A 115,306-nucleotide genomic window follows, 5' to 3' on the forward strand; every position below is an offset into this window, starting at 1 on the left:
TTCCTATGGCTATTTTGAATTTTAGCTTCCTTTGCCATGGCACCACGCTCTCCACTAAAGTCGCGTTTTTCGAAGAATCGGATAGATTCATGGCCATCTCTAATAACAGGGGCTTTTTCAAGTTTTCATAATACAGGTGGCAATGATGCCACCACTTGCTTCAATCAAATGGCTGCAGCCCCGGGGCCCCTTCGCGATCAAAAAATAAATAAAAACAATTTAAATTAAAAAAGGGTAAGACAAAAGAATTTTTACAATGTCGAATGAGTCGCCATAACTAACCCAAATTTGGGTAGGCCACAAAGAGTGTTAGTCCAGGGCCCCCAAAATTAACGGTCCGCCCCTGGCTGTTCTCTCATTTTGGTTAAAGGGGAACGGCCAAGCTTTTCCAAATATGGCCTTATTTCCGTATCAAAAGATTAACAAGACGTTCAATATACTAACACGTACCTTTTTTTGTCTTGCAAAAAATAGCTTTTGGCCCAAAAAGTTGAAACGAAAAATAACGCCAGGTGTTTGGGTTTGAATTTTCGCCGCCATCTTAGGGGCTGCCGCCAGCGCCCCTTACCCCGTATGAGCGATTTGCGAACTATCCTAACTTTTAAAATCGCGCAATTTAGGATTAGGTCTCTTATAACTGGAACGGGCGCGTGAAAAACAAATTTTTTGCGTCTTCAGCAGCGCGCGCTTTTACGTTGTTTTTCTGTCTCACCGACTTCTCACCAGGTGTCGCGGCGGACACGCGCTTTTCGATTTCCCGAAATTTCTTTATTTTATTAAAAATTAACCACTCAGTATTTTTTGATGCGGTTTTCACCATAAATTTTAGTTTTTAATGGGCTATAGGGCTATCTAACTGGTTAAAGCTTGACCGTTCCCCTTTAATTTCAGAGGGAACAGCTAATACAAGTGGGGTGGCAGAGTGGTTAGCACTTTCGCCTCGCAGCAAGAGGAGCCGGGTTCGATCCCAACTTGTGGCACTGGGTGAAAACTCGGAACAACTCCTTCTGCGTTGAGTTTGCAAGTTCTCTCCCCACTGGTTTAAGGGGTTTTCCGCCGAGTTCTTCGGTTTCCCCTTCCATAAAAACTTGTTGAGGTTAACGGTAATAGTTAGTGTAGGGAGCTTTTGGCTCGATCGCGTGGCATGCAGGGCTTGCCACCACCCTCCTACGCATTGTAACCCGGCCACCTGTATTAAAGGCTTCAAAAGTCGCTTGACGACTTAGGCATAAGGTGGTGCCTTAGGTATTAGCCTAGCTGATTATTACTTTTACCTCAAGGACAAAAATTCTTCAAAATAGGGAAATGTTCAAGCTAATTGATTTATAATTTGAAAGTAACAGTAACAGAATGATCAATAACTGGAAAGGCTAAAACCCAAATGGCAAGTGTTTCAAAGATGTGGTATAACTAGAAATTAGTACTATAAGACTTCAGCCTTATTTGAAATATATACAAGTTCAAAACAAGAACATATTTGAAAGATTGAATTTATTAACATCCCACAGAAACCAAAGGTAAAGTTAACTCAAAATGAAATACACAACAAAAATACTACGCATAACTACACAGGTTATATTTTACATCTCTTAATTTGTAAAGAGCCGCAATTAAATAAACAATTACTTAGCTATAGTCAAGTAACATTTGCTATCTTGACATTAATTAATATAATTATCTTCTTTCAAAACTGTACACTGTACAATATTATTCTTCAAAATGAAAGTAACATTTTAATGTGAAAAAATTAATTTAGTCATGAAGAGATTTATATGAGCTCCAATTTTGTATTTCTTTAAACGGTTTAAAAACTTTTTCCACACAAAAATAGTTTTAAAAGCTGTGCGTTGTGTATTATCGCTCATTTGTTACATACACCCACATTCCAACTATGGTAATACAAATCCTCGACTTTGGTTGAGAAAACAGCGTTGACTAACATTTAAACATTACAAAAATGTTTCTCTGTAACTAATCCAATGAAGATACATTGTTTCAAATAATAAACCAATTAATCTTATTTATATTTTAATACTGAAAATGTCATTAAATTTTTTATAAAGGTCAAGACTTAAAAATAGTCCATTAAAATTTAATGGCTTGTCACGGTCATTATCTGTAAATATCATACAAATTACACTTATCTAAGTATATTTCAAAATGTTGTCGAATTTTAAAATTGATATATGTTGTAAAACTAAATCCGTAGTAAAATAAACTAATTTGACATTGTGAAAGAATTCACAAATTGTTTTAATAATAATAATCACCTTAGGCTCAAGTCATCTAGCGACTTTTAATACCTTAAACAGGTTGCGGGGTTACAATGAGTAGGAGGGTGGTGGCAAGTCCTTCATGCGACGCAAGCCAACAGCTCCCTACACTCACTACTACAATTAACCTAAACAAGTTTTTATGGGAAGGGGAAACCGAAGAAAACTCCTTTAACCAGTAAAATAAGAGGGATAGAATTTTTTTTTGTATCAGCATAGTTAGGCCACTTCCTGCGACATTAAGATGTAAATTGAAATTTCATTCACCAGAAGTGTTTGACGCAAAAGCAATCCTGTCCCGTTTTAACACCTCATTGTAACTAGTTTCTACTCCTCTTTTCATACAAATTTTAAACCTCAAATAAAAATTTATCTTACAGCGTTGTCTACATAATTAACGTAGGCAACGCTTATGGCTTCATATTTTTAATTTAATTTTTGAAAGAAATACTTTATCTAATTTCAAATCGAATTTATTTAAAAATAAAATGATGGTTCTGTGATGGATTAATTAAACACAGGAATATCACATACAAGAAAAATGCACGAACAACTGCCATTATCCCTCTATTGGTGAAAGTCGACTAAACATATTGCCGGAAAAAAAAGATAGGAAGGATACTAACAGCTGCCGTTTATGCTAAAATGGGCTATTGAAAAGAATCGGTATATTCCTGTGTTTAAATAATCCAGGGTTTCGCACAATTAATCTATTAATAATCTGATTAAAAGTGGTAGTTCAGTTTTATACACTAGATACATTTTAGCGAACAAAATGATTAATTTATATATGAAAATTATTCTTCATATTTATGAGATATAACTTTCTCTTAAAACAAAAGGTAAAGTAGCAAACAATATAAACTTTGCTACCCCTTGCTTCGTGCGGGTTAACTTTGAATCTGAGAAAACTATTCAAAACTAAAAAAACAAGGCAAATTAGACATTTACTATTTGAAACACTATTTTCATAGATCATTTGCTTTGTACATATTTCTCCAAATCAAACTGCCGTGATGTGACGATTATTACGATGGTGTCCTCTGTTTCGGCTGTACTTCTGCTGTCCATCTACTTCTTTCTTCGAAACACCTTCGGCGGGTAGTGTTACACTCATGCCTGCTGCGATTGGGGTTGAGATTGGTCGCATTTTATTAGGCTTCGATCTCGCAGCTTGAATCACAGATTGATGGTTGGGTATCATGCGTACGACAGTCCCTACAGCTTTCGTCCTTCCTTCTCTGAACACCATTCTCATGCCAGGACGCAGGTATTCTGGATTTTTGATGAATCGGAAGTGAACAACAGCTTTATCTCCCGTTCGTAGGCAGTCTTTGGACATCATTAATATGGCCGCGGTCTGCCTGACACTCCCACAGTGAACTATTTCAATTTTATAGATTTAATAGTATATCGAAGGTTTGTCTTTGTTTTAGACATACCCATAGCTTGATAACGAGGACTTATTGTCGTTGGATGATGCAAAACTAAAATTTCCCCTTCAAACTCCCAATACGCAACAGGATTGGCCTCGGGTGAAACCATTACCATGCCCTTACGAATTTCTGATCGTTTAATCTGAAACAGAAGAATTAAGCAGATAACTTAGATAAGTATCTCAGCGGAAAAGATGAGTTCTATTTGGTTAGTTTCGATACAACACGAGCCAAGCAAAAACCGAAAGCATACTTGTCCGAATATGGTTACAAACCCCTTAAAACAAATTAAATACCTTCTTCAAAGAAAAGGATGCTGTTTGCCCACTATGCACTTCCTTCACAGGCATTCGTTTACGATGTATAGATTTTATGGCCACTGGTTGAAAATGACCGATGAGATCAGGTCCTAATAATAGCGTATCGTTTAACCTAATAACCCCTTTCAATGTTGTCCCAGATACAACTGTACCAACACCCTAAAAAAAAAGGCTTTAAAGATCACATCTCGCACAAACGTTTTAATAAAACATACAGGCACTGAGTAAGTATCATCAATTTGAAACTCGGCTAGCTCCGAATCCAAATTGGGCATTCGCGTTGTCAGAAGATTCATGAACATTTTCAACAGAGCCAAATTTAGACCAGTCACGTTTGAAACTTGAAATATTGGACATAACCTACAAAGTTTGCATGAAAGTTAAATTTAAACATTTGGAAGATTGAAAACCAAGTTTCACAGACCTTTCACTGACAAAATTGGTTGCTGATACTATTACATCATCCTCCGAATGAACAATGACAGGAATTTTGCGGCAACCAGGAGATTTGAGAATTCTAACTAACAACTTCATTGTGTCATCTAGGACATTTGGAGGACACATGTCCACTTTAGTCACTACGACAAATACAGGTACGCAAAGCGCTAATGCAAGACCCAAGTGCTCTTTAGTCATACCTATAACACCAGCATTAGCCCCCACCTGTGAAATTTAGCTTTTTAGCATCAGAACCAATCATTTTGAGCTGCTAGAATTACCATTAACATTGTAAAATCAGGTACATGTCCCGTCATGCCAAAGATGGTGGTTTTTAAGTACCTCTCATGACCCGCTAAATCAATGAACGTGATAACTTTTGAAGATGCCTCACAGATTTTCACCCAGTCAAGCTGTCCACCATGGCTATCAGGTTTATTAACAACATTCCCACAACTATCAAATCCTAGAATATCATTTCCAACACTGGACGTACGTCCTGATTCCATTTCATGCTTATGACGAAATAATTTCTGCCGAGCGTGTCCACGTCCATTATCGAGCTCTCCATGTGTCAATACCCCCAATAAGGTACTTTTCCCAGCATCTACATTCCCTACAACTGCGACTCTGTCATAACAATTGTTGGTCATTGCTAATGCTTAATTTCTATAACATTAAAAAAAAATTGTACCTGACTTCAGAGAAGTCATGCTCTTCAGCTTTACGTCTAATTAGATATTCAGCAACTAGACCCATCTCTCCTTTACGTTTTCGTAATAGAACGCAATGGGCCCCTAATGTTGTTGCTATACTTTGTAAAGTGGCCTCTGAAGCTTCCAATTCCTCTTCCGATAAGCCCTCAGATTCATTTTCTCCTGTTCCTAAGACGTAAATTACTTCACCATGCCCTAACTCTATCCTGCTTTGAAGATTGCGTAGTAGAAGATCGTACTGATCTTCGGATGGACTTACTAGGCAATTCTATTAGTATACATTAAATAAATTAGCATCAAAACTAACTTAAATCAATTGCATTGAAAAATACCTTATTGCTAATATCAGGAGTTGAGTCTAAATCTTCTGAATGCCCATTTTTATATGGAAGAAACAGATCTACAACCGACTTTGCTGTAGTCGGAGTTTGATCAATTACTGCTGCCATTTGAAACTTTTACTTTATAATTCACTGGCAAAAATCAATATCCATTCCCTAGAAAGAATTTGAAAAATTGCGGGTTTTTAATTATTTCCAATAGCAATAATATTGACATTCAATATTCAAGGTCAAAAGATTATCTGTCAAATTACGATGATACTTAAAAATTTCTTAACATTTAACAGCGCAAATATTACCATATGTTTTTCTCTTTGCAGACACGTACGCGTTAAGTTTTAAAAACTAACCCATTGATATTATTACTATGTTTTTCCTTTTATATTTCTATTTTTAGCTAACCCAAAAACCATAAACGTAAATTTAAGACTTGGATTCATTGACGTCTGCTCTTTAAAACTTCAAACGACTTACTGGTCAGCCCAACAATGTATAAAGAGATCACGCAAAAGCCTGATGAAATAGTTGATAAATCTTGCACAAAATGTGGAAATACCCTTTTGTTTGGTAATTTTATTATGCAATTATTGATAAAATATATTATACAAAGTCGTTAAGCCCTAACAACACGAACACAGATGTTTCCTGCGCCGACGACGGTAAACGTCACGACCAGCCTGTCAGTTCGTAATGAAAAAAATTTCCTGATTCAAGGGAAAGTTTTGAATCAAGAGAAAACCATAGAAATCTCATAGGTTACCTATGAGATTTCTATGGAGAAACCTTTCCGTAAAAGTCAGAAAGACCGATAGGGAGGTGCACCCATGGACTAATTAATGTGTATACATTAATTAGTCCATGGTGCACCATTGCAGGTGTAAAATTATAAAGGTAATCGAGCGAAGGTAATACCTTAGCTCAATTATTTTTATCGTTAAAATTCTGGAATACTAAGGTTCCTATATGTTAGAAGGATAGGTAGCCCTCCGGCCAGCCCGTCCCCTGTAGCACATGAAGTCGTTTTAGGGTCGGGGTACGGTCGAAAAGTCGCTTTATAGTCGACTACCAAATGCTGACCTAAAAACGTCCGAACGTTTTTCGACACTAAAACCGTAAATCCTTTTTGGGACTATTTATGGTCGGAATGCCGACCATTATCTGACTTAAAATAGACCTTACATTTAATTATTACCCCTGTGGCACAAAGGGTCGCGCTTTGCCAATTAGTCGCTCAAAACTGTGAAACTTTGGCAATTTAATAAAACAAATCAAAATATTTTTTAAAATAACTTCCTTTCTGTATTATATTTTTTTGAAAAAGATTATATATTCAATCTGAGAATATTTCCTTATTAAAAATCTCTCAGCTCAAGTAGGTTACATTCGTATAGCTAAATATGTTAGGCTAACATATTATTAATGAAGATTTATTCATTACTCTTACTAAGCCCCAAGAAACTCTAGAACTCTGCACTCTAGATTCAAAAGCTTTCCGATTGACGGAAATAAATTCATTGTTTCACTCCCGTTCATGGGACTCGACCAACTACATACATGTATATAGCTATATTTAGGGTTTTAATTGGTAATTTTCCGTCACTTAAATATCAAAAAGTTAGTCGTTTCGACGTAATTATACAGTACATTCTAAGTTGGGATGACGTCGTTTCGGAGTCGGTTTTTAGGTCTTTTAAAAGGCGGTAAAGAGTCGACGTTTTGTAGGCGGCCGACCCTTTTACCCCTAGGACATTTGGACCCTAAATCCAAAGGCCGGCCGACCGTTGGCTGACTTTAGTGTTTAGTACCTTTTGCCGACGTCGGCTGGACTCTAATTTGCTACAGGGGGTGTTTTCAAAACGCCGGCAGCGCCGTCAATACCAAGAGAGCCTCTAAACGTGGGACCTCTTTTTTCTATTCCCTCAAGGACAAATTTTGGCGGTGCTTCCTCCATGTTTTGTCCTTGACGGAATCTAAAGATGGATTCTCTATCGCGCATGACCCACCGACGGCGCAGTGCCCCCACCAGCAGTAGGCACAAGTAGGCACGTGCCTATGTTCAAAAATTTTAGGCCTATTTTAGGGGCCTCTAAAAGTTTAAAAAAATTGCCTCTGGGGCCTCCAAATGTGATTTTTAAACTTTATTTATTTTTAACAATTGGTCATCTAGCCCCCTAAAAAAAGAACTCCCATTCAATTCCAATTTCCAAGAGTCCTAAATGGCCCTAACAAAACGTTCCCTTTTGAACCACCTATACTCGAAATCAATATTACTTGAGTACACAAACAAAGGCAGCGAACTCTGTGGTTTCTGCTTTTGGTAGTGTACTCTGTTAACATTGATATAGAGTATATGACAAAAGACTGGCTCGGGACGGGGAAGTCCGTCGTGCAAGGAAAGCAGCAAAAAAAAAAACATCTGTTCGCCTCAGTGATAACTTAGCTCCAACCAACACAATAAACATAAGCTTAGTTTCTAGGAATTCTACAAAAGGGGGCATAAAGTGAGAAACTGGATTTCTTTAATACGACTTAAACCGTTGCAGCGCTTAAACGAAGGGAAATCCCAGCGGAGCTGAAGTCGAAGCGTAAAGCATCGTACCAGTCACTACTTTGAATAGAGAGCGTCCTGGGGATTAGGGCTTTTTCTTTTTTACTCCTTGCCCCTTTTCCGAAATCACGTGATATCAGTGACCACTGATCGTAGAGAAAGGACCTAGACCTTCGGTGGTCGGACTTGTCCCAGATAACGCGCGTTTCTTCATTTCGTTTTCTGCTCCTGAACAAACAGGTAGTTCTCAATTTCGATTCTCTCCCAGTCAAATTTTTTCTAAGTCTCTTCCGAGACTAACTTTGCCAATACAGCCTTTTTAAAGGCTATTTAGCTGTTTTAAGCTAATTTTTAAACAGCCTTTTTCAAGGTTAATTAGCTATTCTAGCTAAATTATTCATAAAGCCCTTTTCAAGGCTAATTAGCTATTCTAGCTAAATTATTCAAAAAGCCTTTTTCAAGGCTAATTAGCTATTCTAGCTAAATTATTCAAAAAGCCTTTTTCAAGGCTAATTAGCTATTCTAGAAAAAATATTCAAACCGCTTTTTTCAGGGCTTTGATATAGCTGGTATTATTAAAAAGTCTGTTTGAAGACTACATAGCTTTAACTAAGCTTTATTTTCTTAAACCTTTTTAAGGTTATTTCGCTATTAGTATTATAATAGTAGCATTTTCAAATATGAGTACCAGAAAATTTTTATCTGGCTCCCAAAAATGAGAAAAATGGAAAAGGGAAGATAGTTTCGTTAGTAATCAGAAAGGTGCAATGGCTCGTTTTTTGAAATCGTCGGCGCAAAGCCATAACTATAGTTCTGAGAAAAACCTAGTCAAAGAATTGGGAAAGGGTTTAGAATCCTTGGAGACTGATAATAGTCACTGTTTTAGTAATACTGCTGAAGTTCTTCCAAACGTCAGTACTGATATGGAAATGGAACTGACTCATGAAGGAGAAATTGCAGAAGTAATTGCAAACCCAACTCTAACCATGCACAAAATACATCAAACAACATGTCCAATTCAAAATAACGGCTTACACGCGTTGAATAACTTGGATATTAGTCTAGATAAAGATTGCCTTCCAGTTCAGCCTAAACTAAATCCTTTTCCTAAAAGATTAATTGGCGGTAAAAATCGAGGTTTCAATTCTTCTTGGTATGACAAATATCAAATGATTGAATATTCAGTTGCAAAGGATGCAGTGTATTGTTTTTGTTGCCGTCATTTTTAGGCAGTAGAAACACTGCATTTCTAAAGGGATTTTCGGATTGGAAAAACATGGGGACACAATTCGAAGAACACTTCACTTCCAACAAATCTTCTCACCAACTAGCCTACAAAATGTACTTAGACTACATGGAATCCAAATCCCGTGGATCAATAGTTTGCCAGGATAACGACCACCATAGACTAGACGTTATTAGAAACAGAGAGGTCCTATCTACACACGTGGAAGTGATTATTTTATGTGCCCAACAAGATTTAGCACTTCAGGGGAACACTTACACATCCGCCGACAATATTGGGAATAGGGGAAACTTTATTGCAATATTAGATATTTATAAAAAAAATGTCATGATTTAAAAGCAAGTTTAGTGAGAAAAATTATTGTTCAAGAGGTCAACTACTATGGGGTAGTTTGGGCGCTTGCCCAACGTGTTTAGCTCCGGGGGTCCGAATTAAAACGTAATAATTAGTTTACTTTGAAATTTAAAATTGTCAAAATTATTTTAAGCACTAAACAAGAGGCTGTTTTACACATCAATATTAATTTAATAAGTTAAAACACAACAATAAAACAGTTCAGCTTGAAATAGCGCGAAACTAGACAATGGCCACTGTAGTCTTCCCCCTTAACAATGGGGGAGACAAGCCTAAATAAGTAGTTGATGAATTATGGGTAAAGAGGTAATCGTAGGGTGGAATTCTTCGATTAAAAGTAAAGTTGGTAATATTTATTTGTAAATAATATACTTAATAATAAAAAATTTATTAATTCAATAATAATAACACTTTTATTAATTTAATAATAATAACATTTTTATTAATTTAATAATGATAAAACTTTTATTAATTTAATAATAATAACATTTTTATTAATTTAATAATGATAAAATTTTTATTTATTTAATAATAATAACATTTTTATTAATTTAATAATAATAAAATTTTTATTAATTTAATAATAATAAAACTTTTATTGATTTAATAATAATAAAATTTTTAAATAATTATTTTATACAATTTGGCTAGTTAAAGAACAACAAAAATTACAAAGGAGTTTTTTATGGGGGCCTCTTAATCACGCAGTGCCTACTCGCGAAAAAATCCTGGCGGGGCTACTGCGACGGCGCTGCCATTTTTCATCCCTCGCCTCATATCCTTCTAACATACAGGGTGTTTGAGAAGTCAGTGCAATAAATTTGAGGTGTTATAGGGGTTGAGTAAAGATGTTTGACTGTCTTTGTCGCGATCCTCTGCGACGAATAGGAAAAGCGCTAGAGAACGTTAAAGTTTGGTCTAAAAACGCCTAAATGTTAGCTTTCAACGAACATAAGAACCCAGATAGAAAACCGGTTTTAAAGGGGTAGTAGGAAATTTTACTACTACAAAAAACACCATATTGTCGAGTGCAAAACAGTTTTATTTTTTAAAGAAAATGTTCAAATTGTCGTCCTCCAGCTCCTAAACAAAGTCGGCAGCGACGAAGAAGCGATGTCCGTACGGACTGAAAAACTCCAGCTGTGGTACGAATCTTTTCCACCGCCACAGAAAGAAGTCAAGTGGGTTTAGATCCGGCGATCTTGCAGGCCAGTTGACCGGAACTCCTCTGCCAATCCATCTCTCTGGATATTGCAAGTCGAGGAACGCTCGAAAAGTGAGCCGGATCTAAACCCACTTGACTTTTTTCTGTGGGGGTGGATGAAGGAACTTGTCTACGAAACACCAGTGGAGACGGAAGTGGATTTGGTAGCACGAATTAACGCCGCTTCGGAAAAGATTCGTACCACAGCTGGAGTGTTTCAGTCCGTACGGACATCGCTTCTTCGTCGCTGCCGACTTTGTTTAGGAGCTGGAGGACGACAATTTGAACATTTACTTTAAAAAATAAAACTGTTTTGCACTCGACAATATGGTGTTTTTTGTAGTAGGAAAATTCCCTACTACCCCTTTAAAACCGGTTTTCTATCTGGGTTCTTATGTTCGTTGAAAGCTTACACTTAGGCGTTTTTAGACCAAACTTTAACGCTCTCTAGCACTTTTCCTATTCGTCGCAGAGGATCGCGACAAAGACAGTCAAACATCTTTACTCAACCCCTATAACACCTCAAATTTATTGCACTGACTTCTGAAACACCCTGTATAGGATACTTGGTACAACTAACCTGTTGTAAGCCACAAATATTTGGACTGCTGCTCTAGAAAAGGGTCAACCTGTCGACATTATCTATCTTGATATCAAAAAAGCTTTTGATCAAGTTCCTCATCATACATTATATCGACGTCTTCGGTCTGCAGGAATAACCGGAGAGGTACTAAAGTGGTTAATGGCGTTTCTCTCAGATCGCAGTCCACAGCCGTAACCAGGGGAGGGCCACTCGGGCCGTGCCCTACCTAGAATTTTGAGATGAAATTGAAATCTGAGGAAAGTGCCCTACCCAGATATTTTGGTGATCATTAAAGTTTTTCAGTTGAACGCATTTTTATTTTAATATTATAAAATTTAATTTTTTCGTTCAAAAATAAAACGTTACACCTGATCATGGCCGCCTCCATGCGCTCGTTCCGCCAAAGAGTATGGAGGTAATAGAGATAAAACAACCGGGAGAGGTCCGCAACGAAACGTTCACCACCGAGGGGTTGAAAATGGGGAAAAACCTCTGGAAACCGAGCTTCAAAATAGCTACCGCAGCGCCATTTCGGTATTCTTGTCCTGTTTTTCATTTTGAAACTTTTGGTAGATTTCACTTTGCCATATTTATGATCTAAATTAATTTTCAAATTAAAAAGGTACTCTAAGAAAAGGAGAAAAGACCAAGCGCTATCAAAGAATTCTCTTTGGCGCTATTGTTGCAATTAAATTTGTGCCTTTTCGATTACGAAGAATCCCGAAATGGCGCTGCGGTAGCTATTTTGATTTTTGAAGCTCGGTTTCCAGAGCTTTTTCCCCATTGTCAACCCACTCGGTGGTGAACGTTTCGTTGCGGACCTCTCCCGGTTGTTTTATCTCTATTACCTCCATACTCTGTGGTTCCGCGTGCAAACTTGCAGTAAATCTAACACAAACGGGGCACCCGTCACCCGTTACCGGCTCTGATCAACTGTCCATTGAGTATTGGACGACAGATTAAAACATTAAAATTTTCATCAATTTAAAAATATACATTGCGGAGCGCCTCGCTCGCTCATACTACACCACTAAAAATAGTGCCCTACTAGTGCCCTACTCAAATTTTAAGGCTGGTTACGGCCAAAGACTATATATACGCTTCACTAAATAGACTGGCGTGATCAATGGCTCAACTTGCATACGATAGCAGACGTGGGTCAAAATTTTCTCCGCGCTTCAGAGTGCTACTCGTGGCGCCTCTAACGGCTGGTCAAAGCCTTCTCCCATGTTTCAAAAGTGTTAACAGGTTTTTTGTATGGAGACGCCTGTCTAGTAAGCGAAGCGTATATATAGTCTTTGGTTACGGCGCTGGATCGCACACAATGCGTTGTCTTACGTGATTCCAGTTCTACTTCTTGAGCAGTTTCCAGCGGTGTGCCCCAAGGGTCCGTGTTGGTTCCCTTGTTGTTCACAATTTAAATTTACGCTCTACTTTCTACCGTCTTAAATTCATTTGCCAGCCTGTTTGCTGATATGATACCAAGCTCATTAAAGCTCTGGCACCTCTGACCTCTTCTACCGAACTGCAACAAGATCTCTTCCGTGTGGAGGTTTGGGCTGCTGAGTCTGGTCTCGGGTTCAACACATTGAAATCCAATGTTCTTCACCTCGGAAAAGACAACCCAAAGACAACTTACTACCTTCATGGACAAGCGATACCGTCAGTAAAATGTGTTCGAGATCTTAACGTGCAAGTGGACGAAAAGCTATCCTTCTCTCATCATTGCAGGATCATTGCAAAGACAATCAACATGTTCACTGGTCTTGTCCAACGCACTTTTCACTTTAAAACACCTAAAGTCATTAAGACCATTTTAATAACTTATATCTTATCTTTACTGGATTTTGCTTCACCAGTTTGGTCCCCCAATTAAAAAGAGACTTGGACCTCATAAACAAGTCAGTCAACAAACTCACTAAATTAGTGCCAACCCTTCGGAACGAAACAGCTGCGTACCGACGTAATTTTCTTCATATACCAACTCTTCAAGAGCATCATTCGGCTACAGACTTGGGAGAGGTTTTTTCAATTTTATCGGGCATAAGTATTTTAAGAGAAGGTGATTTTTTCACTCGTTTTTCTACAAAATTTACTTTTTGTACCGCGTGTGACTACAAAGGAACGCAAGCACCATTTTTACACTCGCACTGTCCCACTCTGGAATCAGCTCCCACAGTCAACGGTGTCTCTCAAATCTAAACCACTCTTCCTTAACAACCTTCGCACCCTCTGAGCGCCTATAAGCAGCCTCTATCGGCTTTGGTGCATATAATTAGAAGAAGAAGAATGTAATTAGCAGGATTTCTACCATGTCGAGATGAATATGGTCGTACAAAAAAACCCAATAGAGAATCTAAAGAATAATTCTCGATCTGTTCCACCACCCCAGTACGTACTTGGCGACACAAAACCAGAATATGGGGTATGCGGAGTAATAAAGACCCAGTTCGAAAATCAAAATTAATTAATAATTCTGTCCTAAACCCACGAGGTATCGTAAAAAATATGCATACTGTGGTTTCTGTCTAACACAATGTAATCTTTTTTATTTTAATTCTCTGACGCCTCGTGCCTCTGCCATAAATTTAGTCTTACTACAATCGTATGAAAAATCCAACTGTCGAAGGGTAAGTGGTCGGGCAATAACTGCAGTCTCGCAAAATTCTTTAGATTGCTTAGCCGTCTCTCCAGTTCCCCACTCTCCCGTCCTAGGCAGGACTATTCCCGCTGGCCATTAATGGTGGTGTTTGTTTATGGTCCAGTAAACATAGCCTCTCGGCCCATAATTTTACTACTACCTAGTGTTCAAGTGCTGCCAGTAAGAGCTTAGAGAGGCTTGAAACATCATTGGAAATAAAAAATAAAAATCTGGCTTTACTGCTGCAGCTGGGTACTAGTGACGTAAAACACAAAAGAAAGACCGGATCATTCTCATCAATGTATTCAACTGCAGCGGCATATTAATACAACACAAAGGTAAACAAAAGTATTTCGCATCGTGTAGAAGTAAGCTGTAAATGGGTCGCATGCATACTAGCTTAGTAAGCTGAGGCATTAGAGCGAGAAAAGGCGTTTGAAATTCTTTCGTAGCAAACCCGGAAATTTAGTTCGATTTCTACTCTGATCAAAATGAAGTAATATTGTCGAATTGTGTTTCAGATAACTTTTCCATTTGGAGAATTTTGGAAGCCTCCAAATTAACTGATTGTGAATTTTTAGGTGGTGATCCGATTTGTCAGCAGAATCATTCTACGAAGCCTTGGCCGCAAAGAAATATTGCATTTATTTAGTAGTGAAAAATTATAAATCTTAAAAAATGGAGGGTATTCAAACGTTAGTTCAAAATCTATCCAGTTCCTATTTTCTGGCTTTATCTACTTTGATAGCTGCTTCGTTGGTGGCTTTATTCTACGGAATTAAAAATGCTGAAGAGGATGAGTTCATAGAGAAAAATGGAAAGCGCTACCGCAAGAAAAAACCACCAGCATTTTATCTTCCATGTTCACTAAATCAGGAGTGTTTGTTCGAGGATGATGAAGAGGAACCTGTATGTGTTACATATTCAATTAAATTTTGCCATGATTATAAACTAAAATATACTATAGGCCGAAGAAGAAAAAGCACCTACATCGAAAGCTACAGTGGCGGAGGAGAAAATTAAATCTCAACTAACACCAGAAGAACTTAAAAAAGAGCAAATGTGAGTTTTTCACAGCTCGTATAAACTACTTTTATACTTTGGTAAGGATTTTACGTAATAAATAAGGTGGAGGATTCATTGGTTTTGGTGGAAGTTGGCAATATATTTTTAATTTAAATTTAAGCTTATTTGGTGTTGTCATTTTCCATATGTCCAGTTACTATTAATTTTTTGCTATTTTTAATAGCACGCAACAAATACAGTTATCTGAAATATATAAACTCATGCAAGAACAAAGTGAAAAATTTGGTACCACGTCTTTTGAAGACGTTGAAGACCAATTAAAAATGTATCGAATATAATGTTTTTATTATTAAACTTAATGTTAAAACTTAATAATGTTTATAAAATATTTTAATGCTTGCTTTAAAAAGCGGTTTAAATGTACAAGTATTAAATTGTTTTTTTAAAAATGTATAATAAAAAAACAGGTATTTTTCAAGGTTTATTTTGAATAATTTATACAACACAAGAGCTGCAAAGCTTTGCTCAGGGCATTTACAATTTCCATTTTATTTTGGAATTGTTTTCCTTCTAAAAACGTTTTACGCCACTTGTCGTCTAGGAACATCGTTTTGAGGGAGCCAGTCACGAAAATGTCATTAAGTAGTAGGATAAAAATTAAGAACGTTTATTGGACGACCCTGTTATGCGTTCGATTTCGTTTAACTATAAATTCATATTCTCGGGTATTACTTCCCTCTATTCGTGCTTGACGCTAATTGGTTACGGTTCATTTTCAGGATTGCCAGATTCTACGCTTATAGCCAAATTTGGCAATTTAATTTTTTTATCATTGAGACTATAGGCTACTGATTGCTGACGTTTCTCCTTAGATATTTGATGGAGTCACCAATTTGTTTTCGAGGTAGGTTAGACTATAAAAAATGGACCACCAACCCCATGCAATTCTCCAAAACCCCATACCAGTCAGGGAAAGATTATAAAACTTTGCTATTTCTTTATTTAAAATTTTAGCTCAAAATTGTCCCCTAATGATGATATCACGAGTAAAATGTACATGATCCTAGCAAGAAGAAATAGTATCACGATCTTAGTGGGAGTTGAGAGCAGTTTCGGAGCAGCCCAAAAAAAAACCCACAAAATAGATTCAAACAAAAAAATATTTTCGTAATTAAAACTTTCTGAAATGTTTATTGCAGTATATAAAAAGCAAGTGTCATATAACCATAATCTTTACACTCTCTGATATAACACCCGGTTTAAAATGGTTAAAGTGCCATCTGCATTAATATCCGTGAACTAAATATGTAAAGAAATAGCAGACGACTTTTGAATTTCAATGTATTTCGGTTGAAACTTTCAGCTGTTGTGCAGAGACTCTTTTGAGCGAGCAGACAGATTACATATTTTCAATTTAAAACTCGGTCAGTATGCGGCGATACATCTGAGCAAAATTTTAACTAAAAACGAAGCTTATTAGCCTTTTCAGTTTACACGTAGCGGCCAACACGATGAGTTCATAAACTGCTGGATTTTCGTAGATTATTGAATTTAGGAATATGAATGACCGGTATCCATCCTCCTAGATCCAATTTACAAATTTGTTGGCTACTTTTTGAGAAATTTTCGGCTACTGCGTTGAAAGGTTTATGCAGTTGCCTGGCAACCCCGGGAGACTTAATTACTGATCGGCAAACACTTACGCCAATGTACGGGTTACTTTCAATCGACCTTGCGAGCTTTAACGTATGTGCGGATATTTCAATAAATCGGTAATGTGGCGTTTAGATTTAAAAATGAAGTTTTAAAAGCTTTATAAACTATTTCCGGTGTTTTTTAATTGCAAGCCTTTTTCATTTATCCCCAACACCCCAGCAAAGGTAAAGACATTTTGTTAGTTTCAAGGCTTAGAGTAGCTTAGTAGAGCCTAGAGCGTAAAGGTACTAAAATGAAAATTTTATGAAATATATGAGGTGGTAAATGTCCCTGTACGGGCTTATACGTAGGTTTTAAATGCAAGGGCTCAAAATTTGACCCAAATAATTATTCGTATGAAAATTCAAACCTAAATGGCAGAAAGTTAGTGTAAAAATTATATGTAACACAACCATTTATTAAATTATTATTAAGGTCTAAAACCAAAACATTTAACATGTTTAACTCTATTGGTTTTTGTAGTATTTAATTGCCACGATGGTTCAAAAATACCAGTCCCCTGTACGTGTTTATAAGTATCCTTTTGAAATGGTCATGGCTGTAAGTAAATTCATTTACATTAAACACATTATAACATGGTAATCATGTTTAAAATTGTTTTAGGCTTATGAAAAACGGTTTCCAACATGCAAAATGATACCGGTTTTCTTGGGCAGTGAAACCATTTCCGAATATAAAGATGAAGCAGTAGGTTTACATATCATAGAAAGACGTTGTAAATTAAATGTTGAAGCACCTTATTTATTAAAAAAGGTAGGTCATTGCCTAAGCTTTGTATGTTAAAAATTCTTAATTTCGCAACCTAGCTACGCCAGAGTTCATTTTCAGTGCATTGATGTAATGGTCTTTAAGATAAGGCCATATCCAAGAAAATTATCACCCTAATTAACGTACCCTAGGGCAGTGGAAAAATGTAACTTAATCTGGCCGATTAATGATAACACTGTTTAGAATTTTTTTTATTTGTGCCTTATCTTGGAGCCATTGGATTATAAATGTGTATACATTTCTAACTATTGGTATTTTTTTTTTAAATTCATTTCGAAAGATAATTGGAGTGGATTTTGTATTTTTTGTTCAAAAAAATACCTTGAACCGCAAAGAGCGTACGCTTAAAATCGAAGCCCATAACGAAACATTTTCTTCCCGGGTTGTAGTTAATGAAAACTGTCTTTATACCGTACGTTTTTATTTATCAGAGGTTGTTGGCCCATATTTAGTGTTGTTTCATTAAATAACACCATTAAGAATAAGAGTTCAAGATGCTTTTAAATACTTAAATTTGTGACTATTTTTAAATTTGGTAAAAACCAGGTCAAGCAAGTCACTTAAATTGACCCAAATTACATCACAGTGCCCAAATTTAAACTTAGGTCCTACTTCATCCTATTGTAACCGGACAGTACCTCGACTAACCCTTGTCTTGTTCTATCCGATTACAAATTTCCCACTCACATAGGCCTATATAATTTAAATCGCGAGCTATTTACTTTTTAGCATATTTCCAGATATTTAAAATGTTTAAATAAATCAATAGTCTAATTGCGCAATGGGCTCTATAAATAAGCTCATGGCAATATGATTTAGACAAAGTGAACCCCTAAAAATTATAACTAAATTTCAATTTAATTCAAACTAAACATTTGACAAAGGTCTTTTGAATTTAACCTTTTTTTGGATAGCGTATTATTCGTAGAAAATAAAATCCTTAAATACTAAAACAACACTACTTTATGGGACAACATTTTTTCAAAGTTGGATAATGTGGTATTAATATACTTTGCACTACTTTAGGTTCACCCCGAAAATCCAGACTGGACCTGTTTCGAACAGTCTGCCAGTTTGGATGTTAAATCGTTTTTCGGGTTTGAAAATGCAGTTGAAAAACTAGCTATTAAACAGTATTCGACTAACATCAAGAAGGGAAAGGAAATAATCGAATATTACCTGAATGAAATAATCAGCGAGGGCGTTACCTATATTCCTCCTTTCCAAAGCCCAGCTGTCGTACCTGCAGTCGAAGCGGCCAAAAATGTTGAGGTTGCTGAAAAAGTCTCTACTTCCACAGAGGTTTCTGAACCTTGTTCTTCCGGAATTGCTTCAACCCTTTCGGCCGAGCCTTTGTCTAGTAACGGTAAAGGATAATTTTGTTTTGATCATTGGAATGACAATTACATACATTAGCATTCTTTGCATGCATTATTTATTTAATTTTTTTAAATTTGTCTAGTAATATTTTTTACAAATTTTAGCAAAATATTTTTTCATTATGGAATTAAAATGGAAAATCAACAATTACTATTAAATATTTTTCTTTATTTGATTGACTATTTTCAATTTTAACTAAATTTTAGTATTACTTAGAGGGATAAAAAACGTGAATATGTAGAATAGTCCATAATGAAAAAGGATAAAAAAGCTTAACCTTAAACAAATTTGAAGAAATTTAAAAAGTTACAAAAGGCTTGTACCGATAGGTCTTCGAGCAAATAAAAAGACTCGAATCTCGGATAAAATAGATCTTAAAATAAAATGAAATAGGAGGAAACTGGTCTACCATTGGAATTTCTGGCTATTTGGGACTCATCTGTGTCGTGCGGGAAATCTGGCTTGCGATTATTACACTGAAAAGAGAAACTAATAGCGTTTTCCATTGAAACCACTGCGAGAGCGACCCAATTTTGTCTCCTATGTCATCTCTCTAGATCGGATATGCTCAGAGGATCGATCTAAATGTTTCCCAATTAAATAAAAATTTTTAAGAGAGCGGCGTATCGTCTGCTATCTTCCAAAAGTCAAGCAAAAGTGTCTGAAGTTTGTATTCCATTGGAGATCTGATGGCTCTGAAAATTTCTCTCGGAGCTCTGATCAATCCGCAAGGGAGAAACAGGGTCAATATAAAACGTTTAGTTTTTCAGGGTAATCTGAGATCGCTCGAAGCAGCCCAATGGAAAACGTTATAAGCCTAAACATTGAAAATTTCAAAACGCGTTGTCTAACAACGGAAAGACAAAATGGGGGAAAGTGGTGGATACTAAAGTGGTATTACTAAAACAATTTTAATTACACAATTAGTAATTTTTAAACTAACCCATACCTCAAATTGTCTAAATAAATTAATAGCCCATTCTGTTGCAGTTGAAAAATAATACTTTTCTTCTTTTCCATTGACAGAGTCCAATTTTAAGCTCGAATCGGATTACATTGAACGTTGCCTTGGTGACCTAACTCCGTTCCAAGCGTCCTGTTTGGTCCAACTGAAAAAATGGATGGCGGAAGCTCACCAGGGCAAAGTTCCCAGCGACACCACAATGATGCGCTTCTTGCAAGCTCAAGATTACAATCTGGAAAAAGCTCGTGAGATGCTATGCCAGTCCCTCGTATGGCGAAAGAAATACCAACTGGATCGCATTCTCAAAACTTACAACCCTCCTCAAGTGGTTAAAGAGTTTTTTCCTGGTGGTTGGCATCATTTTGATAAATGTAAGGTCAAAAATAGCTCAAGATTGTAACTTTTAGACTATAATTTATTACTTTTTCTAGTTGGTAAACCATTGTACATCCTGCGTCTTGGACAGATGGATGTTAAAGGTTTTATTAAGTCGATAGGAGCCGAAGGACTTGTTAAACTGGTAATAAACAAAAACTAATAAGTAACAAGTATTTTTAACCTTAGATTCCTCTTTTTTAGACATTGCATATATGCGAAGAAGGTCTAAGACGAACAGAAGAAGCCACGAAAGCTAGTGGCAAGCCTATAAGGTATCTTATTTAAATTTTGGTCGTGTCAAATCTTTTTTTTAATTAACGTTTGATTTTTTTACCTTTGATTCAGCTCTTGGGGTGTTTTACTAGATTTAGAGGGCTTAAACATGCGTCATTTATGGCGTCCTGGTGTGAAAGCCTTGCTATACATAATAGAGATTGTAGAAGCAAATTATCCCGAAACCATGGGTCAAGTTATGATTGTCCGTGCTCCTAGGGTCTTCCCTATCCTATGGACAATCGTCAGTACATTTATTAATGACAATACAAGATCCAAATTTGTTTTCTACGGAGGAAATGACTATCTTGGGACTGGTGGGATACTAGAATATATCGACAAAGAAAAATTACCAGACTTTTTAGGTGGAAATTGTAGAGTGCGTGCCTTTTATAACGTCTCTCATATCAGATTGAAGTGGCCTAAGATTTATGCAATTTTCCCATATTTCAGTCTACAATACCCGATGGTGGTTTGGTACCTAAAAATTTTTACATGCCAATGGAGGAATACGAGCGAGAAAGAGCCGATAGTAATCATTTCTTTGACGATACCATGTATCATTCGATTAGCCTGTCTAAAGGACAAGTGCATGAGGTTCGTAAACCACCAAACCAAAACTACGACATAAATAGAAGTTTAGAACTAATAACAATAAAGGATATTAAATAAGGGGTTATAAGCAACTTTAACAGAATTCCTTTTACAAGTCTAATAACCAGTGCTCGAAATGTGTTTCCTTTGTAAGCTTCCGATTATTCTGAAAAACGGGAGCTGTGCATTAAAAAATAATCTTTACAAACCAGAACGATATGATGAAAAACTTAAACGGAACAGCGTTCTGGTCCATTTCGAGCACTACTCAGAACACTATGGTAATGTCATCTTTTATTCGAAATGGAAAGAGAAAAACAACCTAAAAGAATAAACGAAATTCGCCAGTAGTTAAATTAGTACGTTAAAACATTCAGAACTACAAAGGTTTGGATGAAATCTTTGTTGACTCTTGTTTAGAAACATTTGCATTAGGCAACCAAAGCTTGAAGTTCACTTTGCATCTCCGATGATGGCCTATTAAATGGGTTGAATTCTGGTTTGACCCTAGCTAAGCCAAGGTTTTACTAAATAAACGTTTCTTTCAACCCAATACTTTACAACTAACACTATATATTTAATTTGTTTTAAAACTGAGCTGTTAATTTTTAGGTTGTGATTAACATAGACGATAAGGGCAGTGTTATTTGTTGGGATTTTGACGTGATGAAGATTGATGTCACGTTCAGCGTTCTTCACACCAAGAAGCCCTTGCCTCCATCCGAGGAACAATCCAAAGAGGAGGAAGTTGCGGGTTGCGCTCCATCGCCCCTACCCTTAGCAATGCTCAATCTAGAAGAAAAGGGGCAGTACACCGCTATTCCTAAAACATGGGTGCTAGGCCAAGACTACACTTGCGTTGAAGCAGCTTTAACGTGCCATGACGGAGAAAGCGTTCAGGGTTCGCATGTAACCTGTTCACATGGAGCATATATCCTACAATGGAAGCAATACGAAAATCCTCACCACCATTCATTTGACTTCCCGTTAACAACTCACAAGGCCAAAGTCATGTACTATCACGAAGTTTTAAAGTCTCAAGATTACAAGTGAGTATATAGTAGACTGATTCTACACAGTGAAGTTTGGTTTTAATACATGTGTAAAATACCTTCCCTTTCTTTTTCCTAAGCCTTGGCTCAATTTATGGAAATTTATTAAATATCTGCTATTTTAATTAAATTCTGAAATATGAATATAGTTGGAAATTTTAGGTGGTTTTTGGTACCATTATGATTAATCTCTTTAATTTTTTTTGATTTGAGAACAAACTTATGGTGTCAGCCAAAGGCCTTAGACACCAAAATTATCTTTAATTATAGCCAAACTTTACTGTATGCTAGTCGTGTAATCACAGGTTTAATATTCTAATCCCTTACAAATTTTCTGATTATTTTACCCAAATTCATGATGAGCAGAGGTTCCATGTCAAGTTTGCAGTCATCGTACAGTGGCAATACTACCAACAGTGGCCAATCTGCGATGAGCTCCACACCTTCTAGATGACAACTTAGTGGGGACTCTCTTTGCCAAATCACGCAAGTGGTGACAATGGTCATGCATGAAATCTCTCTATATTTAGTTTAGCATACGCTTTTGGTGCTGCTTAATTTCTCCTTAAAACGGTGCTTATCTTAGCCTTATCTGTCATAAAATGAGATTTTATTTTTTAAATACGCCTGTTTTTTCATTTCTTTTGCCACAATCGCTTGGTATTACTATATTTTTAACTCTTTATTTATATATCGGGAAATTAAGTGTGTAAATTTAGGCTAAGTTAACCAATTTTGAATGTTCCAAGAAAAGTATTATGAATCAATGAAAGTCAAAAAACGGTGTGATATGTGAATATACGGAAACGTTGTTGCCTATAAGAGATTTAGTCAATAGTTTTTAGTCTGAGATTGAAAAAAAAAATAGCCTTTAAAGATAATTCTTGAAAAAAAATTGGGCCAGAGGTTAAGTTGTTTCCAAATTTAAGCCTTGGTTTATCTACATAATGACGGCCAAGTCTTAAACCTTTAAAAGAAAAATAAAAGTTAGCCTTCGTTTATTTTAAAATTAACTTAATTTTCATCTTATGACTAAAAATTATTGGCCAAGGCTTAACTAAGGCCTAGTCGAAATAAAAAAAAAATTTATATGCGAGCATATTTTCAAGTTTATGCACAATTTAGGCCCCCCCTCGCTATGAAAAAATTTGCTATTTTTGCATAAAAACGCGTCATAATTGTATCCTGGCCCATACGGCAAGAATTAGTGCACGTTATGAGATTCCTATTCAGTGAAAAGATTATTTTTTAGGTGGTAGGTTGTGTAAATAGTCTGTAGAATAATGCTAACTAATCCACATGATGCCTTACAACGATAGTTTCAAGGGAACGACTGACTAAGTTAAAGATAAAGTCAGAATTATTCTAATTTTTAAATTGGCACTAATTTATAACCTTTAAACTGATATCTTCAATACGAAATTAAATATTGTTGGTCTTGATTATGGGTTTTGCGTCATGGATCTAATTAAGAATTGCTTTTAAATGTTTTAAAGAATAGTTAAAGGGGAAAAGATAGTCATAACGTATTTTGCATTGTGGATTTTTATTACACATTTAAAAGTATAAGACTAATTTTTAATTTATTGACGCAGTAAGAACTATGTCATGACTTATTTTGCGTCCTTTGTAATAAACTGGACTGTGTCATACTTCCAACATATATATTTTACTTATGACTGTTCAATTTAAGTTTTAGTATTAGACTGAACCTAAATGACGCCAAATACGTAAACATTAAGTACTTAAAACTATTGCTCATTACGGACCAAGTTCCCAGTGTATAATAATTCATCCATTAACTCAGGAATGAACTTTATTACCAACCACGCAAAATAAGTCAAAAGTAAATATTTTTAATAAATTCTACACATTAAAATTTAAACGTTCACTTAAGTTCTCCATGACGCCAAAACTTGTTTTCAACGAACCAACATTTTAAAAACACTGGTAAAATTTTTAGAACTCTTTAATCTATTTAGAATTGAAGAAAAAAAATTAGCATAATCATTTTTTAGATAATTATAATGACACCACCTTTTAAAAAAAATTTACTATATTTAGAATAGCCTACTATAGAACCACCCCTCTATTTTATAGAACACCCCCAACACCCATTAAATGATTCTCACTCTTTTTAAAAACCAATCATTCCAAATAAAAGGTGAAATGTTAAAACAAAATTATGATTAGGAAAAGTGGCATTTAAGTTTTAATATATTTCAGGAGTACCTGATATTGTTTTGTTTCATAGACTTAGAGGAAAAAATTATTGTAGATAGAAATTTAAACAAAAGACTGATTTGAGAAAACTACTGAGCCATGAAATAACACATCTTCCATGTTAATTTTTAGTAAAAAGTTAAAAAATAAATAAAAACTTGGGTTATTTATGAAAATTTTGTCGTTTTATTTGTGTGGCAAGGCCTAAGAGAGATTTTTGGGGTATAGACTGATTACAAACTTAATACTTACAAGGAAGCCCTTAGAGGTTCGATTTTAATGCTTTTATTTATAATAGATGGCGCCAACTTCAACCTTGGGATTTTTTAATTATAGGTCCCTGAGCCCAATTTTTTTTTATTTTATTTTTAAAAAAAAGGTTAAGATGCTAGGGATTCAATGGTGCAAAAAACTTTTGTCAGAAACAATTATTCGTGGAGTTATGGAAATTCAAAGTTAAGCCTTTGTTCCCTATGTTTTTGAGCATTGCACTGAGTATTCAAGTGGGGATTTTTTAACAATAGGTACTTTTTTGTGTTTTTTTTTGGTTTGTTATTTGTCAAGGATTACAGTAATGCAAAAAGTTTTAACCGCAATTTATTATTTAAAAAGATATGATCAATGTAAAATTGTTACTTGCCAGCAATTTTTACAACGGAAAATACGACATATTTCGAGATTTGTGTACGTGTTGGATGAGGTAGGACTGATGACGAGGACGATTCTTTAAATTCCTTGAGTTTAATTCTTTTTTGATAACGTAGTGCTGATGACGAAAAAGAAAAAGGCTGAAATGCAAAACAGTACTAACTTTTAAGGGTTGGGAATTTTCCCCGCATTTCAACGCTTTTTAGGCTTTTTTTAACCATACTATGTCATATTGTATGTCTTCTGTGTGATGTTGACTTAAACAACGTCGAATTTATTCGAAGTATTGGCGCCTGACGGCGTCGCGCACTCACTTCGCTCGAGCGCTGGGGGCGCACGGCGCCTCCCCAACCCCATACTAAAAAAAGCTATGGGCCATCTAAAACGCAACTTAGAGGACATCACCCAGCCTGACGCATCAAGTATCGTCAACCCGATATAAATCCAACTAACTTAATAATATAAATAACCTAACCTAACCTATTTTCCCCGCCAAAACCCCTAAAATGCGTTGAAATACGGCGAAAATACCTAAAATAAAAAAATAAGTTAGTAATGTTTTGCATTACCACATTTTTCTTTTTCATCATCAGCCCCACGTTATCCAAAACGCATTAAAACCTAGGAATTTAAAGAATCGTCCTAGGGAAAATTCACTGCAAAAGGCCAATGTTTAAAAATTCATATCTTTGTAAATATTCATTTCCGCCAAAAAAATTACATTAAAATAATCCCCATCTTGCCCTCTATCCAAAAAAATATACATAAAACAAATAGGGTGGGGGCAGCTATTCTACACTTCACCCAAAATGGGCTATTTTGAAGAATAGGCCAATTATAAATAATTATGAATTAACTATATCTCCTTAAGTATTTATTTCCGACAAATAATTTTAACGGCAATAGATTCCTTGCGAAAAATACAATATTATAGCACAATCAAAACAAATATATAGGAAGGGGACCTATTCTTCAAAATAGCCGCAGAGGCTAGATCATAGGCGCTACCTCGTAGAAGCTAGCGTCGTTACGCCACCTAGACTCGTTTCATTTGCAAAAGTTATAATAGACATTAGACAGGTTAAGCCACCGCTCGAAAACGTGTAGACGTACCTTTTTGTGTACAGCGGTTTTAACTTTTTAGACTGTTGGCGCCATCTGGTACTTACTTTACTGACATAATCCATGTTAAGGCATATTTGTCAAATGTGTATTGGTCTATAGAAATATTTAAATCAGCTTAAAGGGCAACATCGGCCATTGGGTATAAATGGTTTGAGGTTTATCCAAACAGGAACATCAGGAAGTAAGTGCACTTTGTTCCTATGCGGTGCCGGTGACCCCGAAGTTTGCGTTGTCCACTTATAATTATAATAATCAGCTAATACCATTCATTTACTCATTAGGTAGTCTGGCCACAGTCACTAGGATGGGAGGGCCTAAGTTATTATGACGTTGGTCTCGCACCGCAGATCGAAAATTGTATTTAAGGGAAACGTTTTGAAAGTAGACCAGCTTTCAGTGCCAAGGCTTAACGCGAAATTTAGTTTCTAAAATTTTGATACACATCTTTTTGATTGAACGAAAATAGGTAATAATATTAGTAATAAATTTCTTTAATATTATCAATTCTGTTAAAGTACAGATATTTTTCTAAGAATCACAAGTCATTTTTTTCGCCGGGTTAAATCGCGTAATGCCCGGAACATTTTGCAGCTCGACTCCTGTCTCCTGATTGACTAAAGCGATTACGTAAAATGCCGAAAGGTACAGCCCATCTTAGCCCCAGACGGTAGAAAGGGTACTGGTATAGTTCGATATTCATGGTTGAAATGAATACTTTCATGCTAATACCCAAGGCACCACCCTAGGCTTAAGTCATCTAGCTACTTTTATTGCCTTTAAAGCAACTGTCGTCTCTATCATTGCAACCTGTAATATAAATTTCTGACAACATGTATTATGAAAAGGCCCCTGTTATTAGAGATGGCCACGAATCTATCCGATTCATCGAAAAACGCGACCTTAGTGGAGAGCGTGGTGCCATCTATTAATGCCAAAGGAAGCTAAAATTCAAAGTAACCAAATGATACCGTCGCCAGAGAGCCATTGTAGAGTATTATATTATGACCACTTATACTCTTATTTACTGGACTTTAACCTAAATTATATATCCCATCTAAAATATTGTTTAAAATTACTGTAATTTATGTTATTGACCAATTTACAAACGACCCAATCAACGCGAGGGGTACCTATAAGTACCCGCATTTTGGGTCAAATTGTAGCTTAATTATCTTGTTTTGATTATCTGTTGAAAAAAGAGCCAATTGTTTTATTTAAGCGCCTCTTAAAGCATCTTCAAGGAAATCGCCCAGAAGTAATATTTCCAAAAGCCAGAACCTGGTGCTTGTTGAAAACTTTTCACCTGTAAACAGAACGTAGTGTTTTGGCTAAGCCTTAATATGTCAGAAAATGTACCTACCCAGTAGCCAGCGTTGCCAGATCGAAAATCTGAAATTATCGTATCTAAGCCAAAAAAATATCGATTTTCCTGGGAAATTATCGTACATTTCTTTTTGGCGATAAATTTTAATTCATACATAAATACGTTGAATTTAGATGATTTTTTAAAGCACTACAGGAGTTTTATTTCAGGGAAATAAACAAAATGTCTATTATCATTATTAACTGAACTTAATATGTTTAAAAATGTTTAAAAAATGCGGTAATAGCTAGGAGTAATAAACTCACACTCTGGACTACGCGTACAGAAAATGTATATCATTCATTTTTAAGTAGGAAAGTTATATAAATTAATAATAAAATATAAATCGTTCGTAGATTTTTAAAAAAAATTAAAGATTATCGTACATTATAGTACGTTGAGGCAGAATTATCGAAATAATGATACGATATCGTACGCCATGAAAATTATAGTACGCCCTAAAAAATTTTATTAAATTATCGCACTGTGCGATAATTATCGTACGTCTGGCAACGCTGCCAGTAGCGGCGCTAAGGTTTTTTCACAGGTGGGCTAATTATTTTGTGGCCCCTAAGAATTTTGTGGCCCTTAGCGGGAACCTTGGATTGACCATATTTCGGAAAAGTGGTGAAATCGAAAAAACCCAAAATTTTCCAGGAAGCGAGAAGAGCAAGGTCGTTTTATTGTTGCGGCTCTCGTCGCGTTTTGTGGACCCCCTACTGACCTTGTATCTGACCTGGAGGGGACACGTGCATGCCTGGGATATTTCCCTAAATTCCCATAAGCCCCTTTCTTTTCAACTTTATCTCAATTTCCGCTACCTTCCTCCCGAATCCATATGTTTATGGTCTACTACCTTTTTGAGTAAACAAATTGATTTGGAAATATTTTTTCCAGAAAAAAGGTTTCTTGGCAATAAAACAAATTTCTAGAGATAATGAAAATTCATAAATTAAAATATGTGGCCTCTTAATTATGAATATGTGGCCCTTTTAATATAAATATGTGGCCCCTCTCAGAAATGCAGGGGGGGCTAAAGCCCACTTCAGCCAACCCTTAGCGCCGCTATTGTACCTACCTACCTCCTGGATTTCCAACAAATCGACAAAAGATTGGACAGATCCAAATTAGACTTTGGTCGAAACTTCGATCCAAATTGTGTCATATTCGAAAATCAACTTCATTACGGTTTGTTGAGAATTATTTGATACAATGGGATCCATATTTGGAAATTAGATTCAGTCATTTTCGTCATGTGTGCAAAGAGTATGGAGGTAATAGAGATAAAACAACCGGGAGAGGTCCGCAACGAAACGTTCAGCACCGAGGGGATTGACAATAGCTACAAAATAGCTACCGCAGCGCAGAGGTGGGCAAAAATGTTGAGCAGCTTTGCAAAGCGAGCGATCAGATATTTTTACCTTAATCATTCAAGTGCGCCAGAGCTTACCGCAGGCGATAAAATGTTATCTCTCTTCAACTGAGCAAGCTCAAGGCGAGCGCCGAATTTTCTTTTCAGCGGCTGAATGTTCACGACGCGGTGAGCGAGATCAGCGATAATTTCTAATAGTAGAAATTGCGGATTTCTCAAAAATAGGGAAGTAAAATGTGACAAAATAACGTGTAGTGTATACCTATATATACCCCAGACGGTTTGGAAATGTGGATTAGGGTTTAGGCCAAACGGGCCAAACCCTAATCCACATCCCCCGCAGGGAACAAATCGCTTGGTATCTACCACTCAGGTGTTGTCCAGACATGGAGTCGTCGCGTTAATTTCGACCAAAGAAAGAGGGAGGAAGGAAAGTATTAGATTTTTTTGTGTGTTTCGGCCGCGTATACCCTACATATGCCCCGCGAATGGGTCCACTCTTCGAGGTCGGGGGGCGCGGGTGCGTAGACAATCTGTCTTCTTCGGGGTTCCAACTCAACAAAACCTCTACCACACAGAAATCAAAACCGCGAAAACCCAGAAAATCATTTTCATTGAATTGTAAATGACATTTTGTTTTGCCTAAGCAAAAATAAGATAATCGTTCCATAGCGTAAACGTGTAAATTGCGCTTTTAATAGGTTTAATAAATAGGCCCATCATTAAACAATATTTTTTTTAGATACTACATTTTGTCATGGTTTTTATAAAGTGTAAATCTAATATTATACAACCATTCGTTTCGGGGGAGCACATGCCCCTGTGCCCCCTGGTTACGCCACTGAGGTGTATAATTAGAATTAATTTATACCTGAATTTACTACTAACTCGAAATGTTGCTGAATTGACGATTATTGTTTATTATTCCGGATTTGCGATCTAAAAGCGTTTTCGCAATTTTTTCGCCAACGGAAAGCGAAAAAAAGGAAGAGTTTCTCCTTTTTCACGAACAAGGAGACTACCGAGGTGTAACACACCGATTTGATTCAAATTCGGGGGTTAAGTAGGCCTTAATGAATCATGAAAATTCCCAAAAGGAAAAGTTTCAACGGGCATTAGTTTGGCCATGGTAACCGAAAATGTTTTTGACAACACAAAATGGAAAATTCCTCACCGAAAAAAACATGGGATTTTGAAAATTTCGAAAAAATTAAAACATTTTCAAATGCAGTAGGATGCGAGAATCCGTATTGGGAGTGAGGACTCAGTTTATCGACAAGTCTTGGAAGTTTAGAAACCTCCTTTTGTCATTCCTTCATTTTCCCGGTAGCCATACCGCGGATAATATTGCCACGAAACTAAAGGAGATTCTGAGTTCTGTTGGGCTTGCTCCTTCAATGGTGAGTATATCCAGGTTTCGAACTTGTTATAGTTTGCAGTTCGATATTGATTTAATAATGTTTTAACATTTGGTTAAAAAAAATATTTTTAGATATATAGCGTATGCGCCGACAATGCCCAGAATATTTCCAAGGCATTGAACATGATCGATGTCTTGGAAAAAAAATGGACCGTAACCGGGCTTACTGTACGTGAAAAACCATCCGGGGAGGTTGAACCAGAACCAGTGGGGAGTGACGACGATGACTGGACAGGAGATTCAAAATACACTCACATTTTAGATGAAGGTATAACAATAAGTCTATAATATTTTTTAATATGTATGTCTCTTTGGGGAATTTTTTCTGAGAGCTATTCACGGAGTGACGTCTTCACGGTAAGAAAATCGCCCTCTGTAAACGCTATCCGAGACAAGAGAGCGAGCGGACGCGAAACGGCACCCAAGCCCGTTGTATAGTCTCTCTTGTGACTAGCTCTCAGTCCTCTACACCCCTATCTATGACAGTGTTTCTAAGTTTTATACTAAATTTCATTTGATTAATATATTTAAAAAAAATTGTCTATAGGTTGGGATTCGTTAAACCAGATATTTCACCCGGAAAGGTTTTTAAATGAACCAAATGAATTCGAACCCGAGATCACGGCGGAACATATTTATGAAGATTTTGTAACAACGCCGGAAGAAGTTATACAGGAGGTACTGGATGACAGTCCATTATGGGTAAGGAAGCGATGCATTGCGCATTCACTACAGCTTGTAGTGAATAAGTCAATTAAGAACAGCGATGCAGTGAAAGGAATGATCGAGCGTGTAAGCGCTTGGATCGCTTTCCTGCATCGCTCTCCCAAATGGACTGAAGCGTTCAAGCATCGTTCTCCTTCTCATTTGGACGTCCGCAGTATTGGAGGTGTCAGGTGGAACGCCGTCTATTTCGAATTGGAGCGTTTAACTGAGGTAAGCCTTTTTTAAACGCTGATCTAATTTAATTTATTGATTTATTGAAGAAAAAACCATTTTAAAACACGTAAATTATTTATCTATAGGTCGGAATGTTGAAAGCGCTCCGTGATACCATTTTGGACGCGAGAGAAGCTAAGCAATGCCCCAACGACCTTGAAGTTCCGTGCGTTGGCGATTGCAAGATAATGATGGACATTCTTTCATTACTGAAGCCAATTAAGATTGCAACAGAAGCCTTCCAAATCAACGGGCCGACTTCTCATTTGGTCATTGGTCAGCTAATGACCATTTTCACCCAAATTAAAGCCCTCGAAATACCATCGTTAAGAAAATTTCAATCAAATTTACTTTCAAATATGTCCAGCCGATTTAAAGAAGAAATTAAAGACTCGGAGTATATAGCCGCTGCCATCCTGGACCCTTGGCAAAAAACAACTCTGTTTCAAGGTTCGTTAAACTGTTGTCTTAATGGTATAATCCGGAACTAACGTATTTTTATATAGAAATCTACAGCGACCCGGCCTTCAATTTTGATCCGCAAGACCTGCCGGAAATAGAAGGCGATTTAATTAATTTTCAAACTCCGAATATCAAGACGGCAACCGAAACTATTTTGGAGTTCTTAAAGATAATTAGTATAACCACGGCGGAAAATCCCAAGAAAAACGAAAAGTCAAAACCTTCCGTCCGTTTTCCCCACTTAATGGCCCCCATAAATCCTCCACAAAAGACAACCACTCAATATGAGAAAGAATTGAAAACCTACCTGGCAGAAAACATTTGCGAACAGGAGGACGTTAGTCTTTTAGATTACTGGGCAACCAATGAAAGACGTTTTCCCACTCTCGCTAATTTGGTCCGGCGCGTTATTTCCATCCCGGCATGCTCCGCCGATGTCGAAAGGATGTTTTCTGTCGCTGGTGCCATCATGAGATATCGGCGGAGTAATATCTCGTTGGAGCACATAGCTCAGCTGCTCACTTACCGGGAATATCGGTTTCTGTAGCGCGCCTAAAGTAAGTTGCCAATGTAAAATTTAATAGACGGCGAATAATTAAACCTAATCAGATTTATCTCTATTTTAGACTGAGAATCATTTTTGATGACGACCGCCTCCGAGCTGCAACCAAAAATTGTTTCGCGTTTTACACGACGCAAACTTACTAATTTCCCCAAATTCAATGTTTTTGTAGTTATAAATATATATAAAAAAGAGTATAAATGGAATATTTGTTAATAAAACTTCATTGTTTTTGTATACATAAATGTAAAAAAAAACTATAAACTTGAAAAACAAATGATTGTTTTATTTTTTAAAAACCAATAACCCTTTAAAATTATATTTTGTGTTTCTTAAGTTAAAAATTTACTATATTTGTGTTGACAGCTTGACACTGTCTGCATGCAACTTACTATAGAGTACAGAAAAGTACCTTGGCAAAGATAATAATATCCCCTATTTTTCCACAAAGGCCGCTCAGGCGCAGTTTGACGGTTAAACTAAAATCGAAAGTAAGTTCCCGTCGGAATGTTTATATCATTTATATTATAAACATTTAAACTTACAAAATTAAAATTTGCAATATAATAATGAATGATTTTTAACTATTTGTATACATCAGTATACAAATAGTTAAAAATCTAACTCGTATATAATACAGTTGATAAGATGAAGTAGAACATGTTAAATATTCAAAAAGTTAAATTTTCCTTAGTTTTTTTATTAAAAATGTATTAAAATCAAATTCTAATTAATTTGTGTGATTCATTATTATATTGCAAATTTTAATTTTGTAAAAGTTTTTATGGTTATAAGATAAATGATATAATCATACCAACAGGAACTTACTTTTGACCATAGAAATCGGAATAACTAACTAGAATTAATTTTGAAATTTTGCCGCACCCGCCGATTAAAAATTCCGATTTCTATGGTATGGACTACTTAGTGATCTGGCAACACTTGAACGTGGGCCTAATCAAAGATAATCTAGACTACGTCGCCTGAAACTAAGGAACCAAACATCGCTCTTGAGCGCACAAGGGCCTGAAATAATAAAACAAAATGACGAGAAGATCTTATATTTCTCGCGTGTTTGAGTATTACTCCCAACAAGCGTTTACAGGAACCTAATGTTTTATGAATTTGACATTTTGACTATGAAAATACAGGCCTTTGTCAAATATAACACCCAAGCAGTTGCTTCGGCCCCGCTGCCCCCATGGGATCGGCGCCACTGCACCCAAGTCTTTGGTGCTATCATGTCGAGATAATATTATATATTATTAATTATATATATTAATTATTAATTATTAATTATAATTTATTATTTATTATATATTATTAATTATTAATTTATTATATATTATTAATTATTAATTTATTATATATTATTAATTATTAATTTATTATATATTATTAATTATTAATTTATTATATATTATTAATTTATTATATATTATTAATTATTAATTTATTATATATTATTAATTATTAATTTATTATATATTATTAATTATTAATTTATTATATATTATTAATTATTAATTTATTATATATTATTAATTATTAATTTATTATATATTATTAATTATTAATTTATTATATATTATTAATTATTAATTTATTATATATTATTAATTATTAATTTATTATTTATTATTTATTAGGCCTATTTATTATTTATTATTAATTTATTTGTTCGTATATACCGCCTAGTACCACCCACTTCTGTTTGTTATTCAAATGTACTATTACTACACAAGGTTCTGTAAGGGAAATTCGTATTAACATTTTAGAAAGTGTCATACTTATTGGCTATGTTACTTATGATACCTCTGTAGCTAATCACTATACAGCGAGGAATATTAAAAATATAAATGTAACAGTAATGTATCTATATCCTACATTTATATAAAATGGTTTTTTTTAATGTTAGAGTATACAAATCGTTGTGAAAATAACTCTGAAAATAATTATTCGAGTCGAAATTGATTAAAAAAGAATGGACAAATCGATGAGAAAAATAAAATATTTTCAATATAGGTTCGCCGCCCGGTGAGCGGTTTTTGAAGAAAAAAACAGCCCATTGCTCAACGTGATCAAATCCGCGCTCTACTAGCTTTCAAAATTGAACGTCCAATTGAATCTATCGGGTAGATTTTTCTCGACCCGCCGTAAGCGCTTTCAACTGAACAAACCGCGACGCCGCTAGAGGGAGTATCGCTTAAAAGTGAGCAGGCTAGCCCGTCGATCGGCTGATCTCGCTCACCGCGTCGTGAACATTCAGCCGCTGAAAAGAAAATTCGGCGCTCGCCTTGAGCTTGCTCAGTTTGTCTCTCTTTCTGAATAGATCAGCTGAACTTAGAATTTGAAGTGCTCACTCATTCCGAGACTATTTTCAAATTCGAGCGCTCGCAATTTTTGCCCACCTCTGCCGCAGCGCCATTTCGGTATTCTTGTCCAGCTTTTCGTTTTGAAACTTTTGGTAGATTTCACTTTGCCATATTTATGATCTAAATTCATTTTCAAATTAAAAAGGTACTCTAAGAAAAGACCAAGCGCTATCAAAGAATTATCTTTGGCGCTATTGTTGCAATTAAATTTGTGCCTTTTCGATTACGAAGAATCCCAAAATGGCGCTGCGGTAGCTATTTTGAAGCTCGGTTTCCAGAGGTTTTTCGCCATTGTCAACCCCCTCGGTGGTGAACGTTTCGTTGCGGACCTCTCCCGGTTGTTTTATCTCTATTACTCTTTGATGTGTGGTCTCAGACCGGCAGCGTTGCCAGACATACAATAATTATCATAAACGTCGGTAATTTTGAGCTAATTTTTGAACCGTACGATAATTTCAACGGCGTATTAAATAGTACCAAGAATGTATTTATTTATACTCAGGGAGAATGAATTTGTCGAGATTAGTTTTAGCGTTTCTCCAATTCCACCCGTTGGGCCCCCCGGTATGCTCCTCCGCTTTAATAAAATCAAATAATACTGCAATATCATTGGTTCTTAAAAATTACGTTTTTCGACGCGATTAACGCTGCAGCAAGGACGCAAAAAATAAGACCTCCTCCTTTTTCCCTCCCCCCCCCCCTTAGCGTGACGGGGTTAGGGGCTCAACGTGTCCGTCGATAGTCTCGACATATTCATTCTCCCTGAGTATAAATAAATACATTGTTGATAGTACGCTAGTTTCGATAATTCAGCTTGAGCGTACGATAATGCACAATAATTTTAGAATTTGGCCGAAAACCGGTAATTTTATTTTAGTCAAGATTTTTTCAGTAGGCTGAATTTAATTTAAGCGTTACTAATTTTTTTCCAATTATCATGTAAATAACGTCGTTCAAGTTTAACGTGTAATATTGCAACAAAATTAAAATTAAAAGTTAATTTTCAGGCGTACGATAATTTGTTTCTGAAATCGATAACTTAATTTGCTTTTCACGACCTGGCAACGCTGTCGATGGCGCCTTCTTGAAGTCTTCTTATGAGCTGCAAACTTGCATAACTTTTATCGTCTACCCTTCTAGTGTAATTTTCTCTACGGACATTAATTGCCACGTGGCACTTTATAAACTGAAAACTCTAATTGGACTAGTTTCCAGCTCTGCTCTAGTTTCGGGAACTAGGGCTGGAAAATGTCAGAATGTAATTGGTCTGATCTGCCATTACAAGATCACATAGGGAAAAAATATGGATGCACCGATATATCGGCCTATTTTTCTAATATCGATATCGGCCAATATCGGTATTAGAAAAATATTTTCAGAAAAACATTTAAAAATAAGAAAATTCTCGATTAACTAATGAAATAATATTTTATTATTAGCCAGACTTCAGAAGCTAGAAAATACCTTTTTTTAGACAGGGGGTCACGAGTGTAAATAAATAAAAAACGATATTCGATTTGTGATCGAAAATATGTATCCAGTAAAATGAAAAGAAGCATATTCGGATATGCTCTTGCAAACTTCTTTTAATGAAAAATTAGAATAAAATGGTATGGCTGTGTACTGAACCGTCTATTACAATGATTTTCTCATATACACTACTGTTATGATAGATAACGTTAAAAGGAACCACCTATGGACTGCAATGCAAAGGATGAAAAAATTTGCGAATAAGTAGATTAGTCCATTGTGAAAAGGGATAAAAAAGCTAAACCCTAAACAAATTTGTAGAAATTTAAAAACTTACTAATAGCTCGTACCGATAGGTCTTCGAGCAAACAAAAAGACGTGAAACTCGAACCAAATAGATTTTCGAGTTAAAAACTAAATAAAATAAAGTTGGTAATTATGGCTATTTTATTTTATTTAATTTTTCACTCGAAGATCTATTTGGTCCGAGTTTCACGTCTTTTGGTTTGCTCGAAGACCCTCTCGGTACGAGCTATTTGTAAGTTTTTAATTTTCTTCAAATTTGTTTAGGGTTTAGCTTTATTATCCCTTTTCATAATGGACTAATCTACTTATTCGCTAATTTTTTCATCCTTTGTTATGATAGATAAATTTGTTAATATCGGCCGATATATCGGCCACGAATAGCCGATTTATCGGCTGTACCCATATCGGTGCATCCCTTGAAAAAACCAACTAATATTTTTCGAACGTTTAGCGATCAAACTTTAATTAAGAAATATCATAATTTCATAAAAAAATTATTTTAATGAAAAAAAGACGAATGATTTGATTTTGTAAAATTTACACAATGCAATACCGCTGTAAGTAATATCTCGCGAGATCGTTGGAACCGGAGGACTGGTAGATCAAAGACAAGTTGTAAGACAACTCACGGCTCAGGTCCAATATTCCCTGTTTAAGAAATCATTATATATTTGATTTCAATGTATTCCGAAACAACGCACTCTGCTATGCGAACTACAACACAAATTCTAATACATAGAGCGGCCTAGAACCACGTCTGCTAGGCAGCCGATAACTTAAAAAGCATCTGTTTAGAAGACCAAAATACAGCACTTTGGGCAAAATACCAACACACCAACAAACGTATAATTTTTATTTATAGCCATTGAGTTGGGAATATTAATCTAAAGGTCCAATCAGAACGTCGGATTTCAGTATTTCGCGAAACAAGTTTTTAAAAAATAAGAATACTGCCGTCTGCTCCCAAATGACGAGAAAACTTTATCATTCTACCCGTGGCGCCGTCTATCTCTCAATGGTTCGTTCAAATAAGGTGCGTTTTCCGGCAAAAAAATGGATGGCGCCACGAGTCATATGATAACGTTTTCTCGTAGTTTTAGAGGAGACGCCACGGCACATTCGTAATTTTCAAAAACTTGTTTCGCAGATTTGATTGGATCTCTAGATTAATATTCCCAACTCAATGAAATCACCTATTATCAAAAAAAATAAAATTGGACATGCGTTGGTGCGCGGATATCATAGCACGGGGTGACACCCGGGGCGGATATCATAGCATGGGGTGACCTCCGGGGCGGATATCATAGCATGGGGTGACCTCCGGGGCGGATATCATAGCACGGGGTGACACCCGGGGCGGATATCATAGCATGGGGTGACACCCGGGGCGGATATCATAGCACGGGGTGACACCCGGGGCGGATATCATAGCACGGGGTGACCTCCGGGGCGGATATCATAGCACGGGGTGACCTCCGGGGCGGATATCATAGCATGGGGTTACCTCCGGGGCGTATATCATAGCATGGGGTGACACCCAGAGCGGATATCATATCATGGTGTGCTACTTACTAGTCTCGTCTCTAGTTTGTGTGTTTTTTTTCAAGGTCGGATTCCACCGCCAAATCACGCCCAAACGGGTGGCACGACCCCCCCCCCTAATTAACGCCACTGAGCTGTATTTCTATTTCCGCCAAGCGGCGTGTTTTTGGAAGATCATGCGGCATACGCTATCTTACCGGGTTGCCATGCATTTTTAATTATTTATTTCACAATGAAAATAAATTATGGGCCAGTATAATCCAGTTGTTGGATTATCGGGGCGCAATAATTAAAAAAATATGGTGTCAAGAATGGCAAGCCTAAGCCAATTAAAAAAAAACTTACCATTTTACTTCCATCCGCTGGAGGTAACGACAATCCCTTCTTGTAATAGAATGTGGCAAAACTCAAGAGTCCAAGGCCGTGCATGGCTCGACCCAAGTTGTAGTACACTTCTTGACATTCACCGCGCAAATCCCTGTATCTTGACAGGAACGCCAAGGCCTAACATTTGTAAAGAATCAGCAATTGACAAAGATCGAGACTTCAAAATTGATTAATACATTAAAGAAGAGATTCAGGACGTGGAAAATATAGGATAGGATTGCCACATTTTTGTCATAATCAAATTCTCTGACTTTTCCAGGTTTTCCCTGACCACCTCCAGAAATTGTCCCCGACTTATTTTGTGCCAAGATTTTGTAATTTTTAACCTATATTTTAGTAAAAGTTTCCTATTTGCAACCGAAATTAAATTCCCTGACATTTCCCTGATTTTTAGACTAATTTTTAAAATTCCCCGACTTTTCCCTGATTTTTAGACCCATATTCAAATTCCCTGACTTTTCCCTGATTTTTAGACCCATATTCAGATTCCCTGACTTTTCCCTGATTTTTAGACCCATATTCAAATTCCCTGACTTTTAGACCCATATTCAAATTCCCTGACTTTTAGACCCATATTCAAATTCCCTGACTTTTAGACCCATATTCAAATTCCCTGACTTTTAGACCCATATTCAAATTCCCCGAAAATTCTCCGATTTTTAGACCCATATCATATTCAAATTCCCCGACTTTTAGACCCATATTCAAATTCCCCGAAAATTCTCCGATTTTTAGACCCATATCATATTCAAATTCCCCGACTTTTCCCTGATTTTTAGACCCATATTCAAATTCCCCGACTTTTCCCTAATTTTTAGACCCATATTCAAATTCCCCGACTTTTCCCTGATTTTTAGACCCATATTCAAATTCCCCGACTTTTCCCTGATTTTTAGACCCATATTCAAATTCCCCGACTTTTCCCTGATTTTTAGACCCATATTCAAATTCCCCGACTTTTCCCTGATTTTTAGACCCATATTCAAATTCCCCGACTTTTCACTGATTTTTAGACCCATATTCAAATTCCCCGACTTTTCCCTGATTTTTAGACCCATATTCAAATTCCCCGACTTTTCCCTGATTTTTAGACCCATATTCAAATTCCCCGACTTTTCCCTGATTTTTAGACCCATATTCAAATTCCCCGACTTTTCCCTGATTTTTAGACCCATATTCAAATTCCCCGACTTTTCCAGGTACCGTGGCAACCCTGTAGGAAAGGAAATAGCCACTCTAAATTTGACAAGACTTCAAAAGTATCTTTAGGTTCTAAAGATAGGCCTTGTGAGGGCTACTTGTGATTAATTTCAATAACATTTCCGAAAGTTAAAAAGCCTAAAGTACTATAAGAAAATAAATCGACTTAGTTGCTATTCCTCTTTTATATTTTCTATGGGCAGAAACTAAAGGCGCATGCATGGGAAGAAATTGGCGGAGCACAGTAAAGTGGACGGACTATTCCCCGTAGACACACAAAATTTTATTACGGCGCGTGAAGAAATAGTCCCTAACTAATCTATTTTTAACAAATAATTTAGAATAACTATGCAAAACGTATACATTTTTTAACAAATAAATTAGAATTACTGATTGTTGTTATAAATTAATAAAAAAATTAAATAAATAAATACATATTTACCTGTCCAAAGAGTACACTTTTCTTAGTAGTAAATTTTTGAATGGCCAAATGAACGAACGTTATTCCGATACAGAAAGTCAGTAATGGGTCATCCGAGTACTCGTTGAATAAATGCATATATTCTCCCAAAGCATGTTTGTAACTTCCAACAATCATTGCGGAATGTCCATTCAAAAGACTTAAAGCCTTATGATCTTGGTTCTAACAACAAAAACTATTTAAATTAATAAAAAAAACTTATTAAAGAAAAATTTCACTTACCTTTAAAATTAATCTTAGGCAAAATCGAGTATGACGAACATCTTGGTTTAATGTTACAATTTGAGAAAATATGTTCCAAATACGATTTTGTTTGATATCCTAAACAAATATCAATTTCCGATGAAGTAACTAATAAATTAAGGTACCGATGAAAAATCGGTACCGAAAGTCCGATTTCATTACCGATATGACAAATCGGTACCGAAAGTCCGATTTCATTACCGATATGACAAATCGGTACCGAAAGTCCGATTTTATTACCGATATGACAAATCGGTACCGAAAGTCCGATTTCATTACCGATATGACAAATCGGTACCGAAAGTCCGATTTTATTACCGATATGACAAATCGGTACCGAAAGTCCGATTTTATTACCGATATGACAAATCGGTACCGAAAGTCCGATTTTATTACCGATATGACAAATCGGTACCGAAAGTCCGATTTCATTACCGATATGACAAATCGGTACCGAAAGTCCGATTTTATTACCGATATGACAAATCGGTACCGAAAGTCCGATTTTATTACCGATATGACAAATCGGTACCGAAAGTCCGATTTTATTACCGATATGACAAATCGGTACCGAAAGTCCGATTTCATTACCGATATGACAAATCGGTACCGAAAGTCCGATTTCATTACCGATATGACAAATCGGTACCGGAAGTCCGATTTCATTACCGATACGACAAATCGTTACCGAAAGTCCGATTTCATTACCGATATGACAAATCGGTACCGAAAGTCCGATTTTATTACCGATATGACAAATCGGTACCGGAAGTCCGATTTCATTACCGATACGACAAATCGTTACCGAAAGTCCGATTTTTTTACCGATATGACAAATCGGTACCGAAAGTCCGATTTCATTACCGATATGACAAATCGGTACCGAAAGTCCGATTTTATTACCGATATGACAAATCGGTACCGAAAGTCCGATTTCATTACCGATATGACAAATCGGTACCGAAAGTCAGATTTTATTACCGATATGACAAATCGGTACCGAAAGTCCGATTTTATTACCGATATGACAAATCGGTACCGAAAGTCCGATTTTATTACCGATATGACATATCAGTACCGAAAGTCTTATTTTTTTTGGAGTACCGATTTGAAAAATCAGAATAGTTAACGATTTTTTTTAAATATGACAAATACCGATACCGATTTATCAAATTTCCCGATACTGATTTTGAGTTTCACCTGGTACCGTGAAAATCAGTTTTAAAAATCGGAAATCTGTATTAATTGCAAATCGATTAATCAGTAAAGTCGGTAATCTAGACGTGAGTAAATTAACCAGTAAAATCGAAATTTTATATTAACCACGAACCGATTACTCGGTAAATTAGCCACGAAACGATTAATCAGCTAAATTGATATTATAACCACGAACCGATTAATCTGTTAAATTGATATTTTAACCACGAACCAATTAATCGGTAAATTATCCACGAAACGATTAATCGGTTAAATTGATATTATAACCACGAACCAATTAATCGGTAAATTAGCCACGAAACGATTATTCGGTTAAATTGATATTATAACCACGAAACGATTAATCGGTTAAATTGATATTATAACCACGAAACGATTAATCGGTTAAATTGATATTATAACCACGAAACGATTAATCGGTTAAATTGATATTATAACCACGAAACGATTAATCGGCTAAATTGATATTCAAGTTTTTAACCACGAACCAATTAATCGGTAAATTATCCACGAAACGATTAGTCGGTTAAATTGATATTATAACCACGAAACGATTAATCGGTAATTTAGCCACGAACCGATTTATCAGTAAATATCTATATTTTAGATGCGAACCGATTAATCGGTAAAATCGCCATATTGTTAACCGCTACTGATGTCATATTGGTTTGGGCCAAACACTAGAATAAATTAATAACATTACATACAACATACCTTAACTGCAAAATTCTTAATTAGAGTATAAGCTCTATCAGCGTGTTTGGCGTAGTAACAAGCCAAAAATGCCATAAATTCAATATTCTAGGTAACGAATAAATGATTAGCTAATAAGTAATTAAAAATAATCACATTTAGATTACCTTCACTAAAGACTGGCATTGGTAGAAAAGTTTATTGGTCATCTGTCGTATTGAGATAACCACCAGATCTTCATAAGCTTGTAATTCGTAAAGTTTCTTCCAAGTCTTAATTATAATTGAATTTTCAATTATATTAAATTATTTTTTTAATTTATATTAAATTAATTAATTAATTACTATTAAATTAATTAATTAATTACTATTAAATTAATTAATTAATATTAAATTAATTAATTAATTACTATTAAATTAATTAATTAATATTAAATTAATTAATTAATATTAAATTAATTAATTAATATTAAATTAATTAATTAATTAATTTATATTAAGTTAATTTATATTAAATTAATTTATATTAAGTTAATTTATATTAAATTAATTTATATTTAATTTATTTATTTATATTATATTATATTAAATTAATTTAAATTTAATTTATTTAAATTATATTATATTATATTAAATTAACTTAAATTTAATTTATTTATATTATATTATATTATATTATATTAATTTAATTTACTTTTTGATAAAATTCCCATAATTCTTCGTAATCGATATCTTTGTTTGTAAATTCAGGATGTCCTTCTGATTAAATTAAATATTTTTGATATCAATGAAATGAAATGTGCATTTATTTAATCATAATTAACTACTTACTAGAGCGATCTATAGAATCAGCAATATCTTTGAATGCTTCATGGCGCCTTTTACAGGTAAAATTGTTCAAACAAACTAAAAAAAAAGTTAAAATTAACTGTCCGTAACGACGCCGATTCCGTTATTGATAACAAACTACCCGAACACAAAAGGTCTCTCTATTAATCGTTAAAATAACAATATCAGTAATTTAAACGCGATCCTATTAGGCCTAATAGGTAAACCAACAAGACCGGTAATTTAAACCGGTAATTTAGACGGGTTCGATTAATCGGTAAACACACAAATTGTCTTTTGACGCGATCCGATTAATCAATAAAATCATATCGGTAATTTACCCACGATACGATTAACCGATAAATTATATCGGTAATTTACACGCGGTACGATTAATTGATAAAAATCACAATATCGATAATTTACACGCAATACGATTAATCGATAAAATCATATTGGTAATTTACACACGATACGATTAACCGATAAAATTATATTGGTAATTTACACGCAATACGATTAACCGATAAAATTATATTGGTAATTTACACGCAATACGATTAACCGATAAAATCATATTGGTAATTTACACGCGATACGATTAACCGATAAAATTATATTGGTAATTTACACGCAATACGATTAACCGATAAAATCATATTGGTAATTTACACGCGATACGATTAACCGATAAAATCATATTGGTAATTTACACACGATACGATTAACCGATAAAATCATATTGGTAATTTACACGCGATACGATTAACCAATAAAATCATATTGGTAATTTACACGCGATACGATTAACCAATAAAATCATATTGGTAATTTACACGCAATACGATTAACCGATAAAATCATATTGGTAATTTACACGCAATACGATTAACCGATAAAATCATATTGGTAATTTACACGCGATACGATTAACCGATAAAATCAAAATATCGGTAATTTACACGCGATCCGATTGTATGTCCCCACCGAGGGGTAAGACACTCAAGAACTCAGGTGTACATTTGCTATTGGAACTCTTATGAACTCCCCTGAACTCTCACGAACTCCCTCAAACTCTCACGAACTCCCTCAAACTCTCGAGAACTCTTCCGAACTCACCAATGAACTCTCTGGAACTCAACCTTGAACTCCCAAGAACTCTCGAGAACTCCCTCAAACTCACCAATGAACTCTCTGGAACTCAACCTTGAACTCCCAAGAACTCTCGAGAACTCTTCCGAACTCTCGAGAACTCTGCAGAGTTCGAACTCCCGGTGTACACAAAAATCCTAAGTGTCTTACCCCTCGGTCCCCACTTCTAGTTAAAATTTACATCGAGAGGTTAAAAGTTTCATTAGTTACGGGTGGAGAGTGACTTTCTGACCGAAATTGATAATTTGGTTAATATTTGGCTAAACACTATATAAATTTAACTTTTAATTAAAATAGAACTAATGATTAAAAATGGTTAAAATAGTCACTTGTGAATTCCATAGGTACTGTAACAGGGTAACAATGGCATGTCAACATAAGTTTTGCTCGAGGAACAAATTCAGTCCACTTCTCATTTTCATACAACAAATTACACTGCTTCAAAAGTATTTTGGCATCCTTAAATAGCCAAAATAGTTAAACGCAAATCCACAATATACAACCACAATTTGCTTACGATAACCAGTCCCTCGGATTGACCCTCAACGTAATCTAACGAACAAAAAATGGCATAATATTACGTCAAAAATGAAGAAAGAAAATTAGGCATGTGCGAGTACTAGATTTCATTCGCTCGAAGCTCGAAAAACCTTAGTTGAAAAGCTGAAAATTGTTCGAGCCTCAGAACTTTCGAGTATTCTTACCAAGGCACTACTCGCGAGCTTTTAAAAATGGCGGGAAAAGCTACTAAACAAATTTCCTTTGGTCCCACCTTAAGATCTATTATTGGATGAGGTACAAGTCCTAGTTATTTCTGATTGGTCACTTATTTTAATGTATAAAACGAAACCAAAACCATAAGTTACATAACGTCGGGTGCCCTAGCTGTTTATTGTCAGTCGTTTGGCGGTTCATCAGTCCACTATTTTCTGGTTGTAATCCTTGTATGGCCAGTTATTAATTTAGACTTCACAAATATGGCTTCAAATAAACGTAAAAACGGTCTGGCAGTAAATATTATTCTAATAAAGAAATAGTAGAACCTAGTGATAGAGCTAAGCCTAATTATTCCAGTACTAGAAACACTATTTTTAAGCTAAGCCTAATTATTCGAGTACTAGAAACACTATTTTTAAGCGAAGCCTAATTATTCGAGTACTAGAAACACTATTTTTAAGCTAAGCCTAATTATTCGAGTACTAGAAACACTATTTTTAAGCTAAGCCTGATTATTCGAGTACTAGAAACACTCTTTTTAAGCTAAGCCTAATTATTCGAGTACTAGAAACACTATTTTTAAGCTAAGCCTAATTATTCGAGTACTAGAAACACTCTTTTTAAGCTAAGCCTAATTATTCGAGTACTAGAAACTCTTTTTAAGCTAAGCCTAATTATTCGAGTACTAGAAACACTCTTTTTAAGCTAAGCCTAATTATTCGAGTACTCTAAACCACTTTTTAAGCTAAGCCTAATTACTTGAGTGCTAGAAACACTCTTTTTAAGCTAAGCCTAATTATTGGAGTACTCGAAACCACTTTTTAAGCTCAAAAGCTTGATAAAATTTTAAAGCTCTGCTCGATACTCAAAAAAGTGAAATTTTTAATACTCGAAGCTCGGCTTGAAACCCAAAAACCAAGGCTCGCACTGGCCTAAAGAAAATATAAACCAACCCACCTTGATTTAAGACTTCAATCGCTTCTTGCGTCTTGTTGAGCTTCAATAAAATTCCCGCTAAAACAGCTCTTGCTTCGAAATGTAACGGTGCCATTTCTATGACTTTGTGATAACTCATAGTCGCCTCTTCAAGGCGACCCAGAGAGTTGAGGCATTCACTGTGTCGTAGCCAAACAGCGGCTAAGTTGTAATTATTGGAAATTACTAGAATTTCAAAAATTGTCAAGGCTTCCATAAAATTTTCAACAGCCATATAGGCTTCGGCAATGTCTAAGAACAAATCTCCCATCGTCTCAGGGTCCTCGAGGAAGATTGGATTTGATACATTCTACGAAGAATAATAATTATCAAAAATTCGTGGACTTTCATTTCAAAATTGAATAAACATACAACAACTAAATGGAATTGTTTGAGGTTGATGAGGCATACGGCCAGTTTAGCTTGAATGTCTATCGGAAGAGCTTCGGGTATCAAACAGCTATTAAAGAAAAATTAATTAATGATAATATCCCCATCGGTGTGAAAAAGTCAAGCAAGCTGAGATACGTGACTTTTGAATGAAATTTGAAATGAGAATACAAGAGCCTCGAGTGTTTCTACATATGGTTGACTTATTAATTTATTTTTAATGTTACTTTAACCTTCTTTTTACTATATTTCCATTATTATTATTATTTAAGACTGGCTTGCCTTTTTCTCTCAGGCATGTGCTTGGAAATATTTCAGAAATGGCGGGGAAATGTTGGCGTATAGATGGCGCAACTATGACATGAACAAAAAAAAGCTAAGCTCTAAGAAAGGCGGGAATTTCAAAAGTTCAATTTTATGCCCGCCTTGAACTAAGTTCGAGCTTAATAGACTGCGTTTGAAATAAACTTTTGACATATAGATGTAAATGGTTAAAACGAGACTTACTTTGTTGCATTGCTTAGGCTCTCTTCTGTAATTTCTCTAGTAAGCTTTTCAAATGTGACACCACAATGACGTACTATGCATTGTAGGCCTTGTAGGAACATTTTTTGGGTAATTTGCAGCTCAACCAGAATATTGACATCTGAAATTTTGTTTTGACTGTCAACTATGAATTAAAAATGCAGATGAACATGTGACTCCCACCTTCTGAAGTGAAGAACTCTGAGCATTTGATTCCAGTTTTCTCCATTACTTTAATAGCAGATGCCAAATCTCCGTTTTCATTATGAATTTTTGCAATTTCACGGCAAAATTGCATGCAAGTTTCACCCTGATCAGCTTCCAAATGATTCAGAATAGTTTCGTAACCTCTCAAAGCACTTTTCTTCTCCCCAAGTTGTTCATAAAGTGTGCAACGCTCCCATAACAAGTTTATATTTTTGTTGTCGTGTTTTATGGCTTAAGAAATGATTCAAAACATTAGTTTCATAATATTAGCAAATAATTTGAATGTTGTTTTACCATTTGTATAGCAAGTGGTTGCCATCTTAACACTTTCTCGTTCAACACACATTTGTGCTAATTTGACCCATTCTTCAACATCACTAGGATTTAGATAGGCTCCAATCAAAGAAAACTAAAAATTGTTAAAAAAAAAAGTTATTATTGCATTGTATATTGTTATAATAGCTAGAAGAGTGCGAATACTCCAGGACTCCAACGAGTACCTAAGTCCTCCAACAAGGCTTAGAAATTACTCGAATTAAGGAATACTCAAGTACCGCTATTTCTAGGACTTAAACGAGTACCCAAGTCCTTCACCAAGGCTTAGAAATTACTCGAACTAGACTAGAATTAACGAATACTCGAGTACCAATATTTCTAGGACTTAAAGAAGTACCCAAGTCCTTCACCAAGGCTTAGAAATTACTCGAATAGACTAGAATTAACGAATACTCGAGTACCAATATTTCTAGGACATAAAGGAGTACCCAAGTCCTTCACTAAGGCTTAGAAATTATTCGAATTATACTAGAACTAAGGATAATGGTTTCCTTGGTGGAGTTAAACTGATTATTTTAAAGTTGCAATTAAATTTAATATAATAATATTTTAAACTATTAATTATAATTTTTTTTAAATAATTATAATTTTTTTTTATATAAACAGCTTAGGGATAAATTTAGGACACAAGGACTGGAGTGAGTCCTATTTTCAAGGACTTGAGACAATAATGAGCCTATTTTTCCAGGACTCTGAAACAAACTCGAAACCCAAATAATAATAATAACACTTCGACTCATTATTCGGTAATAAAGTGTTGATAAAAAAAACAATATACCTGAAAAGCCTTCTCCATATCGCCCATTTCTTCATAAATCATGCCAAGTGTTTGAAATGGTTCAGCAGCTCTTGGAGCTAATCTAATGACTTCCATGCACATCTTAACAGCGTCTTCCCTTTCACCCCGAACAAAACACAAATTTGCTTCACCCATCAAGCCTTGGAGATCTTTCGGAAGCTGTCCTCTACGCTTCATCTTTTTCTGCATTCATTTTTACCATTTGTAGTGTCTTTTTGAAAACAAAAACAAATATTAAACTTACTTTTTTCTTGTATGTCTGAAACTCTTCCTCAAATTTATCACCAGCTGTAGTTTCTTTATCAGAAACGTCTTTTTCTGTACGAAAACCATGTTAAAATAAATTAGGAATTATTTTAAAATTTAAATATAAACTCACTGGATGCATCTGTTAAATCTCCTGCATCAGAAGACTGTCCAATATCGGCAATTTCTTTATCATCATCTACGTTATGCTTCTCCATTATATTTGCAAACTCATCAAATGTAATTTCACCTAAAATAAACTTCTTAATTATACCTTTATTGATAGAAATATTAAATAATAACTTACCATCTAAATATTTCACTGTTAGGTTTTCTTCCCACGTAGTTGTTGGTTTCTTTGCTTCGTCATCGGAAGAAGGGCTACTATCTTCCGCAATTTCCATCTTATTCACAGCCTGTACACAAATTTATAGAATTACCTATTTCAACCCAAATACAAAAAGTCATACTTTAGAAATTTCGGCTTCCTTCGACGTAGATGCTTGGTCAATAATGGATGCAGCGTCTTCATCTTCTGATTGAGATAAGTCACTGTCATCACTACAAATTAAACCTTCTCCCTATAATACAACAGTAACGTTAGTTTAAAATTATTTTAATTCAAATTTAACGCCGAAAAGTAAACAAAGGCTTACCACTCTTTTCAGTTCTTTGTACATTTCCCACTGATCTTGAGAAACATCACCTTGTAAGCTCTCAAAAAGAGCTCTAACATCATCTTCTGTACTTTCTTCCATGTTTAAATTTGTTTTCTTTCGTCAATTCTCGCTATTAATTGATTTTTTAATTATTAAAATCTATGGTTCAACATGAATACTTCCAGAACGTCAGAATTAAAGCAGACTACAGAAGTGCAAGAAACTCGCGATAGATGGCGACAGCTTCTCCATAAATGAACTTCACCAAACAAGTCAACCAAGTTTTTATTTTAAAAATATTAACAAAAATTACAAAACAATAATTTAATCCATTTCAACGTCTTGTTCATCAGGTTCTGGATCGGCTGGCAAACTACTTGCAACAATATCTAATACTTCTTGCACATTTTCTTCAGTCAACCGTTCCTCACACTCTTCAATGATAAGCTGAATTTCCACCAAAGTTGTTGGTCTTTGATTTAAAAGCTGAAGTTTTTCGGCTTTTGTCAGATTGAAAGGCTGTATTTGAACCATAAATTCCTCGATATTTTCCGGAGTTTGTTGAGCGCAAGGTCTCTTTTCCAAATACTTTATAGTCTCATAGGATAGAGTCGCAAGATTCTGCTGATGTTTTTGAACTTTGTGGCCTTTATTTTCAGCTTGAAGCTCTCGTAACACGCTTAAAACTTCATAATTACTCAGCATCGCGGAATTATCGTTCAAAACCTCCATTTTAGGTGAGCATCGACAAAAACACAACACAAGAAACGGGAAGCGAATGTTGACGAAACTTGTGCAGACGACAAATACGCTGAAATATAAATAATTAACAAAAGAACACCTAGATGGCGACTGGTTCGCTAAGAAACCATTTTCGAAATGTCGCAAATTGCATTACAAAATTAACGCTTTTCGACCAAATAATTAAGTAATAAATAACACTAGCGGCTAATAAAATACCGTTAGTCAACCTTTAAACACAATGCTTTCTAATTCACAAACAATAGAAATTAATCGTTCAAAATGAGCCATACATTAAAGAAGTCTATCATTAGCTCAATAAATAACGCATAGACAATCGAGACCCGCTTTTAAAAACACGATTTTCATTCCTTTCATTGTTCTAAAACAAGGTTAATAAGTCGTTCGATTAGCTCAGAGGGAAAAAAACTAGGTCTTTCTTATTGAATTTTATTGCCTTAACAAGAGAAGCAAATAAAGACAATGAAATATATTGATTCGAATTGTACAGATACGACAGTGTGTTGCTGCGCTAATTCTTTGTTCTATTCGCCCACCAGAGCGACAAAAAATTACCATAACTAGCTAAACATTTTCGCGAAAAATGTCTAATTTAAGATTGAATACTGGTAGCAGACTAGCAGCCCTGAACTATAAAAATGAAAGAACAGCTCTAGTTCAAGCTTGGAGTACCAAAGACTGCAGGAGTAGCGAAAAGGTGGTGGTTCGGTTTCATTAATGGTGGAAGAGCTGCTAAAGCCCCGCCCTCGGAGTCAGGGTTATTTTTGTCTCGCGCCATCTTTATGCGGCTTAGACAACTATGTTCCTATTTGGCCTTAGTTGACTTAATCGCATAAAGATGGCGCGAGGCGAAAATAACCCCGACTCCCAGGGTCACTAATGAAAACAGACCTACCCAGCCATTTGCTATTCCTGAGGGATCTATTCCTCCAAAGTTCAAGCAAAGAGTATATAGGAATACTCTTCGGTTCAAGTTTCCCCGCCAAAAAGGGGAGGACGCCAAAATTACGCTACTAGAGATCCAGTGAAGTGGGTGGAGAAAACCGAGAGAAAAATGTTATTAAGTAGAAGCACGTCTTCTTTTGCTAAATGGTTAAATCGTGTTCATATTTCCAAAGAAACCAGAAAAAAATGCTATCAATCTACTACCTTTTCAGTACGGGTATGAAGTTTAACTGGTTACAGTAACTTTACCCAATACTTTCACATTTTGATATACGCGTTACTGCCCCACTAATTTGTTAAGCCTTGGCTTGTCAAAAAGCACCCAAAAGAGATTTTACGCGTCGTTTTTCTGATTTATTAAAATAAAAGGAAATAGGTCACCCGCGTTCGCCCTTGGTAGTGAAATACGCATTTCTGCGAGGGCGTAATTTTTCAAAATAGGTGCAATGTAGTATTCGTCCTTGATAAATTGTATAATCTTTGGTAGTCTTGTAGAGATAAATTGAAGCAAACGATTTGTCATTTATATTGACAGCACTGCCATCTGTTCCGTCGTAATCAATTAACCAGGATTTATAATTGACGTAAAAAAAGCGGAACCATAGACCAATTAATTAGACAAAGTTAATTAGCCCGTGATCCATAGTCGGTGGAGGAGCTTTCGATAGTCTGTAACAGGGTTGCCATTCTGTCGAATTTTATTTCACTATTATTATTTTGGACGTCCCATTTTTATTTTTGGTCTCGTTACAAACAAAAAAAAATAAAAAGATGGCGCCATTCGATTCGAATTAAGCCCGGTGGTAAATAAATGAACGGCGGCATCCAAAATTACACCGTACCGCTTTCATAGATGGCGATACTAGATAAAAATTGAAGCCCGTTTCGTAAATTCTAAATTCAACCGTATAATTTCCATCAATGGAAGCTGTTAAAGAGATCAAAAGCTGATAAGACACGAAAATATTTCTTAAAAGAAATTCGCAAAACGCTAAGCCTAATATTCGCCGCCCAAACCAAAAATGAAAGTGAAAACGCATTTTTTTCTCCGGCGAAAATCATCCAAGCGATAACGCAATAATTCCGAGAAAAAAAATCAGACGACGTAAAAACCTTACTAAGGGCGGTTGGATATAAAAAAATATTATGAACGGGATACGAAAAAAAAGTGATTATTTACGTCTACGGATAAGGATCGCGCGAAAATAAATAAAAAATATTTTTATAACTTGAGGAAAAACCTGTAGCTACAGGTTTTATTTATGTAACCAATGATTCCAAGGCTGAAGTCTAATATAACCGAGTCTGTCCAGTGAAATATACTTTGTAATATTTCGAAAAATGTCAAAAGTGGAACGGATTTTCGAACAAAAATGGATTTTAGTTAATATTGGATTTTTTTTATCATCCGCACGGTGGTGCATCGATCGCCTTCGTCCGATAAAATATTTTAATATTGAAAAGCCTCGGGCTAGATTTCTGAAGGTAATAAATCATGATTTCGCGGAGATTTCTCATTTTAGTGATCTTGAAATATTGATATCGCGGCTGGCCCGCCGGTAGAGGGCCTCCTTCTCGCAAACCTGTCGCCAAAATAACGTAGGCCACGAACTGGTGGATCTTCTTTAACAAAACTCCGCCAGGGGGTGCCTAAATTCTCGAAACCGGCTTGGACGCTAGTTCTTCCGAAGTTCCCACTTCAATCAGGGGAGAATATTTTCGGAAGAAGGTCAAAATTTATTATTCTCCCAGGCTTTTTTTGTTTGTTACTCGATTCTCGAATACATTTTTACCACAAATCGTAAAAAATCGATTAAATGTTTTTTCCAGAAAATGGATGTTGTAAAAGCGGTTTTTTTTCAATGTCTAGTTTCCGTTCAAGCAGGTTTTTGGATCTCCTTTGGGTGTTATTACGAGTTATTTTTGGGATTTAAATAGATCTGGGTACAATATTGACGTTTTGCGAATTATGGTAAGAGGGGTTGTAGAAAAAGTGATGAACTGTGACGAACTTCCGGTCTGTCTCGTGTTCGTCTTTAAAGCGAGTATAAATTTTCATACTCAACGAATTTCGCATTTCTGCCACCCGGGTTGACCGAAGTTAGGGCGCTAGTTACGTTAAAAGACAATCGTAGCGCATGCTAGCAGACGATTTTTCTACTTAGTTCCCACTGCCTTTAAAGGGAGTATGAACATCCATATTGCTGGCGGAAAAATGAATTTCATAATCTTCCACCAGGTGTAAACGAAGATGGGGTGATTGGCGCTAGTTACGTTATAAAACAAGTCGTATTGCGTATTTGCAGATAATTTTTCGAATTAGTTAATACTCCCTTTACCAGCTATTGAATTTTACTAAAATTATAAAAATCCCAGGACAGGGTTGCCACAAAATTTTCAGACTCAAATTGGGCACTCTGAATGTTTATTAGTTTAACTGATATTCGGCAGATTTCCGAGTAAAGCCAGAGTTCCTACACAGTACTGATGAGCCCCAAAAGGGCGAAACCGGTCTACTGTTGGAATCTCTGGCCTAAATTTTGACTTTTGATATAGATTCAAATTCCCTGTTTTCCCTGACTTTTTAATTACCTTTAAGTTAATAAATTTAAATGGACTTATAGTAAAAAGGTTATTGCAATGTTGAAAAAATTAGCCAAACTTTCAAGGATATACATGATAATCATAGAATTTATCATAGATCTAGAGTAGAATTACCTTAAAAAAGTGTCAAGATAAAATTGAATTCCCTGACTTTTCCTTGACGTTTAACAAAATCTTAAATTCCCTGAACTTTTAGGCCCATTTTTAAATTCCCTGATGTGTGGCAACCCTGCAGGATATGATTGGCGGGATCTGCTATCAGAGGTATGGCTCTTAAGGCAACCCCTCTTTTAAATAGCAACATAATTATTTAAATTTTGAGTGTAGGGCCCCAGAATCACGTGTTTTGCGAAGACCGAGTCACATGACGGAAGGGGAGGAGCTACCTGAAATTCGACCTTAATTTTTTAAACGATTCTGTAGACCTTTAAAAGGATTCATCCGGGATTTCTATGAGCCAAAGGAAAAAAAACCATTTGTAAACTTTTTATTTACAGGGAAATAAATATACGTGTAAAACTGGCAACACTGTAAACTATTCTCTCACCGTTCTCTCCTACGTCATACCACTAATAAAATACCCTTCAAGTTTAATACTAATCAAACATGATATAGCCCAATTTAATTTAATTTAATTTAATTTAATTTAAAAAAAACATTCTTTATTACCAGTAATAAAATTGAAAACATTACCTAGGCCTAAAGATTACGCTATAAACAATACAGTTGGGAATAGATTGTAATGTAAAAACAGATTCGTAAAATCCCTCGGTCCTTCCATAATAAAACTTTCGAAACCAAATCCAAAACACAAACCCTCCAAATACGCCTTGTTCTTTAAATTATTCATGTCACGCATTTTTCCGCCCTGGTGGGAAAAAAAGGAACTAAATACCAGAAAACACCCTATCGCGACCTTTTTCCGAGTAGAATTCGTAGATACGGGAAATCTAATAGCGATCTACAAGATTTTAAAGAAAAATCCACGGGCCAGCTGAACCTAAAGGACCTTATAACCCAAAAGAGCGTGTCTACAGCTATCGCCATCTAGCGACTTGACCTACATTCAGTCTGGAAGGCGGGGAGAAAAAAGGGCTGGAAACTCGCACAAGGCCACCCAAAATCGATGAAACTAGGTAAAGGAGTATGGGCGGCGATTTTAATGGGGAAAAGTACAGTTTTAGACGCTCTTCTGTACAGTTAGACGGAACGGTCCAAATCAAAGCAAAAATTGTGTCTTTTTTCGAGTTAGTCGACGATGCCTCCGGGTGGAAATTTCCAACGTTAGGCCTAAATGGCTTTACTAAGTACACGAGGTGATTTTTTTAGACGCGTTTTTGATGGGCAAAGATGATAAACCTAATTAAACTAAGTAACGAGATAGGAGTTACGTCGATTAATATTAACGGCGTTTTGGCCCAAATTCGTCTCATCGCTTTGATTGACTTAGGCCTAACGATTAAATATATATAAACTGCTGAAAATTAGGAATCAGAGCGATAGTGAATTAGGGAACTAACTTAAGCCTTGGTCGGACTGATGCGTAGGCAGTGATCCAATTCTTTCATCAGAAGCCTAATGTATCGAAAGCTTTCGTCATGATTAAAATATAGCGTTGCTATGGGTTTCCTATTCCAGCTAGTAGGCTATATTCCTCCAAGACGGTATAATACAATTCGCGACAAAAATAGACTAAGCCTTTTTATCTTTCAACCAGGGAGCGCTGTTTACCGAGAGAGAAACGTAGGAGCCGGGAATAAAAAATGTCGCATTAGACGCGAAAAAATAAAGTAAACCGGAAGTGAAAGAAATGAATAATTTAGAACCGGAAGTACTAAAGTTGAAGGCGTTAGAGCGAAACGATTATAAAACCCATTCAAATAATAAAAAAGTGAAAGTTAAATCGTGATTTGAGTACGTAAAAAAATTAAAACTGATGTTATGCTTTTCTTTATTAAACGGTTTTACGGCAAGGCTTGGCGGTGTCATTATTTAGAAAGTTCAAAGTTTCCGAGACGAGGCAACCATTAATTTTAACGTTTGTGCGCTGTCGGCAGTATATAACCCTTTTCTTGTTCAGTGGAACCTCTATAAAAATGATATTTCCTTTATTTTATTTTCTAGACGATACTAAAAACGAGGTCAAAACATTTCTAGCTTCATGATCTACATGATATACATTTTTATTTTATTTAAAGAGTATTGGAATCGTAAATCTTACCAAGAATGTATTTATTTATATTTTATGGAGAATAGCTTTGTTGAGAGACGATCCGTGGGAAGGGTTGCCAACATACGAACTTCGTTTCCCGCGGACAAAAGGCCCTTCTATAAAGTAACATTGGCTTTCTTGTTTTGATGTTGCTGTGACGTCACGGGTGACGTTTTACTACGAAAAGCCCTGGACACAAGAGTAAATTAGACGAATCACCGGTTTTTAAACATAAACTGAACTGAACTTCTGCGTATTTCGTGAAGAATGAGCTACATAAAAACCAGTTCAGTAAGCGTAGTTTATTTTATAGAAAGGCCTATTAAATCGAGTCCCTAAGCCCAACGGTTCCCGAAATAGAATGACCTTGAGGACATAGTTCAAGGTCATTGAGTTTGGTATCATCTTAAGTGTATAATACTATTACATAAGTGTGACACTTCCTATTCTTCACATGGGAAAGTTTTACTGAGAGCTATTCACAAGACAGACTGCATTACGGGCTTCGTCGCAGTTTTGCGTCCGCTTGCTAACGCGTCACACGTAGCCTTTGACAGCGCCTCGCTACGGGGAGATTTTTTTATTGTGATGACGTCAGTCCGTTACTAGCTCTCAGTAAAATATTCCCCAAAGTGACAAACGTATGGAGCAATATTATAGACGTATAGTACATCCAATAATATCGGCTGATATTAACAAAGTTAAAAATCTATCATAACAGTAGTGTATATGATAAAATCATTGTAAAAGACAGTTTGACAGTGCACTGTCATACCATTTTATTATAATTATTCATTAAAACAAGTTTGCAAGAGCATATCCAAATATGTTTCTTTTAATTTTACTGGATACATATTTTCTATCACAAATCGAATATCGTTGTTTTTTATTTGTTTGACCTCGTAACCCCTGTCTAAAAAAAGGCATGATCTAGCTTCTGAAGTCTGGCCAAGGACAGTAGATACAGGTACGAGAAAGTGAATTGGCGGCCTCTGTTGGAATATATCACCTAAAACGACCTAAACGCAAGGAGAGTTAGTTGTAAACAAAAAAATGGCGGTCACCTAATTTTAGCGGTTCTTGACGAGGCTTAGGTGTTCAAAACAAATGGGCATTTTTTATTTACGCTCGTAGTTTTATTTTTAATTTAACATCAAAATGGTAAAACCTAACTACAATAATACTGTCCATGGTGAACCACGTCTTAACAATGGCCGTGGTTTGTTTACATCTAACTCCCCGTGAATATGAAGACGTTTAAAATCGAAATTTTTTCCCCTGCTTTGAAAGCAGATAAAGGGGCGAGAAAGCAGTGCTTTCTCGCCCCTTTATCTACTGTCCTTGGTCTAGCGTACGTGGCGCGGACAATCGAATGAAATATTATCATTAGTTAGTTAATTGAGAGTTTTCTTATTTTTAAAAGTTTTTCTAGAAAATATTTTTCTAATATCGGTATCGGCCAATATTGGCTTCGCTTAAGCCGATATTGGCCGATACCGATATTAGAATTTGGCGGAAAGATACTAGTGCTCACGAAGTTTCCGTAAATCGGTGGCTGGAATTATATTTCAAAGTGATAATTAGTTAAATAACATAGATAAGATTTAAAAACTGTTTTTTTTAGTACTACAAATATTAGTTCGGCGAGTCCAGGGTAAGTAGAGAACGGGTATTGCCGAGATTACCCCATTGACGTACATGTACATTAACATTTGATGATTGTTTAGGAGTATAATACTAAATGAAACTTAAAAATTATAATAATCTACATTAAATATATATTGATCACTTTGAAATTTACGCAATAGATATTTCTAAACTGGATTAATATAACACGCGCAGAAACCTTTAAGAATTCAACAGAAAATAGGCGGAATTCGAAATTCCAGCCGCCAGTTGCAGGTTAAGAAGGGCAAAATCTTTAATACATTTGCTGGAAAGATACTGGCAGACTAGGAGCAACAAACGCAAGGAGAACGCAGTGTTGCGTACAAACTTCATTGGACGAGCCTTTACGCTGAACATTTTACGAAAAGGGGGAGGACAATTTCCGAATTTTCCCCTTCCGACGGCAGCAGGTGCTAAAGCGTCTAACCAATGAAAAATATACTTAAGAAAATGCACGACTTTTGACGGGTTGCGTTCTCCTTGTGGGGGCAGTGCTGTGTTTGTTGCTCCTAGCTTTCCAGCAAATGTACTAGATATTTTACCCTTCTTAACTTGCAACTTAGTTTATGCAATTTTATATTTGGTTTTGGTGTTCGACGGAGTTGTGTGGGCAGCAGATTCATAGAAATTTAACGGAGATTAAAGTCTCAAGTACAATGGCGTGCACGTTAAAGAGTTCTATCGAATGAGACCAACTGTTTTTTTTCGGTCACTATCCCTTTAATAAGAAAGTGCCACACTTATTTATTACTTCTGACCATACACGGTTTCTTTCAATAAAAAAGAGCCACACTTATTTATTACTTCTGACCATACACGGTTTCGATAAGAAAGTGCCACACTTATTACTTCTGACCAAACAAGGTTTCGATAAGAAAGTGCCACACTTATTATTATTATTATATAATATTATATGCTCTCTGCTGCAATGTCTAACGGATCTATCTCTCCTGCCTTTACGGGCACTACTAGTTAACAATCTACTTGTACCGCTATAGAAAGTGCCACACTTATTTATTACTTCTGACCATACACGGTTTCGATAAGAAAGTGCCACACTTATTTATTACTTCTGACCATATACGGTTTCGATAAGAAAGTGCCACACTTATTACTTCGGACCAAACAAGGTTTCGATAAGAAAGTGAAACACTTATTATCCCCAGTCCGACCCGCAGATCGCACCGTCAGCGGGGCCTCACGATTCAGGGGCGAGGGAGAAAATTGTCGGGCGAAAAAGCCTATGTGATACGAAAAGAGAACGGAATATGGTTGTCCGCAAATCCCCAGTCCGACCCGCAGACCGCACCGTCAGCGGGGCCTCACGATTCAGGGGCGAGGGAGAAAATTGTCGGGCGAAAAAGCCTATGTGATACGAAAAGAGAACGGAATATGGTTGTCCGCAAATCCCCAGTCCGACCCGCAGACCGCACCGTCAGCGGGGCCTCACGATTCAGGGGCGAGGGAGGAAATTGTCGGGCGAAAAAGCCTATGTGATACGAAAAGAGAACGGAATATGGTTGTCCGCAAATCCCCAGTCCGACCCGCAGACCGCACCGTCAGCGGGGCCTCACGATTCAGGGGCGAGGGAGAAAATTGTCGGGCGAAAAAGCCTATGTGATACGAAAAGAGAACGGAATATGGTTGTCCGCAAATCCCCAGTCCGACCCGCAGACCGCACCGTCAGCGGGGCCTCACGATTCAGGGGCGAGGGAGAAAATTGTCGGGCGAAAAAGCCTATGTGATACGAAAAGAGAACGGAATATGGTTGTCCGCAAATCCCCAGTCCGACCCGCAGACCGCACCGTCAGCAGGGCCTCGCTTTTCAGGGGCGAGGGGCGAAAAGGCCTTAGAGTTTTATTATATAGAAAACATGCTCTCTGCTACATAAGCTCTCCTGAAATGTCGTTCCGCCCCCAATGGAAGAAATGCGCCCCCCTATAGGGCGGGCACGGAACAAAAACTGTTCAAGGGTAAAATTTTAAGCAAACGTTTACTGAAGACGGCGTGGCTCGGTTGGTAGGCCGTGGGGTTTATGTAGTTTAGGCGGTCCGCAGCTATGTGTGTTCGAGTCTCGGTGAGGCCACTAATATAATTATATTGATAACTTATTTTTCGCAGCTCCATCTACCGTATCGTCACTTTCCACAACAAACACACAAACAAACAACACTTAACGACATTCCGTCCATAGCAATAGTCCCACTTCGATGTATATCTCGATGTGGAACTAAAAAAGGTGTCTCAAAAGTGATGCGGCTTTTTTTACAGGAAACATAAAATAGCGCGTGAAAATTCATTATTTTACGAACTAACAATAAAAAAGTCGTGCGCGAGCCAGATTCTACAAAACATTTTTTTAATCGCGCGTTATACCTTTAAAACGGCCTCAACTTGCCGTGAGATGGCGCGGTCTTAAAAAAGCCGCGACGTAAATTTTTTTAAATGGCTACCAGCAATGTCATTCTTGGGGTAGGTAGTCTGTGCTCTGACTAAACTAAAGATGGCGCTAAACACAAAGTTAGAGGGCTGGTATTTAATAAGGGCGCGCGACGCACGCTCGGTTTCACGTGTTAAGTCGGACCGTTGCCTACGTTTTTATTGTATAATAACTTCGGACTAAATAATCTTCCACATTGAAACTTTGACAAAAGCCTTGGAAATGTATCTCCAGCTAATCAAATGTGGGGGTTTTCGTAAGATACTTTCGGTCAATATAGGATATATTTCGATAAACCGGAAGTTAATAAGCCTTATGTACCGCGAGACGATCCACTGATCGAGTTGCAATTCCTCCCCTGTATTTTCTATAGTTTCTACTCCCTTTAAAGTTGATTAGTAGACGGGTTAAGCCACCTCTCGAAAACGTGTACGGGAAACTTTTAGGAATGTAGATGTAGCTTTATTCTAGCTACACAAATTTTCCCTACACGTTTTTGTGGGATGGTTCAACCTCGCTACAGGGTTGGCTATTTTTTTATTTAAAAAAAAAATCAAATAAATCATTTTTTTTTATTAAAATCGGATTTTTATTGATTTTTTTGATTTTTATATAATTTAGTATCATAATTTTACCTAAAACAAATATGTTTTAATTTTTAAAGGCTAATCTATATATATGTATCATGAATTTATTAAATTTAAGCTAATAATCATATAGTAGTTTTTATTTTTGTTAAACCTATTTTGGTACTTTACAAAACAAATTCGGCGGAATCTCCACCCACAGTAGAATCCAATGCAATATATTTAAACCTTAATTATAGCAATTAGCGAGGTTTTTTCTTTTTCAAAAATACTATATAAAAATTGATTTCAATCAAGTTGATTATTGTAAAAGGCCTATGTATATATTTCGCATTATCCCTAATTCTTTCTTTATGCAAATTCCGTACTAAAAATCAGAAAACGTTCCCCAAAACCATAGGGCAGACAGTAGGCGTAATTACTTTCCACAAAGACTCTACCCATTAAAAACTACAAGTTCCTATTACAAAATCCAGATGTCATCACCTTAACCCACCCATAAATACCAGAAACGTATTATAAACTATTGTTCGAGTCTCTCGGAAAGCGAAAGTTAAAAACGCGTGTCTAGACTAAACGCGAGACGGCGCTTTTAAAGTGAAGCTTCGGCCGCAGCTGCGAGTGGCAGACGACGCGGGGGTAAAGGGCGGGGCGGGAGGTCGCTCGTCAACGACATCTAGCGGTGACCTCTTCAAGGCTACTCGGAAAAGACAACGTAAGCGTTGGAATAAGGGTAGCGGCCAGAAAGGGCGCCAAATAAGGGTAGATCAATAAAGTAGATTAATAACCTGGCACTGTAAGAGTGATAAAAAGAGTGCTGCCGCCATAAAGCCAGAGTGAGTACAGAGTCGAGTCTTAGTTTCCAGTATAAAAGACTTTTGCCCTCGAACAACACCAGGGGTCTTAAGAGTCAAGGCGTCCATTGAAAGAAGTGGACCATTATGAGCGTATTAACGGTCCGATTCTTTTCGGAAGAGGGCGCTTCTACGAGATGCTTCGTCTATTGTGTTCGCGGGGCCCTTCTCAATTTAGATCGTTTCATCAAGGAACGCGACCGCTAATGGCATTTATCCTCCCCGAAAGATGGCGCTGAAGATTTCCTCGCCTTTTTTCGCTATAAAAGACCACAAGTTGTCTCAATGTCTCCTTAAAATAAGAAACTTATTTTTTTTTGGCTAGATTAAGTGTTCTTTTTAAGGTGCCCATTGAGATCCCTACCACTTGAGTGTTTCACTGTTTGCTTGAAAATTGTAAATGGTTTATTACGTAGTTTTCTAGATACTTATTGTATTGTAAGAGATCTACAGGGTGTTTAATAATAATCAACTAGGCTAATACCCAAGGCACCACCTTAGGCCTATAAGTCATCGAGTTACTTTTAAAGCCTTTAATTCAGGTGGCCGGGTTACAATGCGTAGGAGGGTGGTAGCAAGCCCTGTATTCAACGCGTACGAGCCAACAGCTCCCTACACTAACTATTACCGTTAACCTTAGCAAGTTTTTATGGAAGGGGAAACCGAAGATCTCGGGGGAAAACCCCTTAAACCAGTGGGGAGAGAACTTGCAAACTCAACGCGGAAGGAGTTATTCCGAGTTTTCACCCAGTGCCACAAGCTGGGATCGAACCCGGCTCCTCTTGCTGCGAGGCGAAAGTGCTAACCACTCCGCCACCCCAGCAAAAGGTTATGCAAAAAATTTAAGGAGTTGAGAAGTATGCTTGTTTTTTTACATTTTCCTACAATGAGTTAAATTCAAAGTGTGGCCTACTAAGGCTACTATCCCCTGAAAGTAAGTTGCAAGTTGCAACAAGCGCAAAGCCAAGCAGCAGGGACTTTAAATACTGTTTAAGTTAAATTTTACGCTGGTTACCTCGATTTGTTTACAAAGTCATTTTTAAACAATCACACGAACCCAAACCTTAATGTTCGCGTTTCCCTGGTTACTTTCGCGCCGGTTGCAGCCTATTTCCAGGGGCTAGTAGGCCACACTTTGAAGCTCTGGCGTTCTTTTAACTCATCGTTAGGAAAATTGGGAATAAACAGGCATACTTCTCAACTCCCCCCCTACAACTCCTTCAAATTTTTGCATAACCTTTTGAAACACCCTGTATAATAAAAGCAATGATTGGCGGTTTGCAACCGCTACGATTTCTGACACATCTTTTTTACATTTGTACTAAGGAAAATTTGTAACTTAGGATGATTTTAAGCTTTGTTCCAACATAGACAGTATATATCCCTAAGGGATATATACTGTCTATGGTTCCAAATTTGAAAGAAAATTTCAAATGCGGACTATATGTCATCATTGATTATTTTTCTTTAAAAGCTGTTTGATACCCGAATCCCTTTTAATCGAGTTTTCCCAAAACTGCTCGCTTTTTAAAAATAATGACCTAAAACGGCACTTTTAAAACAGTTATTTCGTTGATGTTTATTTAGACGTAAATACCGGGTGTCAGATTTCGTTCTGATATTGCATTTTTCTCTAATCATTTAGGTAGAGTGTAAAAGCTGACACTATCTCTGGCTAGGCACCACCTTAAGCCCAAGTCATCGAGCGACTTTTAAAGTCATTAATTACAAGGCGTGTAGAAGGGTGGTTAAACATGCAAAGCTTAAAGGGGAACGGCCAAGCTTTTCCAAATATGGCCTTATTTCCGTATCAAAAGATTAACAAGACGTTCAATATACTAACACGAACCTTTTTTGTATTGAAAAAATTAGCTTTTGGCCCAAAAAGTTGAAACGAAAAATAACGCCAGGAGTTTGGGTTTGAATTTTCGCCGCCATCTTAGGGGCTGCCGCCAGCGCCCCTAACCCCGTATGAGCGATTTGCGAACTATCCTAACTTTGAAAATCACGCGATTTAGGCTTAAGTCTCTTTTAACTGGAATGCGCCGCGCGTGCAATACAAATTTTTTGCGTCTTCAGCAGCGGGCGCTTTTACGTTGTTTTTCTGTCTCACCGACTTCTCACCGGGTGTCGCGGCGGACGCGCTTTTCGATTTCCCGAAATTTCTTTATTTTATTAAAAATTAACCACTCAATATTTTTTGATGCGGTTTTTGCCATAAATTTTAGTTTTTAATGGGCTATAGGGCTATATAACTGGTTAAAGCTTGACCGTTCCCCTTTAAGCGTCAAAGGGGGGGGGGGCATATGTATCCGCCACTGGTGCCACCACCTTCGATCGAACCCGGCTTCTCTTTCTGCGAGGCGAAAGTGATAGCCACTTTGTTAACATCACCAGAAGTACCTCCGAAAACCAATGACCTATGACCCTCGAGATATATTTTGAAAGGTAAAGTTGCTATTCCTCGTATGTAATTTCCACGATGTCACATCCATACGTATCGCTTCTCAGTCTACATTTAGTCTGGTCTTCCCGAAATAGAATAAACAACTCTGATTAACAAAGCCTGTACAAAACAGCATTTAGTCTTTACACAAACAATGTCAGTTGAGAATAACCTTTAAACAGGGTTGCCGCAAAATTTTCAGATACAAATTCCCCGACCATATTAAAAGATTTGTCTCTGACTTTTTAAGGCCTCAATTTTTATGTTATATTTTACTTTTATCAGAAGTTAATAAATTTCAATAAAAAGGTAATTGCAATGTTGAAAAAATTACGCAAACTTTCAAGGAAATAAATGATAATCATAGAATTTGCCATAGATCTAGAGTAAAATTACCTTCAAAAAGTGTCAAGAGAAAATCAAATTCCCTGAATTTTTACAAATTTTTACAATTCCCGGATCTTTCCCTGAATTTTTAGGCCCATTTTGAAATTCCCTGATGTGTGGCAACCCTGTTTAAAAAATGCATCATTGGTTAAGCCTAACGTTCTTAATGTTAAGACATAAATAAAGAAATGGTTGGGAAGCGTATCTTTCCGTTCGTCCTTGGAGTTAAAATGTTATTATTCATTGCGTTTGATGAAGAACGTTAAAAATACACTATAATTTTTTTTGCCGCCAATTATGCGAAAAATAAGAAAAATGACAAGACCGCAAAAGTGGGATAAAATCGCTCCCCCAAAAAAGGGACGCGTTGGAAGCAAAATTACCTTCCTTTATATAGTTGTCGCGGTGTCATTAAGCCTTGGCTCTTCAAAAACCCTTAATGGACGCCTATTAAAAAAAACTCTTCCATTGCCGTAACAAGATCGTTTTACGGAGAGGTTGGCGTATAACGAATTGAAACCCGTTCGTCTCAAGCCTAGCCTCTTCCTGGCGGAAGAAAAGCGAGTATATACAGAGATTAAACGTAACTGCGCCATCTAACTATCACTTGTGGTACTCATATGATTTTTAGGCTGTACACTACGATCCTAATTTATGGAATCTTAAATTTTTTTGTTAAAAGTGTATAAGGGGGAAGACTACAGTGGCCATTGTCTACTTTCGCGCTATTTCAAGCTGAACTCTTTTAATTTTGTATTTTAACTTATAAAATTAATATTTATGTGTAGAACAGCCTCTTGTTTAGTGATTAAAATAATTTTGACAATTTTATATTTATAAGTTATTAAGTTATTACATTTTAATTCGGACCCCCGGAGCTAAACAAGTTGGGCAAGCGCTCAAACTACCCTTTAGTTAGGATCTTATATCTCGTTAAATATTAATATTAGAATTATCAAAATTATTTTAAGCACTAGAGGTAAGTTCAGCTTAATAAGAAAAATATAATTCAATTACGTAATTGTTAAAACAGAAACGTTCAGTTTGATCGAAAAATAGATTTTTACCGTATTCTTCCCCCTTAAATATTAATATATTATTAAAATAATCAAGACGACTAAATATTCATACTACTATTCGAAATTTATTTTTATTTTTAATAATACTATTATTTGTTTAACATAATTTCTTATATGTTGAATGGAATTACCAGTATAGACGGCGCACAGTCAGATTTTTCTCAACTTAAAATTGACAAAAGAGATTCGAAAGAAAAACCAGGAGTGCGCTGACCTTTCCATAAAAAGATCCTGTCTTAAGGGTAAAATAATTGGGAGTAAGAAAAATATATTCATCATTATGTAAATGACTTAGTTTTTTTCGGTAACTTTCACGCGGGATTTAAAAACATTAACCCTTTTTCGGAAACTCGATTAAAAATACAAAAAAGTTATATTAAGATTACGTTTACCAAATCGCGAACTGAATGCGCGGACCGGAGATGGAGCAAAGGCTTAACGGGATTTGGACTCGAGAAGGTAAACTTATCTCTTCTAACATTAAAAAAATAAAAATATTCGATTTGAAACGACGACAAAGGCAAAAGAGAATTCCCAAAAACCGATACGAGATCTTTTTAACAAGAAAGCAAAATAGAAAGGAAAGTTTATCTTTTCGAGCTTCGATTCTTTACGTCGTTTTTCTTTTCCGACTTTTTGCGTCCTGACAAGACTGCCAACTTTTTTGTTTTTTTTTCCCGTTATCTTTCGCGTCGTTATATTCGTAACGAAAATGTCAATAAATGTCGTTTTGTTTGACTGTGATGGGGGATAAATAGTTTGTCATACAGTTAACCGGGGTTATTGATAGTTGGCGTATATAAACTATAGTTTGGCACCAAAATAAAATACCTAACTTGATTACGGTACGCTCAATTGTTACGTCACGAATCACCATTTTATACTGAAACCCAGTGCCGGATTAAGAACTAGGCCTACTAGGAATCTAGGAGCAACAAACACAAGGAGAACACCGCTAACCTTTAAACACGCTAACGCAGTGTTGTGTACAAATTTCATTGGACGAACCTTTACGCTGAACGTTTTACGGGTGGGGGGAAGACAATTTCTGAATTTTCCCCTTCCGACGGCCGCAGGCGCTAAAGCGTCTAACCAATGAAAAATGTACGCAAGAAAATACACGACTTTAGACGGGTTGCGTTCTCCTTGTGTGGGGTGCTGTGTTTGTTGATGCTAGCTAGGCACAGGCCTAAGGGCCCCCACCAACAGAAGGCCCCCCACCACTGATGAAATCAATGCATTTTTCCACTGATACGGTTTAAGAGAAAAACATATCAGGCTTGTTTCTTTATTATTTGAAAAATCATTTTTCTCGTGACATAAGCTCAGCGAGTTTTGCGTTTTCATGCTTTCCTTACATAGGCCCCCACCAAAATCTGCCTTCAGTAAATCCTGTACTGTTCAAACCGAAATTATCAACTATTTTAAAGCAAGTGGCGCCTCTTGTCTAGTTGCTTTTGCTCGCACTAGATGTCGTTAGCGTTAAAACAAGTTGAGAAAGCATCAAAATCTAGCCTAAGAGGTGTGGCAAATTGGTAATTTCTCGCGTTGATTGGATTTTTGAAATCACGTGATTATTAACTTATTAAACACGTGGTTTCGGGAAGCCAATAGATGGCAGACAACTCGCCTTTCGCTTTAAGTGTCGGAAGGTGCTGCCACCTAGAAGCGCTTTTAGAAGCATTTTTGTAAACTTATTTTTACTTTTTTTTTGATAGAGCTGCTTTAACTTAGAATCGCGGATTCCGTAATTTTTGAAAATATTTCCACCAAGATTTCGGTATTTTCCAGTTGATTTCAAGATTTCGAAAATCATTTTCTCTAGAGAATACGGGATTTTTAGGAATAGTTTTCTAGAGGTAAAACAATAGCTAAATCGGTTTAATTTTGAAATAAATGTAATTATTTCAAGGTTTATGGTGCTATTTCAATTGAGTATTTGTGACGTAATTTAGGGTTTGGGGGAAGGTAGGATGTTGATAATGTTAATTTTTTGCGTTACGTAATTTTTTAACAGCTCGTAATGAAAAAAACTATAACCTTTAGTAAAAGCAGGATCTTTTAATGGAGGGGTCGACATACTACCCTTATTTTTTAGCATCTCGTTTGTCAGTTTCAAGTTGGGAAAATGTTCCTTTCTATTTGTCCCATCTATTCTGGGACCCCTGGCGCCATCTGGTTTTAGTGTTGGGAAATAGTAGACGACTTTTTGTTTTAAACTATTAAAGGAATAAACTTTTGAACGAGCAGAAAGCTTTTACACATTTGGTCGGTAGATGGCTATACTTGTAAGCCAAATTTAAACTACGCACGAAGCCTGTTTACAAATATAATTGTAAATTATATTCATAATTATTAATAGTTGTTAATTTTCCGGAAACATCGGTAAAAATAAAAATGGAAACATACATTACTTTTTAAGGGTTTTTACACACAATTCACCATAAGTTCCATGAGTTTGTCACTTTGGGGAATATTTTATTGAGAGTTAGTAACGGAGTGACGTCATCACAAGAAGAAAATCTTCAAAGGCTACGTCTGACGCGGGAGCCAGCGGACGCAAAACGGCTACGAAGCCGGTAAAGAAGTTTGTCTTGCGAATATCTCTCATTAAAACTTTTGTACGTGAAGAATAGGAAGCGTCACACTTATGAAAAAAATATTATTTACTTATGGTTTCGCAAATGGTGTCCGCACGATTTATCGCGGTACGTTAGAGGTACAAAGCCACATGATACGTCATCAATTGAAAATATCATGCCTCACCGGCATTGTTAACATTTGTGTGATCGGGTCTAAACACACTTGGATGGGGCGTCACTACAATACTTAATAGTCCAAGAGCCCGTGACAAAATAAGCATGTGATAAGGTACACGATGGGTCAAGGTATTTTTTAATTAAGTTACTGATTTGTAACAAAGAACTGTTTGTCTTGCGGGTCAAAGTGGGGGCTTTCCGGAAATACGAACCACGTGACGTCACTACCGGTGACCTTGAAAATTGATTTGACCTGATATATGTATCATTCGATTGGTCTCAACGTGCTCTTACCAAATATCGCTAATTTAACTTTTAAATTAAGAGCGGCCCTAGCTTCAAACGTTGGTGTTCCACACCAAATACCTGAGGTTATATTCCCTTTAAATCAAGTTGATTTAAATCAACCAACCCTGGTGTGACGGCGCTAGCTTCTCCTAGGTGGCGCCTTTGATCTAGCGTCTGCTACAGACCAATTAAAAAGTCATAAGAACGTTTTTTCTTAAATAAACTTATCAAAATATAAGAAAATCATATTAAAATGCAAGTATCATTATTTATAAAGTCAATTTTACGAATAAAGATATCTGCTATAGCCGCTATCATTCTAGGTTTCAATGGCGAACGAAAGAGGGCGTTGCGATAGTTTTTCGGTCACAAATTAGCTGACTTACGATGGAAAAACTGACATTTTTATGTGTTTCAGAATTAGGACTGCAAATAAAAGTATTTGTCCTAACCGTCGCGAACCTAGCGGTCAATACCGACACTTAACTAACCCAGCAAAAACAATGCCATCGGAAAGTGACAAATTAATTAAAATTGAACCTCTTTCGATTTTTTTTTTAAAGAAAAAAGTAATTTTTCTTTACATAGAAAAACATTGATTCATTAGGTAAACCTTAAGCCTTGGCGGTGGTAATTTAGGGGTGGGGAGTCCCAACTTGTTTACAATAACTAAATAAATAAATCGGGCAAGCCGGCCTAGAGGGCGCACGAAGACAAATATCTGGCTTGCTTTGGGAGAAAAAGTTGTCGAACGGAAAGTCGGAAACTATATAGTCCGGCGTTCAAATCTCCGTGAAACCGAACCGGCGAAAAAAACACAGTTATCATATTTAATTTAATTTAATTAAGTTAATTTACAATTTAATTTAATTAAGTTAATTTAAAATAAATTTAATTTAATTAAGTTAATTTAAAATAAATTTAATTTAATTAAGTTAATTTAAAATAAATTTAATTTAATTAAGTTAATTTAAAATAAATTTAATTTAATTAAGTTAATTTAAAATAAATTTAATTTAATTAAGTTAATTTAAAATAAATTTAATTTAATTAAGTTAATTTAAAATAAATTTAATTTAATTAAGTTAATTTAAAATAAATTTAATTTAATTAAGTTAATTTAAAATAAATTTAATTTAATTAAGTTAATTTAAAATAAATTTAATTTAATTAAGTTAATTTAAAATAAATTTAATTTAATTAAGTTAATTTAAAATAAATTTAATTTAATTAAGTTAATTTAAAATAAATTTAATTCATCATATTAATTAATTAAATATTAATGTAGTTCATCATATTAATTAAATATTAATGTAGTTCATCATATTAATTAAATATTAATGAAGTTCATCATATTAATTAAATATTAATGTAGTTCATCATATTAATTAAATATTAATGTAGTTCATCATATTAAGTAAATATTAATGTAGTTCATCATATTAATTAAATATTAATGTAGTTCATAATTTTAATTAAATATTAATGTAGTTCATAATTTTAATTAAATATTAATGTAGTTCATAATTTTAATTAAATATTAATGTAGTTCATAATTTTAATTAAATATTAATGTAGTTCATAATTTTAATTAAATATTAAATTGAACTCTGAATTTAATTTAAAAGAAATTGAACTCTGAATTTAATTTAAAAGAAATTGAACTCTGAATTTAATTTAAAAGAAATTGAACTCTGAATTTAATTTAAAAGAAATTGAACTCTGAATTTAATTTAAAAGAAATTGAACCCGGAATTTAATTTAAAAGAAATTGAACTCGGAATTTAATTAAATAAATAATATAAATTCCAATCTTAATATAATTTAATAGAAATTTCAATCTTAATTTAATTTAATAGAAATTTCAATCTTAATTTCATTTAATAGAAATTTCAATCTTAATTTAATTTAATAGAAATTTAACTCCTAATTTTAATTTAAAAGAAATTGAACTCGGAATTTAATTAAATAAATAATATAAATTCCAATCTTAATTTAATTTAATAGAAATTTCATCTTAATTTAATTTAATAGAAATTTAACTCCTAATTTTAATTTAAAAGAAATTGAACTCGGAATTTAATTAAATAAATAATATAAATTCCAATCTTAATTTAATTTAATAGAAATTTCAATCTTAATTTAATTTAATAGAAATTTCAATCTTAATTTAATTTAATCGAAATTTCAATCTTAATTTAATTTAATCGAAATTTCAATCTTAATTTAATTTAATAGAAATTTCAATCTTAATTTAATTTAATAGAAATTTCAATCTTAATTTAATTTAATAGAAATTTAACTGCTAATTTTAATTTAAAAGAAATTGAACTCGTAATTTTAATTTAAAAGAAACTTAACTCGCAATTTTAATTTTAAAGAAATTTAACTCGTAATTTTAATTTAATAGAAATTTAACTCTTAGTTTTAATTTAATAGAAATTTAACTCTTAGTTTTAATTTAATATTAAATAAATCTTTAATTTTAATTTAATATTAATTAAATCCATAATTTTTACTTAATTCTAAATTGCTCTATTAAGTTTAATCTCCAGGCACACTAGATCGAGGAATCCTTATTCCTAGAACAGACAGCGACGAAGCCTTCTCTGCCCTGGGATCCAGTTGGCGGATATCCAAGTGCCGCTCTGCCCCTTGCAATGATGTCCTGAACAGGGCGTATTTAAAGGAAATTTAGTGGCTTTTAAGTCGAAAAGGGGAGCAACATTTAAACCCCACCCAAAATAAAAGCCTGGATGTGCACAAGGATATTCCGTCACAGTTAAACCGGAAAACTAAAACATTTTCTAATGGCGCTCTAGCGGCAAGAAAATGCAAAACTATATCAACGCAAGCGCGAAAAACTAAGCACATAATTCAATTAGAATTTTAGGTACGTTCCGTTTTTCGCACCTGCGCAGATATAGTTTTAAAATTAACGAAATGTATCTCTTCATCACAGTATAATTCCGGCGCCATCAACGAAGCGCCGGACTAAAAATGGGAATCCGACTTCTGACTCGGCCGGGGTGGGTAAAAAGTATTGATAAAAAAGCTAAGCTATTACGGCGATTGTATATACAAGATTGACTTCCGATAGGCCTTTGCGCAGTCGTTGATAGATTTTTGGCTAAAAGCTTTTTATCTGAGACTGAAAGAAAAGGGACCGAGGCTTAGTGAGCAGTTTCTTTCTTTCTCTCCCGCGGCTATTCCCTTTCGCCCCGCGAGATAACTTGTCGCGCCAGCGCCATCTATCAGACGGAGAATGCTTGTTTCATTATCAAATGTGAGTTGCGACGGTTTATTTTCCGATCTATTTCACTATTGCTGGAACAAATGGTTTAAATTAGAGAACTGCGTGGGATTAATTTTTTTTATTAAGCGACGGGAAATAGATAAAATTTTCTTCTAGAACCAAATTAAATTTTCCAATAGAAACAACTGAAATTTTCCAGTAGAACCAAATTCAATTTTCCAGTAGAAACAAATTACATTGCACCGTAGAACCAAATTAAATTGTCCAGAAGAACCAAATTAAATTGCCCGGTCGAACGGTTCAGAGGTTTTCGATAATATACACTAAAATCGGTAGGATACCGATTTCTTTCAAATTAATACGCTTTAAAGCAATATTACTCTCAATATATGTACAATTTTTCTTCAAAAATTCGATTAATTTGTACTTAAAAAAATATTTCGAATAATAAAAATTGGAATTTCTATAAACTTTCCCATGATACTTGAAATTATAACATCACGCAAACACCAATATTTTGAAAAGCGCGCCTTTTAAAAAATTAACTCTCGCCAAATTGGGCTAGAATTTGGGCTTGTTTACAAAATAAGGCCTATTTATAATTGGGCTGGAAATTGGGCTCCTTTGAAGAGTTTTTGGGCGGTAAAGTAAAATTATATCTGGCAGCTCTGTGGGCAAGGGTTAGCGAGATTTCTATAACTTCATTGTTCAATCGAAAGGATTTTTCGTTTTTTGTTTGAGAGAAGTTTGCAAAGTCGTTAAATTAAGGTAATTGATTTATTAAATGAAATATTTTTTAATTCTATCCACTACAACATTAGGTTAATATTTACTATGGCTAAGCATCCTATTATACAAGATGTTCATAATTAGAAACAGAAATAATGGCAACATGTATGAAAATATAACCTTGTGTCTTCTATTAAAATTGGGCTTGTTTCTTTATAAATACTTGGTCTAGAACTATACGAAATAAAAAAATATATAATAAATTTGTTAACTTTATGTATTTTTAATAATTTTAGAAAAATACTAACTTTTCAAACAATCAATCCATGGTTGGTGCTTTTTACTAAACGCGGACGACCGCGGGCCTTGGTAGGTGCAGACGAATTTAAGCAGCGACGATTTGTCAACAAATAACCAACTCCCGTGAGCCTCTGCGTGCAATTCTTTTTCATAATCACCTATTAAATTGTCCAGAAGAACCAAATTAAATTGCCGGGTCGAACCATATTAAATTTCCCCGTCGAACCCAATTAAATTGTCCAGAAGAACCAAATTAAATTTCCCCGTCGAACCAAATTACATTGCACCTTAGAACCAAATTAAATTGTCCAGAAGAACCAAATTAAATTGCAAGGTCGAACCATATTAAATTTCCCCGTCGAACCCAATTAATTGTCCAGAAGAACCAAATTAAATTTCCCCATCGAACCAAATTACATTGCACCGTAGAACCAAATTAAATTGTCCAGAAGAACCAAATTAAATTGCAAGGTCGAACCATATTAAATTTCCCCGTCGAACCCAATTAAATTGTCCAGAAGAACCAAATTAAATTTCCCCGTCGAACCAAATTAAATTGTCCAGAAGAACCAAATTAAATTGCAAGGTCGAACCATATTAAATTTCCCCGTCGAACCAAATTAAATTGTCCAGAAGAACCAAATTAAATTTCCCCGTCGAACCCAATTAAATTGTCCAGAAGAACCAAATTAAATTGCAAGGTCGAACCATATTAAATTTCCCCGTCGAACCAAATTAAATTGTCCAGAAGAACCAAATTAAAATTCCCCGTCGAACCCAATTAAATTGTCCAGAAGAACCAAATTAAATTGCAAGGTCGAACCATATTAAATTTCCCCGTCGAACCCAATTAAATTGTCCAGAAGAACCAAATTAAATTTCCCCGTCGAACCAAATTAAATTGTCCAGAAGAACCAAATTAAATTGCAAGGTCGAACCATATTAAATTTCCCCGTCGAACCAAATTAAATTGTCCAGAAGAACCAAATTAAATTTCACCGTCGAACCAAATTACATTGCACCGTCGAACCAAATTAAATTGTCCAGAAGAACCAAATTAAATTGCCCGGTCGAACCATATTAAATTTCCCCGTCGAACCCAATTAAATTGTCCAGAAGAACCAAATTAAATTTCCCCGTCGAACCAAATTACATTGCACCGTCGAACCAAATTAAATTGTCCAGAAGAACCAAATTAAATTGCCCGGTCGAACCATATTAAATTTCCCCATCGAACCCAATTAATTGTCCAGAAGAACCAAATTAAATTTCCCCATCGAACCAAATTACATTGCACCGTAGAACCAAATTAAATTGTCCAGAAGAACCAAATTAAATTGCAAGGTCGAACCATATTAAATTTCCCCGTCGAACCCAATTAAATTGTCCAGAAGAACCAAATTAAATTTCCCCGTCGAACCAAATTAAATTGTCCAGAAGAACCAAATTAAATTGCAAGGTCGAACCATATTAAATTTCCCCGTCGAACCAAATTAAATTGTCCAGAAGAACCAAATTAAATTTCCCCGTCGAACCCAATTAAATTGTCCAGAAGAACCAAATTAAATTGCAAGGTCGAACCATATTAAATTTCCCCCTCGAACCAAATTAAATTGTCCAGAAGAACCAAATTAAATTTCCCCGTCGAACCCAATTAAATTGTCCAGAAGAACCAAATTAAATTGCAAGGTCGAACCATATTAAATTTCCCCGTCGAACCAAATTAAATTGTCCAGAAGAACCAAATTAAATTGCAAGGTCGAACCATATTAAATTTCCCCGTCGAACCAAATTAAATTGTCCAGAAGAACCAAATTAAATTTCCCCGTCGAACCCAATTAAATTGTCCAGAAGAACCAAATTAAATTGCAAGGTCGAACCATATTAAATTTCCCCGTCGAACCCAATTAAATTGTCCAGAAGAACCAAATTAAATTTCCCCGTCGAACCAAATTACATTGGACCGTCGAACCAAATTAAATTGTCCAGAAGAACCAAATTAAATTGCCCGGTCGAACCATATTAAATTTCCCCGTCGAACCCAATTAATTGTCCAGAAGAACCAAATTAAATTTCCCCATCGAACCAAATTACATTGCACCGTAGAACCAAATTAAATTGTCCAGAAGAACCAAATTAAATTGCAAGGTCGAACCATATTAAATTTCCCCGTCGAACCCAATTAAATTGTCCAGAAGAACCAAATTAAATTTCCCCGTCGAACCAAATTAAATTGTCCAGAAGAACCAAATTAAATTGCAAGGTCGAACCATATTAAATTTCCCCGTCGAACCAAATTAAATTGTCCATAAGAACCAAATTAAATTTCCCCGTCGAACCCAATTAAATTGTCCAGAAGAACCAAATTAAATTGCAAGGTCGAACCATATTAAATTTCCCCGTCGAACCAAATTAAATTGTCCAGAAGAACCAAATTAAATTTCCCCGTCGAACCCAATTAAATTGTCCAGAAGAACCAAATTAAATTGCAAGGTCGAACCATATTAAATTTCCCCGTCGAACCCAATTAAATTGTCCAGAAGAACCAAATTAAATTTCCCCGTCGAACCAAATTAAATTGTCCAGAAGAACCAAATTAAATTGCAAGGTCGAACCATATTAAATTTCCCCGTCGAACCAAATTAAATTGTCCAGAAGAACCAAATTAAATTGCCCGGTCGAACCATATTAAATTTCCCCGTCGAACCCAATTAAATTGTCCAGAAGAACCAAATTAAATTGCAAGGTCGAACCATATTAAATTTCCCCGTCGAACCCAATTAAATTGTCCAGAAGAACCAAATTAAATTTCCCCGTCGAACCAAATTACATTGCACCTTAGAACCAAATTAAATTGTCCAGAAGAACCAAATTAAATTGCAAGGTCGAACCATATTAAATTTCCCCGTCGAACCAAATTAAATTGTCCAGAAGAACCAAATTAAATTGCCCGGTCGAACCATATTAAATTTCCCCGTCGAACCCAATTAAATTGTCCAGAAGAACCAAATTAAATTGCAAGGTCGAACCATATTAAATTTCCCCGTCGAACCAAATTAAATTGTCCAGAAGAACCAAATTAAATTTCCCCGTCGAACCCAATTAAATTGTCCAGAAGAACCAAATTAAATTGCTAGGTCGAACCATATTAAATTTCCCCGTCGAACCCAATTAAATTGTCCAGAAGAACCAAATTAAATTTCCCCGTCGAACCAAATTAAATTGTCCAGAAGAACCAAATTAAATTGCAAGGTCGAACCAAATTAAATTTCCCCGTCGAACCAAATTACATTGCACCTTAGAACCAAATTAAATTGTCCAGAAGAACCAAATTAAATTGCAAGGTCGAACCATATTAAATTTCCCCGTCGAACCAAATTAAATTGTCCAGAAGAACCAAATTAAATTTCCCCGTCGAACCCAATTAAATTGTCCAGAAGAACCAAATTAAATTGCTAGGTCGAACCATATTAAATTTCCCCGTCGAACCCAATTAAATTGTCCAGAAGAACCAAATTAAATTTCCCCGTCGAACCAAATTAAATTGTCCAGAAGAACCAAATTAAATTGCAAGGTCGAACCATATTAAATTTCCCCGTCGAACCAAATTAAATTGTCCAGAAGAACCAAATTAAATTGCAAGGTCGAACCATATTAAATTTCCCCGTCGAACCAAATTAAATTGTCCAGAAGAACCAAATTAAATTTCCCCGTCGAACCAAATTACATTGCACCGTCGAACCAAATTAAATTGTCCAGAAGAACCAAATTAAATTGCCCGGTCGAACCATATTAAATTTCCCCGTCGAACCCAATTAATTGTCCAGAAGAACCAAATTAAATTTCCCCATCGAACCAAATTACATTGCACCGTAGAACCAAATTAAATTGTCCAGAAGAACCAAATTAAATTGCAAGGTCGAACCATATTAAATTTCCCCGTCGAACCCAATTAAATTGTCCAGAAGAACCAAATTAAATTTCCCCGTCGAACCAAATTAAATTGTCCAGAAGAACCAAATTAAATTGCAAGGTCGAACCATATTAAATTTCCCCGTCGAACCAAATTAAATTGTCCAGAAGAACCAAATTAAATTTCCCCGTCGAACCCAATTAAATTGTCCAGAAGAACCAAATTAAATTGCAAGGTCGAACCATATTAAATTTCCCCGTCGAACCCAATTAAATTGTCCAGAAGAACCAAATTAAATTTCCCCGTCGAACCAAATTACATTGCACCGTCGAACCAAATTAAATTGTCCAGAAGAACCAAATTAAATTGCCCGGTCGAACCATATTAAATTTCCCCGTCGAACCCAATTAATTGTCCAGAAGAACCAAATTAAATTTCCCCATCGAACCAAATTACATTGCACCGTAGAACCAAATTAAATTGTCCAGAAGAACCAAATTAAATTGCAAGGTCGAACCATATTAAATTTCCCCGTCGAACCCAATTAAATTGTCCAGAAGAACCAAATTAAATTTCCCCGTCGAACCAAATTAAATTGTCCAGAAGAACCAAATTAAATTGCAAGGTCGAACCATATTAAATTTCCCCATCGAACCAAATTAAATTGTCCATAAGAACCAAATTAAATTTCCCCGTCGAACCCAATTAAATTGTCCAGAAGAACCAAATTAAATTGCAAGGTCGAACCATATTAAATTTCCCCGTCGAACCAAATTAAATTGTCCAGAAGAACCAAATTAAATTTCCCCGTCGAACCCAATTAAATTGTCCAGAAGAACCAAATTAAATTGCAAGGTCGAACCATATTAAATTTCCCCATCGAACCAAATTAAATTGTCCATAAGAACCAAATTAAATTTCCCCGTCGAACCCAATTAAATTGTCCAGAAGAACCAAATTAAATTGCAAGGTCGAACCATATTAAATTTCCCCGTCGAACCAAATTAAATTGTCCAGAAGAACCAAATTAAATTTCCCCGTCGAACCCAATTAAATTGTCCAGAAGAACCAAATTAAATTGCAAGGTCGAACCATATTAAATTTCCCCGTCGAACCCAATTAAATTGTCCAGAAGAACCAAATTAAATTTCCCCGTCGAACCAAATTAAATTGTCCAGAAGAACCAAATTAAATTGCAAGGTCGAACCATATTAAATTTCCCCGTCGAACCAAATTAAATTGTCCAGAAGAACCAAATTAAATTTCCCCGTCGAACCAAATTACATTGCACCGTCGAACCAAATTAAATTGTCCAGAAGAACCAAATTAAATTGCCCGGTCGAACCATATTAAATTTCCCCGTCGAACCCAATTAAATTGTCCAGAAGAACCAAATTAAATTTCCCCGTCGAACCAAATTAAATTGTCCAGAAGAACCCAATTAAACTGTCCAGAAGAACCAGATTAAACTGTCCATAAGAACCAAATTAAATAATCCAGTAGAACCTAATAAAATATCAAAAAAATAAGCTAATTATGCTCTAAATATACAACTAAATTAACTATCCCAAACCATTGAAACTGAAATATTCTAAGAAATAAGTTGGTAATGGACGAGCCATATGTCGCGCAAAAGAGAGTTTATCTCTAAATAACACAAACCTTTAAAAAAAGGGGAAATTGAGGAAGCTTTGAACCCAGCACGACAAACATCAATTATCGGCGCAGAGGAAGCTCAGGGCACGCCCTTCAAAACCAATAGAGTACGCGGAGTACGGTTCAACACACCCACCAAAACATTCCCTGATAAAAATGCCTGACAAAAACACAAGCGTCCCCCGCAAACAATACGCCTTCCTTTCAGTCCGAAATTACAATTTGAATAGGACCCAAAAAAAGCTCGCAGCATCGAGGCAAAGGCCTAAAAAAGAAGCACGACAAAAACCGCTCCGTACTCAGGGTTGGACATAAGGCCCTAGTCACGGCATTTGACTACTAAAATTAATCGAAATCTGGGGCTCACTAGTTAATTTGACTAGTGGAAAATTTGCCAAAAATATTCATAAATAATGGCGAATATGGCGTATCATCATCATAAATTCATCATTCATCAACCCCATTTTATTTTAAAAAATCACATTATTTAACTTTAGTGATAATTAGCCCTTATTTTAATTCTGACGGGTTTTTATACCCACTAGTCAGTGACTACTAAAATAAATTAAGATAGGCACCACCTTAGGCCTAAGTCATCAAGCGACTTTTAAAGCCATTAATTCAGGTGGCCGGGTTACAATGCGTAGGAGAGTGGTGGAAAGCCAACGCAGTAGGAGTTTCCACCCAGTGCCTCAAGCTAGGATCGAACCCGGCTCCTCTTGCTAGGAGGCGAAAGTGCTAACCACTCCGCCGCCCCCTAAATAAACTGATTAATTAATCACTAGTCAGGCTGACTACAAAAACAAATATCCTTATGTCCAACCCTTTTCGTACTACGCTTGTTTTTACCTAGCGACAAATTAAATGTTAAACCTGTTTTAAAGTAAGCTCCTTCCCCCTCCTAAATAACAATCAAATCATTCTGCTTAAAGGGAATATAATCTGCAAAGCAATTTTTATGGAAGACCCCCTCAATCCTGCAAATTCCCCTGTACAGTGGCGCCAAAGGCAAGAGCGGCCGGAGCTGCAAACGTTCCCTTTAAACTGACGTATTACGCATAGATTAATCAAACGTTTGATTAATCCGTGTATTACCACTCTACTCTACTACTACCCCCCCCCCCCCCTCCCCGTATCGTGCTCGTGGGAAACTTATCCCCAAATATAAATAAATGCATTCCTAGCCTGATTCGGAACGGAGGTCGAAACAATCAAATGGCAGAAAAACCCTTTGACCAAGGCTTAAGTTCATCGGCCACCGAAAGAATTATAACGCGTAATTCGCGTGGAAACCTGCGGGTTTGTGTCTACGAATTTCGTAAAGGGACAAAAAACCACACAATGCGAGCACTCAGGTGTACCGAGCAACAAAAAAGGGATTTTAACTCGAATTGAAAGTTATCGAACTATAAAGCCACGTACCAAAAAAAACAAGTTAATTAAACCCAAAACCGTTTCCGGAGGATGAACGATTGTGGTATACTCTTTCCAAAAAAAAAATTTTTAATTCCTTTTGATTTCTATCGCTGTGATGATTGAGATAGACCCATTTACGGAGCGTTTACAGCGAAATACACATTTAGAGGTTTCATTTTATTTATGCTAGATGGCAGCAATTTCACTTTTTTTTTGTGGCGGGAAAGGGAATACATACTTCTAACACTCACAAGGAGACGACCCGAGGTGTAACGCACCGATTTAGTTCAAACTCGGGGGATTGGTAGACCTTCGTGTATCATGAAAAATCCTAAAGGGAATTTATTCAATGGGCAACCGTTTTGCCATGGCAGCGAAAAATGTTTTTGACAACACAAAAAAATTAAATTTTCCCATTGAAAATAACATGGGATTTTGACTTCAAATTGATCAAAAGTTGATCAGTTTTTATGTTTTTTTTTGTCAATTTTTATCTATTTTTTCAATTTTTGGCATTTTCGAAATTTTGTTAAATCGGTCAGAATCCCATGTTATTTTCAATGAGAAAATTTAATTTTTTTGTGTTGTCAAAAACATTTTTCGTTGCCATGGCAAAACGGTTGCCCATTGAATAAATTCCCCTTAGGATTTTTCAAGTTACACGAAGGTCTACCAATCCCCCGAATTTGGAACTAAATCGGTGCGTTACACCTCGGGTCGTGAAGAATAACTGGTACTAATTTTTCTAATATCTCTAACTGGGAGAGCTAATTTTTCCTAAACAAATTTTTCAGTCGGTTTGTTCTTCCAAAACAAACTAAAATGAAGATAACGGTTTTTACTAATTTCCAAAAATATTTTATTGTTAATAAATTTCGTCGGACTCTCTCTTCGGAGTCCTAGGTCCAAGTGCCCTTATTCTGCCTTCCACGTTACCAGTACGATTCGGTTTTTGCAGGTGGGCATTACAACAAATTGGGAAATACCCTTTTAACGGATTGGGGTTTTTCCAAGATTCTACAGAGGAAACGAGCCAACCTGTCAATCTAACTTTATTGTAGTAGCCAGCCCGGCTCCTCTATTTCCGTTCGCTAAATTTGTCTTTTTTATTTCGTTCCCAGAAGTAAATGAATTCCCATAAGTAATTTTACATATATACACTTTGTTTTCTTGAAATATTTTTCAACAGGTCGTTCCTTGTCAGTGCAAAGAATATAAAGCCCCAGGAATAGAAGGATTGGTATTATTGGCCGCGTGTTTTGGCCGAGCAAAGCAAAGAGGCGCAAAACTTCCACTAGACGGAGCTACACCTTCCATTCCTGGGGCTTTATATTCTTTGGTCAGTGCCGCATTAATCCATGGCAGGGCCCCTACTGTAACCGGGTCCATCCGGACAAAATTTAATTTAATTTTTTTCAAGTTTAGGTCGGACAAAATGTAATTTAATTTTTCCGGGTCGGGCCAAATATTTTTTCAGCCCGACTCGTCTCAAGCTTCTTTGGGCCCCTCGACATCCACTTGCCTCTAGTGGTACATAAATAAAAATAATAGTCAGCTAAGCTAATACCCAAGACATTTAGCAATTTTAAAAAATTAAAGCCATTAATAAAATATTAATCAGCTAGGCCTAAATCATCAAGCGACTTTTAAAGCCATTAATTCAGGTGGCAGGGTTACAACGCGTGGGAGGGTGGTGGTTCATGCCACGCGAGCCAACAGCTCCCTACACTCACTTTAAGTGTTAACCTCAAGTTTTTACGGGCAGGGGAAACCGAAGAGCTCGGGTAAAACCCTTTTAACCAGTGGGGAGAAAACTTGCAAACTCAGCGCGGAATGAGTGGTTCCGAGTTTTCAGCCAGGGCGAAGCTAGGAATCGGTCAAAATCCCATGTTATTTTCAATGCGAAAATTTCCATTTAATGTAGTCAAAAACATTTTTCGTGAAGGTCTACCAATCCCCCGAGTTTTAAAAAAAATCGGTGGGGTACACTTCGGGATGTCTCCTTGTTAGTACGTTTAAAAATAAGTACTTACTTTAAAAACAACAATATATATAAAAACTGTGAATAAATATTCCAGGATATTTATTACGCCGACCACGTGTATTATTTTTGAAAACTGCCCCCAAAAAATTTGCCCCCAAAATGACGTGGGTCCGCGATCACCCGTTCTTCCCAATAGGGGGCAATAGTGGTCGGGTGTTAGCGCTGTTGGACGGGTTTTTCGCATAGAGTCATGTCCTGGATTTATCATTATTGGGCCCATGCTCCAACAACGCCATAGATGGCGCCACACGACGCTAGGGAGCTTTCCCGCTTCTATTTTATAACGGCGCGCAATGCACGCTCGGTTGCACGATCCAATTAACACGTGACACAGAGCGTGTCTAGCGCGGTTATTAAATAGAAGCGGATAAGCTCCCTAGCATCGTGTGGCGCCATCTACAGCGTAGTCGGAATACAACTTTATATTTAGACATTTTACCCGGAAACCTTCTGAAGATTTTCGTTAATCCCGAGCGTGACTTTAGTTAAACGAACCAGGCTCGAGGATGGTATCATCTAGGAGCAACAAACACAGCACCCCACACAAGGAGAACGCAACCCGTCAAAAGTCGTGTATTTTCTTGTGTACATCTTTCATTGGTTAGACGGTTTAGCGCCTGCTGGCGTCGGAAGGGGAAAATTCGGAAATTGTTCAGCGTAGCGTAAAGGTTCATCCAATGAAATTTGTATACAACCCTTCGTTAGCGTGTGAAAAGGCTAGCTGCGTTCTCCTTGTGTTTGTTGCTCCTAGGTATCATGGTCTAATAAAAAAAATTATTGCACTTTTACTAACTTCTATCATTACGAAAAGGGAAAACTTAGTTATTCCATCATCACCTTAGCGACCAACTTTAAAATACTTAATATGTCAAGCTGCATTAATGGCTCGACCCAAATTAGTCGAAGCAGTCTTACGTTTTCATAAACGCGTCGCCTCAATGCCTAATGAATGTGACAAGGCCTAGCCACTAAACCACCTTTTTAATTTCCTATTTAATCCATTAAGAGCGCGGCTAATTATACTTCCGCGTAGAATTCCCACATCTCTCTGGTCTGCCGGCTTGGCCCGGCGCGAAGTATTATAACTACACTTTTGACAAATCGCTTTCGAATGTCGCCTACGCTCCCCGGCAAGTGGCGCCACGCGCCTAGTACACCACCCACCGGGTCGGCTAAAAATATTAATTCCCGCATTCCATATTCTAGGGAATCCAGTGTACGATGACGACCTACCATTTGTCAGGGCTGTCCTGGAAAGACTTACGCTCCATTTTCTGGTTGTCTTGATAGCGTCTCTTCAGGTTTTCGCATACTTTTCGCAAATTCGGAAAATTGCGTTTGGAATATTTTATCGTTTTAAAACTAAAATGTTTTTATGCTCATTTACGATAATTGGGTCTAGTAGCTTTTAAAATAAACAGATTTTAATTTTAAGCGTTTTAGTTAGATCTTGGACTATAAGCCCTTCAATAAAACATCTTCAAGAAAATCGCCAAGAAGTAATATTTCCGAGATCCAGGACCTGCAAGTTACTGTGTTATAGTGCTTTGCTGAAGTAATGGAAACTTTTCACCTGTACGGTATGCAATAAGTGTTTCCTTTTAACCAGATAGCTTTTTTTTGACATATTAAGGCTTAGCAAAAACACGACGTTCTGTTTATAGCTATTTTACAGGTGAACCGTTTCCATTATTTTAACAAGAACCAAATAAACAGTAACTTGCTTAAGCTTCACTGTGACTAAAGTAACAATCATACTACAGCTAAAAACTAAGTTTTAGCTTCCCTGTGACTAAAGCCACAATCATACTACAGCTAAAAACAAAGTTTAAGCTTCCCTGTGACTAAATCCACAATCAAACTACAGCTAAAAACTAAATTTAAGCTTCCCTGTGACTAAATCCACAATCATACTACAGCTAAAAACTAAGTTTAAGCTTCCCTGTGACTAAAGCCACAATCATACTACAGCTAAAAACCCAGTTTAAGCTTCCCTGTGACTAAAGCCACAATCATACTACAGCTAAAAACTAAGTTTAAGCTTCCCTGTGACTAAAGCCACAATCATACTACAGCTAAAAACCAAGTTTAAGCTTCCCTGTGACTAAAGCCACAATCATACTACAGCTAAAAACTAAGTTTAAGCTTCCCTGTGACTAAAGCCACAATCATACTACAGCTAAAAACCCAGTTTAAGCTTCCCTGTGACTAAAGCCACAATCATACTACAGCTAAAAACTAAGTTTAAGCTTCCCTGTGACTAAAGCCACAATCATACTACAGCTAAAAACCCAGTTTAAGCTTCCCTGTGACTAAAGCCACAATCATACTACAGCTAAAAACTAAGTTTAAGCTTACCTGTGACTAAATCCACAATCAAACTACAGCTAAAAACTAAATTTAAGCTTCCCTGTGACTAAATCCACAATCATACTACAGCTAAAAACTAAGTTTAAGCTTCCCTGTGACTAAAGCCACAATCATACTACAGCTAAAAACCCAGTTTAAGCTTCCCTGTGACTAAAGCCACAATCATACTACAGCTAAAAACTAAGTTTAAGCTTCCCTGTGACTAAAGCCACAATCATACTACAGCTAAAAACCAAGTTTAAGCTTCCCTGTGACTAAAGCCACAATCATACTACAGCTAAAAACTAAGTTTAAGCTTCCCTGTGACTAAAGCCACAATCATACTACAGCTAAAAACCCAGTTTAAGCTTCCCTGTGACTAAAGCCACAATCATACTACAGCTAAAAACTAAGTTTAAGCTTACCTGTGACTAAAGCCACAATCATACTACAGCTAAAAACTAAGTTTAAGCTTCCCGGTGACTAAAGCCACAATCATATTACAGCTAAAAACCAAGTTTAAGCTTCCCTGTGACTTAAGCCACAATCATACTACAGCTAAAAACTAAGTTTAAGCTTCCCGGTGACTAAAGCCACAGTCATATTACAGCTAAAAACCAAGTTTAAGCTTCCCTGTGACTTAAGCCACAATCATACTACAGCTAAAAACTAAGTTTAAGCTTCCCTGTGACTAAAGCCACAATCATACTACAGCTAAAAACCCAGTTTAAGCTTCCCTGTGACTAAAGCCACAATCATACTACAGCTAAAAACTAAGTTTAAGCTTCCCTGTGACTTAAGCCACAATCATACTACAGCTAAAAACTAAGTTTAAGCTTCCCGGTGACTAAAGCCACAATCATATTACAGCTAAAAACCAAGTTTAAGCTTCCCTGTGACTTAAGCCACAATCATACTACAGCTAAAAACTAAGTTTAAGCTTCCCTGTGACTAAAGCCACAATCATACTACAGCTAAAAACCCAGTTTAAGCTTCCCTGTGACTAATGCCACAATCATACTACAGCTAAAAACCCAGTTTAAGCTTCCCTGTGACTAAAGCCACAATCATACTACAGCTAAAAACTAAGTTTAAAGTTTAAGCCACGGTATGAAAGCCAGTTTTGATCAGAAACTGTCCATGACAATTAATTTGAAGCTATAGTGTGAACGCGGCTTAAAGTAGAATCTAAGCCCAGGCTTAATTATTGTTCGTCTGCTAAACTTGGAAAACTCGGCGTAGATCTACGAGCGGTGGGAAATGACATAGCTTGGCGGGAGGTGAAATAGAATTGATTGCAACGACAATTTTTGCGGAGGGCTGAGGAAATACCTTGGACCAGGTCCAACAACTATCTCCGGCGAGCTCCACTGGCCCAGAAAATTGAAATTATTTTCATAGGATCCTAGACTGGTATGTTTAAGCCGCCCAGACGCCCAGGATACGTAATGAGTTCCGCTCAACTATTCCCGTAGCCTTTGTATTTGGAACTAGGCCAAGGCAGTTTGTTTGCGTGGTTTTTTACAACGCGTTTGCAAAAGGGGTTAGGTCTGTACTCGTAGATTGGTTATGATACGTGTGCAGAAGGTATTTTGTCATACGAAGAAAAAATAGCGCCGTTTTGCAATTATCCATTCCGTATTAAAATAGAGAGGTTAAGCAGGACGCTCTAGAAGTTAAAACGACAACGTCGAGAGTATCTAGACGTTCGTAAAATTAATTTATTTAAAATCGGTTGAGCGTGCTTTCACTTTGACTGCTCTAGAGTGCTTTCATTTTGACTGCTCTGGAGTGCTTTCACTTTGACCTCTCTAGAGTGCTTTAACTTTGACTGCTATAGAGTGCTTTAACTTTGACTGCTATAGAGTGCTTTCCCTTTGACTGCTCTAGAGTGCTTTCATTTTGACTGCTCTAGAAAGCTTTCATTTTGACTGCTCTAGAGTGTTTTCATTTTGACTGCTATAGAGTGCTTTCACTTTGACCGCTCTAGAGTGCTTTCACTATGACTGCTCTAGAGTGCTTTCACTTTGACTGTCATGGCGGCCACTTTTAAGACTACAGCTGTGACGTTACAATTTTTCAAAATCGTATCAGCACAGTTATAGTTACAATAGAATTTTAACACATTTTAGAAATACTTGCTAAACCCGGGTACATGACGAAAATAAAACAATGATTAACCAATACTAAAACGCACCATATGCAGGGCTTTGAACATTGTCTAAAGACAAACATTTGTTTTCGTATACCCGGTTTTATTTTACATGTGTCTCCAATTTTACGGAGGATTTCGCCTTTAATATACAAGGCTTAGGAGCATTTCAATTTAAACCAGTATTTACGATTGCTAAAACGCACGTTTTTAGAAAATGAACACAATCCCATAATTATTACACAATTTGTAATAATATTCCGAATTTATTTTTAAACGCTATAAATATTAAAGGGAATATAACCTCCGGTATTTGGTGTGGAAAACCAACGTTTGCAGCTCTGACCACTCTGGCCTTTGGCTTTAAAAATGTTTGGCACCACTGTACAGGGAAATTTGAAAAATTGAAGGGGTCTTCCATAAAGATTGTTTTGCAGGTTATATTCCCTTTAAACTAACAAGGAGACATCCCGATGTGTTTCTCCCCGATTTTGTTCAAACTCGGGGGTTGGGTAGACCTTCATGTACCTTGAAAGCTCCGAAAGCGAAAATTTCATTGGTCATTCATTTGGCCATGGCAACCAAAAATGTTTATCACAACTCGAATTTTAACTTTCTCTACGTAAAATAGCATGGCGATATCACGGATTGTATTTAATTGATTTAATCCAATTTTATTGATATCTTCCAGTTTTATCGATTTTACCCAATTGTTGAGAAATGAATTAGAAATATTGAAAATTGGAAATACTATTTATTTCAAATAAAAAATGCCGAATATAATATTCTGCATTTTTAATTAGAGCTAGATATAAGCAAATGGGGGATCTTAAAATTCATTTTGCGCGTGAAAATACGCCGCCATGTTAGGGTATAAAAGCCGGTAAATATTAAGTCTGCTATACCTCACAATGTAAAGGTACTGTCACGCGCAATTTTAGCATTTTTTAATTAGTAGTTTTAACCAGTTTTAACCACCGGTTACAACCGGTTTTAAACATACTGGATTTTTTAATTTTAAAAAAGCCGTTTTATTTATAATTTCGTTCCATAAGTATGTCCACAATTAAACGAGTCTAAGGTGCGAAGCATCACCAAGCTCTTGCGAGGTAGAGTCTACAATTATCAATTTACTAAAATGCCTAAATCTGTGTGTCGTGATTGGTCCGTGCATGTTACCATGGAGGAAACGCAAAATATATTTAACGCATTATCAGTTCACCTTGTAATATGCCTAAACCTACTGACATTGAGAGTGTAAAATGCTAATAGCTATCTAGTTTTCGATGGTAACCACTAATCAGGGAAAACTGGACTATGACGCCCCACTTTAATTATATATAAATTAAGATATAAATTATATATAAAATACGATATAAATTATATATAAAATAAGATATAAATAAATTATATATAAAATAAGATATAAATAAATTATATATAAAATAAGATATAAATAAATTATATATAAAATAAGATATAAATTATATATAAAATAAGATATAAATTATATATAAAATAAGATATAAATTATATATAAAATAAGATATAAATTATATATAAAATAAGATATAAATAAATTATATATAAAATAAGATATAAATAAATTATATATAAAATAAGATATAAATAAATTATATATAAAATAAGATATAAATAAATTATATATAAAATAAGATATAAATAAATTATATATAAAATAAGATATAAATTATATATAAAATAAGATATCAATTATATATAAAATAAGATATCAATTATATATAAAATAAGGTATCAATTATATATAAAATAAGATATAAATTATATATAAAATAAGGTATCAATTATATATAAAATAAGATATAAATTATGTATAAAATAAAAACAATTAAATAAAATGACCGAAATGTAATTTTTATATAAAATATAAAGTATTTATAAAAATAATACATTTATAATCATCAATTAAAAAGATACTAAATAAAGTTTCGTATTCCTTTCAAAAGATGGCGCTCTAGACCTAAAATCAAGATGGGGCCTAAAATGGCTGAGCTTTTTTAGAGTTATTGAACCTAGCCCAGTATAACAGCTATAAGCTGCATTTCTAGGTTCTTCCTTAGGTAAATTCGTACTTGATGATGAGGTATAGAGCGCGTATTTGGGCTTAATAACTTGTTAGTCCGAACTGCATCAAAAATGAGTAGTCATTGTAGAAATTGCTGTCTGTAAATAATCAACACGCTGAAGATAGAGAACTGACACACTTTTATAATAGTAGAGTAGGGCAAGACGTTTAGAATTGCAAACCACAGCGTATTGTGATTTCTTGTCCATGAAAATTCGTAGCTTGCTCGTGGGTGTGGTTTGTGTTAGTTGCCATGGCAACCCGTATAGGTCGGCCATAACATTAAGACGCCCATGGTGGTCAAGTGATTATTTCGAAGGATCGTGGGTTGTTTTTGCCGTTTCAAGGCGGGGCTTAGTTATGACGACGCTACGAGCAAGCACACAATTGGTAGTGTTCATCTGACGTCACCATCTTTACAGTTTAGGGCCAGTTTCATTTTCCTTTCCCCCATCACTACCGGGCCGCCTTTGAAACACTCGCCGCCATCTTGGTTAAAGCAAGGAATCTACAGATCCATGCACAAAATGTTTACAGGAAAACAAATAATTAGAGCAAAGCCCTTAGAGGTTAACTTTTTATGATTTTATTTATACTAGATGGCGCCTATTTAATTTTTTTTAGGGGAATGATATTTATTACAAAACACCAAGAATGTATTTATTTATACTCAGGGAGAATGAATATGTTGAGATTATTTTTAGCGTTTCTCTAATTCCAGCCGTTGGGGCCCCCGGTATGCTCCTCCGCTTTAATAAAATCAAATAATACTGCAATCTCATTGGTTCTTGAAAATTACGTTTTTCGACGCGATTAACGCTGCTGCGAGGACGCCTCCTTCCCCCCCCCCCCCTCCCTCAGCGTGACGGGGTTAGGGCCCCAACGTGTCCGTCGATAGTCTCGACATATTCATTCTCCCTGAGTATAAATAAATACATTCTTGAAAACACCTAATGACACTATTTTAGGCGATGTTTCATTTAAAAATGTAAAAAATATAAAAATAATGTTGTGAATATTTCTACGTTTTAGATGGTTGTCGCCATCTGGTGGTGACTTGGAGTATTTAAAAATCGACCTTTAACATGCCCTCCCCCCTGGAATCGGTTTTCTATTAAAGTAATACAAAATACGTCAAAGTAACCAGTCAAACAAACCCCATAGAAATCCAAGCTCTCTCCACTCCATCAAACAAACCTCCAAAAGCCAACAGCCAACAATACAAACACACCGTTTAAAAACAATCGACCAAAGCTGCCCCGTAGGCTACGTCTGATAAAAGTGAACACAGAAATCCCTTTACACCGCCTACAAAATATCTATACATCATTTCAAGTCCAAATGGTGCCGTAGTGTGGGTGGGTGGAGAGCTGTCTATAGTTTCTTTGAATCAGGGAAAAGGGTGGGATGCGAGGAGACAAAGGCAAAGCTACTGAGCTATAAGCGGTTCAAAAGAATCCTCTCTGACTTTTGGAGAAACTTTCCCGCCAAATCCTCCAACAAAGGAGCTTTTTCCTCGTATAACTCAAGCCGCGTACCTGAGGCGGCAACTTGGGTATAAATCCCCGCAGCACCAGCCAGATATTCCCTTTCTTGTCAATGGCTATTGTAACTCAGCGCTGGAAATGGGTGAAAGTTCTACTCAGTTCCTAGTTGCGATGGAACGAGCTAAGCCTCGGTTTTTGGAACTTCTCGCTATGATTTTGGCAGCGCGGTCGAAGCCTGGAAGCCTCGTTTCGGGAAGTTTCGGGTGACGGTGGATTGTCTGTTTACGCCAAGGCTTAAAGGCCTATCTAAAATTGCCCGGGGGAACGCGAAAGTAATGGTGGATTGTACCTACCGTTTCGCGTTCGTTTTAGCTTAAGGTTTAAGAGCCACTGTAAACGCTACGAAAACCTTTACGTAACTAACACGTAGGCGAAGTCATTTTCATTTCTAAAGTGATATTTTACGGATTTTAGAGCTATGCTTGTTTTGTGTCTTCGCCAAGGCTTAAGGATATAACTGAAGAGTTTTCAATGTTTAAAATTATGAATATAATTGAGAATTATCAGCGATGTAATTGAAGGGTTTCGGAGGGGTCGGACACTTGCCATTATTTTGTACGGGATTTTGGCGATTTTATCATTACTTTTTGAACTGATTTTGCGATTTCAATGTTAATTTACCATAGAGAGAGTTAAAAGATTTTGCGATTTTAGACAAAGTGTACGGGATTTTGGTAAATGTCCGACCCCTCGAGGATTTCCAATGTTTAAAAGTATGAAAATAATTGTGGATTATCAGCGATATTATCGTAATAATATCAACATCAATCTAGTGTTTAAAGTTTTAACGCCTTCATAGTTACAAATTTATCTCGCGTTCACCAGTGGCGTAACTCCTAATGTGATGCATTTGGGGTCCGCGTTATTTATAAGGACCCCACAAGATCGGCCGTTTGCCAAGACGGATGCATTGGGCCCAATTTTTCTAGCTACGCGATATGGGTTCACCAAGGCTTAAACACCAAAGTAAAACTGCTTTTAACACAATTATAATCGACTTACATATAAAAACATAAAGCTTAATTAGGGTTAAGTTAATTACAAACAACACTTACATTGTTTTGCAATTAAAAATTTTGCTATCTTTGCGTCTAGACCAAGGCTTCATTACAACAGTAAAAGAAAATGCATTAATATACGCGTGCGCGAAGAACTAGGCACACCTAGGTTAATTCTGTGTCGTGTTTTTCGAGCTTACGCAGATATAGTTTTGCATTTTCTCACCGCTAGAGTTTTAGCTGAACCGGAATAACCCAGTACGTTTATTAAAGGGCTACAGAATCTTTTGAATTTCGGAAATAGGGTTTCAAATATGCAAAATTGTCATTCGTCGGATCAGCAGGGCCACCGCTGCGGGCCCGGGCCCCGTTAAAATATAAATTACGATTGGAGACAGCTATACTTTTTCGGAGAGAAGTATACTTCGTTTGTTCAAACACGGGCCCCTAGGCTGCGAGGGCCCCGGTCATTTGTACCGGCTTCTCCCCTCTTTTGTCGGGCCTTCATATCAGCTATTACGAGGTACCAAAGGGGAGGAGCTATCTGAAATTCATACTTCTATAACAATTTATCTACTTCTTCAGTATTTCTTAAATTTGAGCGAAAAACGCGTGTTACTTGGCTTCAACTTTATCAGCGGGTACGTCACCTGGCACTAACAGGAAGAAAGCTAAGCCTTTGATCTCACTGACAACATTGCCAGATACGGAAACGTTCAGAAAGTGAGCTCTTCTACAAATGTCAATTGATTTTTCTTACCTGCACGTTGAAAAATCGCTTCAATCCACTCTCTTAATACGAGAAGGGAAAAAGAAAAAACCATATAGAAAATAAGATCTCTTACGCCGCGATTTTTCCCGCCTTTTATACTATCGCTAGTTCCAAAGTTCACCGGTAGATGGGGCGCGCGAATGGCCACCGGCGCTTTTTACATTAATACCGCCTCGAAGCTCATGTCATTTTAAAGAATGGAAGAATTTAACGTAAAGACCGAATTTTAGGCTCTTTTTGAAGGGCCTTTTTCGCGTACGAAGCATTTTAATGGATTTCTTTAGATTTTTCTTAGCACTTTCAACGAAGAAATTAATAGATGTGTAAGAAAATATTTTGTTTTGGGCTTAAGACATTTTAGGCCTAGCAAATTGTCTAGACGGAGTATTATGGTAAATAAGAGGATTTTAAAGGTTTTTGCGTCTTTCGGTGAATGTAGGTCACATTCTAGAGGTTATATTTTATGCAAAAAGGTGAATTTAAAAGTATTGGACAAGGGCACTTTCCCGTAGAACAAAATCAATTTTGTTTGACCAACTTTCACGAAAAGAATTTATAGATACGAAATAAAAATAGATTTATAGATATGTCAGGCTTACTCACTTCCAACAATGGTTTTTCTGGGTTGCAAGGCTTGAAATACTTATTTCCATAATAGATAGTTTTCGTTCAAGAAAATTGACTCGTTGTTTGTTGGTCGAAAACGCTTAGCGATAAACTGTTGGAAAGTCGTAAATATTGGCTGCACATTTTTATCGTGTTGGTAAAGCCGGGTACACGACGAAAAGGACGACACGTAGGCCATACGTATTATTGGATTTACTACTGTCCAAACAGAGATTTTATCGTCGTGTGCGCAAATTATCACGTCAAAAGACGGGGATGGAAATTAGCTTTTATTTGACTCGATCTTCTCATCATTTTCATCAGGAAAACGCCCTCCGATTCTGAGAGCTATTTCAATAACTTTGGTTCATTTACTTCTGGTAGTATAGGCTCTTGGATCCCTTCTCAGTATCGGCACCAGGATTTTGATTCTGTTTATGTGGGGTCCCATTTTATATCTTTTAGACCCCTTAAAAGGATTTTGGGGCACCTTTTGCTACAATTATAGTATAGTGGTGCCCTAGAGTAGAGGTCGTGGAGCACGAAAAACACAATAATAAAATGTTTGACCGCCGCAAGTTTTAAAATTCCGATTTTATACTGAACCCTAATCCAAGACGGCACACCACGGTCATTAAACCCACGTAACTCGACTTACGTGGTGTTTGCTTTAATAAGTAATTTAAATTGTACGATGATTTCTGATACCATTAGTGAAAACTGTAATCCTTTATCACATTTATTTGCGACGATATATATTTTTTCAAAACTAGCGTACCTTCATTATCCCCTTCTCTTTCAAATATTTAAATCGATATTTCTCAAAATTCCCGCCATAATGTTACGTGGTTTTTGCTTTCAGTTGACGATTAGCAATTATCTGATATTTCAAGAAATGTGGTTCACTATAGGTTAGGTCAGAAATACATGAACCGAAATTATCAGCGGCCTATTCCTGTAACGCTGGCGGCAAGTTCTCTGTTCCCCCCCTTCTACGCCGCGCTAAAATCATCCCTCTCCTCTTAGAAGTTAACTCCCCCTTCTCCCCCATAAATGTTTGAGTGCTCTACCTCGCGGTTACATTGAGAAACTGTGTCGAAACACGGACTAAATAATTTACTACCAAAAGTATCGTTATTGGTCAGTGTAAAAACTGTTTCCTGTAAATCTTCTAACGTATTTCACATTTAAAATTTTCTATTTCAATTTCCGAAATGGCGCGTAATGATGTTTCTACGCAATGTAATATCTTTTTAATGAATAAGCCGAAAGTTAAACATAAGTCGGTAGTTTGTAACTTAGTTAAAACCGCAGAAAAACCAAAAAAAGTGTCAATTTTAGCGCCTAAGCCTTTGACCAAAACTGCAAATGCGACAACTCAGTGTTATTTATTGCCTTTGAACTTAAACAGCTGGTATAAATTTTTCTCTTACAGTGTCATATAAATTTAATAGATCTGCTACATAATTCTGTACATTTTCTGATGCTAGTAATAATAAGTACTCCTCTTTTCTTTCAGATATAAACGGCCTGGTTAAGTTTTTAAAAAAATCTATTAAGTTCTCAACTTTTTCCATCTGTGCCAACTTACTGTACTAACACTCTTCTATAACTACTGAACACTAAGCCTAGGTTTACAGACGACGTTTCACAATTTTTCAAAAAGAAAAAGAAACATACAAAGACCCTAGATGGCGACTAACTCTACCCGTGATGCTCTAAAATGTTTTCCTCGGGATCGCGGGTGGTTGAAATTTTGGTACCCCCCCCCCCCCCATGGCTCCCCTATTTCACCCTCCCCTGGCGCGCAAAGAAAATGATGTCCGAAAAAAAATCAGTCGCTGATAATTTCGGTTCATGTATTTCTGGTTAGGTATGATGAGAGTAGTTACGATGTCAGTTGGTGGGATTTATATATAAATATATGGATTTTTATATATATATATATTCATAAAGAATGGGGTTACGGTTAGCGCCAATTATACAGTTTCTTTTATTGTTTTTCGTTTTAGTTACAATCATAGATATATATTGTTTCGTCGTCAAATATATACAGGGTGTCTACTAAAAACGATCGAGAGCTAATAATCAAAGACAATTTAAACTCGTACCCTAGATTCGAAATCACTCTCTCGCGCGTTACCCACTTCCCGCTGGAACTCAGAAAAAATTCGCTCCATGGTTTGCGCCTTACCGCAACCGATGGAGCCCGATTTTTCTGAGGTCACGTGCCGGAAAAGGGTAAACGCTTCGTAACAAAACCGTCAATGGGAAAGCTCTCAGTATTCGAATCTAGGGTACGAGTTTAAATTATCTTGGTAATTTGATATTTAATAATAATAATAATAATAATAATAATAATAATCAGCTAGGCTAATACCCAAGGCAGTTCGCATAGCACGCGCAAGGGGTCATTAGATGATACCATAAGTCTATAATATTGTTCCATAAGTTTGTCACTTTGAGGAATATTTTACTGAGAGCTAGTAACGGAGTGACGTCATCACAAGAAGAAATCTCCCCCTAGCGAGGCGCTGTCAAGGGCTACGTGTGACGCGTTAACAAGCGGACGCAAAACTGCGACGAAGCCCGTAATGCAGTCTGTCTTGTGAATAGCTCTCAGTAAAACGTTCCCATGTGAAGAATAGAAAGTGTCACACTTATGTTACAATATTGTACACTTAGGATAATACCAAACTCAATGACCTTGAACTTTGTCGTCAAGGTCATTGAACTATCTCGGGAACCGTAAGGGATAGTTTCGTTTGGCCGACCACAAAATACACGTTACGCCGACTGTCCATTTGGCCGACTGAGAAATCGGACAAATGGACAGTGCATTTGACCGACTGCTCACTTTTCCGACTACTCATTTGACCGACTGCTCATTTGGCCGACTGCTCATTTGGCCGACTGCTCATTTGGCCGACTGCTCATTTGGCCAACTGCTCGTTTGGTTGACTACTCATTTGGCCGACTGCTCATTTGGCCGACTGCTCATTTGGCCGACCACAAAATACACGTTACGCCAACTGTCCATTTGGCCGACTGAGAAATCGGACAAATGGACAGTCGGCCAAATGGACAGTGCATTTGACCGACTGCTCACTTTTCCGACTACTCATTTGACCGACTGCTCATTTGGCCGACTGCTCATTTGGCCGACTGCTCATTTGGCCAACTGCTCGTTTGGCCAACTGCTCGTTTGGTTGACTACTCATTTGGCCGACAGCTCATTTGACCGACTGCTCATTTGGCCGGCCCTAAATGGGTTAGAGTGTGCAACAACTGGTGGCTTTACCGGGGAGTCGGGGTCTGGCTCTTGTAACCCATAAGGGCGGTGGCGCACTGGGAGATGTTAGCTCTGATCAAATGGTCCTATCTCCACCTCCGACTTCGGTCAGGTTTGGGCTGGATACTGAACTTCGGTTCAGGCTAACGGAGAGGGTCCAGGCAAACTGGCCGCCTCGGCGGATTGGGTAGCCTGCTGTGGGGCGGCGGGCCTCCATATGCGGGCACGGCGGTCCTGTTTCCCGGCCTTTTGGAGCCCACCGGGATCTCCGGTGCCGGCTGTGCCGGGTTACTTGGGCCGCTGTGTGCTCGTCGTTCCCCTTTAGGAGCTCTCTCCAAAGGGTTTGTCTCCTTACCTACGTAGGTAGGGTGTCGGCTGGAGTTGCTATAGCATCCATTCTCAATCCCACTGCTGTGCGCGAAATGGGGATTGGTCCACCCATTGCTGCACCTTCTGCTGGGTTGAGTGGTTTGCGTCAAAGGTGCGACCATCAGTAGTAGGGTTCTACTACCCATGCTGGATTTGTCACCTGTCCGGGCTAGGGGGACGCTGGCGTAGGGCACTATGATGATAGGCCTCCGGTGGTATGCTCTTGTTACTAGGTACACCGGGCTATAAATTCTGACACACTGCTCATTTGGCCGACTGCTCATTTGGCATTTGGACGAAACTAGGTGCGTTTGGCTAGGTACTGTCCTCTAGGTCGCGTTTTAGAAGGCCCAGCTTGGTTATAAAGAACGGGATTGGGGGGGCTCCGGTCCGGCCCCCCAGCGCTCGAGCGAAGTGAGTGCGCGGCGCCGTCAGGCGCCAATACTTAGAATACATTGCCCGTTCTATAATTCAACCTAACACTAAAGACATAGAGAAGGACAGGCTATAGTATAAGAGTTGGTGAAATGAGCAGTCATTCAAAAGAGCAGTCGTTCAAATGAGCAGTCGGTCAAAAGAGCAGTCGTTCAAATGAGCAGTCGGCCAAATGAGTAGTCGGACAAATGAGTAGTCGGACAAATGAGCAGTCGGTCAAATGGGCTGCTCATTTGGCCGACCAGAATTTCGGCTAAAAGAGTAGTCGGCCTAATGAGTAGTCGGCCATATGGTCTGTTCATTTGGCCGACCGAAAAGTCGACCAAATGAGCTGTCGGCTAAATGGACATTCGGACATATGAGCAGTCGGCCAAATGAAAAGTCGGTCAAATGAGGAGTCGGCCAAATTCACCCCACCCAGCTGGTTTTTATGTAGCTCATTCGGGTGGGGTGCATTTGGCCGACTCCGCATTTGGCCGACTCCTCATTTGACCGACTTTTCATTTGGCCGACTGCTCATATGTCCGAATGCCCATTTGGCCGACAGCTCATTTGGTCGACTTTTTGGTCGGCCAAATGAGCAGACCATATGGCCGACTACTCATTAGGCCGACTACTCATTTGGCCGACTACTCTTTTAGCTGAAATTCTGGTCGGCCAAATGAGCAGCCCGTTTGACCGACTGCTCATTTGTCCGACTACTCATTTGACCGACTGCTCGTTTGGCCAACTGCTCGTTTGACCGACTGCTCGTTTGGCCGACTGCTCGTTTGGCCGACTACTCATTTGGCCGACTACTCATTTGAACGACTGCTCATTTGACCGACTGCTCATTTAACTGACTCTTATACTATAGCCTGTCCTTATCTATGTCTTTAGTGTTAGGTTGACTTATAGAACGGGCAATGTATTCTAAGTATTGGCGCCTGACGGCGCCGCGCACTCGCTTCGCTCGAGCGCTGGGGGGCCGGACCGGCGCCCCCCCAGCCCCGTTCTTTATAACCAAGCTGGGCCTTCTAAAACGCGACCTAGAGGACAGTACCTAGCCAAACGCACCTAGTATCGTCTAAATGACATATGAGCAGTCGGCGAAATGAGTAGTCGGCCAAATGAGTAGTCGGCCAAACGAGTAGTCGGCCAAACGAGTAGTCGGCCAAACGAGCAGTCGGCCAAACGAGCAGTCGGCCAAACGAGCAGTCGGCCAAACGAGCAGTCGGCTAAATGAGTAGTCGGCTAAATGAGTAGTCGGAAAAATGAGCAGTCGGTCTAATGCACTGTCCATTTGGCCGACTGCCCATTTGGCCGAATTCTCAGTCGGACAAATGGACAGTCGGACAAATGTTCAGTCGGTCAAATGAGCAGTCCATTTGGCCGACTGTCCATATGACCGACTTCTCAGTCGGACAAATGTGCAGTCGGCCAAATGGACAGTCGGCGTAACGTGTATTTTGTGGTCGGCCAAATGAGAAGTCGGCCAAACGAAACTCTCCCGCTCATTCGTCACGAAATACGTAGAAGTTCAGTTCAGTTTATGCTTAAAAACAGGGTGCCTCGTCGAATTTACTCTTACGTCCAGGGCTTTTCGTAGTAAAACGTCATCGATACGTCACCCGTGACGCAGCAGCAACATCAAAACAAGAAGGCCAATGTTACTTTATAGAAAGGCCTATTAGAATGATAAAATGATTTTGTGGCCTTTTAAGAACGGGCCTCGACGACTTTAGCTAAGTCGTACTCCCGTTCAATTACGCTCCTTTTAACCGCTAGATGGCGTTACGATCTCAAAGCTTTAGGAAATTTCCAACGTGTTTAAAATGCAATTTATGTAACTGAAAACAAATCTGAACGGTTGGCAGCAAAAATGCAAATACGGAAGACTTCGTTTGAAGTGTATAAACGGCGTGGGACGAAGAACCCGCCTTATCTGTCGAGAAGATAAAAGTAACGAGGAATGCTAGTTAAATCACTTTTAATTAATGCTTGCCTTCCAACCCTGCTTATCTGCGCGCTGAAAGTCCAAGAATGGACGTATTTCAACTTAAGGAGAATGGTTATCCGAGTGCATCATAGTCTAGTTTCTTTCCAACCACCGCCAAGAATGAGAGTGGAGGGAAGGGAAAAATCTCCCCCTCCCTCAAGTCTGACAACCAATGAGATACCTCGATATTTTTATTACGGGGGGGGGGAAAGAGGGAGCTTACTTTTCGAGCGTAGAGGGGGGGGGGATTTGGAGCTAAAAATCCGCTCGATATGGTCATTCTCCGCAAATTGAACTATATACATTCTTGGTAAGAGTAGAACGGGGAATTTAAGTCTTTGAAAGTTAAAGCTTCGCGTTTTGACCGAGGCGGGGCGCTAGTTTCTAAGTCGACGAGCGTTTAATTTGAAATTCAAAGTTCGAGAAAGTGTAAATAGAAGATGCAGCTAACGAGTGTAGGCGGCGCTGTTTGCTCGCAGTTTCGGAAATGAATGTTTAATTTTGAATCAGGATGTGAGTTAAATTAAATGCTGAGACTTAATGTTATGTAGACATTGAAATTGTAGTTAATATTTCTAAGCGTTTGGATCCATTGGAATTGCAAACTAAAAAGACGAAATTCATTAATTATATTGTATCAAAATGTTTTTAAGAAAATAATTTAAATCGGTTTTTTTTAAATCTTTGATTTATTTCGCGAAATGTATTTCAATAAGTGGATATTTTTGGCCTGTTCTGTGATTTCGGAGTAGGGTGAGAAGAGTACTCCTATGACGTTATTCAGGAATCCATACTTCTACTTGGAATGCTTATGGCGGCAGATTTTCGTCTCGATGTGGCTAACGGTTTTTTTGACGTCACCATGTTAACTTAACAAACAACCGCGTGAGAGGGGAGCGCGCGCAGAGGGGATTTGTTTCTCTAGTAGGCGGGACCAAAGCCGTATATCTTACCATTAGGCGATACGCCAGGACAAGCATTACAAGTAGAGGTATTGATTCCTGTCAGGGAAAACAGAGAATTTGAATCTGAGAATATTGTGGCCACCCTGCGCTGTATTTATCTAAAGAAAACTAATTAAATAATTATAACTTGATTAGGGTACCACGTACAAATTTTTTTCACTAAAATGGCCGTTCTATTCTATATCCATATCTTCACTAGATAAGTATAACGATGGACAGTAAATTAAGAGGACAGGTTTTCGATACCCTTCCACAGTGCATTTAATTTCTCCCCGCGTATCAATCAGCTCGAGCATGGACTAATTAATTAGTCCATGGTCCAGGGTTGCCAGTTCCTGAAACTCAAATTATCGTGCCAGAGCCAAAAAAATTATCGATTTCAGGAAAACATTATCGTACGCCTGAAAACTGGCCGTATATTTGAATTTGGTTTTAAATATTGACGTTAAACTTGTGAAATCAAAATATTTAATAACCCCTAAAGTTCGACCGATTGAAAACTTATGTTTAAAAGTAAGTTTTAACTGGTTTTCAGCCAATTAAAAAAATATCGTACAGTATCGTACGCGCAAGCGGAATTATCGAAAAATGTGTACTATATAGAAAATATCGTACGTCCTAAAAACTAGCTCGAAATTATCGACATGTACGATAATTATCGTACGTCCTAAAAATTAGCTCGAAAATATCGACATGTACGATAATTATCGTACGTCCTAAAAATTAGCTCTAAAATATCGACATGTACAATAATTATCGTACGTCCTAAAAATTAGCTCTACAATATCGACATGTACGATAATTATCGTACGTCCTAAAAATTAGATCGAAATTATCGGCACGTACGATAATTATCGTACGTCCTAAAAATTAGCTCTAAAATATCGACATGTACAATAATTATCGTACGTCCTAAAAATTAGCTCTAAAATATCGACATGTACGATAATTATCGTACGTCCTAAAAATTAGATCGAAATTATCGACACGTACGTCTGGCAACGCTGCGTCTATTTCTAACATCTCAATCGCAAAAAGATACAAAGCGTTGCAAAACCAACATCCGCGGTGAAAAGCGTGAAACCACTACGTTACAAAAACAGTGGAAAAAAGCAAAACACAAGCCGTCAATTCCGAGAAGTCAACCTCGATTTTTATGTCGACATTTTTATCGCCTAAAACATTCCAATTGAGGTTGGGCTTCCGGGTTTTGTGGTCGTTTTCACGGTCTCTCTCTCTCCAGAGAGCTTAACTCCCTTCAAACGGATGACTTAAAAGGCGTAACGGAGAATCGCGCACAATGGGGTAATATTTCTCCAAAATTCCAAGGTTAGCCGCGCTCGCGTGAAGAAAAACTTTGTTTTGATAATAGAATGATAACCAGCCAGTGGCTGGATGTTGATGCCCTTCGAACGGAAGTCCAACCCGCGCCGGAACGAGTAGCCTCATTACCCAATGCATCGACAGGAAAGGAGGAACCTTATTCTCATTAAAGAATTTCGCCATTATTTATTTGTCTCTTTAACTGTGTTATGGGAAATTACTGGCTAATTAACTACTGGTTCGAGGTGGGGAATTGTTTTAGTGTAGTAGTAGTAAAATGCCCGGTTTTATCACTACCATCAGACGTTTATAATATATCTGGTACGACAAAAGTATTTAGATATATATCTGATGTAAGGATTTAGTAATTGTCTAAAGAAAGATTAAATCCGATTTAATCGTGATTATTTGGATTAAATTCGATTTAATCACGATTATGTTGATTAAATCACGCTTAATCAATAATTATAATGTTTGAATCTGATTTAATCATGATTAAATGATTAAATCTGATTACAATGATTAAATCCTGATTGAAACGTTTAAATCGTGATTAGTGTGATTAAATCGCGATAAGAAATTAGAACGAGAATCAGAATATTTACATTGGTGATTGGAATGATTATAATTGCGCGTGATTAGAACGAGCTGATTAGAATAATTTAATATGTGATTCAAATTAATACTTCGTATTTACTGCACTCTGATAAAATCTCGATTTGACCGATTTTATTAAATCGTGATTAAAATGATTAAATCGAGATTAAAATGATTAAATCGAGATTAAAATGATTAAATCGTGATTTAAATGATTAAATCGTTATTTAAATGATTAAATATATTTAAAATGTTTAAATCTGATTAAAATGATTAAATCCTGATTAAAAAGATTAGATCATGATTAGAATAATTAAATCTCGTTTAAATCGTGATAAGTGATTAAATCTTCATTAGATTTTTTAATCTTGATTACCCTGATTTAATCATTTTACTATGATTATGACGCACCCAAAATGGAAGTGACCTGCCCCTCGGGTAATTAACAACTTGTTCGATGTGATTTGAGAGGGGAATGGTTTTAGTGTAGTAGTACTAAAATGCCAGATTTTTATTGCTACTATCAGAAGTTTATAATATATCTGGTACGACAGAAGTATTTATATATATCTGATGTATGTACGGATTTAGGTGTTTTAGTAAATCCGCCGCTTCACTTGTTACTGTTTTTTTACCTAGACCGTTTCGATCGTTTCGCCATATTTTTAGGTTAAATTGTTATTTAATAAACTAGAAAATTATTAGTTAAACATTTGAAACTTATTTTGAAGGGTTCAAGAAAAGATAAATTGCTTTTCTTGTATATCTAAAGGTATGTACCATATGCAAACTTTTGATAGTGCCATTATTTCCGATAGGCCTTGTCCTACGTAAAGAAAATCTTAAAACTACACGACCAAAACTATAAAATATATTAAAACCTACCTAGGAATATTTTCATTTATGGAGTCCATAACCCACCCAACACTGTGCCAACATATAGGATAAATACTAAATAGGACCAAAGTTGTTATTTTCTCAAAGGCCGCTGCTGTTTCACTATCACCCAGTGTACCTGAAGCAGACGCCAAATTCGAACAAAACAACGCGTAACTCGTTTCTATGACGTTTTTGCGACGTCGACCCCAACAGTGAAACAAGTTCGTCGGTGGGGAAAACAATTTGCTTATTCAGCTAAATAACCTTACAGGGATAGTTCTCTCTAACATATTGTATATTTATGTATATCACCTAATTTTTCGTTAAATTGTTTATAGGCTTTCAAACTGTAAAAAACGTTTTCAATAGATAGGCCTTGGCCTTCAAAAATAATAATTTCATCAATCGTGATTGCACCCCCTTTGCAATTTCCCCCCCGTGTATCGGTAAAATCGAGACTTCCGGTCGTTGACAATTCTGGCCACCAGGGTACGTTTGGAGCAAATATTGTACCCCAGAGAACTATCCCTGGGGCAATTAAGAACGGATTTAAAGTGGTTTGCGTCCAAGGTTCTTACAAGCGGAATGATTTTAGAGTAGTAGTAGTAAAATGCCCGTACAAACTTCAAACATCCTAAACTATTAAACACTAAAATTACAATAAAGTATTAATTTTTCATTTCATATAAAGTTAGACTTCAGGCAAGTGTAAATTTTTCTTTTCGTATAAAGTTAGACTTCAGGCAAGTGTAAATTTTTCATTTCATATAAAGTTAGACTTCAGGCAAGTGTAAATTTTTCATTTCATATAAAGTTAGACTACAGGCGTAGGTGGTGTACACATACGCTCTTGGGAGGGAAATTCGCTTCCATCGAAACCTGCCTGTACGGAAGGTACATGATACATATTGTGGCCTAGATAGATTCTATCCTCGTCAAGAGCATCATTTTATTCGTTTCACAAGTAATACTCGTAAGGCAAACGTTTTCTACATTTACTATCATACCCATTTAGTTTCTATTTTCTTATGGTACTATGGTTTGACTTTAGTGTGAAACACTTCTAAAAGATATTTTAAATTTAAATACCTACCTAAATATATTAGTCATTAAAGAAACTTATAATTAGCAAAGGTTTCTTATTTGCAACCAAATTTGAACTCCCTGACATTTATATTAATTTCAGAAATTTCCAGACTTTGAGAACCATATTCAAATTCCCCGACTTTTCCAGAAATTCCAGGTACTGCGGCAACCCTGTTAAATGCTTTTGTATTTTTACGCTATTAGATTGACCATTTGGATGACCAATAGAAAAAACATATACAGGGTTGCCACAAAATTTTGAGATTCAAATTCCCTGACTATTCCCTGTTTTCCCTGACCATTTTAAGAGATTTTCCCTAACTTTTTAAGGTCAAATTTTTATTTTATATTTTACTTTTATCAGAAGTTAATAAATTTTAATGAACTTATATTTCAGTAAAAAGGTTATTGCAATGTTGAAAAAATTAGCCAAACTTTCAAGGAAATAAATGATAATCATAGAATTTGTCATAGATCTGGTCTAAAAAATAAACTTAAAAAAGTGCCAAGATAAAATTGAATTCCCTGACTTTTTACGTCCATTCTTAAATTCCCTGACTTTTCCCTGACGTGTGGCAACCCTGATATACTAAATATCAAGTTAGTGGTAAAAATAGGTAATACTAGAAGTTAATAACATACCTCTACTAATCTTCGAAAGTAAATTTTTCACTTATCTCGTATAGATTTATTATCAACTTCTGGTAGTACGCGTAAGTAAAATAACGGCAACATTTGTTTTGGGATTTTGAACAATGTAATTTGTATTATCATCAACAACAATTGAATAATTCTTTGTCAATACCATTTGAACATAAGCAATATATAACTTCGAACTGAGCAGTTTTTGTTTATTACATGTTTATAAAAAACATTGTCATTACATACTTAAATGAGGTGTTTTACTTACTACAATAGGGGTCAATAATTAGGAACTTTATGGGGGGGGGGGGGAGAAGGGAGTACAGACATTCGATGAAAAATAATATACAAAATGTGTTTTCTTTACATTTTACAATTTTTTAAAACTAATGAGTTTCTCCATATTCACAAGAGGAAGACGGGCTAGGTGTGATTCGATTGGCTAGCAAGAAAATAAGTGTGATTCGATTGGCTAGTAAGAACTACCGGAAGTGTTTGGAAAATAAGTATTTTATAGATTTTATTTTTTACATTTTAGCCCATTTCTGAAGTTGTCTGGTTGTTAAAGGCAAAGGTTAATATTATATTTGAGTGTATTGACGTCATAGCTACACCATTGGCGGCCATTTTGAAAATAGCATTTAGAGATTAGAGTAGATGACGTCATCGCGGAACCATTTTCTTTTGAAATTGACTAAGCACGCGAGCTGGAGGAAATTGGTCAAGTTCGGGTTATACCAACTTTTTTGCGATATTTTTGTTTTAATAAATGTAATCTGAGAGCGAAACCATTTAACTCGTTATTTGGTTTTCTTTTGGTATTTAGAGGTATCGTACTAATTTTAAGGAAAACATGCAATTTCGTTTATTGCATTTAAGACTATTAATTTTATTTACGTAAAATTTTAAGTATTACTTTCTTTTTAGAAAATTTATTTTGAGTGTAAAAACCATTTAACTGTAAACATTTGATTTGCGACTTAGAGCTTTTTGATAAACCATTTATGTCATTTAACTTGAAACTACGTAAGTCGAGTTATTTGGTTTTCGCTGTAACGAAAGTTATATTAGAAACAGGCCAAAATGTAAAATTATTATTAAATTATATAAAATTTTGAAGTATAATTTTTCTTTTAATTTTACAGGGAAATATGAAGGAATCACAACAGCTTAGAAACCATATTTACAAAAAAATCATCACGTTTGAACAATTTTTATAGAAATTAAATCTTTGATCGTTTACCTTTAAATCTTACTCTTAATTTTAATTTTTTTATAATTGTCGCCAATAAACAGTGCTGCCAAATTGTCCAAGCACCATTTTTAAAATTATTTCACATTTAATTTTAACGTACATTAGTGCTAAGGGCTATTTTCACATTTAAGAAAATTGGCAGTTTGGTAGTTTGAAAATTATCTAACTAGATGTCACTTTGGAGACAAATTAAGTATTTCTCTAACATTAGACGTCACCGCCATCTATAATTTACCGTGAAAGCTAAAGCTAAAAATAATGCAATCTGTTCTACATCGAAACTGAAATTATTATTCGTGAAAAGAAGCTTATAAATTAATTTTAAAGCAAATTTTAACTTGGTGGATTCAAATTAGACATGCGAAACCTAGTCGCAAAATACCAACCAAATTTTTTTTAACATTTAATGCAATCTAATGCATAAATTAGAATAATAATCCAAGTATAATTATTGCAATTTTATCTTGATTAAGCTTATAAAAAAATATACTACAATTTGAGTACCAAATTAAAATCATACCCATAGCCTACGCTATATAAATCCAGATGACACCAACGAGGCAGTGTTTGCGGAAAATAACCGTAGATCACCACCGTTCACAGGAAGCGCCATCTACCAACGCCAAAACTAACTAAACCATCAAATTACGTATTTTAATTTAAATCATCAAAAAAAATCATGAAAAATTTAGATCCGAATTATCAAACGCCACGAAACTGGGAAATAGGACGAGAAACAGATAACTTTTAACTGCGCATTAGCAAACACTTTAATTATCTTTTTTTCTTAGACTGTTTCGCTAAACGTCTCCTTTTTAGAATCATCTCGTACAAGGCTTCCAATCCTTCGTCCAAACCGTCCCCGATGATGGCGCATGCGGGTTGGACGTGCCACAGATGATTAGGACCCAATTCGTGAAGTCCGAGTAGCCGTTCAATTTCGCGAGGGTCCTTCGCCGTGGGCAAATCTTGCTTGTTAGCCAAGACTAAAATAGGGACACCAACATTTTCTGGCGCTTTAGCAGTCCGCAGTAACTCCATTCGGGCTTCCTCCATGCGCTCTTCGTCCACGCTATCCAACACGAACACAATACCGTCCGTACATCGCGTGTACGACCTCCACAACGGTCGCAACTTATCCTGTCCGCCCACGTCCCAAATCACAAAGCTAGTACCTTTGGCTTTCCCGGTGGTACCTTTAATTTTTTCGCAGTTAAAACCTATCGTAGGTACCGTATTCAGGTACTGGTCGAATTTTAGTCGGTATAAAGCGGTCGTTTTGCCGGCCGAATCCAAACCCAGCATCACTACGTGAAGACTTTGATTGGGCGGTAAACTATCCAGTAGCGAAGTTCCTTTGCCGACCGTAGAACCCATGGCGCGCGCGCGGGAAAGTTTTTTTATTTTTTATAGGTGCATTTTTTTATTTTATTTTCGGGAACGTGTTTTATTTTTCCGTCACTAGATGTCGCTACCGCCGCGCAGACGGCTAGAGAGAGTTAATCCAAAATGAAGCATCGTTGATGGTTTTTTCAACCTGGCGTTTAGCGTACAGTGCAGGTGGCGTTGATCAGGCGTATTCTTATTTTTATATACCTGTAAATAGTGTGATATCGTTAGACGTTTTGTTATGACAGGTTGTTATATAAAAAGGGGAAATAATTGTATGAATAATGGCGCGTTTGTACGAGACCCAAGGGAATATACTGTTTTATAGTTTGCATGACACGCGATGAATTATGTCGTATGGAAGGTTATGTTTAGTGTGATTTCATTATATTTATTTTTATTTTTTCGGCGTAGATGTATTTGCAATTTTGAATAACCAATAAGTAAATAATAAATAAACAAAATAAGTAAATAAAATAAGTAAATTATAAATAAATAGTATTTATTTTACAAAAAATGTTTTTATAAGAAAATTAAATTTCTAAAACCATTTTGTAAGTAAAATATAGTTTATTAATAGGTAAATAATTAACTAAGTATCCCTACGCTGTGTCATTTTTACATTTAACACCTTTAAGCGAAGTAATAGATTCAATAAATTAGGAGTTATTTTGGTTTAGCCCGGGTTTAATTTCAAATACTGCTTATAATTTAAACTAATTGACGCTTCTGTAAGTTCAGTTAAATATGTTCTATTACACAACAGGGGCGTAGGTACCAGGGGGGGGGGGCAATGCCCCGCCCTAGAATTTTGCTATTGGTCTATTGAAATCTTCAAAGGGCTCAAATGCTCATTTTTAACGCTTATAAAGCTTATAGAACCACAACTGTGTTTAAATTTGTCTTTTCCCGAAAATTTACATAGTAGTAAAAATACACATTCAAAACCATTCTTTAGACCCCTTTTCGTTTCTCTTTGACCCCACCAACTTCTAGAACGCTCCTACGCCCTTGTTACACAAAACTTTAATTGCAGTTATAAAAGTACAAAAAACTGTGCGTTGATTAAAACTAAACAACTAGACAATGTTGGAAAAAGTTTTTTTAAATACCCTATGGAATATTAGAAAAAAAAACCACATTGGGTTTTGAAGATAAAAAACACTCAAGTTCATTAACTTCTAAATTCAGGGTTGGCACCTTCTGATTTTTTTAAAAATAAAATCAATCGAGTTTTTTGATTTTATTGATTTTTACACAATTAATGTCTCTTTCGTTGTATAATTAATGGGTATTTTACTTTACATCAGTTAGCTAATCAAAATTAAATTTAATTACTATTATAATTTTAGTTTTAGATGTTCTATGTATTTTGAAATACATTGTGATTTAAATCAACGATTTTTTTAAATAACTTGATTTAAATCAATTCGATTTAAATCAGCCAATCCTGCTTCTAATTATAACCGTTGCATATTACAGCTCAAACCCAAAATTCGTAAAATGTGAGATACTGCGTTTTGGAAATGTTTTTAACTAAAAAATAACGTTATCTCTAGATTAAAATTATTTATCTAAAATATTGTATTTTTTAAAAGCTTGGAATCGGTTCCATATTCCATGTTTTACAAATACTGTTTCATTCGATTTTTTTTCCTAACACAATAATCAAAAGTTCGAAAAACATTTAAGTTTTGAAATTTGGTTTTAACTTGGAAAATTATGATGTTTTGTTTTGAGAAATAACGATTTGAACTTTGAAAGTATTTTCGTGAATAAAATTTAATTTATTCTATATGTGGTTTTTTTATTCAGTTCTGAGTATTTTTAATGTTAACAATTAAATTGATAACAATAATATTTTTGATAATAGCTTTTGTAAATATCAAAGGTCTATAAGATTCCAAAATACCTTGTAAATATAGAAAAAAATTAAGTGAAAACTCGCCACAGTAAGTCAATTTCACGGTATTTTGGTTTGAATAACGGTTGAGTGGTGAAAATGGTTAAAATAGTTTCAAATTGATACTGTACACAAAACCATACAATTTCGGACAGAAAATACGATATAATAATCGACTTAGTTCCTAGTGGTACCAACGTGTGAAAACCAAAATTTCATTCAAAAACAAACTACTTGGAAGTTATTGAAATACAACAAACACTTTCAGGGGCCCCCAAAAATACTCATTAAATAAAAATATTGACTAGTCACAAACTTGTTATCAATACAAAAAAGTTGAGTCACTATAGTTTATCTACGGAAGCTTTATGTGTTAACTTTACGCAATTTAGAATAATAAACAAAGAACACCTAACCAAAAAACGAAAATTGGAAGTTATGTAATTTTGACTCTAACCCAAAAATTGCGTTTTTGTTCAAACAACAGTCAGTTGCTTAATCTCAGCCCCCCCCACTCAAATATTCCATTTTTTTATAGGAAAAAATAGGATTATTTTCGAAAAATATAGGACTTAATAGGACTATTTTTACAAAATTAGAGGATTTTACAGGACTATATATGCTATTTAATTTACTAACTTTATGCATGTAAAAACGAAATCCATATTTAGATAAATAAATCTTTGACTTTCACTTAAAAAATTGTATCACAAAAATATACTAGTAGAAAACCATGTTAACAATAACAATGGCTTCAAAAGTCGCTTGATGACTTAGGCCTAAGGTGGTGTCTGGGTATTAGCCTAGCTGATAATAACAAAAGTATAGACTAGAATGACTGGGTATAGGAATTTATCCTATAGCTAAATCTAGCAATTTAACTGACGACGTGAGTGGCGAGATTTGAAATGGGCCAGATATCAAAATTATAGGATTTTATAGGACTTTTGGGGGATTTTGCTGAAAATATAGGATGTTACAGGACATTTTAGACAATATAGGATGTTACAGGACATTTTAGACAATATAGGATTTTATAGGAATTATAGGACCTCCGGGGGGGCTGTAATCTTAAAAGCTAGTAAACCGTGGGAAATCATAAAGTTAAAAATCATTTAATTAAATGGTTAATATAAAGCATTGAAATCAAACCAAATATCTAAATCTTGCTTTTATGCAATTACGTAATTTTTGAATTAGTCCTTCTATGCTTTTCAGGCGAGTTTTCTCAAAACTGTGGTTTAGAGAAGAAATTTTAATTTTTAAGCCGAGGTCATTAACTACAGCTACATAATTTTTGGACTTTATAGTCTGAAAAGGGTATTACAACTACATAATTTATCGGCAAAATTACTAAAACGGGTATAATTCCGAAACTATTCGTAAACGCGAATAATGCACTTACGTAATTTCGACTATAAGTCCGCCTATCAACTTCGATTAAACCTACATTCAAGCTCAGGAAGCCAACTTACTCGGAACTAAGAAACGCGTTAAACGCAAAATATCAATTTCACATCCAACAGGTCTTTCTTCAATGGAACCGTATATAAATTTCACAAGGAGTAGCAAACACGCCACTTTACATAATTCCCTAGAACTCTAACGTAATGATCCCCCCCCCCCCATTACCGTAAAAACTACCCATTGAAAAGTGGCGAAACTAGGTACGAGGTAAATTTCCCACGAAAAACGTTAACGAAAATCACCTGGTTTTTGAAATACGAACCAAAAAAAGAGCCCAAAAATACTAAGATATAAAAGGGAACCAACGCCTAAAAATCACTTAGAAAAAAAGACCACCAAGAGGCCTACATTTTGCCAATAGAAGGTCTAAAACGAACCCCCCTAAGAAAAGCCGTAGTAAAAACAGCGCGACCCCACACACCTGATACTTCTACGGCCGTGAACGATTTCTGCCCTAGGGGCCAATATAACATTATAACCCAGGCCAAAAATCCAAAATATAACAGGTACGGTGGTATAAAACTTGCTAGCAAAAAGTAGTAACACAGGTCCTCATCGTAAGCCTACGTTTTTTCGGGCATTTTAATTTATCTTCTTTATGACCTACCAAGGCTTAAAAATTAGGTTTAAAAGAACGAGAAACATACCTTGTATTTAGCGGTAGTTAATATTAATCCAAATTTGTATAAATTTCGTCGATTTGGCGCTATTTGTTTACATTTTAACGGACGTAACAAACTTACGCGGAGCCGTAACACGACACGTTCGGTAGGGTTCGGCTACCAGCCGAAAAATGAAGGCAAGATTTCGCGTCTGTCTCGTGGCGTCGCCGCTAGGTGGCCAGATAGTCGCTAGGCGCGCGGAGCGCCGAGAACGAGGCTGGTGATGGGGCCGTGACGTCACGGCCCTAATGGAAGCGCAGGATGTCCGACCAAGGAGGAGCGATACGCGTGAGGGGGGATGGAATAATAAATGGCAGCCGAGTTATCTATCGTAGTTTTTGCGTTTTGTTTCGCTCTATGGTTTGTCTTTATTATTTGTTGGGCATAGACAATAGAGCGTCGGTTTCCTAGGAGCTGGGATAGCCGCCTTTTCTTTTATTTGGGATTATTTCTTGGCACGATTTATATTTGGGACTGTCAAGACGACCTGGCAACACCGTTGTGATGTTAAATCTAGGAAACTTTTTGCGTCTCCTCGATGTTTTATACGCGTGGGATTATCATGCATGGTCTTTAGGGTCGTAAATTCTCGGATTTAATTATATTGTCTTGTCTGTGCTGTTGTAAATTATGGCGGATTCGATGTGCCTACGTTTTTTTAACGAAATGTTTTATGATGTTTTATTGGCGTGTAGTGGTTTTTAGGTGTTAAAAAGGCGTTGAACTTTTTAGGGTTGGGTAATCTTGGTGATAATTGTGTGAGTGGTTCGAGTCAAGGGTTTGCTTTAGAGTTGTAAGAAAATTTCCTGTCTTTTTTTCGGGAAATGTTCCTTTTAAAAAAGTTTTAATTCCATGATTAGTCTAATATTGTTCGCCAATTTAAAATTCGCTGCATTTTCGCCTCATTTTGTCGAATCCAAAAGTAAAACTAAACCTCTAGACTAGTCTAGAATAAAAAACCCTTAAAAAGTAACATATGCTTAAATTTTTTTTCTGATTTGCGGAAATTTTTCCGCATTTAATTTTTCTTGAAAATTAACAACTGTAGACTTTACTTTGAAGGATAATTACGCTAATGCTATTCAAATTTAGTACACTATTGTTCGAATTATTCGAGAATTTGATAAACAGGGGTTTAAAATTAATCGGTAATTTGATAAACAGGGGTTTAAAATTAATCGGTAATTTGGTAAACAAGGGTTGGATTTATTCGGTAATTTGGTAAACAAGGGTTGGATTTATTCGGTAATTTGGTAAACAAGGGTTGGACTTATTCGGTAATTTGGTAAACAAGGGTTTGATTAATTCGGTAATCGGTAATTTGGTAAGCAAGGGTTTGGTTAATTCGGTAAACGGTAATTTGGTAAGCAAGGGTTTGGTTAATTCGGTAATTTGGTAAGCAAGGGTTTGGTTAATTCGGTAATTTTGTAAACAACAGTTTGGTTAATTCAGTAATTTGATAAACAACAGTTTGGTTAATTCAGTAATTTGGTAAACAACAGTTTGGTTAATTCAGTAATTTGGTAAACAACAGTTTGGTTAATTCGGTAATAGGTAATTTGGTAAGCAAGGGTTTGGTTAATTTGGTAAATGGTAATTTGGTAAGCAAGGGTTTGGTTAATTCGGTAATTTGGTAAACAACAGTTTGGTTAATTCGGTAATCGGTAATTTGGTAAACAGGGGTTTGGCTAATTCGGTAATTTGGTAAACAGCTGTTTGGTTAATTCGGTAATTTGGTAAGCAAGGGTTTGATTAATTCGGTAATCGGTAATTTGGTAAACAAGGGTTTGATTAATTTGGTAAGCAAGGGTTTGGTTAATTCGGTAATTTGGTAAACAAGGGTTGGATTTATTCAGTAATTTTAGTAAACACGGCTCAAATAAGTTGATTATTTAGTAAATAAGAGTTCAAATTAGTGAACAATTTGGTAAACACGTTTACAAATTAGTGGGTAAATTAGTAAGTATGGTACAAATAAGTAAGTCAGTTAATAAGTAAACAAGGATTCAAATCCGTCCGAGTGGAAGATCGATTTTAAATATATAGTTGAGGTAATCTAAGTCAATAGAGTATTTTTTTTTATATATGGCGATATTATAAAAGAAAAAGTAAAACAATATTGATATAGCTTTTTTTTACAATGGTTCGTTTTAAAAATTTCACTGATAAATAAGTAGATTTTCACATTCGTATTTAAAGGGAATATAACGTCCGGTATTTGGTTTGGAATACCGACGTTTGCAGCTCTGGCCGCTCTTGCCTTTGGTTGTAAAAATGTTTGGCGCCACTGTACAGGGTAATTTGAAAAATTGAAAGGGTCTTCCGTAAAGATTGTTTTGCAGGTTATATTCCCTTAAAAATATGCTAAAACCTTCGACCTTTCCTACTCGAATGGTAGTAATAACTCTAGCAGAAGCCGCTATAGGATGATTGTTGGAATTTTCAAAAATCTTCGTCTACTACGCGACAATGGCGGGCGTAGCGAGCGACGATGGCGAGCGTAGCGAGCGACGATGGCGAGCGTAGCGAGCGACGATGGCGAGCGTAGCGAGCGACGATGGCGGGCGTAGCGAGCGACGATGGCGGGCGTAGCGAGCGACGATGGCGGGCGTAGCGAGCGACGATGGCGGGCGTAGCGAGCGACGATGGCGGGCGTAGCGAGCGACGATGGCGGGCGTAGCGAGCGACGATGGCGGGCGTAGCGAGCGACGATGGCGGGCGTAGCGAGCGACGATGGCGGGCGTAGCGAGCGACGATGGCGGGCGTAGCGAGCGACGATGGCGGGCGTAGTAATAACACGAGAATGTATCCAGCAATAAAATAACTCAATGAAATATGGAATTAATTATTAATTAATTCAATAGGCTACGTTGGCATTTCAAAATCATCTGGGCATATCCGACAATCTATGTTTCCCGGTGAAATCACTAAACAAAACCTACCCTAATACACCACTACCGGTAACCTTAATATCGTCAAAACCATATTGTTACCCTCATTTAATAAAATTAATCTAATCTGCAACCTAAATCGCAGCGGAGAACAAAAACACAACTCAACGTTTGTGATTTCACCTATAAAGGCTATGAAGCAACAATTTTGAAATCATGACGCAAAAAAAAACTAGAGAAAAAACAATCTAAAACGATGGTTTCTCGGCCGGTGTTACAGTACCTAATCTTTTATTTCTTATTTTTTGCAACTTCGTCATTGAACTTGGAAACGCATTTTTATGTTACTTTTTTTTTCCTCAATATTTTCTTATCAAGAAAGATTTTTTCTCGACTCCAAAAGAAAATACATTATTCACAGTAGAACGCGTTGAGTTGAAACTTCCTGGCCCGGCGTAGCACTTCGAACGACGCAAAAAAAATGTTGACTTCCTCCCCGTCTCCGTCTTTAAGCCTTGGTCCCCCTCAGCGCCGAGACGCGAAACCGCGAAAATATAATAAAAGTACTCGATCGAAACCCAAAAATAAACTACCCGTAACCTTCGATTTTGCCGCGTAGAAAGACGCACGTCACATTTAACAGCTTTTGTTTTCATTAGGGAATCAATTATTAAACTTATTACGGGCGTAAAAATCTTTTAAGCCTACTTTTTAATTTTCCCGTCCTCTCAGGCGAAACCGACTTTGCATGGTTGCCCGTCTTCTTAATGAAGTAGCGCGAAAATAGCCCAAGCCTTTCCGTTAGAGACCATCATAGATATAGGAAACGTATATAAAGGTCTAGAAAAAATATTTCAAAGGGAGTGAATAGAGATATTTTAGTGACCACGTGACTAACGTCACTAATGCTTTTTAGCATTGAGAAACCCCCACAACATGGCGACCGTTTCCACTGGTAAAGCTAGGGAGAGCAGACGACGTGATACATCTCTATACGGAGGTGACAGCTAGCAGAAACGCGTAATTTCTGCAGGCTATCCTTATAAGGCGCTATCTATCGGTAAGAAAGCTCGTGCTATCGTCGCGAGAGCCATTGTCTCCTGCTTAAAAATTATACTAAAAGTCATCAACAAATGGTGTCTAAAGACTACGGACTGCGGAAAGGTCAATCACTTAGTACTAAAATGCTAAAAGAGCTCGCGCTCTTGGTCACGTGCCTTCCTCGGTGTCTGCTAGGTGTCAATTCCGTATTTTATGTTAGGCTTAGACGCCCCGAAATTTATCTAGACCTTTATATACATTTCGTATGTCTATGGAGACCATGCAGTTTTATAAATTATAAATGTAGTATTTTGGCGGCAAGTCTAAGCTAAAGTTTTAAATAAAAGCACAGCTCAGATTTATAATATTTCCCTAACGATTACCTACTACACATAGGACGTCGCATTAGGACACGCTAATAGTGTTTGGTAGCTAGTTGCGTAAGGATTTACGCGTATTATAGGACTATGATGGATTAAATAAAAGCTATAAAAGATTAATAATTGTATTTTATTAGTATTTTCCACTGTTTTGTGTTTAGGTCAATTAACTGCGGGCATTATGTAGTCCCTAGTCTTAAAAAAAACGCCATAAGGTAAAGCTAAGAAACCAAAAATAGTTGAATTGGCGGTTTTAAACCACAATGTGGCAACACTGTGGTGCGAGACTCGGCGTAGGTACTCAACGCTAGTGAAGCGTTTCGCGAGATAAGCGAAAATTATTATTATAAGCGTTAAATGAGTAAAATGACCACTGATTTGGCGTAACGGTATGTTCGGGGCTTTTTTTTATTCATTATTTTTAAATAATTACGAGGAAAGAAAAAGTGGGAAAAAGTTTTAAAGAGTATAAGAACCGAAACTGAAATAAAAAACAGTTCACGGGCGTGCTATCGCGTTTTTCCGTTCCGACTATTTTGCTGAAAATTAAATTTTTGAGTCACGCGTATCACGATTGACTAGGATAAACCAAAGCGCGCCGGGAGGGACGCGATTTTGCCGCGATTACTGATATCGGGAAATTTTTAAGATGGCAACCTGGCAACGCCCATAGTTTGAGTTAGGCCTAGCGCTAAAGGGGTCATCTCTTTTATATCAACCAGGGAAAAATCTGAGATCATATGATTGTAGGGACCTCTAATGT

At 36.3% G+C, this 115,306-nt stretch overlaps 7 protein-coding genes across 16 annotated transcripts; 3 read left to right on the forward strand and 4 right to left on the reverse strand.

Moving 5' to 3' along the window:
- Positions 1-2,696: 2,696 nt before the first annotated feature.
- On the reverse strand, positions 2,697-6,213 carry GTPBP1 (GTP-binding protein 1). 3 transcript variants are annotated; one of them, XM_090178791.1, is made up of 10 exons: positions 6,131-6,196; positions 5,999-6,058; positions 5,516-5,680; positions 5,162-5,451; positions 4,749-5,097; positions 4,454-4,692; positions 4,245-4,389; positions 4,006-4,188; positions 3,716-3,851; positions 2,697-3,656 (listed from the first exon to the last, which is right to left on the reverse strand). In XM_090178791.1, the coding sequence occupies exons 3-10, from the start codon at positions 5,630-5,632 to the stop codon at positions 3,277-3,279; spliced, it is 1,839 nt and encodes a 612-aa protein (XP_090034917.1). In that variant the 5' UTR covers positions 5,633-5,680; positions 5,999-6,058; positions 6,131-6,196; the 3' UTR covers positions 2,697-3,276. The 3 variants fall into 3 exon arrangements, with proteins under 3 accessions (XP_090034917.1, XP_090034911.1, XP_090034925.1); XM_090178785.1 differs by having other exon boundaries at positions 5,999-6,213; XM_090178799.1 differs by lacking the exons at positions 5,999-6,058; positions 6,131-6,196 and adding an exon at positions 5,824-5,977.
- Positions 6,214-14,339: 8,126 nt separating this feature from the next.
- LOC149962143 (uncharacterized) lies at positions 14,340-15,610 on the forward strand. 5 transcript variants are annotated; one of them, XM_090164509.1, is made up of 5 exons: positions 14,340-14,438; positions 14,622-14,785; positions 14,849-15,009; positions 15,068-15,162; positions 15,350-15,610. In XM_090164509.1, the coding sequence occupies exons 2-5, from the start codon at positions 14,779-14,781 to the stop codon at positions 15,462-15,464; spliced, it is 378 nt and encodes a 125-aa protein (XP_090020635.1). In that variant the 5' UTR covers positions 14,340-14,438; positions 14,622-14,778; the 3' UTR covers positions 15,465-15,610. The 5 variants fall into 5 exon arrangements, with proteins under 5 accessions (XP_090020635.1, XP_090020632.1, XP_090020636.1 ...); XM_090164506.1 differs by having other exon boundaries at positions 14,622-15,009; XM_090164510.1 differs by having other exon boundaries at positions 14,341-14,438; positions 14,622-15,009; positions 15,068-15,203; positions 15,350-15,464.
- Positions 15,611-16,708: 1,098 nt separating this feature from the next.
- On the forward strand, positions 16,709-24,608 carry retm (real-time). 2 transcript variants are annotated; one of them, XM_090178809.1, is made up of 12 exons: positions 16,709-17,006; positions 17,305-17,382; positions 17,446-17,595; positions 17,891-18,022; positions 18,637-18,976; positions 20,017-20,325; positions 20,386-20,474; positions 20,534-20,604; positions 20,678-20,984; positions 21,059-21,202; positions 21,812-22,248; positions 22,618-24,608. In XM_090178809.1, the coding sequence occupies exons 2-12, from the start codon at positions 17,320-17,322 to the stop codon at positions 22,703-22,705; spliced, it is 2,130 nt and encodes a 709-aa protein (XP_090034935.1). In that variant the 5' UTR covers positions 16,709-17,006; positions 17,305-17,319; the 3' UTR covers positions 22,706-24,608. The 2 variants fall into 2 exon arrangements, with proteins under 2 accessions (XP_090034935.1, XP_090034943.1); XM_090178817.1 differs by lacking the exon at positions 16,709-17,006 and adding an exon at positions 17,125-17,205.
- A 5,355-nt stretch (positions 24,609-29,963) lies between these two features.
- LOC149962145 (zinc finger BED domain-containing protein 4-like) lies at positions 29,964-32,519 on the forward strand. Its single transcript, XM_090164512.1, has 6 exons — positions 29,964-30,382; positions 30,475-30,670; positions 30,950-31,338; positions 31,428-31,791; positions 31,848-32,360; positions 32,430-32,519. Exons 1-5 carry the CDS (start codon positions 30,218-30,220, stop codon positions 32,348-32,350), a joined length of 1,617 nt encoding a protein of 538 aa, XP_090020638.1. The 5' UTR covers positions 29,964-30,217; the 3' UTR covers positions 32,351-32,360; positions 32,430-32,519.
- A 4,490-nt stretch (positions 32,520-37,009) lies between these two features.
- On the reverse strand, positions 37,010-91,396 carry LOC149962146 (general transcription factor 3C polypeptide 3). Of its 2 annotated transcripts, XM_090178835.1 has the most exons (22): positions 91,372-91,396; positions 49,111-49,243; positions 48,925-49,035; positions 48,762-48,870; positions 48,588-48,704; positions 48,453-48,526; positions 48,188-48,391; positions 47,368-47,482; positions 47,050-47,304; positions 46,849-46,987; positions 46,324-46,411; positions 45,934-46,261; positions 44,777-44,811; positions 44,589-44,718; positions 43,111-43,185; positions 42,974-43,038; positions 42,448-42,552; positions 42,302-42,388; positions 40,349-40,447; positions 40,088-40,288; positions 38,404-38,562; positions 37,010-37,164 (listed from the first exon to the last, which is right to left on the reverse strand). In XM_090178835.1, exons 2-22 carry the CDS (start codon positions 49,210-49,212, stop codon positions 37,054-37,056), a joined length of 2,709 nt encoding a protein of 902 aa, XP_090034961.1. In that variant the 5' UTR covers positions 49,213-49,243; positions 91,372-91,396; the 3' UTR covers positions 37,010-37,053. The 2 variants fall into 2 exon arrangements, with proteins under 2 accessions (XP_090034961.1, XP_090034956.1); XM_090178830.1 differs by lacking the exon at positions 91,372-91,396 and having other exon boundaries at positions 49,111-49,283.
- On the reverse strand, positions 49,382-49,971 carry Polr3I (RNA polymerase III subunit I). Its single transcript, XM_090164514.1, has one exon. The coding sequence runs from the start codon at positions 49,843-49,845 to the stop codon at positions 49,438-49,440; it is 408 nt and encodes a 135-aa protein (XP_090020640.1). The 5' UTR covers positions 49,846-49,971; the 3' UTR covers positions 49,382-49,437.
- Positions 91,397-105,219: 13,823 nt separating the features above from the next.
- Arl4 (ADP ribosylation factor-like 4) lies at positions 105,220-110,415 on the reverse strand. Of its 2 annotated transcripts, none has more exons than XM_090178848.1 (2): positions 110,217-110,415; positions 105,220-106,406 (listed from the first exon to the last, which is right to left on the reverse strand). In XM_090178848.1, the coding sequence occupies exon 2, from the start codon at positions 106,185-106,187 to the stop codon at positions 105,585-105,587; it is 603 nt and encodes a 200-aa protein (XP_090034974.1). In that variant the 5' UTR covers positions 106,188-106,406; positions 110,217-110,415; the 3' UTR covers positions 105,220-105,584. The 2 variants fall into 2 exon arrangements, with proteins under 2 accessions (XP_090034974.1, XP_090034981.1); XM_090178855.1 differs by lacking the exon at positions 110,217-110,415 and adding an exon at positions 109,508-109,701.
- Positions 110,416-115,306: the final 4,891 nt, after the last annotated feature.

This window comes from Leiobunum rupestre, chromosome 1, assembly GCF_980474605.1.
Source record: "Leiobunum rupestre chromosome 1, qqLeiRupe1.1.hap1, whole genome shotgun sequence".
NCBI lineage: Eukaryota > Metazoa > Arthropoda > Arachnida > Opiliones > Sclerosomatidae > Leiobunum > Leiobunum rupestre.

Coding starts and splice junctions, on each gene's coding strand:
- LOC149962143 (XM_090164506.1), top strand. CDS start 14,779: ATGGAGGGTATTCAAACGTTAGTTCAAAATCTATCCAGTTCCTATTTT. Junction 15,010..15,067: donor AGGATGATGAAGAGGAACCT/GTATGTGTTACA, acceptor AATATACTATAG/GCCGAAGAAGAAAAAGCACC. Junction 15,163..15,349: donor GAACTTAAAAAAGAGCAAAT/GTGAGTTTTTCA, acceptor TATTTTTAATAG/CACGCAACAAATACAGTTAT.
- retm (XM_090178809.1), top strand. CDS start 17,320: ATGGTTCAAAAATACCAGTCCCCTGTACGTGTTTATAAGTATCCTTTT. Junction 20,605..20,677: donor GCTAGTGGCAAGCCTATAAG/GTATCTTATTTA, acceptor CCTTTGATTCAG/CTCTTGGGGTGTTTTACTAG. Junction 21,203..21,811: donor CTAAAGGACAAGTGCATGAG/GTTCGTAAACCA, acceptor GTTAATTTTTAG/GTTGTGATTAACATAGACGA.
- LOC149962145 (XM_090164512.1), top strand. CDS start 30,218: ATGCGAGAATCCGTATTGGGAGTGAGGACTCAGTTTATCGACAAGTCT. Junction 30,671..30,949: donor CACTCACATTTTAGATGAAG/GTATAACAATAA, acceptor AATTGTCTATAG/GTTGGGATTCGTTAAACCAG. Junction 31,792..31,847: donor AAAAACAACTCTGTTTCAAG/GTTCGTTAAACT, acceptor ATTTTTATATAG/AAATCTACAGCGACCCGGCC.
- GTPBP1 (XM_090178785.1), bottom strand. CDS start 5,632: ATGGCAGCAGTAATTGATCAAACTCCGACTACAGCAAAGTCGGTTGTA. Junction 4,189..4,244: donor ATGATACTTACTCAGTGCCT/GTATGTTTTATT, acceptor CTTTTTTTTTAG/GGTGTTGGTACAGTTGTATC. Junction 3,852..4,005: donor CATCCTTTTCTTTGAAGAAG/GTATTTAATTTG, acceptor CTTCTGTTTCAG/ATTAAACGATCAGAAATTCG.
- Arl4 (XM_090178848.1), bottom strand. CDS start 106,187: ATGGGTTCTACGGTCGGCAAAGGAACTTCGCTACTGGATAGTTTACCG.
- LOC149962146 (XM_090178835.1), bottom strand. CDS start 49,212: ATGGAAGAAAGTACAGAAGATGATGTTAGAGCTCTTTTTGAGAGCTTA. Junction 44,812..45,933: donor GATTGAAGTCTTAAATCAAG/GTGGGTTGGTTT, acceptor TTTGTTCGTTAG/ATTACGTTGAGGGTCAATCC. Junction 43,039..43,110: donor TGATTCTATAGATCGCTCTA/GTAAGTAGTTAA, acceptor TAATTTAATCAG/AAGGACATCCTGAATTTACA.
- Polr3I (XM_090164514.1), bottom strand. CDS start 49,845: ATGGAGGTTTTGAACGATAATTCCGCGATGCTGAGTAATTATGAAGTT.